This window comes from Myodes glareolus, chromosome 16 (genome assembly GCF_982192425.1).
Source record: "Myodes glareolus chromosome 16, mMyoGla1.1, whole genome shotgun sequence".
Taxonomy (NCBI): Eukaryota; Metazoa; Chordata; class Mammalia; order Rodentia; family Cricetidae; genus Myodes; species Myodes glareolus.
Window position 1 is genome coordinate 14,673,822 of NC_142041.1, and position 144,179 is coordinate 14,818,000.

The 144,179-nt window shown below is 39.9% G+C and overlaps 1 protein-coding gene and 2 pseudogenes across 1 annotated transcript; all 3 read left to right on the forward strand.

The window, feature by feature from the left end:
* Positions 1 to 11,296: 11,296 nt before the first annotated feature.
* LOC148119531 (large ribosomal subunit protein eL27 pseudogene) lies at positions 11,297 to 53,911 on the forward strand (annotated as a pseudogene).
* A 21,075-nt stretch (positions 53,912 to 74,986) lies between these two features.
* Oprk1 (opioid receptor kappa 1) lies at positions 74,987 to 93,400 on the forward strand. The gene is made up of 3 exons (XM_048420560.3): positions 74,987 to 75,454; positions 85,772 to 86,124; positions 92,509 to 93,400. Exons 1-3 carry the CDS (start codon positions 75,090 to 75,092, stop codon positions 93,039 to 93,041), a joined length of 1,251 nt encoding a protein of 416 aa, XP_048276517.2. The 5' UTR covers positions 74,987 to 75,089; the 3' UTR covers positions 93,042 to 93,400.
* Positions 93,401 to 125,609: 32,209 nt separating this feature from the next.
* Positions 125,610 to 126,556, forward strand: LOC148119532 (thioredoxin domain-containing protein 17 pseudogene; annotated as a pseudogene).
* The last annotated feature ends 17,623 nt before the right edge of the window (positions 126,557 to 144,179 follow it).

Sequence of the window (144,179 nt, forward strand, 5' to 3'; positions counted from 1 at the left end):
CCTGCCTCAACCTTCTGGAATTACAGTCATCCCCATATTCCTCAGTTTCCATATCAATACTGCCAATGAGGTATTTATGAAGAAGCATCTAGTTTCTACTGGACTTTACCCAATCAGCAGCCTTTCTCCTTGTGCTCTCAAAGAAAATGCTGACTGGACATAGAAAAGAGTAAGCAAACAAGGCTTTCACTAGATTCTGCAAGGAAGCAAGAATACACTTTTTAGAAAAAGGCCTGTTGAGAAACCCTGGCCCCAATCTGAGCAGACAAGAGCTGTGTAAACAGATCTCCTCTTGTGGTAATCCCTTTGTGTGCTTCTTGGTGTGGAGGGAAAACTGGCCAGCAAAGAACCAAACAGCACACAGAGAGGGGGACAACTGAGTTCTTTGCAAAGTCTGGCCTCAATTTGTAGCTTCTAAGAGTTTCTATGGGATGAACAAGAAGGTGGAACTGTCCCCCTTTGTGAACACCTGCAGAGGGTATCTGCATTTAAGGGTCACCAAGGAGAAAGACCACACAGTTAGACATGTCTACAGAAGCAGAATGAATAAGGCTGTTTTTGTAACTACAATTTGTGGGGAATAGCCTCACAAGTATAAGCTGTCCCAAGGTAGGAAGAAGGAACTTTTTAAATGTAAGCTCTCCCAAGGCAGGAAGAAGGGGTTTCATCTGAACCAAGCAAGTAAGCAAAAGCAGACTGCAGCATGCCTTCATTTAACAAGTTAGAAGTGAGATTTTCACTCACTTTAAACTTTCGTAGCACAAGATGGTAGTCTGCCTACATTAGGTGCTTATTAAAATAATAAATACATGATATATTTTTCTTTCTTTTCATCTTTCTTAGAATCCCATTTAATGCACAGCTATGTTTGTTATAAGTAGGTGTATCAGACACAATAATATATATGTACATGCATACGTATGTATTTATGGGTTTATGTATTCCCAAAGTGTGTTTACTAGAACAAAGTCACAACACTCTACATATGACCCCCTAGTGAACACCTGAAGCCAGCTGAGGTGACCCAGCTGGAGAGATCACAACTGCCTATTTTCCTTTACATCCTTGTTGAGTGGCCTGAACTGGTCCATCTGAAGTTAACTCCCATTATATCTTGACTGATATTTAACCAGTAACATTATCTTTACCTCCTGTTTCAGGGTCATGAGCTGCTCAAGCTGAAGTTGACCATCAAAAACTCTTCTTCATCTCTTATTTTTGACGGTCCATTGTTCAGTCCTTTCCAGAGCTAGCTTCCTGCCTAATAAAGGCATCCTCCCAGTCCTACAGAAGAGAGCATCGCAGGGGCTGTCATGCACATGACTATCAGCCCAACTTCAGGATCCTTATTTTGTCAAAAAAAATGTTCTAGCCTCATGAAAGCTAAATAATCTATTTTATCAAATCCTTTGGGAGGAAAAGAAGTGATGCCTGTATCAACCACTATTAATAATTGCTATCTATAGCAATAACTCTTAATAAATCTTGTACTGATTGCTGTAGCTGTCAGACCAAAGACAAAAACTGTTTTAATTTACTATTCTACAGGATCTAGCTTCAAAATTTTCTTGATGCTCCAAAGCACTTCTGTACTTAAACTATAAAGTACTGGGCTTTGAAGGATGAAATACTGTCTGCCTTTTCTTCTAGGGTAGTTCTTGATATTATTTTCACATGTAAAATTATATTCTGTGTTTTACTATGAAAGTGGAATGCTTTGTTTTTGAAGGCCAAACATGATAATTATAAAAAAATCCCAGATGTTAAAAAATCATTTTTCAAAAGTAAAATTTATATTAAACTTTTAATATTATACACCAGAATAAAATAGAGTGGTGCTATGAAAAAAATGAATCTCATGGCATATAAAGAGTGGTACAATTATGAGATGTGGCCTTGTTATAGAAGGAGTGATCTTGCTGGAGGAAGTTTGTCACTGGGGGGTGGGCTTTGAGGTCTCAGAAGGTTAAGCCAAGCCTAGCAGCTTACTCTCTCTTCCGGCTGCCTACTGGTTCAGATGTAAAACTCTTAACTACCTCTCTAGTACCATGTCTACCTGCATGTAACCATGGTTCCTGCCATGACTATCATAAACTACATCTTTGAACTGTAAGCTAGGCCTAAATAAATGATTTTCTTTATAAGAATTGCTATAGTCATGGTGTCTTTCACGAAAATAGAAATCCCAACTAAGACAGAAGTTGGTACCAACAACTGGGGTATTGCTGTGATAGGTCAGACCATCCTTCTTGCTGTCAAAATATAAACACTGGAACCTTGAATTAGAAAAGCAGTTCAAGCAACCTTCCTCAAGACCTAGTAATATCACTTTTGGGTATATATTCAAAAGATGCTCAATTGTGCCACAAGGACATGTGCTCAACTATGTTCATAGCAGCTTTGTTATAGCCAGAAACAACTTAAATGTCCCTTAACCAAAGAATGGATAAGGAAAATGTAGTACATTTACACAATGGAGTATTACACAGCAGAAAAAATAATGACATCTTGAATTTTGCTGGAGAATGGATGGAGCTAGAAAACATTATTTTGAGTGAGGTAAACCAGACACAGAAAGATAATTATCACATGTACTCACGCATAGATGGTTTCTAAACATAAAGCAAAGAAAAACATAAAGCAAAGAAAGCCAGCCTACAAACCACAATCCCAGAGAACTTAGACAGCAATGAGGATGCTGATAGAGATTTACATAAATCTAATCTACATGGGAAGTAGAAAAAGACAAGATCTCCTGAGTAAATTGGGAGCATGGGGATCTAGGGGGAGGGTTGAAGGTGGGAGAAGAGAAGAGGCAGGGAGGGGAGTGGAAAAAAAAGTGTATAGTTCAATAAAAATCAATTTAAAAATGAAAAAAATGTTTAAATTTGACTTTGTCACTAAATATCTTGTTTTCCAGGACATAATAGTCTTGAGTAGCATCTGTGATCTCTCAAAGTTTGTAGGGCATCTGTCTAGGCCTTTTTGGCTTTTAAAGTCTCCATTGAGAAGTTGGAAGTAATTCTAATAGGTCTACCTTATATGTTAGTTGGCCTTTTTCCCCTTGTGGTTTTTAATATTATTTTATTTTTCTGTGTATTTAGTGTTTTAATTATTATGTGGTGAGGGGACTTTCTTTTTTGGTACAATCTATTTGATGTTCGTAAGCTTCTTTTGTTCTTATAGGCATGTTCTTTCTTAGGTTAGGAAAAATTTCTTCAAAATATTTTCTGAACTTTTGAGCTAGGAATCTAATTCTATTTCTATTATTCTTAGGTTTTGTCTTTTCACAGTGTCCCAAATTTCCTGAATGTTTTGTGGCACATTTTTTTTATATTTAATATTTTCTTTGGCCAATACATTAATTTCTCCTATTATATCTTCTATGCCTGAGTTTCTGTCTTTCATTCCTTGTATTCTCTTGGTGATGTTTGTGTCTATTGTTCCTGCTCATTTACCTAGATTTTCCATCTCCAGAATTTCCTCAGTTTCTTTTCTCTTTATTGCTTTTATTTCGATTTTCCAGTCTTGAAAAGTTTTGTTCATTTTTTTTCACCCATTTTTTTGGTGTGTCTTCCCAGATTTCTTTAAGGAATTTATTCATTTCCTCTTTAAGGGCTTTTATCCTCTCCATCAGTTGGGTTTAAGGTCATTTTTGTTATACTTTAGCTATGTTGGAGTATTCAGGACGTGCTGTAGTAGGATGGTTGAGTTCTGGTGGTGCCATATTGTTCCAGCTCTATTGTTGATTGTGTTGTTATGCTCGCCTCTGATCATCTGGGTTTGGAGTTCTTATAGGTTTAGATGTCAATTTCTAAATTTATCTATGTTGGATGAATGATTTTTGAATGCCTTTCCCCTTGGTTTCTGTTTTATTTCTGATCTTCTGGCCTGACTTTCTTGTGGTTCTGGTGACCAACAAGTTTTCATATTCAGTAATTTGTCTCTGCTAAGGTTTTGGTGCTCTCTGCGACTTCCGGGGTTGTGGATTTCTGGGAACCTATATGGCTTTTGGGTTTCTGGATCCTACTGAGGCCTCTGGGGTTCCAGGGACCTATGTGGCCTCTTGGTTTCAGGGTACAGACTTTGTCTTTGGATTTCTAGTAATAACTAGGCCTCAGTAGAGGAATGGTTTTCTCTAAGAGTTCTGAGGTGGGATATGGAGTACTGGGGAGCATGTGTTGTTCAGATTACTGGGTAGGCTTTAGGGAGAGTTAACAAATGGTGAGCAGTGTCTCACCTGTGGTTCCTGTACCAGCATGGCCTCTGGTAGAGCAGGAATCTTCTATCAGTTACAGCGAGGTTCTTAACAAGAAAGTATTTCAGGCCTTTCAGTTTGATATTATCTTATTAAAACTTTAAACCAAAATATAATTACATGAGTTCCTCCTTTCTCCCTTTTCTCTCCAACTCCTTCCATTTCTCTTTCTCCAGAACTTCCCATCTCTTTCCCACATTAAGGATAGGAAACAGCAGAATGCAGGGCATTAGGACTTTGCATAGCGTGCTACTTTAAATGGCTTGAAAATAGGAGACCTCAAGCCCACCCCTACAGTGACACACTTGCTCCAACAATATCACATCTACTCCCGCAAGCCATACCTCCTAACAGTGCCGATTCCTTTTGGGACCCATTTTCTTTTAAGCCACCAGACAGTTTGGGGGGAAAGTAAAGTGAAAGCAAACTTTATGAGAGAGAATTACGCAAACATTAGAAATTAAGGAACCGTCAGTGAGATTCCTAAGATGCAAAGATTTTGTACAACAGAGAAGCAAAGCTCTAGAAGAGATGAAGAGGGTTGCTAAACAAGTTATTTCTGGCCTTTAGTGGGATTGTGAGCAAACACTGAGACAATATCATAAGGCCAATTAGAATACCTCATATTCCATCCACACTCTTCTGGTCCAAGCAGAGATAGCACCTCTCTGTTAATGTGTTACACACACAGACATTGGTGATTGAGCACACTGTTGTTAGTTGTTGACTCCAACTGTCTGCCAGTCATCAATTACTGGGAAGTATTTCTTCCTCTGACCTTAGAGGTGTCTCACTCCAATCTTAGTTATACTGAGCTCTTGCTTTCACAGCTACCAAAGAGTGGTTGAAGCTATTCTTGCTTAATCTTAGTTAACTTGTTGTCTACTGGGTGGCTTAGAGGGTTGCTTCTAAAAATAAGTATAGACTTTCTCAGAAGCTGTCTTACACTTATCTGCAATTCAAAGCACGGATGTGTGAAAGAGCAGTGGTGATGAGCGTGTGTTACTCACAAGAAGGGTGACTGACATGCATAGGGCTATGCTCAGAACCTGTCTGTGTCTCTCTACCAAGTCCATTTGGCTACATCACACTAAGCTGCAATCTGCATTGTCTGTCATCCATGCCATTTTAACACTAACATTCATTTAGTCCTAAAGGCCCCACTCATATTCTCTTACATTGAGACACTCGGAGTTTTCATGATGGACCTTATTGTCTATAATCACTGGTTTTTCCCAACATGAGGAAACTCAGCTTCAAGAGTTTGGGAAAGTTGTGAAAAGTCACACATTAAGAAATGGTCAGATTCAAGATCAGTTAGACACACATGATCTGACTTCGAAGTCAATATGCCCCATTACAGTTTGCTCTAGGCTAGTGGGATTTTTATTTTTTCTTCTTAAGAGCCTGACTGTCATACTTTAAGTGCACCAATCAGGGCCATTCTATTTTTATTATTATACAAATGTGTGGTAAAATTTGCGAAAATGTAACAGGACCAAGACCTTAGCAAAACTGGTGCCATGTTGGCGGTACCATTCTGACCTTAAAACCCAGCAAGTTAACCCTACCACTTGCCCAAATGGTAACTAAGTCCAAAAGACCTAGTCCGCAGCTCAGGAAAGCCCCTAAATATATTAACTTTGCTTTTTGGCTTCTGAAATTTTACTTCTTACTAACTGAAGAGTGTAACATGAGGGCCGGCTTGTTGGGGTTTCTGTCCCTCCTGGTACCCCAACAGCCGGCAAGCAACAAAGAAAATCACACACAGGACTCCATAAGGTTATAAACTGATTGGCCCATTAGGTCAGGCTTCTTGTTAACTCTTATAACATATATTACCCCATTATCCTTATCTATGTTAGCCACATGGGCTCAGTACCTTTCTCAGTGTGACAGCTTACATGTTGCCTCTTTGGTGTTTTACGCAGGAATGGCGGAGGAACTTCTCTGCTTCCCAGAATTCTCCTGTTCTCATTGCATCACCTCTACGTCCTGTCTGGTTTTCCTGCCTATACTGCCTGCCTGGCCAATCAGCGTTTTATTAAAATATGATTGACAGAATACTGACAATTCTCCCGCATTATTTCCCTTTTTTTTTTTAAAACAAAGGAAAATACCCATAGTCCATTTGTTGGGAAAGTGGGCGTAGTAAACCTTGCAGCTCTTTTAAGAGGTTGAAGATTATCTATCTATACTGAATATAATGTCTATGTATCTAAAGAACCTGATTAGTCTAATTATAAATGACAAACTTAGATGACTATTGATCTATATTATTCTCAATATCTATCTAACTTAAAGACTGAAATAGTAAACAACTGTGTAATAAATGGGGACAATATGACCTCCAAATATAAACAATGTGCAAGTATACATTGCAATATGGTAAATATATATATATCAATACATAAACAATATATAAGTATCTTAATCAGAGGTAGAAGTGTACAATGCAATGTGGTAAAATATACATATATCAATACAATATATATATGTCAATACATAAAAATGTTTTAAACAGAGGTAGAAGCATGCATGTATAAAATAGTCAACATAATTTAAGTTTGTATCAATATATAAGAATCAATACCAATATATTTGTCTAAAAACAATAACTCACAAGTACAAAGCTATTATCCCATAATCCAATTATTCTTTAAGCCGGCCCTCATGTTACAGAAGAGTGATCGCAAGGATGTGGTTTTTGTGCTTAAAAGACAAAAAGTCGTAAGACTCCAGGCTACATGATTTAGTCAAGTTCCCTGTGCAGTAACTGATCAGCAGCAAAGATATTCTTTTTGGCTTTCATAGTAGCTGTGTGATAATCTCTCTCAGGCTTATCTTGCAACAAAAGTGGTAGCTTACAGCATAGTAGTGGTAACTTGCTGAGAACGACATTTAAGATGCATTTGAACATTTTAAAGCTTGTGTTATATAAAATTATTTTTCTAAAGTCATTTTCCTGAAGGAATCACCTGGCACTTTTAAGTAAAAGACAGGGACTTGGCACATCTCTCCCTCACCAAGGCAATACAGTGGGATTACTTGAGAGCCTCCAGAGAGGACTGGAAGATTTATTTGATAGAGACAACACAACAAGGAAGAACACTTCAGTGGTTACACCCTTCCTCTTAGGTGTCACCAGCTCTTTTCCCTCAGTCACTAGTTCTTCACCTGAGTCACTCTTGGTAGGGCAACTGTTATTCATGGCTAGATATGGCACCCTGCTCTCTTTCTTTTCTTCAGATGTAGCTTCTGCAGACATCTTGAAACCTCTTTGTCCAATTAGTGACAAATTATTTTTGTTTATATTTTCTTGGAACATCTTTTTTCATGTCCTTTACTCTGAGGTCTATCCATGATGTTGAAATATATTTTTTGGATGAGGAAGAAGAACGGATCCTGTTTTGGAGTCAATCCATTCCTCTAGTCTGTGCCTTTTTATTGTGGAATTGAGACCATTGATATTGATAATGACCAATGATTATTGATTATTCTAATTTTGTTGTTGTTGTTGGTGGTGGTGGTGTGTTGTGTGTGTGTAGTTCCATTCTTTTAATTTTACTGTTCTAAGATCATCTTGTCCATGTGTTTTTATCATTATAATTTGCCTCCTTACGTTGGAGTTTTCTTTCTAGCATCTTGTGAAGTGCTGGATGTGCATACAAATGATTGCTTAATATTTGCTTTATAGTGGAAGGGACTTTACTTTTTGGTCCAATCTACTTGGTGTTATATAAGCTTCTTGTACTTTTATATGCATCTCCTCTTTTAGGATAGGAAAAATTTCTTCTATGATTTTGTTGGAAATATTTTCTGGGCTTTTGATCTGGGTGTCTTCTCCTTCCTCTATTCCGATTATTCTTATATTTTAAATTTTCATTGTGTCCCACCTTTCCTAAGAGTTTTAAGTCAGAAGATTTTTAGATTTAATATTATGTTTAACTGACATATCCATTTCTTCTATCATATGTTTAATGGCTGAGGTTATCTCTTCCATCTCTTGTATTCTCTTGGTGAAGCTTGCCTCTGTATTTTCTGTTGGAATTTCTAAATTTTTCATTTCCAGAATACCCTCAATTTGGAGTCTCTTTATTGATTATATTTCCATTCTCTTGAATAAATCTTGACCAGTTTTATTCATTGCATTCCACTGTTTATTTGTGTTTTTATGAATTTCTTTCAGGGATTTATTCATTTCCTCCTTATGGACCTCTGTCATCTTCATACATGCTGTTTTATGGTCTTTTTCTTAGACATCAGCTACATTGGAATCTTCAGGGCCTTTTGAGGTAGGGTTGCTGGGCTCTCGTGGAAACACAGTATCCTTGTTGTTGTTGTTTGTGCTTTTACACTGGGATCTAGGTATCTGAGTTTGGGATGATTGTAGGTCTAGGTGCTAATATCTGGTTTTGTTTTTGTTGAGTGGGTGTTTTGTTCTTAAGTTTCCATTTCCTCTCTGGATGTTAGCGGAATGTAAAGACTGGTTGTGGACCTGTTTCTGTAGCCTGCTCAGCTGGTGTGTTCTCAGGGAATGCCTGCTAGTATTGGAGACTGTGATAATGGCCTAAGTTGGGGGAAGGAGAGTTTTCTGGAAGAGAAGATCTTTGCAGTCTATTGGGAATGTGGTCAGAGAGGAAAGGGAGACTGCTACAGAGCTGGGGATGAGATGGGGTGATTGGATCTGGAGGACCAGAAGGAGGCCTTTGGGTTAGCAGGGGTGCCTGCTGGGTTCCAGGCTCAGATAGAGCAATGAGTGTGGATAGAGGTTAGATGGGGAAGAGCTGTGAGATCCACAGGAGATGGAGGTGGGGCAATGGAAGTCTGCAGTATGTGTTCTGTTTCAGAGCTGGCAGTGAGACCCTAGTGCACGTTTCTAATTGTCCCTTCCTAATTTTTTATTAGTCTGGGCTCCCCAGCTGTCATGCCCATGAAGAAGCAATGCCTCTGACCCTTCGCTAGCAACTAATGATATTTTCAGTAAATACAGATGCTGATTTATCTATTATTACCTTGGTAACGAATTTGCTGTCTTACAGAGTTTTAAAAGTTTAAAGTTATTTTTACAGAAAAAAAATGTTCTTAATCCTGTACATATTATAAAAAATGCCTTTTCTGAAGGACGCTTCTATTCTGACAGACAATGTCTATATTTCTTGAGGTGCATTAAACAGTGATGATTTCCTAGACATTTTGCTATTACTTTTCTAAACATATAGCAGAAATCAATACATTTTAAGATAAAATGGTGAAAAAAGCTTCTTAAAAAGAAGCAGGCAGAAGAGGCCCCAACCACAACCTTAACTAAAGGACAAATATAGAAGGAAGACGTATATGGGCATGCTCACTCTCTTAAGGTAACAATGGCGCGGCTACAGGCCCAAGCACTTAATCTTTTTTTTTTAAAGTAAATTTTATTAAATTATAAAAGTTTCCATTTCCGCCCCTCTTCCCTACACCCTCCCACTCCCCCCACTCCCTCTCCTCCTCCCTCTTCGTCCCTTAGGGCAGTCAGGGTTTCCTGCCCTGTGGGAAGTTCAAGTTCCTCCCCCCTCCCTCCAGGTCCAGGAAGGTGAGTATCCAAACAGACTGGATCCCCAAAATCCAGAATATGCAGAGGAAACAGGTCCCAGTATCATAGTCAATGGCTTTTCAGAAAGACTTCGGGCCAGCCACATTCAGAGAATCCGGCCAAATTCCGAGAATCTGGTTAGATCACGTCCTCGTTCAGTCCCAGTCCAACTGGCCTTGGTAAACTCTCATTAGATCCGTTTCCTTGTATCAGTGGGTGATAGCATCCCTCGCAGTACTGATTTCGTTTTTCATGTTCTTCCTCCTTCTACTCCTCATTTGGACCTCGGGGGGCTCAGTCCGGTGCTCCAATGTGGGTCTCCGACTTTATCGCCGTCCTTCGCCAGATGAAGGATCTATGGTGATAAGCAAAATATACATCAGTATGGTTATGGGCCACGGCCGATTCAGGCACCCTCTCCTCTGTCCAGAGAACAATCTGGGGGATCTCTCCTTGGACCTGGGATCCCATATATAATCAAGTCTCCTGTAAACCCTAAAATGACTCCCTTAGTTGAAATATATTCTTCCCTGATCCCATATCCATCCTTCCTCCCTCTCCCCCCCATCCCAGGCCACCGAGCTTTCCCCATTCCTCCCCTACTCCCTTCTCTCTAACCCTCTCCCCTTCCATCAACCCTCCCACCCCCCCCCCCCATGCACCCGAGGTTACCTGGGACTCTTGTCTATTTCCTACCTCCTGGTGGATAACTAAATAATCTTCATCAGGTTCATCTTCTTATTTAGCTTCTCTAGGATCACGAATAATAGGCTCAAAGACCTTTAATTATGGTTAGAATCCACTTATGAGTGAATACATACCTTGTTCCTCTTTTTGGGTCTGGCTTACCTCACTCAGTAAAGCGTTTTCTATTTCCATCCATTTGCATGCAAAATTCAAGATGTCATTGTTTTTTACCGCTGAGTAAAACTCTAATGTGTATATGTTCCACACCTTTTTTAACCATTCTTCTATTGAGGGGCACCTAGGCTGTTTCCAGGTTCTGGCTATTACAAATAGCCAAGCACTTAATCTTAAAGAAACATATACATACACAGAGCACTTCTTTTGCATTTTGATAAGTTCAGGAAAGTGTTTGTAACCTAGAATTCTTTCTCAGATAGTTCTTGCAGTATTGGCTATTATACTTGAGAATTACATGCCATGCTTTCAAAAATACAAGCATTCATAGTGAATAAACTGGAATAGTGCAAGACATAGACCCAGAAGTCAAAAAACCAACATTGGAAATGTGTCAAACTAGAAATATTCAAGTCAAAATGGTGTGGCTAATGAATGTATAAGCCCAGTACTGAGTGAAGCAGGATAAATACATCCTGGGGATTTACTGCCTAGCCAGCCCAGCCAAACTGACAAGCTGCAGGCTTGTCTAGAAAGTTTGCCTTAAGAAAATGAGACAGAGGCCTTTCCTTTCTGCTGGGAACCGGCTGCTCGCTGTCGAAATGGGCAAGTTCATTAAACCCGGGAAAGTGGTGCTCGTCCAGGCTGAACGCTACTCTGGACACAAAGCCGTCATCATGAAGAACATTGATGATGGCACCTCAGACCGCCCTTACAGCCATGCCCTGGTGGCTGAAATTGACCGCTATCCCCGAAAAGTGACAGCTGCAATGGGCAAGAAGAAAGTCGCCAAGAGATCCAAGATCAAGTCCTTTGTGAAGGTTTATAACTACAACCACCTGATGCCCACAAGGTACTCTGTGGACATCCCCCTGGACAAAACTGTTGTCAACAAGGATGTCTTTAGGGACCCAGCCCTGAAACGCAAGGCAAGGTGGGAAGCCAAGGTCAAATTTGAGGAACGATACAAGACAGGGAAGAACAAATGGTTTTTTCCAGAAGCTTCGCTTTTAGGTATATATTTGTTTACATCATTAAAAGTTTAAAAAAAAACAGGTCAGCTCAGCAAGATTCCTGGCCAGCAAGGGGCACTGATCCTCTAGCAGAAGATCCATCAGAGGGGTGAGTTTGCTCCTGACATGTGGCAGAAGCCCAGCAAGGAGGAGCTCAGATATTCCCCGACCCCCTTGACTTCCTGGTCACTCTGAAGGGGCTGCTCCACCCTGCTAAGCCCTCTTGCCTCCTATCCCATCCCAGCTTTCACCCAGGAACCCCTTCCCTTATTCCTCCCTTACTCCTCAGGGCCATAAAATCCCCCAGCTCAGCCTGCTTGGGCTCTAGGACTGGATAAATGCAACCCCGGCAGGAGGGAATTCCTGTGTTTCAATAGACTTCCTGCAGAAAGGTAGGCCTTCTGTCAGTGAGGTCCCTGCCCAACAAGGGAACCTGACCCAGTACCATAAGATCCATTAGAGAGCATTTGAAGGAAGAGATGGGCAGAAGCCAAGGCAAGAATTCCTCCAACAACCTGAAAAACAACATGAAAACCCCAGATCCCAGCGACCCTACAACAGAAGGATTTGAACACCCTAATCCAGAAGAAGTGGAAAAAAGTGCCATTATGAAAGCAATAGAGTCCCTTAAACAGGATATGAATAACTCACTTAAAGAAATGGATGAGGAGTATAACAAAAAGTTTGAAGAAATGAGTAAAGAAGTGGATGAGAAATATAACAAAAAGTTTGAAGAAATGAGTAAATCCGTAAATGATATGCTGGAAAACCAAGAAAAAACAATCAAACAGGTAATGAAAACAGTTCAAGAATTGAAAACTGAAATGGAGGCAATGAAGAAAACACAAACCGAGGGCCTGCTGGATATGGAAAATCTAGGTAAACAAACAGAGACTACAGAATCAAGCATAACCAATAGAATACAAGAGATAGAAGAATGAATCTCAGATTCTGAAGACGCCAAAGAGAAATAAACGCTCTGATCAAAGAAAACAGCAAATCCACCAAATTCTCATCACAAAACATTCAAGAAATCTGGGACATAATAAAAAGACCAAACCTAAGAATAATAGGAGTAGAAGAAGGAGAATTGTGGATCAAAGGCCCAGAAAATATATTCAACAAAATTAAAGAAGAAAACTTTCCTAACCTAAAGAACAATATTCCTATGAAGGTTAAAGAAGCATACAGAACACCGAATAGACTGGATCAAAAAAAAAAATCCCCTCGCCATATAATAATCAAAACACAAAACATACAGATTAAAGAAAGAATATTAGGAGCTGCAAAGGAAAAGGGTCAAGTAACTTATAAAGGTAAACCTATCAGGCTTACACCGGACTTCTCTATTGAAACCATGAAAGCCAGAAGGTCCTGGATAGAGGTACTGCAGAAACTAAGAGATCATGGATGCAAACCCAGACTACTATACCCAGCCAAGATATCGTTCACTAGCAACGGAGAAAACAAAATATTCCAGGATAAAAATAAATTTAAACAATACATAGCCACAAATCCAGCCTTACAGAAAGTAATAGAAGGAAAATTGCAACCCAAGGAATCTAACATTGCCAACACTTCCTACAATAACTCAGACATCTAGCGACCCTTCACAACCACAACTCAAAGAAGGGAAACACACAAACTCTACTACACACAAAAAAATAAATAAAAAATAAAAAAATAACTGGAGGCAACAACCACTGGTCATTAATATCACTTAATATTAATGGACTCAACTCACCTATAAAAAGGCACAGACTAAGAGATTGGATACAAAAACAGGATCCAACATTCTGCTCTTTACAAGAAACACACTTCAACCACAAAGACAGACATCTACTCAGAGTAAAGGGTTGGGAAAAGGTTTTCAAGCAAACGGACCTAAGAAACAAGTGGGTGTGGCCATTCTAATTTCCAACAAAATTGACTTCAAACTAAAATCAATCAGAAGAGATGGAGATGGACATTTTATACTCAAAACAAGAACAATTCATCAGGAGGAAGTCTCAATCCTGAATATCTATGCCGCTAATATAAAAGCACCCACTTATGTAAAAGAAACACTTTTAGAACTCAAGGCAGTCATCAACCACACACACTAATAGTAGGAGACTTCAACACACCTCTCTCACCAATGGACAGGTCAATCAGACAGAAACCTAACAGAGAAATAAGAGAATTAATAGAGGTAATGAATCAAATGGACTTAACAGACTTCTATAGAACATTCCACCCAAATAGAAAAGAATATACCTTCTTCTCTTCAGCTTATGAAACCTTCTCAAAAATTGACTACATACTTGGTAACAAAGCAAACTTCCACAGATACAAAAAAATATTAGTAATCACCTGTGTCTTGTCGGATCACCATGGAATAAAGTCAGAATTCAAGAACAATTCTAACCCCAGAAAGCCTACAAACTCATGGAAGCTGAACAGTCAACTACTGAATCACCCCTGGGTTAAGGAAGAACTAAAGAAAGAAATTAAAGTCTTCCTTGAATTTAATGAAAATAAAGACACAACATACTCAAACCTATGGGACACAATGAAAGCAGTGCTAAGATGAAAGTTCATAGCACTAAGTGCCTAATTAAAGAAAACAGAGAAAGCACATATTGGAGACTTAACAGCACACCTGAAAGCTCTGGAAAAAACAAGAAGCAGACTCTCCCAGGAGGAGTAGAAGACTGGAAATAATCAAACAGGGCTGAAATCAACAAAATAGAAACACAGAAAACAATCCAAAGAATTAATGAAACAAAAAGCTGGTTCTTGGAGAAAATCAACAAGATTGACAAACCCCTAACCAACCTAATCAAACGGCAGAGAGTGAACACGCAAATTAATAAGATCAGAAATGAAAAGGGGGACATAACCACAGACACAGAGGAAATTCAGAGAATCATTAGATCTTACTACAAAAGTTTATATGCTTCAAAGTTGGAAAATGTGCAAGAAATGGACTTGTTTTTAGATAAGTACCATTTACCAAAGTTAAATCAAGATCAGGTGAACAATCTAAATAGACCTGTTAGTAGCAAAGAAATAGAAGCTGTTATCAAACCTCCCTACCAAAAAAGCCTAGGAGCAGATGGTTTCAATGCAGAATTCTACCAGAACTTCCAAGAAGAGCTAATACCTATATTCCTTAATGTATTTCACAATATAGAAATAGAAGAGTCATTGCCAAACTCTTTTTATGAAGCTACAGTTACCCTGATACCAAAACCACACAAAGGCACAACCAAGAAAGAGAATTACAGGCCAATCTCACTCATGAACATCGACACAAAAATTCTCAACAAAATACTGGCAAACCGAATCCAAGAATACATTAGAAAAATTATCCATTATGATCAAGTAGGCTTCATCCCAGAGATGCAGGGCTGGTTCAACATATGCAAATCTATCAATGTAATCCATCATATAAATCAACTGAAGGAAAAAAACCATCTGATCATTTCATTGGATGCTACAAAAGCATTTGACAAAATTCAACACTCCTTTATGATAAAGGTGTTGGAGAGATTGGGGATACAAGGATCATACCTAAATATAATAAAAGCTATTTACAGCAAGCCAACAGCTAACATCAAATTGAATGAAGAGAAGCTCAAAGCCATTCCACTAAAATCAGGAACACCACAAGGCTGTCCACTCTCACCATTCCTCTTCAATATAGTGCTTGAAGTTCTAGCAATAGCAATAAGACAACATAAGGGGATCAAGGGGATTGGAATTGGAAAGGAAGAAGATAAACTCTCATTATTTGCAGATGATATGATAGTGTACATAAGTGACCCCCAAAAACTCTACCAAAGAACTCCTACAGCTGATAAACACCTTTAGTAATGTGGCAGGGTACAAGATCAACTCCAAAAAATCAGTTGCCCTCCTATACACAAAGGATAAAGAAGCAGAGAGGGAAATCAGAGAAATTTCACCTTTCACGATAGCCACAAATAGCATAAAATATCTTGGGATAACTCCAACCAAGGAAGTGAAAGACCTATTTGACAAGTACTTTAAGTCTTTGAAGAAAGAAATTGAGGAGGATACCAGAAATCGGAAATATTTCCCTTGCTCTTGGATTGGGAGGATCAACATAGTAAAAATGGCAATTCTACCAAAAGCAATCTATAGATTCAATGCAATCCCCATCAAAATCCCATCAAACTTCTTCACAGACCTTGAGAGAACAATAATCAAGTTTACATGGCAAAACAAAAAACCCAGGATAGCCAAAACAATCTTATACAATAAAGGAACTTCTGGAGGCATTACCATCCCTGACTTCAAACTCTATTACAGAGCAACAGTATTGAAAACAGCTTGGTATTGGCATAACAACAGAGAAGTCGACCTATGGAATCGAATAGAAGACCCGGATATTAACCCACAAACCTATGAACACCTAATTTTCTACAAGGGAGCTAAAGGTATACAATGGAAGAAGGATAGCATCTTTAACAAATGGTGCTGGCATAACTGGATGTCAACCTGTAGAAGAATGAAAGTAGATCCATATCTATCACCTTGCACAAAACTCAAGTCCAAATGGATTAAAGACCTCAACATTAATCTGACCACTTTGAACCTGATAGAAGAGAAAGTGGGAAGTAGTCTACAAGACATAGGCACAGGAGACCACTTCCTAAGTAGAACCCCAGTATCACAGACAATAAGAGAATCAATGAATAAATGGAACCTCCTGAAACTGAGAAGCTTCTGTAAAGCAAAGGACACTGTGAGTAAGACAAAAAGGCTACCTTCTGACTGGGAGATCTTCACCAACCCCTCATCAGACAAAGGTCAGATCTCTAATATATACAAATAACTCAAGAAACTAGACAATAAAACTCTAATTAACCCAATTAAAATGGGGTACTGAACTGAACCCCATTCTCAACAGAAGAACTTCGAATGGCCAAAAGACACTTAAGGTCATGCTCAACCTCCTTAGCGATCAGGGAAATGCAAATCAAAACAACTTTGAGATACAATCTTACACCTGTCAGAATAGCTAAACTCGAAAACACCAATGATAGCCTATGCTGGAGAGGATGTGGAGTGAGGGGAACACTCATCCATTGTTGGTGGGAATGCAAACTTGTGCAGCCACTGTGGAAATCAGTGTGGTGGTTTCTCGGGAAACTGGGAGTCAACCTCCCTCAGGACCCAGCAATTCCACTCTTGGAAATATACCCAAGAGATGCCCTATAATACTGCAAAAGTATTTGTTCAACCATGTTTATAGCAGCACTATTTGTAATAGCCAGAATCTGGAAACAACCTAGGTGCCCCTCAACAGAAGAATGGTTAAAAAGGTCTGGAACATATACACATTAGAGTTTTACTCAGCGGTAAAAAACAATGACATCTTGAATTTTGCATGCAAATGGATGGAAATAGAAATCGCTTTACTGAGTGAGGTAACCTAGACAAAAAAGAGGAATATGGTATGTATTCACTCATAAGGGGATTCTAGCCATAATTAAAGGTCTTTGAGCCTATAATTCGTGATTCTAAAGAAGCTAAATAAGAAGGTGAACCTGAAGAAAATCATATAGTTATCCTCCTGGATATTGGAAGTAGACAAGATTGCCTGGCAACCTTAGGTGCACGGGGGGAGGGGTGAAAATTAGGGGAGATGGTTAGAGAGAAGAGAGAAGGGGAGGATTGGGGATAGCTTGGGGGAATGGAATGGGGGGAGGGAGGAAGGATGGATATGCGAGCAGGGAAGTATATATCTCAACTAAGGAAGCCATTTTAGGGTTTGCAAGAGACTTGATTCTAGAGCGGTTCCCAGTTCCAAGAAGAGGTCCCCAGATTGTTCCCTGGGCAGCAGAGGAGAGGGTGCTTGAACTGGCCTTGGCCCATAACCATACTGATGAATATTTTGCATATCACCATAGAACCTTCATCTGGTGATGGATGGAGATAGAGATAGAGACCCACATTGGAACACTGGGCTTATCTCCCTTGATCCAAATGAGAAGCAGAAGGAGGGAGAACGTGAGCCAGAAAGTCAGGATCAGGGGGAACCTTCATCCGACGATGGATGGAGATAGAGACAGAGACCTACGTTGGAGCACTGGACTGAGCCCCCAAGGTACAAATGAGGAGCAGAAGGAGGGAGAACATGAACAAGAAAGGCAGGACTGTGAGGAGTGCGTTCACCCACTGATACAAGGGGACTGATCTAATGAGAGCTCACCAAGGCCAGCTGGACTTGAACTGAACGAGTTCTTCTTGGGACTGAACGAGCATGTGATCAAACCGGATTCTCTGAATGTGGCTGACATGGGGGCTGACTGAGAAGCCATTGATAATGGCACTGGGACTTATTTCGTCTGCATGTACTGGTATTTTGGGATCCTGGTCTGTTTGGATGCTCACATTCCTAGACCTGGAGGGAAGGGGGAGGAACTTGGACTTCCCACAGGGCTGGAAACCCTGACTGCTCTTAGGACTGGAGAGGGAGGAGGACAGGGAGTGGGGGGAGTGGGAGGGTATTGGGAGGAGGGGAGAAAGTGGAAATTTTTATAAATAAATAAATAAAATAAAATAAAATAAAAGTTTAAAAAAACAAAAAACAAACAACCAAACAAAAAAAGAAAATGAGACAGGGAGCGATAGAGAAAGACTCATGATAGCAACTTGGCTTCCACACACGAATGCACGGGTAAGTTGCAATCACACATGGTCACTCTCACACATCACACACATGTGCAGACTCACACTCTTACACACTCACATACCCACAGGTACATACTCCACACACTCACATACTCTCCACACACAAACTGATATTCACACCGAAATACTCACATATACAGACAGACTCACATCCACAAACTCTCACATTCACACACACTCATATACAATCTCTGATGCACACACATAAATGCCCAGGCATACACACTCTCATGCATACTCACATAATCACACTCATATGTATACTCCCACACATACTCATGTGTAAACTCACACAAACTCACACACTGTCTCTTTCTCTCTCACAATACACACTCACATCCAGACATATGCACACATACTCATATAGAAACATACTTATACACATTCTAAAACACTTAAAAACACATGTAGACACACTCGCACAGAAACACACACACTTATACATGCACAATCTCACAGCCTCCACATAATGCACCTTGATCACATTCGCTTCCCAGTTCTCCCAGGTCCACCTGAGACTTGTGACCTCCCGCAAAACAAAAGAAGAAGAAAGAAAATAAAAGAGAGAAAAACAAGACCAATTTGTGGTGCCCATATGCTCACTAGATCACAGCCAAACTTCCAGTGGGCAGGCAATTAAAGAAAACTGCGCCCCTGCCCATATCCACACCTGATTGAAGCTATCAGCTGTGAAGAGCTACACTTTAGTATCCCTAGCACAATTTTAAGGGTTCTCTCTAAAGGTTTCCTGTCTAGATTGCTTCTTTGTCTCTCATTCTTTTTCTTGTTTTTTTTTTTTTTTTTTTTTTTTTTAAATTTCAAGACAAGGTTCTCTGTGTCGCTTTGGTGCCTGTCCTCGAACTAGCTCTTGTAGACCAGGCTGTCCTCGAACTCACCGAGATCTGTCTGCCTCAGCCTTCTGAGTGTTGGGATCAAAGGCTTGCGCCACCACTGCCCCGCTTGTCTCATACTTAACTGTAAGTCTGCAGTCATCAATAACCATTGCAGAAGAAACTTGATTGCCCTATAAAGTCAGTGGCAGCATGGATTCAGAACTTCCACACGGTTTCTGGCTCTAGCATGGGTTATGACCATCAGCAGCAGTGTGGAGGAAAGGCATCAACATGGATTCTGACTGTATTACTGACCGTGAGAATACACATAGTAACACTTGAACATTCACACGATTCTGAGTCACAGTAGGACCAAGGACTCCATTATTTTTAGAGTCACTTTTAAAATGCATTTGTGCTTGATTCTTGCTGGATGGCATATAACTGCAACCTCTTCTGCTCAGCTGGCTGAAAGATGAGGCTCCCTTGAGTGCACAAGTTTAATATCTGTCTGAGCAACAGAGGAAGACCTTGTTTCACAGAACAAAACAAGAAGAAAGGAACCCAAAAATATGTATGTGATTCTATAGTCTTGTGTGGGGTGTCCTTCTGTCTGTGTGTTCCATTTATTGGCTAATGGATAAAGAACTGCTTTGAGCCTATGGCAGGGAAAACAGAACTAGACAGGGAAAGCTAGGCTGTATGCTGGGAGGAAAAGGGTGGAGTCAGAGAGATGCCATGTAACCTCCAGAGACAGATGTTAGGAATTTTACCCAGTAAGCCACAGCCACGTGATGATATACAGATTAATAGAAATGGGTTAAATTAATATCAAAGAGTTAGCCAATAATAAGCTAGAGCTAATGGGTCAAGCAGTGATTTAATTAATACAGTTTCTGTGTGATTATTTCAGGTCTAAGCTAGCCAGGCAACCAGGATGAACAAGCGGGCCCTCCTTGCAACAACAGTCCTTCCCAGACTTTCAGTAGAAGTTTAGAATTGTCTGTGTTTCTTCCTCTCAGCAGGCTCACATATGATTCAGTAAATTCTCTGCTTTGATTCTTTCTGTCTTTGCATTCTCTCTTTTCATAGTCTAGCAACCTTAGTTTGAATTCAAAGCACCCAGTGCTTCCCAAGGGAATTGGGCATTTTTAAAATTTTTTTTTACAGCTCTTACCACATTGGTAACTAATTATTTAACCAGTAATTGTTTAATTCTAATTCCCTATGAAAGAGAGAACCTATGTATGAAACTTCCTACTGATATAGGCTGCTAGCACAGTGTGTGCTTCGTAAGCCCAGAGGGCTATTTAGCAAGGGTTTTGTTTTTGTTTTTTTTAAATATAATTCTGGATAAATCAGTTCTAAAATATTGGTTCTTCTTATAATTTGAGTTACATTTCTTTTTTATTTACTTACTTTTCAATTTTATTGAATCATTTTATTGGGTATGTTAGTAAAGTCTCCAGCAGCAGCAATAACAATAGCAATAACAATAACAATTTCACCTCTAGTGCTGGGATAGTCAGCTTCTCAAAGATACACTTCCAGACAATTAAACAGCTAGAGCAAAATAAGAGGGAATGCCACCACCAACAGATATATAAGAATGAATATATGCAAGAATGAATATTGACTTGTAAGGAATCTGATTAAGGAAAATGAGTTAACCTCTCTGGACCTCAGTGCTGCTTACTGTAACATACAATGACCTCAGCTTTGAAGATTATTGGACACCTATGTGGTAATGAGCATCCAATGCCTGAATTACAGCAGATGCTTAGGAAGTTTAATCATCATTAGAAAATCTATCAAAAAGGAAAGAAAAAAGTATCCTCAGAAAGATCCAAGAAAATAACTGTAATACATTTAATGGTGTTTTATAATTTTAGAGGCTCAAGATTTAAATTGATGAGTTTAGAAAATGCTACATTGATTAAATTGCAAATCACCCAAGTTATTTAGAAGTAACAACCCTTCCTCCACTCTTGTCTTCACCTCCAGATGTGAAAAATAATTAAAACCTCAAATCTGAGTCGGTGTTTTATGCCGATGGCCTTTTCTCTTCTGCTGCTTGCTTGACTCTAGATGCATCTTTGTAAAACAGGAAAAGGCAAATCTCAATTTATCTGTGTAGTTAAATGCCAATGGGACTTTGTGATTTCTATTAATATTACATATTCATTAGGGAGGATGGCTAGGAGTTTTTCATATTCAAAAGTTCTTTTTCATTTGAGCCACTGAACCCAATAATGGCTTAAATCTTTCAGTTACTGTATCTCTGGGGTGCTTGACTGCCCCAGAATCAGCACACCTGATGCTTCATGTCACAAATTTTACCAGCTTCTAAAGCTGAATGCCTAGTGGAGACACTACACACACACAAACACACACACACACACACACACACACACACACACACCATCTTTATATGAGGTTGAATTTTATTACTTTCCAAAATATTTCTTAACTGGAAAAGCTTTGAAGGGTGCTGCAGAGATGGGTCAGTGGCTAAGGGCAGCTATTGTTCTGTCAGAAATCCTGGATTTGGTTCTCAGAAACCATATGGGGGCTCACAACTGGGTGCAACTCCAGTTTCAGGGGATCTGACACTGTCTTTCGCTCTCTGTAGGCACCAGGTATACACAGGACAGTATAGGCTACAAAACAAGGTCTGAAATAATCTGGCATGCTGCTTCATTGATTGTCAATTTGATGAGATTTATAGTCACCACGAAATCAAATCTGTAGGTCCCTGTGAGGGATAATCTAGATTAGGATAATTAACATGGGAAGACCCACCCTCCATTCTGCCTGCTGGCTCAGGGCTTCAAATGAGAAAATGAGTGAGTGCTAGCATTCACCCCTCTTTACCCACTGTGCTCAGTCTCAGAATCCCTCTTTTTCACCCATGGAGCTGCACAAATGCTCTGATTCTGGCCGTTCTCCTGTGGATACTTCTCTGTGTGTCATCTGTACCCTGCACTGTTCCCAGTCTGCAGGGCTTACTCTGTGCCCCTCTGAAAGGTTCAATTCTTTACTGTTAATGGGGCCAGCGCAAGTGCTCCCAAGGCCCTGTCCTCTTTAACACCATGTGCTTTTAGGCTCAGAACTTAATTCTGCAGCACAGAGCACTTAGAAATATTTCTTACTGAGGCATTATGAACAACCCATTATCTTTGCTTTTCAGTATGTGTGTACACACAGACGAAGGTATGAATATGCTTTGTGTTGTATCAGACTGTATTGCTTCATTCCTGCTAATGAGGGGTGGAATATTTCCCTAGACCTGGTTACTAAGAGAATAATGGAAAGGCCTTCTGTTCCTCTGCTTTATGAAATAAGGAGTGGCATTAGTGTAAAATGAATCTGGTCTTTTGATTTGTTTCAAGTTGTCATTTAAACATCCTGTCATCAGGTTTGCCAAATGCCTTTTAGGGTCAGATCCACACTTTCTCTCTGGTATTATAATAAAGAAGAGAGATCTTGTTACCAGGGAAAGCGTGCCAACAAGGGAAGCTAGTGCCAGACATCTGCCAGCCTGAAAAGAGATCTTAGGAGCACTCAGAGATTTCACACGGTGGCAACTGATAAGTGTATGTAAAACAAAATGAGCTTAGAAACCAAGGAGCAAAGCAGAAGACGTGAGTTAGAGTCTCCGAGAGAGAGCTGTGGTTTCTGTGGGCTGGATAATCACCTATGCTGTTTTCCAGATGAAACTGACAAACCATTTCCTTCTGACTGTGTTCCCCTAGAGACAAAGTGAGGTCTTACTCAGCACCAGGAGAAGGTAAACAGGCAGAGCATTGGGTGGGCAGCATGTTGATGGGAAGAAGCGCAAGGAAAAATGAGGGAAGGAAGGATAGAGAGATCCATGATTTTACATGTGCTGTTTATGTTAAACATTGTTAGTGTTTTACCTCTTCATTGAAACATGTTCAAAATGACTAGCATCAAATTTAGCTGAGTGCTATAGCTGAGAGACCCATGGGACATGAGCATTTTTTTGAAGCGCAGTAAAATAAAAGCATGACTGAATCAAGCAATCTCTTGCTCAAATTTTCCAGAAAATATTTTAAAGAGGTATTATTTTGCCAGCAAGACTTATGCAACTTGCCCTTTCTTCAGTTTTTTCAAACGATCAGGCCAGTTGCCCAAAGCTGTCACTAGTATATGCAAGGATGAGAATGTAGACTAAAGAAGATTTTAAATAAAAGATCTGGGAACTATAAAATACCATTGCTCTCTGCGCAAGAATGTCAGCAGCCACCCAACATGAACTTGTCCTCAGCTGAGAAGCACACCCGAATCTAACGGCAACAGCTTTTGAATAATCCAGCCAAGGATCCTGGTCCATCTAAGGATGTAGCTGACAAGGAGGAGAGTGAGGATGGCAGTCACAATGACCAGTGTGTACCTCTCTCTGAAAGCACCAAGCTCACAGCATGTTTAAGTGTGTTGTTTACTTTTGCGTCTTACTTTTTTTTTTCCCAGTGAACTTCTATCAACTTCCAGTTTATAAGTCACTTACTCTTGGAAACCTTTCCTAACTAGCCCATAAATCCCAATTGCTCTTTCTTATGCCTTAATAGCCTTTTGTTCACGCCCCACTTGAAAACACCTCATAAATCCATGCCTTTCATCCTGTCACTATTCTCAGCCTAGGCACCAGAGAACCAACAAAGAGCTATTTATGCATCTTTAGCCAGCAACTGACAAGGAAAACTTACTTAGCAGAGAATTATCGGATAATTGAGTTGGTGTGTGCTTTGGCAGCTTAGCTGCTTTGACAAACAGCATGAGAGTTTGTCAACATTGGATGGTTTGAGTCAGTGTTTCACAAGGAGAAGTCTCCAATCTCCTTATTATTTAGAGTTCTGCTTATTCTATTTAAAAAGTGTTGCACTTCTCATGAGTCATGCTGGAAGAAGAAGGTCTTAGATGAACTTGCAGAGCATATCTTTGGAAAGCTGTATTGTATCTTTCTAAAGGCCACAAACCACATTCATTCTTCAATCATATTCTTGAATGTAAAAGTAGATTTGAGTGACATTCTGAGGGTAAGGGTCTAGAAAGGAAGGAACACTGCTGAGCAACTCTGTGTAGATCCAGGTTGACGAAAGAGTAGCCATCTTGAGTCATACCACTTCTACTGACCAGTTCAAGATAAACACAACCACTCAAGTGGGATGTGGACCTTTGGAGTTGCAGTCCAACTCAGGGGTTTGCCTGACACTTTAATACTAGTTTGCAATGAATCAGGTATGTGATAACTGGTTTGTAACCACAGTTATCCTAATGATTCCTTTTGAACAAGACTGGAAATCGGCTTTGCACTTTTGCAGCCCAAGACTTGTGAGGAAGTCTCTAAGTTAATTGCACACTGTGAGATTGTGAATTCATGTGTGCTTTCTATGTTCTAACACACTTTGTCCCAGTTTTCATCAGCCAGGACCAAGCTGTTCTGGAGCACTGAAGTGTTCCCATTTCAATGTGATTTTGACTTTTCCAACTCAAACTGTTTTTCTTGCGTGATCTTTAGATTGTGATTGCCTTAAAGGTCAGGAGTGAAGTGTGGGTGTTATTCATTTAACTTGATCAATATTAGAATCAAGAAGGAAATTTAGTCTGTAATTTAAATAAATGGTAAAGTAATCTTCAGACAAGGGACAATCACACCAGGCATTCTGTTCTCAAAACATCATGTGGTGAGGTGAATCAATGAGAAACATTCCTGAAAATAGAATCTCTTGGATGCAGCCTTTATCATGGTAGATGATGCTTTTGACGTGTTCTTAGATTCTTTGTACTACTATTTTAACGCGTATTCTTGCATCAATGTTCATGAGGGAAATTGGTCTACTACTCTCTTTTTTGTTGTTGTTGAGTCTTTGTGTGGTTTGGCTATCAGGCTAAGTGTGGTCTCACAAAAAGATTTTGGTGATGTTTTTATGTTTCTATTTTGTCAAATACTTTGAGGGATATTTGTATTAGCTCTTCTTTGAAAGTCTTGCAGAATTCTTCATTAAAACCATCTGTATCTTAGCTCTTTTTGGTTGAGACAATTTTAATCACTGCTTCGATTTTTTTTTAGGGGTCATATGTCTGTTTAGACTGTTTATGTGATCTTGACTTAACTTTGGTAAGTGGTATCTATCAAAATATTTCTCCACTTCTTTTAGATTTTCCCATTTTGAGAAGTATAGGTTTTGGAAGTCTGACCTAATGATTCTCTGGACTTTCTTGGAAACTGTTTTGTCCCCGTTTTGTTTCTGATTTTGTTGATTTGAATATTCTCTCTTAACCTTTTAGTTAGTTTGTGTGTTTGTTTTGTTGATTTTTCTTGAAGATAAAACTCATTGTTTCATTGATTCTTTATATTATTCTCTTTGTTTCTATCTTATTGACTTTAGCCTTCTGTTTGATTATTTCTTGCTATATACCCCTCTGTGTGTTTGCTTCTTTTTGTTCTAGAGCTTTCAAGTGCGCTGTTAATTCGTTAGCATGAGATCTCTCCAAATGCTTCATGAAGACACTAGTGCTATGAACTTACCTCTTAGTACCACTTTCACTGTGCTCCTTAAATCTGGTTATGCTGTACACTCATTTTTATTGAATTCCAGGAAGTCTTTAATTTCTTTCTTATTTTTTTTTAATCAGTTGAGAGTTGTTTAGTTTCCATGAAGCCATTTGTAGTTTGTGTTATTGTTGACACCCAAATTTAATCCATGATGATCTGATAAGATATAAGTAGTTATTCCAATTTTTTGTATCTGTTGAGACTTCCTTTATGACTGAGTATATGGTCAGTTTTGGAGAAGGTTCCATGAGGTGCTGAGAAGAAGGCGTATTCTTTTGTGTTTGGGAGAAACATTCTGTAGATAATTTGAGGTCCATTTGAGTCATAACTAGTCTGTTACTTCCATTATTTCTGTGTTTCATTTCTGTCTGGATGACATTTATATGGGTAATAGTGGGATATTGAAGTCTCCTACTATTATTGTGTGAGGTTCTATGTGTGATTTAAACTTTATTAATGTTTCTTTTACAAACCTGAGTGCCCTTACATTTGGCACATAGATGTTCAGAATCGAGACATCTTCTTGGTGTATTTTTCCTCTGATAAGGATAAAATGTTCTTCTTCATATCTTTTTACTTACTTTGCTTTGAAGTCAGTCTTATTAGATGTTAGGATAGCTACACTAGCTTGCTTCTTAGGTTTGTTTGATTGACCCTTTACTCTGAGGTAATGTTTATCTTTGATGTTGAAGAATGAGTCTTACTTGCAGCTGAATGATGGTCCTGTTTTTATATTCATTCTGTTAGCCTGTGAGATTTTTATTAGTAGATTGATTCCATTGATGTTGAAAGGTATTAATGACCAATGGTTGTTAATTCTTTTTATTCTCTTATTGGTGGTAGTGTATGTGTGTATTCCCTTTCTTTGGAATTTTCTGGTTTGAGGTTATCTATTGCTGAAGCACGATTAATAAAAACTCAGGGTCAGAAATTGGGGTTCAGTCTGAAAATCTGAAAAGCAAAACAGTCAGTCACTGCCTCTTACCTCAACCTCAGTCCCAAAAAATGGTGATTCTGTCATCAGGAATCTCAAAACGAGACTATGTGTCTGAGAGCTATCCCCCCCACACACACACCATTTATATTCCTCTCTAGGGCTGGGATTAAAGGCATGCACCACTGGGATTAAAGGTTCATGTCATTATGGCTACTGGGATTAAAGGTTTCTGATACCATGACCTATCTTATAAGACTGAATAATGGGACTATTTTACTCCCAGATCTTCAGGCAGTCTTTATTTAGTAAAATACATTTGAAATGCCATTACATATTACTTGAATTTTTGTGGGTATAGTTAACATCCTTTGTTTAGAATTTTCTTCTAGCACCTTCTGTGGGAATGGATTTGTGGGTACATATTGTATCCACATTATCAACTTTGTCATGAAATGCTAATTTCTTCATCTATAGTGATTGACAGTTTGACTGGGTATAGTAGTCTGGGCTGGCCTCCATGGTCTTTTTGAGTCTGCAAAACATCAGTTGAGGCCCATGGGCTTTTAGAGTCTCCATTGAGAACTCAGGTGTGATTTTAATAGGTCTTCCATTATATATTACTTGGCCTTTTCCCCTTGCCAACAGCAAGCTGTCTCTGTTTTGGTTTGGGGCATGGGGTCCCTAGATCAAATTTAATATCGTGTTCTTGGTGGGAAAGATATAGGTCAATTTGATGGGCACTTGCTGAGGTGAAAAATCACAAGCGATGGACAGGTGTACTGAGCCCTGAAGAATGTATGTACACGTTGGAGAAATTCCATAGAACTGGACCTGTGGGAAAGAAGAAATAAAAAGTGGATGCATCACATTAGCAGTGTCCTTTTTTATCAACTACTATGTAAGTGATTGTCCCATAAAATAAAAAGATGTATACTCAGTACTGGCCAAATTAGGAGACAATAAATAAAAATCAAACTATGATAAAGAAAATACCAGAAACTAGAGCAAGAGAGATCAACATCTTAAACTGCCATGTAATTCAAAACAGGTATCACAAAGAGGGTAATGAGAACAAAGAGAGGAAGTCTTTACAAATGGACTAAATCTTGTTACTGTGGTTCCTTCTTGATAATTGTTTTGATTTATATATTTGCATATGTGTGTCTATGTATATAGTGTATACACACATAATTTTACTATGTTAAAGTTAAAACCTTCCCTTTTAATTAGGCAGGAAAGGGAAGATGATGTAGGATGTCCTTCTGTATCTGTAACTATGAGTTTCTCTTATTGGTTGATGAATAAAGCTGTTTCAACCAATGGCCAGTTAGAATATTTCTCAGCAAGAAATCAAAATAAAGATAGGGGAAGAGAGAAGATGGGGTCATAGAGACGCCATGTAGTTGCTGGGGAAGCAAGATGCCAGGGGTCTTTAACTGTGGGTTGGAGGAAGAATAATAGAGGGAAAGAGGGAAGAAAAAGAAGTAACAGTACAGTGTTTGAAAAAGACATAGAGGAGCAAGCATATTGTTTTATGAGCTTACTTAAATATGTATGTACATTTCGTATGTGTGCATGTATGCTTGCCTATATATGTGTGTATTGTGGACGTATGAGGAACTTGATAGGAGAAGACGGGGCTCAGAATGAGTTGAAGGAGAAAATGAGGGGCAGGAGTGAAGTAGATGTAGTGCTAACATAGGAAGTTCCCAAAACAAATGAAATTATAAAATAAAAAGTCAGGGGCTGGCGAGATGACTAAGTGGACAAAGTACTTGCCATGCATGCAGGAGAACCTGAGTTCATACTTTCAATACCCACATAAAGGCCAGCCATGGTGGCATACACCAGCGATTCCATTGCTGGCTGTTCTTGTGTATGTGTATGAGTGTGCAGACAAGCAGAGTCCTGGAGTTCACTGGTCAAAAACTAGCTAACACACACACACACACACACACACACACACACACTTTTGAAAAAGACAAGTGGAAGAAAATTTCTAGTGCTGGTGAGCACTGTGTTCTTGTGTGTTAGTGTGTGCATATACACTGGGGCACATTTTAATGCAGAAGGGATAAACTTCATCATCTAGGCTTCCGGGGAGGGGGATTCTTACCTTGTTTAGCTTACTTTCATTTCAGAATTAACTCACCTTATTTTGTGCTTGTTTGATGAGGACACTTGCCTGAGAGCTGTTCATATAAAATATCTTTAGAATAAGGTTGAGGTTTTTATAAAATTTTAAAACTCTGTTCTCTTTAAGTCATTTAAAAATTATTTTCTTTGTTTTTGTATGTGTATGTGCCTGTGTATATATGTGTGTTTGGAGGGGGATATACCTGTTGAGGTCAGAAGAAGGTGTAAGAGGCCCAGAAGCCTGAGTTATAGGTGTTTCTGAGCCACATGCCATGGGTGCTGAGAACTGAATTCAGGTCCTCTGGAAAAGCAGGAAGTGCTCTTAACTCCTGAGCCTTGTCTTCACTTCCAAGTCATCTTATTTTCATTTTTAAAAATTTTTTTTATTTATAATGTCAAATATTCCTTCATGAAAATATTTTTTTGAAAATTAAATAAGGAAATAGTGACACTTTTAGAGGCATGGATGTTGGTTAGTACATTTGTCAACTTGACATAAGTTGCTGTCATTTTGAAAGAGAAAATATTAGCTGAGAAAATGCCTCTGACAGGCAATAGGCAAGTCTGTGGGGGCATTTTCTTGAATAATTATCAGTTAAGCAGGGCCCAGATCACTGTGGATAGCACCATCCTTGAGCAATGATCACAGAAGATCTAAAAAGTAGCTAAATGTGAACCTGCGGAACAGCCAGTAAGCAGGTTCCTCTATTGTCTCTATTGTAGTTCCTGCCTCAGGCTCCTGCCTTGACTTCCCTCAGTGATGGGCTATGAGCAGAAGTTTTAAGATAAAATAATCTTTTCCCTTCCCAAGTTGCTTTAGGTTGTGGTCTTTTTCAGGGTAATGGAAACCAAGCTAAGACAAGGGACTCAGTTGATAAGATGGCTGGTTTTGAAGAACCAGCACCTCTGAATTTGATCTCCAGAACCCATAGAAAGGGCAGGGTTTGGTGGCACAGTTCTGAAACCCTACACTAGAGAGAGCTGACGGTGGGTAAAGACTGGAAGGTCCCTGAATCCCACTGGCCAGGAAGCCTGACTATTGATAATCTTCAGGTTCAGTGAAAGACTTTGTCTCAAGAAATAGAGTTGGAGAGCAATCAACTAAAAAACTAGTCTTAGTTTATTTTTGTCTTGTGATACGATACATTGACAGAGACAAGTTAAAGGAGAAAGGGTTTATTTGGCTCAGAGTTCCAGGTTATATTCTATCATGGCAGGTATATGACAGCAGCAGGAGCTTCAGAGAGTGGTCATGTGATATCTGTAATCATGGAAGAAATGAATCCTAGTGTTCAGTTCCCTCTCTCCATTCTGTGTGGTCAGGGATCCCCACAGTTGGAACGGTCCCATCCATACGAATGTGTCTCCCTACTTCAATGCAGTTAACATGAGCCCCTACAAGCATGCGTAGAAGCCCATCTTCCTAATGATTCTAGAATCTGTCAAGTTGATAGTACTAGCCATCAAAATACTCACTGTTGACTTCTGAATTGCACATGCTCTCTCTCTCTCTCTCTCTCTCTCTCTCTCTCTCTCTCTCTTTCTCTCTCTCTCTCTCTCTCTCTCACACACACACACACACACACGAGCATGCACAATACACATGAGCATGCCTACAAAAAATGAAATTGAAAAAGGCAAAAGCAAGTATAGACAAGATGTCTGTTTTATAAAAAAAGATTACAGTCTAAGAAGAAGCTGGGCACTTTGCAGTGGAACAGTAGAAAAAGTGCTCTGGGGTAAGACCTCACTTACTGAAAGCTTCAGAATAGAAAATGGAAAAAATTTTGAAGCATTTTCACTTGACAGAAGAGTAACCTGTTTTAATTGGGGTTTTTAGTCCTTTGAAGAGACACCATGACCACAACAACTCTTATAAAGGGAAACATGGGATTGGGGTAGCTTACAGTTTCAGAGGTTTAGCCCATTATCATCATGGCAGAATACGGTAGCATGTAGGCAGATATAGTGCTGGAGAAAGAGCTGAGAGTTCTACATCTTGATCTACAGGCAACAGGAAGTGAACTGTGTCACTGGGTGTAGCTTGAGCATAAGAGACCTCAAAGCCCACCCCCACAGTGACACATTACCTCCAAAACTGCCACAGTTACTTCAACAAGGACACACCTGCTAATAATTCCACTCTATTTGGGGGTCAGTTTTTCAAGCTACCACATACCTCTAGGGTGCACTGTTCAAACAGGACCACACAAGGAAATAATTCCCTAAGTCCATCAGGTACTCAGAGACCACAGCAGTCCTGACCCAAGGGGGCCTGGATATTTTCCTTGGATAGCACAGTAGCTAAACTTGGTGCTATCTTCATAGTGCTACTCTGCAGGCAAGGAGACTTATAACAACATTCCACAGAAAAGCTTTGTTGTTTGTAGGCAGTGATGCAGCAGAGTTGGATTTCCTGCAGGGAGGCCCAGTGTAGGTTATGTATAAGTTTGGAGCGATAACCCTAAATTACAATAGAGACCTCTGAGTACTGGCAATGCTAAGTACTGGGTCATATGTTAAAGGAAGCTACAGGTGATAAATAGCACCAAGGAGAGAGGTCATATATGCTGTAATTGGTAGGGCGATATAAGCGGGCATCTCAAGCATTGCATGATTTTCTTTTACTGAAGAGACATGAACAATATCTGATCACCCCAGATAAGGAATAAATGACATACCCAAGTAGAGTGTCTTAATATAGAATTGGAGATGGTACTAGTCAGTGAGAGAGTATAACTTCAAAATAAAGTGAGGTGTTAAGGAAGTCAAGACTACATTGTGAGCCAGAATGTTGTGACAAGGGGTAAGGAGATTCTGAAGCTCTTGTTGGGGTTTTGAGTGAAATGAGTATTTTGATGTCACCTTGCTTTCAAAAAAAATCTTTTCAAGGTTAGAGTTCTCAGGTTGCAATGGCTGGTATACTCTGAGATACGCAAGATCAGACACAGCCAGGCTCTTCTCCAGCCTATATCTGTTCTTATTGTTGTGTTTCAATGCCATGATGGAAATGAACTCATTTTAAAAAATGTTATTGAACTTTCTCAAGAACTAATGTGTGAGGACATCATTTCAGTATGCTATCAGTTTCAACAAGATACTCATGAAAGCATTTTAATTATGATGAAAGAATTTTGTGGTAATTTAGAATTCCAGAATTTCCATCTGAGGCCAAGCTCAGTGACATTGGTCTTGCCAATGACGTTAGCAGTGTGGTTCCAAAAGCATGGGCACCAAAAGCAAGAGGTTTATCAAACTAAAACTTTTATGAAGAGTTATGGAGACACTAAACAAATGAAAGTACAATGTATACAATAGGAAAAACATTTGCAAATCTAGTCATGTGTTAATATACAGAGGCTGTTAAATTCTGTGTGTTAGATACTGGCTGAATTCTATTTCTCAAGGTGACTTTTCACTCATTCCCTAGACTTTTGCAGGGAGAATTTTATGTCTTCTGGAGATTGCTCTCTCCCTTTGTTAATTTCTGTGTTTCTGCATTTGCACTTGTTTTACTGAACTGACTAGTATATACAGCCTAATGTTGAATTTTAGCGTATAATTTTGTGCATTATTGTTAATACTAGAGAAAGCATCTGCAACTTATTTTTATTCCACGTTGCTTCTGCTATAACACTCTGACAGAACCAACTTAAGGAATGACTTATTCTGGTCCACAGTTTGAGGATACAATCATTTACTGTGGAGAGGGTAAGGCAGCAGGGACTTGAGGAAGCAGCTCTCAAACTGTGTTTACATTCAAGGCAGAATGTGAGAAATGCCTGTGCTCATCTGGCTGTGTTGTACTCAGTCTAGGATTCCAGTCCTTATAAATGTGCTACTCACAGGTCTGAACATCAGTGGAACCTAATCCAGATGATTCCTTACAGATGTGGCCAGGAGCTTTTCTCCTAAGTGATTCTAAATACTGTCCAGTTAACAATCAATATCAGTCACTATAATATTGTTTAGATTTCTTAAGTAAAAGTATGTTACAATAGAATCTTGCAGTTACTGCTTTCTCTGAGTCTTACATTGTCTATCTAACTGTATCAAAGCCTTTTCTTAGTATTTATGACAATAATCAAATAATTTTTTTCTTTGGGTCTATTAACATGCCATAGTCTATTAACATGCCAATGGGTATTCTAACATTGAATTTGAATAGATACCATTAAGTTATTGTTATTTTCTTGATAAAGTATAGGAGGATTTTGTTTGCTAATACTTTAATATTTTTGTACTGATGTTCATAAATATTGTTTGACTATAGTTTCCTTTTGCTATGTATGTAATTGTGGGACCCTGTCCTCCCTGATCCTTGAGACCAAAATACTGGATGCAAATAATGTTTACGCTAACCAGCTAAGCTTCCTGCTAGTTCCATCCTTGGTTCTGCTACAGCCTGGTACATTAGCCTGAGGGATCTATTTTACTTTAAAATGGTAATTTCTCAACCTGCCTCAAAGAAGCTCAGGCGCCAAGGCCCATCTAACCTGTCTGACATTGCCTTGTACCCTCGACCACCTGCCTGGGGAAAAACTCCCACAGAGGCCAGTTTCCCCAGCCCCCTCTGGGTGGGAGGAGTTTTCCTTTACTGGGGCCTTTATTCTCCTTCCTGCTTTTGTTGGGAGGAGGCCTTGCCCTTTTTGATCCTGGTTGCCCACTGGTATAAATACCCGAATTGAGTTTAATAAAGTTGCCATTTACTCTGGTAAATGAGCAAAGGTCTCTTTTTGTATGTGTCTCTTTTAACCCTCAGGACAGTCGTCCATTCTCGTGGGCCCGAGTTCGGGAAGGCACGCGCCTGAATTCAGTGTGGGTATCCACAGAAAAGTGCGGGGTCTTACATGTAATCTTTTAAAATCACATTTAAATTTTAGCCATAGATTTGCTTAAGAAAAATATTGGGAATTTCTAGAATTTTAGTGTCACGGACAGTTCACGGAGCCCAGGGACTCAGTACTTTAAAGCTGCTGAAATTCCCCTATGGAACAATCTGGACTCAGTCTCTCTGTTACAATTGGTTTTTAGTTTATATTCTTTTCTGCCTTTCTGTTTTGAGACAGGACGGCAGTGTGGAACCCATGTTGGCCTCTAATTCTTAGTCTTCTGACTGCCCAACCATCAGTCACAGGACTTAATCTACTTTCCTAATTTTAAGTAATTTACCTGAACATATAACACAAAACATATAAATTAAAGGAGTTGCTTATATTATCCCATCTTTACCCTCATTTTTTTGCTTTATTCCTGTACCTAAATAAGTTAATCATTCACCAGCAGCCATTCTAAGAATAGTGAAACCCACCTTACACTAGGGTGCTCGCTCAAAGGGAGCTCATGGATCACAACTTCGTACTCTCAGGCATATTTAAAACTCTTTTTCTATAGTCTTGATATTGAAAGAGGAGCTAACCGAAATAAGAAAATTGATTCACAGTTTATGTCTTTAGTTTGAAAGCTCTAATTTGGTCTTCACTTGTTTTAATGTTGATTTCTAAGTCTTGTATCATTCTACTTCCTTTTGCCCTTGAAAATTATTTTGCCTTTTCTGGGGGGGGGCTTTAAATTTTATTATCTGTTAATGTTCGATCATATTACTAAGATATACCTTAAAGTTGATCACATGATACAATGGTTACTAATGTCATCCTTATATTATATACAGTCACCTATGAGGTAAGCCTCCAGGTATACCTGTGAGTAAGTATCTGGATTATGTTAATTCGGGTGAGGAACACCTACCCCAGATGTGAGCAGTACCATTTGATGGGTGGGGTTCTAGACTGAATGAAAAGGGGGAAGGGAACTGAATACCCACCTAATTCATTCTGTTTCTTGAATATCAGTTCAATGGGACCAGCTTCTTTATGCTCCTGTTTTGAACTCCCTACCATGATGGATGCTAATCTTGAACTGTGACTCAGGTAGGGTTTCTACTGTTGTGATGAAACACGATGGCCAAAAAGCAAGTTGGTGGGGGGGAAATAGATTTATTTTGCTTACACTTCCACAGCTCTGTTCATCAGGAAAGAAAGTCAAGACAGGAATTTAAACAGGGCAGGATATTGGAGGCAGGAGCTGATGTGGGACCACAGAGGAAAAGCAAGTTGGGGGAAAAATGGCTTTATTTGGCTTACACTTCCACAGCTCTGTTCCTCAGGGAAGAAAGTTAGGACAGGAACGTAAACAGGGTAGGATTTTGGAGACAGGACTGATGCAGAGCTGATGCACAGACATGCTGCTTACTGGCTTTACTTGTCCTGGCTTGCTCAGCTGCTGTCTTTTAGAGCCCAGGACCACCAGCCCAGGGATGGAAGCACCCACAATGGGCTGGTCCTTCCCCACCAATCACCAATTGAGAAAATGCCTAGCACCTGGACCTTATAGGGGCATTTTCCCAATTGAGTTTCCCTTCTTTCAGATAACTCTGGTTTGTATGTCAAGGTGACACATAAGACTAGCCAGCACAAATTGTGAGCCAAAATAAGCCATGTCTCCAGCAAGTTACTTTGATCAGGGTATTTTATCACAGCAACAGGGAAGCACTAACAAATTAGTACCTTTTTCTTGCTGACTAATTGAATCGATTGATACCTTGTATTCGCTGAACTGCATCTTTGGAAGAGGTACTTAAACTTGACAATATTTGACATATTACAAAGATGTATCACATTGTACCTCAAAAATCCCTGTGTAAATCTGGCAAGTGTTCTGAAATAGAAGTGACAGCCAATAGGAGTTTTCAAAATGCCATGCATGTTTTGATTGGATGACAACTATAGTGGCGGGGGTTTTAAAGTAAAAACCAAGTACAGAGCCCGGCTCTGCATTTTGCGCAGGATGCCAGAACATGAGTGGGGTGCCTTTCATTCCATTTCAAAGGCAGAGACACTTGAAAAGAAAGCCACTCTGTACGATGAAGCTAAAGTCCACCTTCATGCATCCTGCTATGAATCCTCCAAAATATTAAATGACACCAAGTATAATTATAGCCCATGGATATTCCTAGTGGGTAGAGTAATTAGTTAAATATAAAAAGGAGATTTGGAAGTGGTATGCAGATGAGAGGGGTTCTGTCAGTGAAGAATGAGCAGGAGACCAAGGCTAATAACTGTATACCAAATGACATTCCTGTATGAAACATTTACGTTTTCTTTGTTTTTCTTCTTAAATTTTGAGAAGTCTTGCTAAATCTCTAGTTAAAATTCTTTATTCTACATTGAAAAGTTTTATAGACATCATCTGAAATCTGCTTACTTTTATAGTCATTGGGGTATAGGACATGGAGAATGGCTGCAGGAGTTCAGTATGTTCTTATAATCTCAGAAGTTGGAAGGCTAAGGAAAGAGTTCCAGGAAAGCGGTGACATATATATAAAGATCTGTCTTGAAAAAGAAACACACACACACACACACGTTTGGGAGATTATGAAAATTTATAGAGGTGTGACCTACCTAAAGTAAGTAAGTCACTGAAGTGAGTCCTTGGAGATACAATATTCTTGGCTGCTCTCTGCTTCTTAATCAGCCATAAAGTAAAATAGTTATTCCCTGCCACATGGTCCTACTATCACAATACTTTACCCAAAGAAGTCTACAGCCAAACGACCGTATACAGAAAATTCTGTAGTTCTTGTTTAGGTTTTTTGGTCAGTTATTTGCTCATCTACACAACAGTAACTAACAGACATATACTGAATTTTCATGGAGCATTTAAAAATTACTTAGTGTTAAATGTATTCATGTAATAAAAATTATTAGAATTTTTATGTGCAGAGAAATAGTTACTTTGGATACATATCTACATACAGAAAATATATGTGTGTATAGATAGAATGTTCAGAAATGCAAAAGTGTGTGGGTGTTTAGAGAGATGTAGCACTTTTTGAACATCTGAATTACATCAATATTTGTGATATGACATTTCAACACACATCTTCTTGTCTCCTATTTCTTTGGGTATTCCCTGGAGAATAGTAGAAGAAGGAAGGTGGAAAGATAGCTCCAGAACAAAAGTGTTATAGGTAAGTTTTTCTAGAAGTAGATATTATGATGGACTCTGCACTATAAATTATATTTAGAATGAATTCTTATGAAAAGAAAACAAAAGATGGGGAAGTTGATGTGGGATTCAGCTCTGTATGCTGTGAATACATTAGGTAATAAAGAAACTGGCTTGGCCTGATAGAGTAGAACAGAGCTAGGTGGGGAAAACTAAACTGAATGCTGGGAGAAAGGAGGCAGAGTCAGAGAGAAGCCATGTAGTCCCACCAGAGACAGACACTGGGAACTTTATCTGGTAAACCACAGTCATGTGGCAATACACAGATTACTAGAAATGGGTTAAAGTAAGATATAAGTGTTAGTCAATAAGATGTTAGAGCTAATGGGCCATGTAGTGCTTTAAATAGTATAGTTTCTGTGTGATTATTTCAGGTCTGAGCTGCCTGGCAACTGGGAAACAAACAAACAGCCTCCTTACAACAGAAAGTTTTTGAGTAGACCCAATGAAGCCTTGGAAGACCAGAATTATTCACCAGCACTGCATAGGTTTGGAGGTCCCTGACTTGGTCTTTGAGCTTTGTCCACACATGGGATGCCATTGTTTGAAAAGGAAATGACTTATGGAAGATTGCTTCCTTTGTGCAAAGGAGTTGTCATGGGATCTGTCTGTTACCCACTATTCATAGCTGAGAATCACATCGGTTCTTCAAGTACAGTCTGTACCATTATTCTTATATTCCCCAAAGTTCCCTTAGCCCAAAACTTTGAGAACAGTTTTGGGTTGTTGAAGTTATGATGTGGTTGTTTAGCTTGGACATAGTGTGCCCTGAATGTGAAGCTCAATTACTTGGAAGAGACCATTCTTAAGAGATAAAATTATGTATTATCAAGAGGAGGGGTCAGAGATTCAATACAGCATATTTTAAGGGAATACTGGGAGAAAATAAATGTGCTTCCTGTTTGTGCTCATCAAACCTTCACCCATGTGATACATTGATTGATGGCCCTGACTCTGTATACTTCTCTAGTTATTATCTTTTTCAGGTGGAAGTTCAGTTCTTCTCAGTAATGATACAGGATATAATGTATACACTCTATTGGTAAACTGTCCTGTGCTTTTTGAGCTCATGCAGAAGCTGCACCTGGAGCAATATCAGACCCAAGCATGTTTATCTCAAATCGTCCTCCAAAGTTCCTTGTCTGTAGATGCACTGGCTCCCCAAGATCTATAACAGGAAGAAAGATAACGAAAGGCTAAGAGTAAAACATTGCACTCTTAAAGACAGATGGAAAGTGAGCCATTTCTAAAAGAGGTTATTATTGTTTATCTCATGATATAAAAGTGCCATCATGGAGATATGACAATAGTAGCTGGAAGCTCATGTAGAGAAGCTCAGCTAGGAACTAAAGCTGACTGCCTCAATCTCTCCAGTCAGTTTCTAGTGGATGTTGTGAATGTTCAGTTTGATGTTGTTATCTATATGTTATGGGTTTTTTTTTTGGTCTTAGTCATTCTAACAGATATAAGAGGTGTCTCAGAGTTGTTTTGATTTGCATTTCCATGATGGCTAAAGTTGTTGAACATTTCCTTAAGTATCTTTTGACCATTTGAGATTCTTCTGTTGAGAATTCTTTGTTTAATTCTGTACCCAATTTTTTAATTGATAAAAATTTTAAAATAAATTTTAAAAAATTTAATTTATTAAATTTATTAATTTATTTAGAATTTTAATATCTAATTTATTGAGTTCTTTAAATATTTTGGAGATCAGCCATTTGTTTGATGTGGGATTGGTAAAGATCTTTTTCCATTTAGTAGGCTGCCTTTTTGTCCTATTGACTGTGTCCTTTGCTTTAAAGAAGCTTCTCAATTTCAGGAGGTCCCATTTATTTATTGTTTCTCTCATTGTCTGTGCTTCTGGGGTTATATTTAGAAGGTACATTGAAGGCTACTTCCTACTTTCTCTTCTATCAGGTTCAGTGGGGTCAGATTTATATTTTATATATAGATCCACCTGGAAAGTCGAAATAGTCAAGATCACTTGAGAAAATTGGAAGTGTAGAGGTGAGAGAGAAGAGAAGGTGGAAGGGGAGGAGGACAGGAGAAAGGGAGGGGCGAAGAGAACTTGAGGGAATGGAATAGTAGAGATGGAGGAAGAACAGAGATGAGAGCAAAGAAAGAGATATCTTGATTGAGGGAGCCATTATGGGGTTAGCAAGAAACCTGGCTCTAGAGAAATTCCTAAGAATCCACAAGGATGACCCCAGCTAAGAAGAGGTGGAACCCAAACTTGCCTTGCCCTGTAGTCAGATTGATGAAAAGCTTAAATATCACCATAGGACCTCCATCTAGCAACTGTTGGAAACAGAAGCAGAGATTCACATCAGAGCACTGGACTGAACTCCCAAAGTTCAGCTGAAAAATGGGAGGAATGAGAATATGAGCAAAGAGGTCAAGACCATGATGGGTACACCCACTGAAACAGTCTACCTGAGCTAATCTCGCCAATACCAGCTGGCCTGGGAAGGAACAAGCATGGAGCCAAACTAGTCCCTCTGAATGTCATTGAAAGCTGCATGGCTGAGGCAGAGTGAGGAGCCACTGTCAGCAGCACCAGGATTTATCCCTACAGCATGTACTGCCTTTTGGGGAACCTATTCTCTTTGGATGGATACCTTGTTCAGCCTATATATAGTAGGGAGGGATTGGACCTTCCCCAAAGCAATATGCCTTACCCTCTCTGAGGAGTGGATGGGGGTGGGGTGGGGTGGAAGGGGTAAGCGGAGGGAATAGGAAGAGGGGAGGGAGTGGAAATTTGGATTGGCATGTGTAATGAATAAAGATTATTTTCTCTTTTTAAAAAAAGTAAACAAAATAAGATTAAAAATATAAGCACACAGGGACTTTCGGTGGTGGTATGGTTTTAATCCTATGGGGTGTAGAAGCCTTATTTTAAAAAAGAGTGAGAGTTTAAACCTCAAGTAAGAAGCAGAGAGAATGGACTAGAAATGATGTGGGTCTTTTAAACTCTCAAAGCCTGACTCCAACAGCACCCCCTATCATAGATAGTGTTCTATTGCTCTGATGAATCACCATGACAGACTTACAAAAGGAAACATTTAGTTGGGTGCTTGCTTACAGTTGCAGACATTTCATTGATGACCATCATTATGGGGAGATTGGTGGCAAGCATGGCTCTGAAGCAATAACTGAGAGCTAATATATGATCCACTTGAAGTAGGCAGAGAGAGCAAGACTTGGCCAAGTATGGCTTTTGGAACCTCAAAGTCCATCCATCAGTGACACACCTCCTCTAACAAAGCCACACCTCCTAATCCTTCCCAAACAGTTCCACCAACTAGGACCAAGTGTTCAAATATATCAGTCTATGGGGCTATTCTTATTCAAATCACCATACCTCTCAGGCATCCTTAAACAGTGCTAATGAGTACCAAGCTCTTAAATGCCCAAAATTACAGGGGACATTTCTCATTGAAGTCATCACGTACAAGATTAATATATGTGAGCAACTTCCTTTTAAATTGTCAAGTTGAATAGTTAATTGTATATACTTTTAGACATTACCATGTTCATACCCACGAGTTTCTGAAATAATCAGAAGTTTAGTGTTGGAAGAAACTAGATCTATATGTTCTTGTTTACTAATGATTTCCTGGTTATTTTGAAATTTAGAGTATAGTTTGAACTTTCTCCTAAGAAGAAAAGCATAGCACTTTGAACACTATTTCTTGATATTGACAGATTCTCTAAGGCTAATTTGAGCACTCTAAGTTCAAACACTGACAAGACAGCAACTTAGGAAGAGTAGTCAGGCATTTGGTGTTGTTGGCTTTCTTTTCTTTAAATGTATAGAGTCAATATAAGCAGTAAGTAAGAAAACTATTCTTCATCAGACTCTGCATCTGTGGGTAGCCCTGACCTGGGCTTCCCTGTCACTCTAGGCACCAGAAATGACCTTTTCAAGTTAACAAACAACCTCCTTCATAGACATTTTGAATCTAATTTTAAAATGAGTCTTAAAATTCTCTTGGGCCAAATTATTCTTTTTGTCTATATTAGATATAATTTCTTTCGCTGGGCACTGTACTTGTATGACAAACAAGCTTGCACATTATTTTAAGGCTTCAATTTCCTTGCAAAGGAGAAGCTCAAAAAAATCAAATAGTTCTTTAGACTCTTTAGGACACTTTCAAATTTTCCATCTTGACAGTTTTCTGGGAAGCAAATTGAAAATACAGCAATGTAAGTAAAAGCTAGTTCATAAAAATGTTCAAGATGTAATTCATGTCCAGAAAAGAATTATTCAGAAGCTTTGACACCACCCAGAATTATCTTACCTGATTATGTTTTGACTCCAAACTGACATAATAAAATCCCCAAGGCTGTAAGTCTCATAAGATGATTTATTCTGACTTTGATAATGTCAATTTGAGAGCTTATTACATCTCCTTTTGTGTGAGGGAGAAAAGGAAATCTCAGAAAAATTTCTCCTGAGATCCAGTAGTGTTACCCTGCTGTTGAATATCCTCAGGAAGTTTTAGAACTCTACATGAGAAGAGGCCCACTTCATATTAAGTAAGACCCTGGTCCAAGCTCCAAAACACAGAAGAACTAGTCTGCATACACCTACAGAGGCCATAATACTGGCCACCTATGGTCTAACATGGCCAGAAGATGATCATTAATTTTAGCCTGTAATAACTTTGACTCCCAAGCTTGAATTACTTGCCATTTAATTTTACATTAAGCTAATTAAAGATATTAAGTATATCTTTTTACACTGAAAGTCATTACTTATTCTGAAAAGTATAAGCACAGCAGCACAAAGGCCATGTCACGTGGCAATTGGAAGATAAACACAGTTGCCTTTTAGATGGTGCAGCCCTCACCTACTTCTAACTGGAAAGGAATTTGTATCATTTTGGGAGGCCTGGAAAGCACTTTAGTTTGAGATTTATGACCAAATTGAAAGAGTAAAAATATGATTCAGTCAATAATTACACTGTTCAGGAAAGGTTACAGTAGAATAACTCAGTAAAGTCAGGGGATATGTTCTGTGGTGGCTGTGCACTTGGTCAAACATGATTCCAACACCTGTCAGATCATCTTATCAGTTTGTATCTATCACATCATATTGTTCACCTATAGTTTCACTTCCTGTCTACCAGACAGCCCTTGCAGCATCCTCTCATTTACACCAAGACAGATGAGGTTATTTCAGAGACTGGCATTACTGTCATTTGCCTGTTTGCATAGATGTCTGTCTAGACTTGGCATCCACGGCCTTCTTCACTTAGTATTGCTCTCTAAATGACAGTAAAAATGTTAGGATTTTTTTTTACTGCCCCAAATGTCAACAAAATTTTTAAAAGATCACTTTAAGTTTAAAATACCACAAGCTCTACTACGGGAGCTCTTTGCTATGGCACGTTCACAGTAGAAGAACACACTCTTCCAATTGTGTTACATAGACTCGGACATCTACGTCACTTCTAGGTAAGGCCCGACTGACAGTTTGCAAAGTGAAAACGATGGCTCAAGAAGAGAGAAAGGAAAAGCGTGGCGTCCCAGGGACTGCGCAGAATTCTTGGATGCTCTGGCCAACTACGATAGGGAAAGCATGTAGTCACTAGGAGAGGAGCACCTGGGAAGATAAATAAATAGTTTGCCTTGGCCATCACCTAAACGTGTCCTTGATTACTCATATTTGCATTTAGTTCAAATGATTGCTTCTGTGCACTAGAGACAGAGTGGGCAACAGTGCAAGCTCTACATTTTTTGTGTCTTCATAAAACCCAAGCAGTTCCCAATGAGGTTCAGAAGCATTATTTATATGACACAGTGTTCATATCTATGGATCACACTATTGCTATTCTATATAAACTATATAAGACCCAAAGGAAAAAAAAAGCCAATCACTTTCTTGTTTTGCTTTGATGACAACTAGCTTGGCATAAGAAATTAAAATGAGAATTGTATTTAGTTAATTATATTATTTAAATTTATTTCTATGAAAATGAAATACATTGCTTTGAAACCTGAGTGTTTAAATTGAAGGCTCATACTTGTGAAAATCATGTTGTTGTTGCTTGATTCCCCATTTTTCTGTGCCTCACTGAAAAGAGCAAAAAGGACAGTCACGAATTGCCACAAGTGCTGCTCTGTTTCCATTTTCTTTGTGATTTATTTCTTTTTCCTTTTTTTGCAATTAGTCTATTTATACTACCATTAAAAACCATCAAAGAAAAAGCAATATTTAATTTTTGTGAAAGCATATGGTGTGAAATGCCAAAAATGAATGGATCTGTGGGAATCAGCTTTTGATTTGAACTTGGCTTCTCTACTGGTTTAATAGTAACTTTGAAAAAGTAGTATCAAGTCTGCTAATTTAAATGTGAAGAATGCTTGCCAAAGAGAAGCTTAAATGCAAAGTGCCAAAGATTTCTAGGAATATTCAAGAGAGTAGAAAAAACTAAGAAGTAAAAAAAAAATAAAGGAATAGTATAAACTTACAGACTAACTGGTTATAACACCCCAAATAATGTTGAAGAAATCGGATTTTTCAGTAAGATGGAGAAGACTGCAGTCTCTAGGAAATAAAACTTATGATGCTACAGTCTGTAACTGAATATCATCTTAAAAAGTAATGGTCCTCTTTCCAATTACGATGACACCTGTGGTACAAACCCCATAGTGAAAACCTTGGGGGACTATTTCTGAATGAGCTGAATGAGAGTGGACATTGATTCTCTCTCTCTCTCTCTCTCTCTCTCTTTCTCTCAAAGTTTCAAAGTTTCTCTGTGTAACCTTGGTTGTGTTGGAACTTGTTCTGTAGATCAGACTACTGGCTTGGTACTCAGAAATCTGCCTATCTCTGCCTTTCGAGTGCTGGGATTAAAGGTATCACCACCACTGCCCAGACGACACTGAATTCTTCGAAGGGCGGGGCATTTGCCATGCATTTTCACCCCTCTACCTTCTCTACACTGAAAAAAAAATCATGACAGCCTAAGGGAAGCATTTATATCTTGCGTGATTTAAAAATAAATACTGAGATATGTTGAGCAGGTTTGCTAGTGAGTTTTTGGTATTAACACAGACTTAAAAAAAATGACAAAGTGGATTTAGGCAAACAAATTTGGAGCTGTGTTACTGATTCTATGGAAACTTCCAGGGATTGCCATGAGCTCTAAATTAGAGAAAGCTTTGGAGAATTGTGCTTTGGAGAATTGTTCAAAGAGGAACCTAGGGGCAAGATTGTTGACCTCCAGTATTGACCAGTCAGTGGGTCACTCTTGGGTCCACATGAGGAGGGTAACTATGAGGAATGACGCTTCAGGTACCAGCAGTTCTCAGAGATCTACCAATACACAGTTTCTCTAGCAGTTGGGATTGAGTCCCTTCTCCAATCAAGAAAGAAGAAAGCACCAGCTTCCACTACATTTGGAATCAGGGAAATATCCCTTTTAAAAAATGACTGCAGAGGAAAAGGTGAGTAGAGGGATCAGGTGAAATAAAACGGAGAGAGGGGAAAGTCAGTCTGTCTGAGTATCCACTGGCTCCTCACTGAGCTGGTCAGTGGACAAAGGCATCCCTGCCCAGCATCCTGAGCACTAGTGAATATCTAGACATCTACATGTGAGACTAACAAGTGCAGCTGCCACAGACCAGCTTTACCACTCGGAGGATAAAAACTGCTCAGAGAATTTCACTCTTGAAGATTCAGGTTGTGTGCCTGTGCTCGGGCAGATGAGCAGTCTACCGGAGGGCTCCCATGTGACAGCACCTGAATGGTTGCAAAATAAGTAGTGATTGACGTGGGAGGGTTCGGCCTACTGTGGGCGATGCCTCACCTGGGCAAGTGGACCTGAAGTGTATATGAAAACAGGATGAGCAAGCCATGAGAGCCAGCTAGTACGCAGTATTCCTCTATGCCCTCTGCTCCAGTTCCTGTCCCCAGGTTCCTCCTGCTTGAGTTTTCTCTTTGATTTATCTCAGCAATGCCTGTGTGCTGAGAGATGCAAATTCAAATAAACCCTTTTCCTCCACAAATTTCTTCTTGTCATGATGTTTATCACAGCAATAGAAAACAAGCTAGGACATCATCACTCTGGCTTTCAAAATAAGAAGTGGAAATATGGTGTCCTCATATTTTTTTAGAGAAGCATGTAGCACAAATAGGTAAATTTTCCAAGTAACAAAAGCTGTAGACTTCCAGAAAAGAACAGCACATTTTAGAAGTCTGCTAAGATTCATCTTACTCAGAGCAGAGAGGAGTGAAGCTGAGCAGAACTCCATCAGAGTCCAGGTTCAGTGTTCTATGTTCTTCCCACCTAAGACTCCCATTCCTCATGCATCATTGTTTGCCTCTCCCAGAATCTTTAATAAATGAGGAAGGGAATGAAATATGAACAGCAAGCAAGATAACCCAATCTGAAGAGGCACATTTGACAAAATTATAGGACAAAAGTTTTAGGAATTAAAAATAGAAAAAAAATTCAGTGAAATTGCAAAGTTGGTAACACAGTTTGTTTTATCATTTTTTTTTCTTATGCTTCAGCTAATGTTGGAAGATTTGGGGCCTGTTGTGCTAGGGTTGCTGGGCTCCGGTGTAGACATATTGTCCTGACTGTTATGGATTGTGTTTTTACATATGTGTTTAGGCATCTGGGTTTGGGAATATTGAAATTCTAGGTGCTAATATCTGACTTTGTTTTTGTTGGATAGGTGTTTTATTCCTTGGCTTTTATTTCCTTTCTGGTTCTTAGGAGTGTGGTGGCTGTGTGTTGCCTGTAGGAAAATCTTCTGGGTTCCTACTAGGTATGGGTACTGGGTGTTCCAGGCAAAAGGCTTTTCTGTGTGCTTGGACCTGAGAGTTAGGGATGAGGAAGCTTGTGGGGGTGGAGGGAGTTTCACAAGAGTAAGGAATCAGGGTGTTCCACCAAAGTCTGCTTACTCAATCCCCTGGGCATAGGGGCAGAGGGTAAGAGGGGCCACAAAAGCAGATTTTTCAAAGACCTAATAGTGAGACTGAGGGATTGGTCTTGGAGGAATGGAGGGAAAGGTGAAGATCTGCAGTTAGCCTACCTATTTGCCTGGTCAGAGTGGCCATATATACCCATCACCAATCCAAGGCTCAAAGAACATGAGGAATAGAGAGGAGAAGGGATGAATGTACGTGAGTGGAGACTGTGCTTTCATTTCCTGGCCACCCAGACTCAAATAAGAACACTAAAACTATATAATTATAACAATGTTTGGTCAATAACTCAGGTATATCACTAGCTAACTCTTACATCTTAAATTAACCCATTTCTATTAGTTTATATTTTGCCACAAGGTTCGTAGTTTGTTACCTCACATCTTGATTCTTGGGCAGCTACATGGCATTTCCTGACTTGGCCTTTTTTGTCCCTGCATTCAGTTTAGTTTTCCCACCTAACTAAATTCTGGCCTGCCATAGACCAAAGCAGCTTCTTTATTAACCGGTAGTAATAACACATATTCATAGCCTACAGAGGGGAATCCCACATCAAATGTAAGTTGGAAAATGTGTAGTACTGCTACAAAATGCTGTCTTCTGGTTATGCTAATTGGTACATATATTGCATGCATTGAACTAAAACAGCTGTGGTTTTCTACACTGAGGCCCATGTGTACATTCTTTTTTTTATTATTATTTATTAAAAATTTCCACCTCTTCCCCGCCTCCCTTTTCCCTCCCCCTCCCCACCTTCCCCTCCCCACCTCCCCCTCCCTCTCTAGTTTTAAGAGCAGTCAGGGTTCCTTACCCCTTGGGAAGTCCAAGGTCCTCCCCCATCCATACAGGTCTTTAAAGGTGAACATCCAAACAAACCAGGCTCCCACAAAGTCAGACCATGCAGTGGAATTAAATCCCAATGCCATTGTCCTTGGCTTCTCAGTCAGCCTTCATTGCCAGCCACGTTCAGAGTGTCCATTTTGATCACATGCTCCATCGTTCCCAGTCCAGCAGGCCTTGGTGAGCTCCCATTAGATCAGTCCCACCGTCTCAGTGGGTGGAGGCACCCCTCGTGGTCCTGACTTCCTTGCTCATGTTCTCCCTCCTTCTGCTCCTCATTTGGACTTAGGGAGCTAAGTCCAGTGCTCCAATGTGGAACTCTGTCTCTATCTCCATCCATCACCAGATGAAGGTTCTATGGTGATATGCAAAATATTCATCAATATGGTTATGGGACGAGGCCAGTTCATGCACCCTCTCCTCTGCTGCCCAGGGAACAATCTGGGGACCTCTCCTTGGACCTGGGAACCCCTCTAGAGTCAAGTCTCTTGCAAACCCTACAATGGCTCCACGTGTACATTCTTTTCCAGCTATGCTTTACCATTTTATAAGAGTTCCTTTTATTATTTTATTTCTTGTACCATTTTATAAAAATTTATAAGGATGTAAACCCCGTTTACTGAAGAAGAGGTAGGCAGTCCTTGAGACTCATGTCTTTATCAGATGAAAATGTGAATTCAAGTCACCTGTGGAGCCATTTTATAATCTTGCTGATCCAAAACAAAAGGAAAAAGAAAAAAGCTTTCCAAAAACCTTTGAGACATAGCTTGAAAGTCACTAAAAGAGTTTGGTGTCTTAGCTGCTTATTGACTTCTATGAAGAGAAAGACAACTTACAGAAGAAAGCATTGCATGTGAGGTTCACAGTTTCAGAGGGTTAGAGTGCCTGACTATTAGGATGAAGAGCATGGCAACAGGCAAGGAAGCTAGAGAAGTAGCTGAGAGTTCAACATCTGATCCACAAGCATGTGTGTGTGTGTGTGTGTGTGTGTGTGTGAGAGAGAGAGAGAGAGAGAGAGAGAGAGAGAGAGAGAGAGAGAGAGAGAGAACAAGAACTAACTGGAATTGTGTGTCTATGTTATAATACAAAATGCATTTAGTTGACTTTTAAAAAGTCCCCATAGTCTTTCTGTCTTGAGATAGTCTAAAGTGTGTATATATATACTGAAAGCAAACTCAAAGTCCTGTAGCTCTGTGGGTATCAAAGGGCTTAACTGGCTCTTCCCTTCCAGCTTTGCTGACTGCAAAACACTTCAGTCCCCTGGGCTGTTTTCACTCCCTGTCTAAAGCTCTCTTTGGCAGATGTTCCACAGCTCTGGCACCTCCAGCATCTTGGGGTCTCCAAGGCAATCCAAGACATCACTTTCACCACTTCATGCACTGATGTTCCAGATCTCTATGGAGGGACTCTTCTGTTCCACACCTGGCTGCAGTGACTCTCCCAAACAGTGGAAGATTCCATATCTCCTTTACTCTCCTATCTTTCGTGACTACAAAGCCAGAAATACATGCTGAACTGCCAAGTTCTGTTGGCTACATGGAATGCGACCTTGCATCCTCTTTGAATTATATTTGCACAAACTTTGACTTGGTATTGCTTTTAGGATAAGATAATAAGATAAAAACTTTCTTTTTATAAGTTGCAGGATTAGCTGAGTGGGGTTTTGCCCTGCAGGTACCACTCATTTTATTTCATTTTTCTTTTATCTCTTTCAGCATAAACCATGTCACCATAGCTCCAACATTAAATTTCCTAGTGCTCTTTCTCTTCTCAAACTGTACATTTTGTACTTCTTACCCTGCTTGCACTTTTTCAATGTAGACCCAGACAGGCATAATCACCAATAACTAGGGACACAGTCAATACAAAGTTGCCTTAAAATCTGCTTTGCCATAGTTGAGATATATTCTTCCCTGAACCCATATCTATCCTTCCTCCCTCCCCCCCTCCCAGTCCCCTGAGCATTTCCCATTCCTCCCCTGCTCCCTTCTCTCTAACCTCCTCCCCTTCCAACTACCCTCCCAACCCCCCATGCACCCTTGGTTACCTGGAACTCTTGTCTATTTCCAATCTCCAGGAGGAAAACTACCTGAATTTTCTTCAGGTTCACCTTCTTATTTGGCTTCTCTAGGATCACAAATAATAGGCTCAAAGACCTTTAATTATGGCAAGATCCACTTATGAGTGAATACATACCATATTCCTCTTTTTGGGTCTGGCTTACCTGACTCAGTAAAGCGTTTTCTTTTTCTTTTTTTTTATTTTTCTTTTTATTTATTTATTTTTTTATTTAATTTTTACTGGGAACCCCTCAAGAATCAAGTCTCTTGCAAACCCTAGAATGGCTCTCTTAGTTGCAATATAAACTTCCCTGCTCCCATAACCATCCTTCCTCCCTCCCCCCTCCCATTCCCCCAAGCCATCCCCAATTCTCGCCCTCTCCCCTCTCCCTAACCATCTTCCCTTACTTCCACCCCCCACCCCCCATGCACCCGACTTTGCTTGGCAGTTTAGGGTTTACTAGAGACTTGACTGTAAATGGGATCCCAAGTCCAAGGAGAGATCCCCAGATTGTTCTCTGGACAGAGGAGAGGGTGCCTGAACTGGCCTTGGCCCATAACCATACTAATGAATATTTTGCTTATCACCATAGATCCTTCATCTGGCAATAGATGGAGATAGAGACGGGGACCCACGTTGGAACACTGGACTTAACTCCCTAGGTCCAACCGAGAAGCAGAAGGAAGAAGAACGTGAGCAGGGAGGGCAAGATCAGAGGGAACCTTCATCCGGCGATGGATGGCAATGCAGACGGAGACCCACATTGGTGCACCGGACTGAGCCCCCCAAGGTCCAAAGGAGGAGCAGAAGGAGGAAGAACATGAAAAAGGAAATCAGAACCGCAAGGGGAGCGATCACCCACTGATACAAGGCGACTGATCTAATGAGAGTTCACCAAGGCCAGTTGACTGGGACTGAAGGAGCGCTTGATCCAACCAGATTCTCTGGAGGAGGCTGGATTCTCTGAATGTGGCTGGCCCGAAGTCTTTCTAAAAAGCCGTTGACAATGACTCTGGGACTTGTTTCCTCTGCATAGTCTGGATTTTTGTGGATCCAGTCTGATTGGATACTCACCTTCCTGGTCCTGGAGGGAGCAGGGAGGAACTTGAACTACCCACAGGGCAGGAAACCCTGACTGCTCTTAGGGATGGAGAGGGAAGAGGAGAGGGAGTGGGGGGAGTGGGAGGGTGTTGGGAGGAGGGGCAAAAATGGAAACTTTTATATTTTAATAAACTTAAAAAAAATCTGCTTTGCCAATGATGTTTGTCCAAAACTCTTCCATTTAGCTTCAGGCAGATTCTTAGGAGAGGGCAACCTTTAATCACATTCTTTGCCAAAATATCTCAAGAATGATCTCTTGCCCGACTGATAATACTGTTCTCTTCTGAAACTCCTTGAACTGGGACTACAAAATCCACACTGTTCTCAACATTATTATCTTTCACGATCCTATTATGACTGCAAATTAAACCCCACTTAACAACCTTCATCCTGTCTGTTAGTTGAGAGTCCTAATGTCTTCTAGATTCCTCTAAAATATATCAGAATGGTCAGGCCTGTTGCAACCATAGTCCATCCCTGCTACCAACTTTTATCTTAGTTACTTTTTGATTCCTGTAAAAAGATACCATGACAAAAGTAACTTATTAAAAAAGCATTTAGCTTGGGGCTCCCAGTTCCAGAGGGTTAGAGGCCATGGCCACTGTGACGGGGAACACAGCAGTAGGCAGACATGTCACTGGAGAGGGAGCTGAAAGCTTGCATCTGATTTACCACCATGTGCAAAAGGAAGAGAGAGTGTGTGAACAGAATGGAGTAGGCTTTTGCAAACTCAAAGCCCACTCATAGTAACAAACCTCCTCTGACAAGACCACACTTAGTACTTCCCAAGAAGTTCCACTAACTGGGAACCAAACATTCAAACATATGAGTCTATGAAGGACATTCTCATTAAAACCACCACATCTTGCAATTGGTAAAACACTTAATATGACTTTCCTTTAAGAAACCTATAACCATCCCTGAGGTATGTCTTCTTTCCTCAGTCTGCATTAAAGATCCACTTTTATAAACTCTAACTCTGACTCTAATTTTTTTTTCTACAGTGAAGTAAAACAAAACAAAACTGGCATCACTTTAGTGGAGGTCCCTAAAAGCTGGATAAATTTCTTGGGCTGCTGGAGACAGTTCTGGGATGTATCTTCAACTGCACCACTGCTGACAATCAATATGCCAATGCTCAAGAAGAACAGATTTATAAATATTTCATCAAAGAATTAGAGTTTATAAAATAACATGTCCTATAGTTGGGAACACATGGGGATCATGTCCTACAGATGACAATAAATACAGTCCACAAGTTCAACCAGCATACTTATTAGAAAGTTTCAAGAAACTTCTGAAGCAGAAGAAGTTAAGAGAGGATACAGCTAAAGCAGCAAGAACCCTGTGCTTTTAAATCATTCCAGAGGAAAGAGAATAATAGTGGGTAAGGACCACTTCTCTGCTGCATGAGGTGACTATCGTCTTCCCAGCCTGGGGTCTAATCATGAACTAATACACTTATCTAAAGGTCACAAGCCGAAGATTCATGGAGCATCTGCAACTGACACCTTCAGAGTTTTTACAGATGGCCAGTCTTACTTGGTCTTACACCTAACTGCTTTTGTTTTTTCTCTGCTGCTCCCCTCAGAGAAGGTGACTGCTAGGAAGGAGCAGGACTAAGACCCTACGCATGACTGAAGAGGGATGTTGGAGATTGATGGCAGTCAGGGTCTCTGCTCAGAAGTCTACCTAATGACCCATGGTAGAAGTCAGCTGGAAGACCCATCTTAGGCTGCATGAACATCTGGAATCTGAGGAATTACAAACAGGAGGAAACAAAGCAAACTGGAATATTAAATAATCACGGACCTAAATTACAAATTAAAATTAGCCATCTTAGGGAATTTACGATATATGATAGAAAGGACCCTGGCCCAGTCATGAAATTTTATTCCTACCATTTAACATTTTTTTTTCTTTTCTGTCTTTTTTTTATTGTCTTGAGTATTTTTCTTTTTTTTTTTAAATTTTTTTTTTGTAATTTTATTAAATTATAAAAAGTTTCCATTTACGCCCCTCCTCCCAACACCCTCCCACTCCCCCCCTCCCTCTCCTCCTCCCTCTTTGTCCCCAAGGGAAGTCAGGGTCTCCTGCCCTGTGGGAAGTCCAAGTTCCTCCCCCCTCACTCCAGGTCCAGGAAGGTGAGCATCCAAACAGACTTGATCCCAAAAATCCAGTATATGCAGAGGAAACCAGTCCCAGTGTCATTGTCAATGGCTTCTCGGAAAGACTGCAGGCCAGCCACATTCAGAAAAACCAGCCACATTCAGAGAATCTGGTTGGATCACATGCTCGTTCAGTCACGGTCCATCTGGCCTTGGAAAACTCTCATTAGATCCGACCCCTTGTATCAGTGGGTGATAGTATCCCTCGCAGTCCTTCGTCATTTTCTTCCTCCTTTTGCTCCTCGTTTGGATCTTGGGGGGCTCAGTTCGGTGCTCCAACGCGGGCCTCCATCTGTTTCGTCATCCAATGCCAGATGAGGGATCTATGGTGATAAGCAAAATATTCATCAGTATGGTCACGGGCCAAGGCCGGTTCAGGCACCCCCTCCTCTGTCCAGAGAACAATCTGGGGATCTCTCCTTGGACCTGGGATCCCATATATAATCAAGTTTCCTGTAAACTCTAATATGACTCCCTTAGTTGAGATATATTCTTCCCTGATCCCACATTCATCCTTCCTCCCTTCCCCCCATCCCGGTCAACCGAGCTTTCTCCATTCCTCCCCTACTCCCTTCTCTCTAACCCTCTCCCCTTCCAACAACCCTCCCACCCCCCCCGTAACTTTTAATTTCAAAATATACTTTGTACCAAATGTATATTGTTTTCCCAGAAGTAAATGGTCTTATTAGTAAGAGCGCTGGGACACTTACCTTGGTAGTAAGAATGTCTAGGGCTTTCTAGGTTTGAAGGACCATGTTGACAAATGAGTTCAAGCGGCTGTTGAGCTTTAATGGTCTGAATTGTGGAGGTTCAAGGAGGTTGCAGGACTGTGGGGAGTTATGAATACTTAGCTGAGGTTTAATTATGATGAAGCTAGTAAACAAGAAGAAACTTTTAAAGATAGAATAGCCGTTTTAGCTGGCTCTAGAGACTTGGGGAAGTGGAGTCTTAACCACATGTAGAGTACCATCTTATGAGGCAAAATATTTTAGACTGGAGCCTAAGTGAAAAAATCTTTCTCATCCATTTCCCAATTGGTCACAGGGTAGGGTAGCTTCATGACCCGGAAGTGATCCCGGAGACAGCGGTTGCATGTTTCCTCCATGCACTGACTGGGTTGTTGCAGTTGCCAAGGTAACTTACAAATAAAAGCTGTTCCCAAGGAGTCCGAGGGACATGTAGAGGTCTACAGCAAGGAGTGCATCCTACCAAGAGCTGCTGGTCCACCCAAACCCTATCACACAGATGCTGACTTCCTGCTGCCTGCGTGGAGACACTATGGACCCCAGCCTCCTAAGTACCTTTTTTCTTTCTCGGGGTCTGATCCACCCAAGCATGAAATCACATCCATCCTGGCACATATGGAGCACCTACTGTGTATACTTCAGTTGTTTAATTCTGGACACATCTCTGTTCGGTAGGTGCTGGGATGTATGTCCATTTTACAGAATAAAAACAACTGAAGTGTAGGGACATGGCGATTCTCATGCAAGTTGACACAGCATGTTCACAGAGCGCTGACATTTGGATGTAGATCTGTGGGCTTTTCTCCTTCAGCAGATCCACGAACCTGCACAAGGAAGGCGGCCAAGCAGAAGCAGATTCAGCATGGGGTGAAAGAAAATCAGAACCTTGTCAACAAGGGCAAGAGAGGGATGATAACGTCGGCAGGAGACACGATGCCAATTGAGGATAATGTCTGCTTCCAGTTATGGGAGGACCAGAACTTGTCCTATAGCTATATGCTCTCTAAGGGGGACTTGAGTGCAGTTGCAGGCTGCATGGTGAAACTCCACGAAGAATATCAGGAGGCCCCTGATATGTGTCTGTAGGAGGTGCTGACCCTGAAGACACCTCTGTGAGAGACTTGTTCTGCAGCCCAACACTTCTTCCAGGAGTTGCTGGGCAGGCTGAAGGTGGGTGTCCACCCTAATAGCATCTCACCAATTTCCCGACCCATGAATTCTCCCCAGGCAGCTCCATCAGCTGCTCTTGGAGACAGCCGGCATCTTTTCTGTCAGAGCCATTTCCTATTCAGCTTAGATGAAGGCAGATCTAAGAATGTGGGGTGGAAGTAAATGCTGAGGCAGAAAACAAACAATCAAACAGTCCCCCTCCCCAAAAAAAAGGAAAAGAAAAAAAATTCAGAAAAGGGAAAGTTCAAAGTTTTAAGAACACATGCATCAAGGGAGGTATTTACTGTGGAACATTGGCCTCATTGGTAAGTAGACAGCAATAGGTAAATCTTTGGATCTGCACAAGAAAGAAGAGCCTGTTGCCTTTAGGCCAATGCCAGTGATAGGACTTGAATCCAAATAAAGATCTCTGAATAGTTCAGATGGAGAGATTCACAGTCAGCTAGTTTAAATGTCCTCACGCCACACCCTTGAGTCATCCAGAGGAGAGTTTAAATGAACTATCCAGCTCAGGTTGGTCTATTGATATGTATGGAGAGGAATATCTTGATTGTTAATTGAGTTGGAATGATTCACCCTGAATTAGTATGGCACCATTTCATGGCTACTTAGTCTAAATTGTATAAGAATGACAAAGAAAGCTCTGAGCAAACAATCAAGTAGGCATCAGGGGTCCTTTCATTTGTCTCTGCTCTTGAGTGTGGATGTGATATGACCGCTGAAGCTGCTGTATTGGCTTCCCTGGAATGATGGGCTGAAACCTGGAACTATGAGTTATATAATCTCTTTATTCCTCTATTGCTTTTTGTCAAGGTATTTGTCAGAGCAACATAAATGAAGCTAGAACTGGATCCCAGGAGTATCATGAGCTGATATCTGAAAGTCAGAACTCTGGGAAATAATCACTCATGTGGAGTTGATCTCAGGTCAAATGGATATGAAGCATCTGCCATAGCAGGTTCTTAGAGAGAAAAGTGAGGAACAAAGGGGGTCTCTAATGGGTGGGCGGTAGTAATGTTTATTAAAATACCAGTTTGTACTTTTTATGTATTTTAAAATAACTGTAAGATTATTTGGGCCCACTGATTTATTTCATTCTAAAGGAAGCTTTGGAAAGACTATGAGACTATGTGTAATTACTTTGATTATTACCCCCCACCATGTGGAGATGTTATAATTTTTAACTTCTAAGCTCCCATAAGTATAAGTCATCCACAGGCTGATACTTGGGAACCTGGTGCACTGAATTCTCACTGATTGCGTTCCAAAGTAATACTAGGGTCTGACTGTAGAGGGAAGGACCATGAGTTCCTAACCAAGATTACTTACTTTGTTGAAAGCAAATGGCATCTTCTAGAGCATTCCATCCTACTCATTCAGAGGGTTCTATATGTTGTCAGCATTAGACTGAGTTTGATCATATTTCCACTCTGCCATTGTGGTTTTAGAATAAGGGATGTATTAGAAGCCAGAATGTTGAGATTGGCCCAATCTCCAATGGTCAGCATTTAAGTTTGCAATATCCCTCCAAGCTCAGATGAGTCCCATTGAGAACAGGTCTGCAATCTGATAGTTTACTTGAGATTAGGAAGTTGGCTAATACATAGAATAAGAAGGTGAGCAGTGGTCACCATGAATAAAAACTGGTAGCTCCAGGGAGGGTAAAAGAGACAATTTTTCCCTTCATAGTTATAAAATACAAAGGCTAAATGAACATTAATTTGGATGCTTAGCTTGTGCTATATCCCATCGGGGAAAGTGCAGACAAAGGGTGGTTATTAAGTGAAGATATGTACTGAGAATGGAGTGTGTACGTCTGTGTAACAAGACAGGTGATGGGAGTTTGAGAGATCAATGATGCGGGAGAATTGTCTGTATTCTGTCAATCATATTTTAATAAAACGCTGATTGGCCAGGCAGGCAGTATAGGCGGGAAAACCAGACAGGAAGTAGAGGTGATGCAATGAGAACAGGAGAATTCTGGGAAGCAGGGGTTCCTCTGCCATTCCTGTGCAGATCACCGAAGAGGCAACATGTAAGCTGTCACAATGAGAAAGGTACTGAACCCATGTGGCTAACATAGATCAGAATAATGGGGTAACATAAGTTGTAAGAGCTAATAAGTAGCCTGACCTAATGGGCCAATCAGTTTATAATCTTATGGAGTCCTGTGTGTGATTTCTCTTTGGGCTTTGCCAGCTGTTGGGTACCGGGCTGGACAGAAACCCCAACAAGCTGGCCGTCATGTTACAGATCAAGATTAACCTGTACAGCCAGATCACCTGGTGATGCTCCTAAAGAGACACTTTAGATCTTCTGTGGTCCACAGGTATATTCTCTTCTGGAGCTAGGGCATCTTTGGAGAAGAGATGTGTTGTCCAAATCTGAGGTGGGTATGACGAATCTAGGAGTCAATTCTGGAGACTTTACCGCAATAGGGATAGAAAAAACAATTATACAGAGTACCCCCGTAATAAACCAAAAGGTGAAAATTACGTGGTCTATTAAGTTGTTTCATTTTTGAGCATTTAATACATGTATACAATGAAATATGATCATATCTACATCTAAATTTTTTTCTTCAGTTTCTCTGTGTTCTCTCAACATGCCACTCCCCATTTCATGCTTTTTTTTTTATTTTTCAATATCCCACAAAGACTAGTTAGTGCTGCCCATATATACGTAGGTGTGGGGTTATCAACTAAAACATGGGAAACCCACCAGTGACCACATCATCAAAAAAGAATGATCTCCCTTCTCCAGCAAAACAATATATTGACAATAGTGCCTCAGTAAAGAATGGAGCCTGGAGATGATCTACCCCATCTGTGTTAGACTTTTATCTATTAAGAAGTGCTTATGAGACTGGAGAAATGGCTGAGAAATTAAATGCATATTTTGCTCTTCAGAGGACCTGACTTAATTTCCAGCACCTGGATTGGGCAGCCTGCAACTTCCTATAATCCAGCTCTAGAGAGATCTAAGGTCTCTGGACTTTCTGGGTATGAATATTCACACACACACACACACACACACACACACACACACACACACACACACACGAGAGAGAGAGAGAGAGAGAGAGACAGAGAGAGAGACTCTTACATATGTTTTAATAAATCCTTTATTAAAAATATTGGTGAGAAAGGACCTTCCGTGCAGCATCTCATGGGTCTGAGGTAATAAAAAAATTCACAGGAGGCTAACTTCTTGGCTCAGTTTCCTTAGATGTCTCTTTAACAGCTCATTGCTTTCTTAAAGGATTGAGGTCTCCAGATACAACGGAGATTAAATTATATTGCCCACATACTTGCCTACCAGTCAAGTTGATGGAGGCAGTTCCTCACTTGATAGTCTCTCTTCCCAGATGTGTCAAGGCTTGTTCCAAGTAGAAAAAAAAAGGAAAACCGAGTAGGTAAGCAAACCTAAAATGGAAGCAGCTGAATCTAGTACGAAGTTTATGTCTTATTACTCTGCCATCAGAGTTACCTAGGGCTCACACAGAGATGTTTGATGCTGAGTGGAGGTATTTTAGGATGACCCTAGACTCTGCCAGTCCTGATCTTATTTTTTTGACTTTATGTATTTATGTCTGAGTGTGCACGTGTGTCTGGTGTGTATGTTTGTGGGTGTCAGAGGACAACTTTCAGAAATGTGTCCTTTTCTTCTCCCACTTGGGTCCTGTGGATTTAACTCGGGTGGTTTGGCTTGTTGACTCGGGTAGTGAGTGGCTTTATTCACACAGCTCTCTCTCTGTCCTGACGGTCTTCTTTCTGGAATGGGTTAGGCTTGTATTTGATTACCATGAGCCTTGCCCCAAGTATACTCTGCATTACAACGGCTTGGTTGGCAATTAAGACAGGGTGCAGGTGGCATTCCTCACTTCCTATTTGGGCCTCCCCCTTTGAAATGTCATACCTCCCACATTTGTAAGAGCGCCTAAGCACAGAAATACTCAGGATCTTGATGGCACTCAGGATTGGAGGGTGGCTGACAGCAAGGTGACCTTTTGAAAATTGCATTGCTCTCCTTAGCTTCTTCTTGGTCTTGACATCAGAACACCTTGGTAGCGCTCTTGAGCACGTGTTTTAGGGTTTTGTTAGGCCCAGAGGAACCTTCTGTAGTTTTTATTTGACCTCAGGGACAGACTGAGTTATAATCATAAACTCCTCTATTGACGCACAACGATACATTTGATCAGAGCTTCCTCGAGTCTTTCTAAGAAAGTTGCAGTGCTCCATGAATGACTTGAAAAAGCTTGAAGTTATTTAAGTGTTTAGTGTGGGTCCTTTAAAGATAAAGTCCTTTTAAGATAAAGTGATAAATGCTTTTCTCCATCTCTACAAGGGTAGTTGTGATACCATGCAGTGTCACTTAGGGGAAATGCCTGCTCACCAGGAGGGTAAGAATTTCAGTAAGCCTCCCTCTTGACTCATCTTCTATATGTTGTTCTCACATAGTTCTGTAGCTTGTGGTCTTCTCCTTATCTCTTTTAGTTAGTTAGTATATTTTCCATGCTAAATCATATCACTGGGCCTAGCCTCAAAATATCTCTAACATGCTTATCAAGATTCTCTTCGAATTCCCCCATCAGTTATAATGTGTCTTAAGTCTTAAAGAGAAAACAACATAGACCCAGTTCTTCCACCAGTCTCTAGGTGTGCCTCTATCAGGCACAAAACGGGTAGTTTTATGGGAGATTAGAGTTTGGGCTCCCCTGCGTAGGGTGGGCAGAGAAGTGTCACTGTAGCTGTCCCTCCCTAGATGGAGACTTTTTAAAACTTATCTTTCTCTCCAGAAGGTGTATTTAAAGGATTTGTGGGCTTGGACACATCATAGCTAGGATTTATGAGTCTTCATGGCATTTTTTTTAATGTAAGCTGCATTTATCTCTAAACCCAAAGAAGCTCTTACACATGGAACATCAGACCATTTTTCTTGCTCCTGGTGAAAGAAGTCTAACTGCAATATAGTATGATGATTAATACCTCCCTCCAGGGCCATCTTTCTTCACCTATCAGCTGGCATCCTGGCCACGTCTGCTGGCAGGAAAGCACCATCCTGTATTTTTCAGGGTTTGTGGGTCAAACTCATTCCAGTTTTTAAGGGTGGTATATCCCCGAGAAGAAGAAACACAGATGGTCTTTGACTCTGAGTTTGTCAATCTGTAAAATAGCAAAGGGGAAATGTGACCCTAATTTCTGGAATAGGTTAAACTTTCCATTTGTATGAATGCTGTTATATTATCAGCAAACTGCCCAAGATCAGAACTCCTGGGCCTTATGCTCGGGTTTTGTTTTATTTTTTCTTAATTTTGTCAGAATGAAATTGTCTTTAAGTTTTCCCAGATGATAAGGAAAACTTTCTATAAATGACTTCTCAGAGTTTCTCTAAAGACAGAGAGACAGTTGGCCCAAGGTAGATAACACACTCAGGTATTTTGGTATTTTTGTGGATCCCTGATAAAGCCCCAAACTGTAATCATCCTGGATCCATGTCTTAGCAATGAGGAGAGATAAAACCTACACATTAGAAAGAAAGAAACATGTGTCTCAGGAAGAAAGGAAATAAAGGAACTCTGGCTGGTAGCAGAGCTATACAACGAGAGGACACTGGCCAAGCAACAGGGTGGGATAAAGGTGACCTCTCTTCTCTTGTTGCACAAAATGACTTCCAGCACTAAAGCTCGGTCTTAAACTAATACAGTAATCTAAATGTTATCAAGCAGAGGGGCTCGAATCCATGAGCATCCGTAACTGACGTTATGAGAGTTTGCCCAAATGATAAAATCCATGTTGGGACCAGTTTCTTACTGTTTAAGTTCTGTGTATCTTTTGTCTCAAATGGAATGAATATTTCTGAAACCTCAACTAATATTTTAAGTAAGCATTCACAGCATGGATTGACCAGCAGCTGAGTGGACACGGCAATGCCAGTAAACAGGAAGGCAGATCAATTTTATACATACCCAAGGGCAGCTGAAAGACAAATAAGAAGGGAGAAAATGAGACTGTGAACAAGAAATGGGACAATGATCAAAAGCTGTGACCCCGCAGTTCATGGGGGAGAGGAAGGGAAAGGAGAGAGGAATCAATCTGGAAAATTGGCGGAAAATTGTCAGGAACAAATGAAAGTCCCGAGAAGATCAGAAACAGCTAAAAATGAGAGAGATAGAAGAAAAGTGAGAGGAAGACAGCCCAATCAGCAATGCTGATATAGTTCCCTTGTGAAAATGATCAAGTCTGGTACTGGAGTAGGAGGGATTTGCTTTTGTGGATTCTTAGCCTAACTAACAAAAGAATCTTGTAAAACATACTCAGAAAGAAACTGAAGATTATTTTATTGGTGTTTGAAAGAAAAACAACAGGGCAGATAAGCTCAAAATCTTGGCAAGTACTGCATACAGAGACCCCAGCAAGTACTGCATACAGAGACCCCAGCAAGTACTGCGTACAGAGACACCAGCAAGAGGAAGAGAAATAACTATTCCATTTGAGTTAGGGTCCAAGAGAGCCATTCGGCATGCTGTCATATTCATCAATGGAGATCAGGGAGAAATTGTATGACAGAGGGGAAGTGAGTTTCTAAGAAGGAGAGAACACAGAATGCCAGGGAAATTATACTGAAGATTTTGGCTGGTATCAGAAAAACAGAAAGGAAGAAGGACAGAAGAGTTCCTTTCATCAAGAATGCAGAAGAGCAGACTGGTTTAGAATTACATGCTGTGGATGTATAAATACACTATTTCATTGAGGGAATAATTTTTCCTCCCCTGTCCTTAGCATGTCTCCAGGTGAATCAGTTTTTCTGTCGGTGGCCTTCACGTGGTTGACAGGTCCATCTGGATTAACTCTTAAGAGAGGAGACAATAGCATGTAACATTCTGATCTTTAGAGTACATCTGGGTGTCTTTTCTCCACCCAGAGCCAATGGTGAAACTCATCTCCCCTTCGTCTGACCTGAAGGAAATAGCTTAAAGCCTGATCTTTCCCCTTTCCTTATGGCATTTTTAAACCCTAAACAGGGGCAGTTGCCATGTTACTATTCTAGTAACATGGAAGTTGGGGTAAATGTGACCCTGAAAGAGATCTTCAGATGCCTCCCAGGCTACCGATCCTTATCTGCATACTTAACACAATGTCCCTTTGATCAGTGCTTTCCCATATACCAATAGAAGGAATTCAGATTGGAAATGTCTATTTCAGGTGCTCTGTATGTCCTTCACATATGAATTCTTGATGTTGAACCTTTCTATATAAGCCAAGCAAGCTAATTACAGCTGGACACCACTATACCTCCTTTTTCTTTTGGCTGGTCTCCAATCCTGTGGCTTTACAGTACCCATTGAAATGTCAGTGTCTCTTAAGTTAGTACCTCTAACTCTATCCACACCCACGCCTAGTAGAGCACTTTCATTTGGATGATTAAGAGTCATCTAAAGCAGCAGTGCTGACATTTGACTCTGAAGTTTCATTAGCCTATCTTCATCAGTCATTGCCATTCCTAGCTTCCCAGTCATTCCAACACAGCAAAAATCTAGGCACACCCCATCTCTCTCTTGTCTCAGTCCCTACACTCACTCCATCAGCATCTTTTATTAACATCGAGGTGGTATTCAGATCCAGTTATTTCTTTGTGTTCCTATTGCAAATCCACAGTCTGTACCACCCTTGTCTTTTCTGTATCACTCAAACATCTTTGTAATTTTTGTATTGCATTTATGGATTTCAGACCTCCCTTCTAATGCAGAGACTTCAGAGAAGCGTTGCCCAGGAGTTTTTTTTTTTTTTTTTGTGTTCCTCACCTTGTTTTCCTGGTAGATGCATACTTATGTGCCTACTTGTAGGTTGCCTGGCCTCTTCACCAAGAACAGTCTTTGTGAAGGAGGAGATGCTGTCTTTCCTTCCTGTGCCCATTATGGGCTCAATTATCTGAAAGACAAATGAACAGGCAGAGAAAATGCATACCCATGTAAGGCTTGCTTTCACGGTGGTAACTGGAGAGGACTGGTTTGCTCACAACTTAATTTTTCATCCCCTTCCCCACTTTGCTCTCTGTTGCAAAAAATACGTTTATTGTGGCTCGTCACATTCTGGCTTCCTAGAGGTCAGCCGAAAGGGATCCTGGAGAAATTTAGGTGAGGGAGGACAGAATAAACAACACCAGCCCTTCCCTTGTCCCCCTAAGTAGCATCGCCAGCAGTAGGTACACCCCATTTGGTTCTCATTACTTTTGTCAGTGTTCTCTGTGTGATCTAAGTCACCAATAAACAGCACCACCTTCTATCACACCGTTTCAGAGTCTGGTAGGTCTCTCCAGACACCGTTTTCCCCACAGCTCTCCATTTCTACAGCTGATGCAATTCTATATATTCTCTAGTCCTCTTACTGTCTCTTTGGCTCCTGCAGCAGTTCCATCTACTATGTAACCAAAACCCTACATTAAATATCCCCTGTTTAAGACGCCTGAGCTGGTAGTCATTTTTCTAATGCGGCTCCAAGTCAGAATTATATTTACAAAATGCTGTCATTGCTCCAAACATCTGGGGGTTCCCTTTAGTAACTGTCTCCCTATTGTGCTAGGAGTCACCCTTTGTTTGTGCTGCTACAGCAAAACACCATAGGCCAAGGAATTCATAAACAAAATACATTTTTTTTATAGTTTGGAGGCTGGAAGGCTGAAGGCAGGGCATCCGTGTATGGTGTCTTCGGGTTTTGTGTCTGGTGAAGGCCTGGTTCCTTTGCTTCCAGAATGGTGCTTTTAGTGCCCTGTCATCGCATGGGGAAGGCAGCAGGACTCGAAAAGAAAGCCTTATCTTTCTCCCTCTGGCCCTTCTATAAACCACTAATCCATGGGAGAGAGCAGAACATGCCCTGCTTAAGCCTTTTCCCAAAAGGCTTTGCCTTCTAGTACCACCAAAAATAAATAAATAGATAAATAAAAATGAGAAAAAAAAAAGAAATTTTCACGTAAGTTTGGAGAGGACTCACTCAAGTTACTGAACATTCAAAACAATAATCTGAGTAATTCGACTCATTACACAAGTCTAAAATTGAGCTTTGACCATTCCAAACATCAAAAAGACATTTAGAAACATGCTTTCTACAGCTACTGAAGTTTCTGAATCGAATTATGGGAGGACGTTGTATTATTTTATTGCTTTGAGAAATAGCAATACTGATGATGTAAACAGAGTTAACTTCCTCCTCCCTCCATCCTCCTCTCCATGCCTATCCTTCCCTTCCTCCTCTCCAGCTCTCCAACTTATTTCTCTTTCTTTGTTAAAGATAGTAATTTAAGATCATAAAAACTCCCTCATCAATTCCTCCCTCACAACAACTCCTCCCCTCTAATCACCCCCTTCCCATAGTCACTCCAGGCCCCTCTATTCCCTCCTCATTCATGTTCACCCCTCTTCCCATCACGCCCTCTCCCCTCTGGAGGGCTCACTGGTCAACACTGGGAAAATCCTGCTCCTCAGGAAAGAGAGAAGGGAAGGGTTCCTGGCATCCCTGTTTTCAATGTGTGATGTCAATCTGAGGAGCTGTAGTGTGTGCAAACTGCCCCACACTGCTGGCTGCAACACTGAGAGTTAAGGGTGGTATTTCATTTAGACCTGAAGAATTGTGTCTTTTCTTTTTTTGCTGTTTATTACTTTTCATCTGAGACAAATTTATAAGTTCCTTTTAAAATGTGTCTTAGTTATTTGAATTGCATATTTAAAGACATTCATTTGTGATTCAAAAATGCAAAATACCTCTAAAGAATTTTTTTCCAGATGTTTGCAGAGAATGAAATGAGAATCTGGCCTGAAGTGAAGTCTTTATTTTACTCTGGTGGGATACTAATATTTAAGTGCAAAAATAGCTTAATATATTGATTACTATTAACATTGGATTACAATATTTCTGACTAAGGTCTTAGTGAGGAAGTTATGTAGAACAGGCCATATACTTTATTGGTTTTGTAAATTTTGAAAAAAAAATGCTAAATCCTAAAACACAAGGATGTGAGAGCTTTGTGTATAGGACTTGGAACCTGTGATTAATTTTTGGAGTTATGGCAGTAGATTCTTTATAGTATAAAATCAAACAAGAATAATAGGGAGAAATCACTTGTCTGAAATTCTCTTTCACAGTGCCAGGTGCACCATTGCAGGTGTATTGTAAGAGACAATGAACAGAACTGCTGCTTGGGCCTGGGTCTGAAATGAAAATTATTGATTAGACAAATTCAGGCTGACAGGGGGAAAAGGAGGAAGTGTTTAAACAGCTCTTGAGACTCCTCTCAACCTGCAGTTCTGGTGTGTGTGTGTGTGTGTGTGTGTGTGTGTGTGTGTGTGTGTGTGTGTGATGTGTGTAAAACCCACATGACCCTATGGAAGTCAGAAGGTCTCAGATCTCTTGAGGTTGAGGTTGGAATTGCAGGTGCCTGTGCATGATGGGAAATGGAACTGGGCTCTGTTCTCTAATGGGGAGGCGAGTACTTTTCACCATGGATCTATCTCTTCAGCCGACGTAATAGCTCTTAAAAATCCTTTAAGTGCTGCTTGATGCCTACTTTTAGCAGGATCCAGCATTTAGAATCTAAAGTATTCTCTTATTTGATACAGGTAATCAATTCCTAACGGCTGTTATCCAGGGATTCAGTTTTTGTAGGTTGGTTGTAAAACGAAAATGGAAAAAGCAGCAATCATATGGTTTGCTTCCACAAGGTCCAGGTTTGGTTATGATCCCAGGTCTGTTCATTAGCTTTAAGAGTCCGGAAATATATTAAGAAATAATTGTCAGTGCTTATCTCATAATCATGACTCTGGCCACTAAGATTAGATTTATTGTTTATAATGAGATATTAAGCTGTAATACAGGTGATGTTGTCGTCTGAGAGTGATCAGGGCCATCTGCCTGCAGGCAAGGATCCAGGGGATGATAGAAAGAAAAGCTTGCTCCATGCGGCAAGGGCTCTCCTGTTTCCCTACATCTTCACCATTTTTCTTTTGCAGTGCATTTATTGAAATGTAATTGTCATGAAATTAAAACCAACCCACTTAATGTATCAAATACAATGTTTTTAGTATATTTGCTTATACTAAATAAGCAAATTTACTTAATTTTTTACAAATTTACTGCTGTGGTAAGCAGCCACAATTATGATTTGCTTCTAAAGTATGTTCCTCACTCCTGAGAGTGATAACATGAACACTCCGGGTCTAGTCAGCAGCCGGTCTGTGGTATGGGAGAATTATTTGTATTCTGTCAATCATGTATTTTAATAAAACGCTGATTGGCCAGGCAGGAAGTAGAGGCGGGGCAATGAGAATAGGATAAGGCTAGGGAGGAGAAAGCTCCCTCAGCCACTCCTGCGCAGATCACCAAAGAGGCAGCATGTAACTCGCCCAGCTGAGAAAGGTACGGAGCCATTATGGCTAACATAGATGAGAATAATGGGTTAAGATAAGTCATAAGAACTAATAAGTAGCCTGACCTAATGGGCCAATCAGTTTATAATCTTATGGAGTCCTGTGTGTGATTTTCCTTTGGGGCTTGCTGGCTGTGGGGTACTGGGTGGGACAGATACCCCAACAAGCTGGCCCCGTCATGTTACAGGTCTGATCTGTCTAACTAGATTTGCTTATACTGTTCATTCTATATCCCCAGGATCATGTAGTGTGTAGTTTGGATCAACTTCTTTTGCTTATTGAAGTGTCTTCAAGACTTGTCAAGACAATACTGTATACTAGGCATTAAGACATTTTTCTTTCACTTTTTGATTGAATAATATTGCATTGTACAGATATAAAATTTATTTTTCTACTCACTCACTTACACAGACTTTAGTTACTTCTGCTTTTCCAGCTATTATTAATGCCATCTCTTTCAGAACACAGTGTGCATATTTGTGGTACTAAGGACTGAACACAGGACCTTTCACTTAGCAGCCAGACAAATGCTCGACTACTGAGCTGCATATTCCACTTGTCGTGTACATGGGAGTAGAAGAGCTAGGTAAATGTTAATGATTATTTATTTTACATTCCCAAACTCTTGTCCAAAGTGGAATGATGATGCTACATTCTCACCAAAATTTCATCTCCTCTGTATGTTCTCTAATACTTGTCATATTTTCAAATACATGTGTGTTAAAAGATATCTCGTCATGGCTTTGGCGTGCATTATCTACTTAAAATGAGGTTGAACCTCTTTGCATATGTGTCTTTGCCTTTTGTTTGGGGATCTGCCTATTTTAGACCTTATGACCGCTTACTATTGAACTTAAAACATTGTTACTGAATTGTTAAGGGTTCCTTATAGATTTTGGCCTTGTTTCTCAACACACATGAGTTACAAATGTCTTCTATATTCATCAGTGAGTTTTCTTTCCATTTTTCCTCTATGTCACATTTAGCGGTAGTGTTTTTAATTCCAGTGAGATCTATTTATCATCCATCATTGTGCTTTGCTGTAAGCTAAAGTTGTCACTTAACAAAACTCTTACAGATTCACTCATAGGAAAGAAGGGTTTGAAGATTTCGGGGTTTTTTGTTGTTGTTGTTGTTATCCTAGCTATGTGGTTCATTTTGAGTTAATCATTTAAAAAAGCAACAGTTTGGAGAAGATATCTGAGATAGAGGAATCGCTTAAATGACACCATGAAGAAATAAAGACACAACTCTAAACTAGACATTTCAGGAATGCCCACAGCCCTGGATTGATCCCAGCATGAGCCCTAGGACTCTCGACTGCAGGCCCCTGATAAGTTTGTTATACACCAGTACCACACTTCCTTGATTACTACAGCTTTAGACTCAGTTTTAGAGCTAGGAAGTATGAATTTTACAAAATGACTTTTTTCAAATTATATTTCTATTGCATTTTATATGAAATTTTATCATGAAGAGGTGCTGGATTCTGTAGAAGACTTTCTGTGTCTATGAGATGATCTTGTGGGTTTTGTCTCTCAGTTTGTTTACATGATGGATTACATTTTTGAACCATCCCTGCATCTCTGGGATGATGCCTACTCTATCATGGCAGATAATATTTTTGATGTGTTCTTGGGTTTGGTTTGCCAGTATTTTATTGACTATTTTTCATCAGTGTTCATGAGTGACGTTGGCCTGTAATTTTCTTTTTTTGTTGAGTATTTGTGTGGTTTGGTATAGAACAAATATGGCCTCATAAAATAAATAAGGCAATACTCCTGTTTCTATTTTGTTGAATAATTTGAGGAGTATTGGAATTAATTCTTCTTCGAAAATCTGGTAGAATTCTGAGTTAAAACTATCTGACTCTCGACTTCTTTGTTGGGAGACTTTAATGACTGCTTCTATTTTACTAGGGATTATAGGTTTGTTTAAATTGCTTGTCTGATCTTGATTTAAATTTGGTGAGTGGTACCTATCAAAAAATTATCTATTCCTGTTAGATTTTCCAATTTAATGGGGAACAGACATTTAAAGTATAGTCTTATGATTTTCTGATTTTCCTCAATGTCTATTGTTATATTTCCCTTTTTATCTCTAATTTTATTAATTTTGATTCTCTCTCTCCATCCTGGATTTGGCTAAGGTTCTTTGTATTTTTTCTATTTTATTGATTTCATCTCTGAGTTTCATTATTTCTTGATGTCTGCTCCTTTTGGGTGTGATTTCATCTTTTTGTTCTAGAGATTTCAGGTGTGCTATTAAGTTGCTAGTATGAGAGCTCTCCATTTTTTTTTTTAAATATAAGCACTTAGCGCTATGAATTTGACTTTTAGAACTGCTCTTGTTGTGTTTCCCAATTTTGGGTATGCTGTATTTTCATTTTATTAAATTCTAAAAAGTCTTTAGTTTATGTCTTAATTTGTGTCTTTACCAACTTTTCTTTCAGTAGTGAGGTGTTCAGACACCATAAGTTTGTAAGTTCTCTGTTGCTTTTGTTGCTTATATTCAGCTTTAACATGTGGTGGTCAGATAGAATGCAGGGTCTTCTTTCAGTTTTCTTGTTATCTGTTGGTACTTGCTCTATGTCCAAGTATGTGGCCAGTTTTGGAGACAGTTCCATGAGGTGCAGAGAAGGTATATTCTTTTGTCTTTGAGTGTAATGTTCTGTAAATGCATTTTAGTTTCATTTGTTTTATAATGTCAGTTAGTTCTAGCATGTTTCTGTTTAGTTTTTGTCTGGATGACATGTCTATTAGTGAGAGTGGATAATGAAGATTCCCACTATCAGCAAGTGAGAGTCAGTGTGTGACATAACTGTAGTAGTACTTCTTTGGGTGACCTTCTGTTTGGTGCATAGGTGTTAAGAATAGTAATATCTTCCTGGTGAATTTTTCCTTTTTTGAGAATGCAGTTTCCTCCTTATCTAATCTGATTAATTCTAATTAGACATCTATTTTGTCAGATATTAAAACGGCTACACCAACTTGCTTTTTGGATCCCTTTGCTTAGAACATCTTTTTCTATCCTTTTATCCTGAAGTGATGTATGTCCTTGGTGTTAAAGTGTGCTTCTTGGATGCAGTAGAAGGGAGGATCCTGTTTTGGAATCCAATCTGTTAGTATGTGTTTTTTTATTGGGGGAATTGGGATCATTGATGTTGGGAGTTATCAATGAGCGATCATTTGTTGATCCCTATTATTTTCTTGCTGTGCTACAGGATTCCCTCTTTGGATTTTCTGGTTGACATTATTTATTCCTTGTGTTTTCTTAGTTGTAGTTATCCTCTTCAGGATGAAATTTTCCTCCCAGAGCCCCTTCTTGAGCTGGATTTAGAGATATATACTGTTTAAATTTGGTTTTATTGCAAAATGTTTGGCTTTCTCGATCTATTGTGAGTGAAACTTTTGCTGGGCGTAGTAGTTTGGGCTGGCATATGTGGTTCTTTAGAGTTTGTAGAACATCTTCCCAAGCCCTTCTGGTGTTTAGAATCTACATTACAAAGTCAGATGTTCTAACATGCCTGCCTTTATATGCTACTTGACCATTTTCCCTTAAAGCTTTTAATACTCTTTATTTGTTCTCTATGTTTAAGGTTTTGGTTATTATGTACTGTAGGTAATTTCTTTCCTGGTTCAGTATGTTTGGCGTTCTTTTTGTTTCTTGTACCTTGACAGATACTCTCTTCTCTAGCTTAGAAAAATTTTCTTCTATAATTTTGTTGAAAACAATTTTTTCTACCTTTGAACTGGTTTTCTTCCCCTTTTTTTATTTCCTATTATTTGCAGTTTTGGTCCCAGATTACCTTGACCTTCTGTGTCTGAATTTATTTTCCAACTTAACATTTCATTTGACTGAGGTATCCATTTCTTCCACCTTGTCTTTAATGTCTGTGATTAAATGTTTCGCACTCTGATGGTGAGGCATACTTCTGTGGGTTTTGTCTGATTTCTTGATACGTTTCCAGGTTTTTTTCTTGTTTTGTGTTTTCTTTAGTGATCCTATTTCTATTTTCATGTCTTGAACAGTTTTCATCATTTTATTTTTCTGTTTTTATTTTCACTAACTTTGTTAATAGATTTATTAATATCCTCTTTGAAGTCCTTGAATAACATATTTTGAAGTCTTTGCTTTATGATTCAGCTACATTGCATTTCTCAGGGTTTCAGGTAGTAGGGTTTCTGGGTCCTGAGGGTAGTACGTAGACTTGGTGTTAATTATTGTTTTTACACAAGTGTTTAGACATCTGTATTTGAGAAAATAGTAATTCTAAGTGTTGATACAGATATCAACAAATCCTGTCTTTGTTGGGTGAGTGTTCCGTTCCTTGGTTTCTGTTGCCCTCTCCTGAATTTAGAATATATGATGGCTGTGCGTTGCCTGGTAGGGGGCGCTTCTGAGCCACTGACAGATTGATTTACTTTTGGTGGTCCTCGGTTGAATGTGTATCTAGATACTGGAGGCTTTCACGAATAAATTGAAACGGGCTAGAAGTGGGAAGGTAACTGAGACCGTCTGCAGGAGGGAGAAAAGCTGTGTCTGCCAGGAGGCCTCGTGACGTCCTCAGAGAGTGGAGTCAGAGAAGCAGGACTTCAGGGTGGTCTGCTGCTGGGCTGGGGTTGAGACTGCAGAACTGCAAATGGTGAATAGGAAGGAGAGTAAGGTCTCTGATCCCCAGGCAGGCATGACCAGTGGGCTCCTAGGTGCAGTGTCTCCAGGTATTGGTGACTGAAACAGAGGAAAGGGGAGGGGAGGAAATCTGTAGAATTTCCGGGAGTGGAGGCAGCGAGGAAGAGCAGGCCTTTATAAGGGTCTCTTATGGGCTCTGATGAGAGTGGGGCATGACGGGAGCGAGAGTGAAGACCACCCTCACGAGTGTGGAATATTCTTTATGCTCTGATGGTCTTTCCTTTTTACCCAGCAGTGTTTCAGAGTTGTCAGTGAACATGTCTTACACTGATCTTTATTCCTTGCTGCTTTTAGTAACCTTCCTTTGTTCTGTACATTTAATGTTTTGATTATTATGTTTTGTGGAGAATTATTTTTATGGTCCAATCTTTTTTGTGTTCTGTATGCTTCTTGTACCTTGATAGACGTCTTCTTCTTGGGGTTAGGGAAATTTTCTTCTATTATTTTGTTGAAAATACTTTTTCTGACTTTGACCTGGTTATCTTTCTTTTTTCTAGTATACTCTCTCAATCTCCCTCTCTCTTTCATGTATATATATTTATATATGCATACATACATGTTTATGTATATGTATGCATATATAACTATACATGTATGTGTGTGTGTGTGTGTATGGTACCATTAGACCTGTGTCACGGGTCACCCAGAAAGGGACTGAGAGTGGAGGCAGGGCCAGAGTACAGAAGTGAACCATTTCCACTGTAGTTCACACTTCACAGAGAAGAGTATCCACCTACTGTGAAGATCAAGCTCTTATAAATGTTCAGGGACTTGGATGCTCATGGAAAACTCCCCTGAGCTAAGCAGGCAACCTAGGGAAGAGGACTTGGACCCTACTTTCTTCTTCTCTTGGTCTTAAGCTCCAGGAACACCACTGTCTGGCTCACTCTTGTCTAGAGCTTCTAGGTGCTCTAGGACACAACCTGATCCCACAGAGCTGTCTTGGAAAGGATGCTGCCTGGCTCTGTACTGTAGATGTGGAAGAAATACAATTTTCTAGAAGAAAAGTGAGCAGTTGAAGGGAGATAGAGACAGTTTAATTTTATCTTATTTATTTAATCTCATAATGCTGGCATAACAAACTTCTGGAAATTTAGTGACTTAAAACCACACAAATTTGTGTTCTTAGTCTATTGCTGGTCAGAGGTCCAGCATCAGTTTCACTGTGGTAAGGTCAGGGTGTTGACAGGGTTGTGGTTCTAAGAGGAAGAATTAACTTCCTTGCCTTCTTCAACATCTTTTATTCGTTAATCTATGACCCTCCTTCCACCATCAAAACGTGTCTCTCCAAGGTCTGAGTCTGAATCTTGCTTCTCTCTCACATGAAAGATGAAACCACTATGAATAGCCAACAACAAAATGATACAGAATATTCATGACTCAAAACCTACAAAATGATGTAGTATGTTTATGAAGCAAAACCTGTGAAAACCCAGGAAGAACAGAGGATATTTACTTATGGAGGAGAGTTTAGCTGCTCTATTATATCACTTGTCAAGTATACAGTAAACTGACTTTAATCCCAGCACTCAGAAGGCAGAAGCAGGTGATCACTAAATTCAAGGTCAACCTGGACTACAGAGTGAGTTCTAGGATAGCCAGGGCTACATAGAGAGAGACCCTGTCTTAAAAAACAAACAAAAATTAAACAAACAATTAACAAAAAAAACAGAAAGAAAAACACCAAATAAACAGAAAAACAAATTTTTAGTGGTGCCAGATTTTAGTAATAATTCAAAGATGCCCCAAAATTTAATGAGTGACTCCAATATACCACTTTATCTACTTTACTTAAATCATTCTACCTCTTGGATTTTGTCTAAAAGATACACTTGTGATACACACACACACACACAGATTTGTATCACATGGGAGCAGACAAACTAGTGCAGCTTTGTTTTCTTCAGTCCTCATGGTTTTGAGACAGAGTGTAACCCAGCCTGGCCTCCCTCTTGATCTTCCTGTTTCAGTGTTTCAAGGCTCAAACACAGCCCATGTTTCATTTCTGAAGGACTGGTTACATAAAAAAGAAAGTTCTGAAGAAGTTAGCTAAGTTTAAAGTGGAGAGAAAGATCGTGTCCTATTGCAGGAATCTCTCTGCTTTTGTACATGCACAACACATGCGACTAATGGATATTCTCATGTTGAAAATACAGAGACTAGTTGGGTTGCTTGCATCAAAAAGCATATGTATCTGAAACCCGAAATTGCTTACTTACATCACACGGAGATATGAGAGCATAACAATGGAAGGAGAGGGTGCTGAACTTTTCGGTTTCTGTAAGAGTTAATTTGGGGGTCATGGGAATGTACCACCAAGATAACTATTCTTTTTATAACAGTAACAAGGAGGCTTTGCCCATTCTTAGCTGTAAAGGACCTTTTCTGAATGGTTACCATCTGAGCTTCATTAGTGCTACTACACTTAGAATTTGATGTGTGACTTTTATACATGCTACACAATCCTGTTCATGTCCATTGTTTCCTCCCAAATTCACATGTTCAACACTTTCCCTCTAAATGACCGGAATTGGTCATTCATTCCTGGCCTTGCTTAGTTGTCTAAATGGATTCCGTTGATGGTGGTGCTTATCATTAACACAACTTGTGAAAATGGCTTTCATATTGCTATTTGTTCCTGATTCACAAATAAAATTAAGTTTCTATCAAGAGAATCTGGGGCCCAGCCCAGCTTCATGTTACTGCACACACTTGGCCTTCTCCTCAGGTTTTAATTGTACTCCTATGGACACTCTATTTTCATTAGAAATAACTATTTCTTGCAATCTGGGAAGATGAAAATGTTGCTGGGTTGGGACGTCAAAGGCAGTTTCTATTCCTCCTTCCTCCATGTATTAAATGGCTGTGGTTGTGTGTCTTGACCTCTTGTAGCCTACTGTTCATAAAAAAGAAGTAGGATTTTTCTGCATGAAGAACAGGAAGATATTAGACCCAAACGAGTTATTGTTATAGGAAGAGCTTTGATAAAATCAAAGGCTTTAGAAATTGATGATATTCTTTGTAATATGGCCACAAAGAGGTGATTTAATATGCTACATAGATTTAGATCTTGAATAATGATATTATATTATTATATTAAAAAATAATGATATTATATATAAAAAAGTCTTGCCTACAGGCCATTTCCAAAGCACTTTCTGAGTTCCTTCTTTCTAGGTAAGGCTAGGTTTGTGTCATATTGACGAAAAACAAAAACAAAACAACAAAACAATACTCTTTCCAAGGAGAATTTGCAAGACTTGATAATGAACGAGGAGTTGGAAGCACTATTGGCAAAGGGGAGTGTTTTCTGTAGCAGCAGTAAGGAGAGTTGGACATTTGTAACCTTTAAGGACCGATGACCAGATCTTCAGTTAGCGTGCTTTGGAAGGTGTAGGAGGCCTCTTCCATCATCATCTGGGGAATAGAAGAGCAAAGTCTGCTATTAAAATGCCCACCTGTGGGCACCATGCACCTTATGGGAAACAATGGGGATCTGGTTTGACTAAGACCTTGGGAGTCCTGGAAACTGCAAGTGCCTTACCCTTGGGTGACTACAGTCCTTCTCTTCTGGGACCCAGCCCTGGATCCCCACCTGAGCGTTGCCCCCACCCCCGGGGTCTTTTCTACTCTACAGACTCTGACAGAGACATTTGGATTTTCAGTTACTTTCACACAGTGGAAACTGAGTTTCTCCACAAAGGTTTGGGTTCTCTGTATTTGTTAGAGGAAGCAAGAACTTCTTGGCTGGAGATTAAGGTAAGAAAGAGTTGCTGTCCTGCTCAGCAAGGGGGTTCTGGGTGAGGAGAATTTTTGCAATAATCGTAGGCAATAATGGTAGTGCCTGTAAGGTACAGTCCACTTGCAGCCTGCCATGCTAAGCAGACAGAAGGACAGAGACTTTCTATTTGTACATCTTAAACCACTAGTTCTATATGACTGGTTTGATTCTGACTAGATTATTTTGCAACTTTACTGGATCCTGAATAAATAAAATTCAATACTACCACGATTAGTCCCCTTGCCTAAAAAGGAACTGGTTCTTTGAACTATGAAGACACGAAATTCCAAACACATTGTTCATTCACTCCCAATGGTCTCATTAACTCTGGTCACTGCATGGGCGCTCTTATCTGTTAATGGACCAGAGCTAAATGCTGAACTGCCCGCCTGCCCGCCGGGAAGCTGCATCGCTGAGGGAGGGAGCAAAGCGGTGTGCAGCTGGGGAAGTTGGAATTGTTGAGAGCCGGCTGCGCAGCAGCGGGGGCCTTGGCTAGCTCTGAGGGGGTGGGGAGGGGATGAGATCTCTCTGGCGGGCGGGGTGGGGGAGGGGGACAACTAGCCCGACTGCTCTCAATCTGCCGGTCGCTTCCGCTCCTTCCATGGCTGCATCCCACCCAGCCGAGCCTCCTCCAGTTGTGGGAGTCACGCACTGAGCAGCAGGAACGTGGACCCATCAAGGCAGAACAACCCCAGGAACTAGAGTGGCACCTGTGAGTCTGACAAGGACTTGGGAGAGGTCGTCTGTCAGGGATCGGGAGGTGAGCTTGGGGCTTTCAGAGCACAGTGGTTCGATTGTTGCTCTCAGGCTCAGTGCATCTGGGTGGCGGGGCTCTTCCTGTAGTTGCAAAGGCACACAGACAGGGTGGACAGTGCCTGAGGGCAACGTGCACCCTCAGGGTTCCTGGAACGTGCAAATGCTCTCAGTTTATCAGTGTGTATGTCTGTGTGTGTGCGCGCGCGCGCGTGCGTGTGTGTGTGTGTGTGTGTGTGTGTGTGTGTGTGTGTGTGTGTGTGTGAGAGAGAGAGAGAGAGAGAGAGAGAGAGAGAGAGAGAGAGAGAGCGAGCGCCCGCGGGGGCGGGGCGTTAAGGAGTTTTGGGGGTGCCACCAAGAGGCCAATCCTCCAAGCCCCTTCCTCTGGATGAGCGCCCACAGACTGAGGCTGAGTTGAGGGGTTGCGAGCTCCCGCCTGCCAGCCTTGCATGCCGCCCCTGCACAGGCAAAGTTTGTCTCTCTGGGTTCAGTCTGTCCTCTGCTCCCGCAGCCCCGCAGATATCACTGCTCCTCCCTTTCCAGCTGCAGCCCTCACCATGGAGTCCCCGGTCCAGATCTTCCGCGGGGAGCCAGGCCCCACCTGCGCCCCGAGTGCCTGTCTACTCCCCAACAGCAGTGCTTGGTTCCCTAACTGGGTAGAATCGGACAGGAACGGCAGCATGGACTCAGAAGAGCAGCCACTGGAGACAGCGCACGTTTCCCCTGCCATCCCTGTCATCATCACCGCTGTCTATTCAGTGGTGTTCGTGGTGGGTTTGGTGGGCAACTCGCTGGTCATGTTTGTCATCATTCGGTGAGTGCGGGGACAGGGTGTGGTGGTGGCAGGGGTGGAGAGGGGAGGCGAGTTGACAATGTGTACCTGTGTAGGTGTGAGCCAGCCAGGTGTGGGATATCTTCCGTGCAGGGTTCTGGAGACTCTCCAAGGTGACATCTTACAAGAATTTCCTGGGAGCGTTTAGATGGAGCTGTGGGGTTCACACAGGGCAAACCCAAGGTACCTTTAGGATTTAAGAACTGCTTGCCTGTCAAAGCAGAGGCTCCAACCTCTGCTGAGAGAGCGCTGGGGGAAAGTGCCAGGGTTCTGATGACAAGGTCATCCCCTGGTAAATAGAAGAGAACATCTATGCAAGCCTTTGCTTGCTTACCTGCTTTGGATCGAAGCACTTTACTGCCCTGTTTAAATATTTCTTAAATAAATTCCAGGCCCACCAAATGCAGTGAAGATAATTCAGAATTTTCTGTGACTCATCAGACTGGTGTTGTGGCTTATCAAATGGAAACCAATATTCTACTTAGTGAATATCCACTAGCAAGATTTCGCAGAGCCCAGGAACAAACACAATAAGTGTGCTAGGCAAGCACTCTACTTCTGAGATGTTTGTTTAGCCCTTGGCTTTTGGACACAAGTTCTTTCTGTTCAGCCCAGGCAGACCTTGAATTCATTCTGCAGTACAGGCTGGTCTGAAATTCCCATCTTCCTGCCTCCACAAACTCGAGTGTTAGGATCATAGTCCTGGGCCATGATACTCAGTTCATCGAGACTCCCATTTCCCCCTCTGCATCCCTACATCCCCTGAGCTTTGGCTGCTTCATAGATTAGTTTCTTCTGTTTCTTAAGTGATCAAATCCTCCGTGGCCTCAAAGATCTCTTCAGCCCTCTTGGAATATTCACTTTATCACTCAAACAGAGAGACAGAACCAGTGGTATATGTGTATTCTAAAAGAATTCATACAAGGGATCGGTTTATTCGATTGTGAGGCTAGCGGGGCTTCTGAAATCGGTAATGCAGGAAGCCAGAAGGACTAGATGATGTGCCCGGGTACAAATTCTTCCTTGGTAAACCTCAGTCATACTCTTAGTGCAGTCTCTGATTCAGCCACCTGCCCTTGTGCTCTTTTTTGCTTCCCCTGCTTAAGATCAACTAAGATCTCCTACATAAACCCTGCACAGTAACACCCAGATGAAGAAGTCTGAAGAAATAAAGATATGTGAAGACCTAGCAGCCACCGTATGGCTGAGCATAGCCATTAAACCTACTGACACCCCACCCCCATGGCTTCATTCCTTTTTTCCTTCCTTCCTTCCTTCCTTCCTTCCTTCCTTCCTTCCTTCCTTCCTTCCTTCCTTCTTTTTGTGGCCATGATCATCAAGAATGTGATGATAAACCCCAAAACTCTCTGGTGCAGGTTCGCTTTCTCTCTCTCTCTCTCTCTCTCTCTCTCTCTCTCTCTCTTTCTCTTACCCCCACCCAACAGTTATCCAACTTTACCAAAACACTCCACTCTCCCCCCTCATTCTGGATGGCTACCTGATGATCCAACATGCACTGCTGAATTTCTAGACCTATCTGGATTATTCCGACAGGGCTACCATTACAAAGTGCTATAGACTAGGTGGCTTCCATAACAGAACATTTTGTCTCACAGTTTTAGATGCAGAAACCGCAAGGTTAAAGTGTACTAGATCAATATTCTTTGGAATCTCTTTTTGACATTTCATCACTCTTTACATCTGTCATCTCCAAATGATCAAATGGCCTTTTTTTTTTTCTGATTGTGCCTATGTCCTAACCTCTAATAAGGACATCAGTCACATGAGCTGCTGTGTGATCTCACCAGATCTTAATGACTTCTTTGATGGTCCTGTCTCCAGTCACATTCTGATGTGCCAGCGATTAGGACACCAGTGGCTGAGCTCAGCCTGTGACACTCTGACCCTAACCCATCCCTTTCGTTCTAGAGCACTTCCTTCCAGTTTCAAGTTCTGCGTGGTTTACTTTTCTAATCTATTTGGTCAAAAATTCACTCTTATGAAAGTACATTTCTTTGTCAATTAATTTAAAGGATAAACAAAGAAATTTTACAGAGAAAAACAAGGCAAAAATGAGACATTCGTCAGATCTTGGTGACAGGCTGAGGCTTTTCCTTTTATCAGGTTTCAGGACTTTGCAGCCAGGGCTTGGCTCACTCCCAGACTTGCTCTGGAATAGAGGACATTTGCTTCTTTGGAGCTCAGCATCACTGAAAGTTCCCCAAAAGAATCATCTCGAAAGAGACTTAAAGGTAACTATGGAAGGACTACTGCTGTGGAAAAGGATATGTTTCCCAAGCTCAAATTTATTGATCCATCCAAAATTCCTGAGCATGGAGCTGGATTGTCGTGAAGAAACTAATTTCCTCACCTACAAATAAGAGACAAAGTTTACTTTTCCTTAGGCCACTAAGCAGAAGTTCCATAGTTCACTCGGCTTATGTCATCTTAAGTTTGGGACAGACACTGCTGGCTTATTTCGATTATCTCTGAGCCAGTCTAGACTAAAATGACCAAACTGTATGTCTGAACTGAATAAGTGTGGGAAGGAATATGATGACCCAGCAGGAGAGTCTGCAGTAGCAATGTGTCTTCCTTGTCAGTTTTTTCACCCCCTCCACAGAGTCCCTGGAATCCCTGCACTAGATGTCCTTGTCTAGATTCCAGAGTCTCACGAGTATCATCTTGGCTTCCTTTTACATACTGTAGACCACTGCAGAGGAGCATAGAGAAAGCTGGTGGACAGCGTGGCTGGTCATATCCCATGCACCACTGCTCCCTCCTGCAGCTTTATCCTGCAAAACAATATGCTCTCATTTTTCTGCATCCTGTCTGGGAACCAACATTAACATTTCCTGTTACGCAAGAAGAGCAAAAGCAACCTCAGAAATTAAGAGCCCATCTTTTTTTTCTTCTTCAATTATTTTGTACATGTTGAAGAATCTCTCAGAAGAGAGTTAGTTTCATGGCATCTGCTTGTGTGGAATAGTTAAAACTATTTTCTCTCAGTGGAGTATGTGAGCTCAATGAAGTATGGATCCTGCACAACCATTTCAGGACAGAAGCTAAACAGTCACAGTAAGATAAAGAGGATGGGAAACGGAGGGAGGAAGGGAGGAAAGAAGTCAGCTGGGCTGGGAGCATAGCCCTGCATTCCCAGCTACCTGATAGGTTGAAACAGGAGAAATGTGAGCTCAAGGCCTGTTTGGACAACTTAATGAGAGTAAAATAAATCTCAAAATAAAAACTAAAACGCATAGCTGGAGGAATTGCCTCTGTTTGGACACTTAGTGAGCACACATAGGGCCCCAGCGCCGTAGAAAATAAAGACAGAAGTGTGCTGTGGAGCTCTTCCTGAGTGAGCAGCCCACAGACAAAGCCTTCTAACTGCTCCCACATTGCATTCTCCTGACTCTACTTTCCATCCTGGCATCTGCCTTGGGGCTGGTTTCAGGCTAGTTTGTGTCTTCCTGGGAGGGAAGAATTCTCTCCATTAGCTATTAAAATGTATCCTCAGTGGCAGTATCTTCCTGGGAACTGTGTGGGTGGCACCTCCTTCACCCTAGCTTGACTTCCTGATGCAGGCAGACATGGTTGCCCCTGGAGGCTTTGTGTTCTGCTACAAATCTACAATTTTGTTGCTGTGAGACAGCTACCCTTCTAGGATCAGAGGGATTTCAACCGGACAAGTAGTATAGGCTTAGGATTGTATCAAGAGCTTTGAAGTTAACAATTACTTGCTCTTCACCTTCTCTTTAAAAGGGCATGCCAGTTTATGTCATAGATAAAGACAACTTGTCGAAGAAAAATAGATGGTGGTAGCCTTTGTTTTTGAGACAGTCTCACTAAATTCCCCATGTTCCCCTCAAACTACAATCCGCTTACTTCAGCCGAGCAAGGACTGGAGTTGCTGCTCTGTACTACCACACCTCACAGGAGAATGGATTTGAAGAATGGAGTTAATGCTGCAAAACTCTTGTGGGTTATTGTTTTTCCATTTATGTGACACTTACTATGCAGAACTGCCAATCAGGTCAGAATTTTCATAAGAGACTTAAATCTTTGCTTATGTCAACTCTTCAGACTTCTGTATAAAGCCAGAGAAATAATTTTAAATATATGTATGCCTTTTGTTACCCAGATGGCTGTGCCTGACTGCACATGCTGGAATTTGTGACAATACCAAGAGGAAGGGATGAGCTTTTCCCAGTCACTGACTACTTCTTGGGCATTCTCCATCCTCCTTAAGGGGCCACAGTCCTGCTGGGACAGCCTGCCTAGTTGTGATGCTTGCCTAAGGATTGTCACTGTACTTGGTTACCTGTGTGGTTACCTGAGCAAGTACAGCATCTTGTGTTCCTGTTTCATTCTCCTGTGCTGGCTCTGTGCACAAGGGTGAACACTGGAAACACCCTGGCTCCAATGGGAATGAGGTTCCACAGAGGGACTGTGGAGTGAGGTGGTGTCAGAGACAGCTCAGAGGCAAGGACCACATTTTCTTTCATTTCAGAAACTGACAAACTACTACTGCCTCGTAGTAAGCAACCATGATTTCAATATCAAGTAATCCAGAAGGATGCTTAACAAATTAATTTTATTGAGATGAACTGAAGATATCCGGAGAATTTAATGAAGCAAACTCATTATGTTTTCAAGTCATTTAACTGAGAAATCAGATCAGGACAATCTTCATTCCTAATCATTTTAATTTTATTTAATATCTTAAAAGAGACTTTTCTAAAGTAATAGTTGAGTTCACAGAAAACTTGAAAGAAAGGCATAGATTTTCTATATACCCTGACCCTCATATGCAGTCTTTCCACCGTCAGTGTCCTGCCCCAACCAGAATGAGACAACTGGTTTACCTGCGCAGACTCAAGATTGTCACCCAGACTCCAAAGTTTGCACTGGGTTTGTTTCACCCTATCAGATTCCACTGAGGTCTAATTGACTACTGAAAATGACTTGTGTTGAAGGTGTGGTTAGGTCATTTGTACTTAAGGTTCATTTTAAAATGTCACTTAAAAGCCTGCATGTTGAAGATGTTGTCATACACTTGAAGTGCTGCTCAGAGGCAGTGCAATGTGTAAGAGGTATGGCACAATGTAAGAAAGTGAGGTTGCAGGACCTGGAAGGAGAGATTGTGGGGTGCATACATGAGCTCTTGCTCTCTCTCCCCTCTCCTCCATTGAGGTAACGAGGCCTCCTCTATCATGACATACTGAGCCATCACGGCCATCTCCAAACAAATGGGCCAATAGCGGACTGAAAGCTCCCAAACTGGAAGCCAAGACAAGCTTTCCTCATTACAGATGGATTCCCTCTGGTATTTTGTTACTGTGACAGAAAACTAACATTGTTTAAGACATGTATATACTGTGAAATGTTTAACATAAATAAACACCTACATTACAGCACAGAGTTGCTTCTCTGAGAGTGCCAGTTAGAGGAGGCACACTTAAGATCTACCCTCAACAATGTTCAGATCCACACTATAGTAATTATAGGCATCATTTATACATTTTTTTTCTCCAGAGTGAATTCATCCTGTAACAGAGGATTTGTATCTTTGACCAATGTCTCCTCATTTGCCCACCCTTTTATATCATAAGCATAGAAGCTAGCATGTTATGCAACCCAGAAAACATGCCCAATATAGCAAATACATCATTCTTGTTGGCAATGCAAAAGAAAGCCCACCCACCACTTGCTTGCCTCTTGCCATATTGGTCTCCTACTGCTTGTTCAAAAGGACTGTTTCCCCGAGGCTGCACAGCTTTCCTCCTACTGAGTCTGAATGTGGACAGTGCCAGTGTTGAAAGATAGATGCCATATCCATGGGTTTAGTGGAGTTGTAGTTTTCATTACATTGGTACCAAAGTTTGGGTTTCTACTATTTCACTGGCTTTCATTGTGGAACAAGTTACCTGTTCCTTTGAATTCATTCATTGCCACCCTCCACCTCCAAATCACTAGAATTGGCTCTTCACACCTGTAGATTCTGTCTTTGCAGTTTCAACCAAATGTCCTTAGGCCTGTCTTGGTTTGTGTCTGTACCAAATCCGTGCCATTTAACAAGCTAGCAGAAACAACAACACCCTCCCAAACACTGAGTATAACTACTATTTACATTGCATTTATGAACACACAGAGGGAAAGAAGTGAGAAACCAGGAAAATCTGCACAGATGGGTAAGAGAGAGAACCTGATGGGAACTTGAGCTTACCAGGTGATAGGGACACAGAGATATTTTTGGTAGCCAGTATCCTTTGCAGGAGGTAGTGAGGAGACAGATAGGCTTTCTGGGGAATGATGGGAGACTAGATGGGTGGGAACAGTGGTGTTGGGCCAGTGGATACCTATGACCCATCAAGAACAAAACTCTTATGCACTCTACTAGTGACTTACCAAGTGTGAGATGGTGCTTTAGGAACTGCATATGAGCTGGCAAAGTTGTGGTGATGGTTAGATCACACACACACACACACACACACACACACACACACACACAGTCACACAGCAGGGCCCACCCCATGGTAAGTGCTTAGGGGATAGTAGCCTCCACCATCATCACCAGGGCAGCTATTGCTCTGCTTGTTAATGGCAATCACCTCCCATTGCCCTACCCTAATGACCTATAGTATAATCCTGTGTTTCTTGAGGACTCTCGGAACCCATGTCTACCGGGTAAAGAACCTCTGCCCTCTTGGTCTGTCTTTCTCCTCCTGTCCAATGTACAGTATTGTGACTCAGGGTTTTAGCTCTGTGGAGATTAGCAAGGAGAAACCCCTGTATTTGCCCTTTAGTGCCATATGCTTCTGTGATGTGTATGCTAAGAAGGGCAACCATTTGCAGACAACCCGCCTTCAGCTTCTGCACACAAGCCAAAACTTCCCACCTTGAGGGTGACATTTTACTTTAAATGCTTGCAAATTTCTGTAAAGCATTACGGTTGAAATGGAGAAAAATCATACTCTATCTCAAGGGGAAAAAACTATGTTTTCTCTTTAGTGGACATAAAATGAATTAAAAGACTGGCTGGCATTTTGTTGTAGTTAATTACAAGCAGCTCCTGGGGGCTCTGCCAGAATCTCTGATTGTAGAGGTCTTCGTTTCTACTTACATGTTCATGGAATCCAGCACAGTGTATTTCCTCAAAGACTGTTAATTCTATTGAATTTCTGGCTTATTTTTCCTATAGTTCTGCTTGTGAGCTCTCTGTCCCATCAATGTGGCAGGTTTCTCAGCACCTGTCTGCAGGCTGGAGCCCTGCCCTGTTCTTCAAAGCAAGGCCTGTCTCTCTGTGCTGCACGGATCACTCAAGCCCAAATGTCTTCAGTTAGAGATGTGAAAAGGCATAAATCTCCAAGACAGTTTGAAGGGCAGGGGTGAGAATCAAGTAAGACAAGTGGAAGTCATAACATTAGATTTTTGAAAGTTATTTGGGCACTGGAATGACAGATGGAGGAATACATAACTTGCTTTCTAACTCCTGGATCGAAGTTTCTGCACTTTAGTTTGTATTTATATCATGTGAAGATGTTTAAAAGGGAATGACATGATTCCTAGCTGCCTCCTTTGTAGAAGAGCAATATCAGGCTCTACCACACGGAGCTACCGAGAGGCCTAAGGGAGATAAATTCTGGATGAAAACCTTTTTGAAATGAGTGCTCGCTGTGCTTGCTGTCTGTGCTCAGTTCCTTTTTTCCAAACTCTGATGACATGATGTGGAATCTTTCTAAATTCAGATCTTATACAGTTTTATGCATCTATTGCTTATAAATATTTTGAAAAACTAAAAACCAGATTTCACCCAACATTTTATGCTGACTTTGGGCCCATATCTTATTTCGTGGCATTTAGTATTACTGCCCTTGTGTTTTCCTATGTCAGAGCTCAAGTTTCATTTGACCACCATCTTTGTGTTCAAGCTAATTTGGGTAAAATGGGAATGAGCATTATCTGGAAGCTGCATTCAGCTTTGTTTTCTGGATTTGCTATTAGATTCACCCCAAATACGAAAGGGAGGGGAGGAAAGGTTGGGGCACAGGGTATAAATCAGACACAATTTCTGGGAAAAGGGAGAAATACATTTTGCCCCAGGCCTCAGAGTTACCTTTGGAATGCTGTGCAGTGAGCATGCATTTTGTACACAAGGAAACTGAGGCTTATCTATTAGGTCCTTGCTATTCTCTGGATCTTGAACATTGCTCAAAGACCTGTGTTGAATATGTAGTGTTAGACCCTTAATGGATGCAGACTAGTGGGTGGCCTTTGGGCTTTTGTAGGTGTGCACTTAAATGGGATCTTGGGACCTCATGCTCCTCTTCATATTCTTTGCTACTGGTAAAACGAATGGCTCTGCTCTGCTGTGCCCTGCTGTGCATGCATGTCTAGATGTGCTGCCTTACCACTGACCTGTAGCCACAGGAACAGCAAGACATGGTATAGAACCTCCAAGAAAGGGAACAGAATTAATCCTTTATGCAGACAAGTTGAATAGCTCAGGTATTTATCATCACAATTCAAAACTGACTAATTCCTCCTAGTAAAGTCTGTCTGTTTACTGGAAGGGAAAAAATTGAAGATCATGACCCTGGTATGTCTAATTTTATAAAGCAAAGTATGGAAGTGTATGTTAATGAAGACACAGAAACTTCAGAGACTCTAAACACAAGAGTAGATACCAAAGCTACACCAGCTGAAACTTCTAATAATATCAGAGAATTTTCTTAGGGAAACTTGAAGGAGTAGGAATTATGTCTATAACCTATATTTTTTCAAACACAAAATCACATTTTAAAACAGGCAATATTCAAATGTATTGCAGTCTATATTTTCTCATTAGAAACATTACTTTCATAACTGTGCTTTGCTTAGCTATCTGTGGCTTTAGAAAGGTATTATGAGTATTTGGTTATAAAGCCTTAAACACTTTCTGAAACATATAGGGCATTTAATAATATTTGAATTAAATGTCCAAAGGTGTAATGTGTTTCTCCACTTCCCTGAGTAAATCACTCATTTAGAAATGAAACATGGAGGAAACCAGAACTTGCTAGCTTTATTACTAATCCTTGTAATGCCCTTCCACCCAGACAATAACATACTTTGTTTCTCACAAGAAGAGAAGGAGGAGATGAAAGGCAGTGGATATTGAGGGTAGAATGCATCAATGCCTGCCAGACGTGATTAGCCAGACTTCACAGTGGCCTCTCTCCTAGGCTCCCAGCTTACTATCCTTGTGTATCAGCAACTGACTCAGGAAGTTGAGACTCAGGACTGTGACTTCACCTTGGGCAACACCATCCCATTTCTCTGATATCATTGACAACAGGGTGTTTTCATGAGGAAATGTATGTGTCTAGAAGGACAGGGTACATTCATTGAGATGAAGTTTACATTCTGAGATACATGGAAAGGAATTAACACACTGTTTTTCTTCTTGGCTTCAGAGGGGTGAAGCACTATGGGTATTTACTGCTCAATAGATTCTGGAGGAAGTATTACTTCAAGGAATGACTCTTTGATTGTTGATTCAGATTTAAGGGACAACGGTGATACTCTGAGTTTTGTGTTGTAGTGTAGAGAATGATTTCAGCTTCCAGGCAGTCTTGCCAACTCAACTTGAACGTTATTGTTCCCTTGACTGAAAAGTGAGACAACTGTACTCTTTAAAAACTTGTCTAGGACTGGGATAGAGAAAGACAGAATTTATTTTTATCTACTGTGATGTTTCTGTATCAAATATAACTCATCTTGTTCTGTCTTGTTTATATACTACACTTAAAATGACAAGTTGGTGGCATATTGGCACGCAGAAATCAATGACTCTAATTGTGCTTTGGCCTCTACTGCTGGATACATTTTGTACTTTCAAAAGCAATAATAAAAGTAAATAATTGCAGTGATTGATTTGTCAAAATAACTATGAAGGGAAAAGGGTTTGCATTATACAAACAAAAGAAAAGTATTTCAAAAATACTTAATGTAAGACCTCTATGAAGGATTAAAATAAATCATCACTTATGACATGAAGACCTTTATGTATTCAAGTCTGCCTGTGTATTCATCTATTTATTGATCTGTACTTTCTTCATTCTCTATTTTATTTAAATGTTTTGAGCAAAGCACTAAGACAAAACCTTAATCAAACCTTTTACAATCTGCACATGCAATGACTGCAAAAAGAACAAGTAAATTTATAGCAAAAAATTGTTCACTGACTGCCACTAATATTCACCCTCTGGGTTTAAGTTGCAGAGCCAGAAGGACCTGACATTTTTTCTTATCATTTAGATACACAAAGATGAAGACAGCAACCAACATATACATTTTTAACCTGGCTTTGGCAGATGCTTTGGTCACTACCACCATGCCCTTCCAGAGCGCCGTCTACTTGATGAATTCCTGGCCTTTTGGGGATGTTCTGTGCAAAATTGTAATTTCCATAGACTACTACAACATGTTCACCAGCATATTCACCTTGACCATGATGAGCGTGGATCGCTACATTGCTGTGTGTCACCCCGTGAAAGCCTTGGATTTCCGCACACCTTTGAAAGCAAAGATCATCAATATCTGCATTTGGCTGCTGGCATCGTCTGTTGGCATATCAGCGATTGTCCTGGGAGGCACCAAAGTCAGAGAAGGTAACATCTATTGCTTTCATCCCACTTACAAAAGTAGAATTTTTGATTAGATAAACTTTTTTTTTTTTACCTTGGGAACTAGTGGAACATGTATCTATTGGGAAACAAGCAAACAAAAAGTAATGTATAATTCATAAATCCATAGAGGATTAGAAACAGAATTTTTTTCTTTCCACCTCCGTACCTGGAGTGGGGTAATGACAGTGCCAGAGCATAGACACCCAGAAGTCGCAGATCTTTAAAGCGCTTGGTGATTCAGGAGGAACTGTAAAACCAGGGAGGGAAAACTATATATGCTGGCTTCCTTTTTATTTCTCCTCTTCCCTTACTTCCCACAGAAGCTTTTATGACACTGAGGTTGGTAGTACCATTCTACAAAACATACTTTGGAAACGAGTAGCTCAGACATTCATATTTTAACTAATGATGTGGCAAACCAACCAGAAAGTGAGTGTGGAAATCCTGATGTGATTTCTGTGGGTCATAAGAAGAAAAGTGTGTGCACACAAGCCCTTTTAACTGCCACTAAATTCCATCACACTCATTACTCTTATGACCGGGAGAAAATGCAGTCTGGAAGGGTATGAAGTAAGGAGCCAAAGGCAAGAAGGTTTTGAAAATGCAACCTAGAAATCTCATGGCTTTGCTTCTTTTTCTTCCCAACAAGGGATTAAATTATTGAACACATATGTGAGATCTTCTTTCCACTTTAGGGTTATTCCTCATATATCTTTTCTTAATTGGCTTAGGTCAGCTCAAAATCAGGTTCACAGGTGCTTACAATTCTTGCTCTAGGCAAACAGGGAAACTATTCTTTCGCTGTGCTCATCAAATTGGGGTGAGGGATGACGTTGCCTGGGTTCTTGAGAATACACCAGTGCCTGGGTAGCAGTCTTGGAGTGCCTGGCTTGATCAAGCTGGAGTGTGACCTAGCTTAGTCTGACCTGCAACTAAGGTGAGAACCACTGTCTCAAGAGTTTTGCTTTTGAAGCTATGGAAAATATGCTTGATCTTAATAGAAATTTCCCTGAGAGGAGCAGGTAAACAGCCTTTGAACTGTATAAATGCTGCTTAGTGCTCTTGCAGGTGTCCAGATGCATCACTTTTATTAGCGAGCTTTGTAGTACCTGTGAGTACAGATAATTGAACATGTGTAGCAAGGACTTAGGAACAGGACAGGTGCTAAAAATCATTGCTTATCTTACATGGTCCAAGCATGGGTGACTTTTGCTCATTCTAGATGATTTTAGAGACGTTTTAGGGTCACAGCAAAATTGAAATGCAAAGTAGATTTCCAGTCTGTCTCTTAACAGCACACTTGCATCACCTCCATTATCAGCTCCTCCCCTAGAGTGGCACCCTTGTCACAGCCCCGTCTAAATGAACACATCATCACCCCAAATTGGCAGCTTATAATAAGGGGTTATTCTTGGTGTCATGTTCTCATGGCATTTTCTTCTGAACTGTGTTGCAAGTTCTCAGCACAGCTACATCAGGTGCTGGACTATGACACTTGTCATCAAACAAGCAGTTGGGAAGATGAATAATCACAGAGAAGAATTTGTTTTTTCATGACTACATTAAGGGAAGATAAATGACAAGAAGCTCTTCTGAGGTTCAGGTGTCTGTACATACAAGTCACACCCTGGAGGAATGCTCTGCACACGTTAAGATGAGAAGGGGCTGTGTAGCAAAAGGTGATAGAAGACTTTCCCAGGGCAAATATAGACCTGGTTTTACATTTTGTGTTCCACTTGCAAATTTAACTACTGTAGTACTTCTAACATGTGTCAGAGAATGATATTCTAGGAGAAATGAGTTTCAGTTAGGATTTTGAAAGATGAAATGTAGAGAGATATGTTTGTTTCCAGATAGATGTTGCTGGAGATGAATGCATGGATGTTGTAGAGGAAAAGAGGCACTGATGTCAGTAAAGACTAATCTGTGCAGCAAAGGAGAGCACAGTAAAGTGGTTTGTAGGATAACTGTTTTTTCCTTTTACGTTTTTCTAATTGGAGTTTTATTTATACTATGAAAGATGGTTTTCGTGGACTGCAGGCATTTTGGAGTGATACCCCACGCTGCCTGTTAGAACTGTTTGATGAGTAGGAGGAGTGATTGAGGCCATCTTTCCAACTGGAAATGACTGGCTGATATCATTCTTCAGCATGTCAGCATCATCAACTACCAGCTTGGTCCTCAGAGGTTGCTGTGACTTGTTGATATGTTCGCCAACATCTTCCAATGCCTATGCAATAGTGAGGGCTCTTGTATATAGCAATGTTTTCACTTTATGGGTATTAAATATTGAATCTTGCGTTTTACATATGTGTGAATTATTTATTTTAGTAAGTCATAATCTGCTTATCACCAGTACTATAGTAGGCAACCCTAGACAAAGAATTGTAGGCAGGTAAGGGATGCTAGAAGCAGGAGAAATAGCCCTCCCTAGGGAATAATCCTCAGTTACTTATACAATACCAAATGATCAACCCTGAAAACATACAAGTAGCGTTATACACAATGAGCAAGTTATACATATGTATATATGAATATGTATGCAACAACAGTTAAAGAAATAGAGATGAATTTGAGAGAGTGAGGGGTATACATAGGAAGGTTTAGAGAGAGGAAAGGGAAATAATAAGCTTAATTTCAAAAACTAAAACAGGAAACAAAACAAGCATACAACAAAATGACTGAAAAATAAATCTTTAATTTGGCTGTTGGTTCTAGTTCTAATTATAGAAGTTGTAGGTGTTGGACTACTTGCCAATGAAAGTTATGACTGTACTGTACTAATCTGCAAAGGGAAAGGAATCCTGAAACCACAATTCTAGCCTGACCTTCAATAGGATCAAGCTCTTTAAATTCTGTCTGTGAGAACAATCGTGTGGTATTTGAAGAAACACTACTTTTTAACTGAAGCAACCATAAAGATAATTCAGTCTGAATATGTCTTCTTTTTCCGGAACAGATGTTTGAAACAAATCATGGGTTAGGGCCATCTGTGGTCCCTCCTCTTTGGTGACACATGTTCAATGCCTAAGGCACATTTGGAGGCCACTCACACCTCACAATTGGTGTTTATTTCATACGAATTTTTAAAAGTAGCTACCATTGATCGTTTTCCACATCAATAATACCTGTTGATCAAGTATTTACTAAGATGCAACTATCTGTGGGATGGTTTAAGTGAGAGGAGCCTTCACAGTTAAATTATATAACCCAGCTTCAGCAGTTCACTGTGATGCTTCCAAGTTTGATGAGCGACTCTTTCATGTTAGATGCACAAGGGTTTTGTACTTACATGACATGTGTTTAACCATTTATTTTAAAGTTCATTCTCTTTTTTTAGTATGTGCTGTAGTCATGACCCTTGTACTAAAGAATATGTTAGACTTAATCCTTATTCTAAGGGTGTTTACATTCTAGAGAGAATAGCAAGAAAAAATAATGATCTCATAATTTACTAAAAGAAAATGATCTGTCTATGTAGTAAATACGTGAGTGAAACACATTGTCAGGAAAACAACCAAAGAAAGCAATCTTTGTGTAAATATTCCTTAAATGACTTTTCAACTGAAACTTCTGTGAGAAAGAGATCTACAAAGATTAAGCAACTTCCCCATCCCCAGCACATACTTCTTATCTGCAAGAAAATGTTTATGGTTGTTAGTTCAGTATCTGTGATCCCCTTGAACCCAGGATAGTTTGTTCTGTTGGTTTTCTTTAATGTTCTTTACACCTCTGGCCTTTATAATCCTTCCTCCCCCTTTTATGCAGAATTTCCCAAGCTCTGCCTAATGTTTGGCTATGAGTCTAGTCTGCATCTGTTTCTATCAGTTGCTAGATAAAGTCTGTTTGATGACAACTGGCCTAGGCTATAAATCTACAAGTGAAGCAGACTATTCTAAGGCATCATTACATTGACTTTTTCTTTTGCCAGTTAGGTTTGGTTCTATCGTAGGTCTTTGTGCATCCCGCCTCTGAGTCCTGGCCTTCCAGGCAATTTCAGGGATGGATTCATTCCTTCCAGTGGCTTGGTTCTCAGGCTGGACCAGTCTTTGATTAGCCACTCACACAATTTCTGTACTTCCCCCCACCCCACGCCTCAGCACATCTTGTAGGCAGGGCAAATTGTAGATTGAAGGCTATATGGCTGGTGCCTGCATGGGGCTCACCTGGGCTCTCTGCAAATAGGCTGCTGTGATATAACTAGGTCTTTTTGTGGAACTGTTAACAGAGGGAGTAGGAGCTGTCTCTGAATGTTTTGCTGGCTTTTGGGAACCTATTCCTCATACTGATGTGGGGTGTCCTTGTGTATATATGTTGCTTTCATTGGGTAATGAATAAAGCTGTTTTAGCCAATAGCTTAAGCATATTCCTGGCTGACTCTTGTAGTAGGAGACTGCTCATTCATTTTCTGCCCACCCAGACCTGAATAACCACACAAAAACTATATTAATAACAACATTGTTTGACCAATGGCTTAGGTGTATTCCTCACTAGCTCTTACATCTTAAATTAACCAATTTCTTTCAAACTTTGTATCACTATGAGGCTGTGGCCTACTGGTAAAGTTCTTAAGGTTCTGATCTGTCCTCCTTAGGCAGCTACAAGGTGGCTCTCTGACTCCCCCTACTTTCTCTCTATAATTCTGATCAGATTTCTAGCCCAGCTTTGCTCTGTTAAGCCATTGACTGAAAGAACTTTATTCATTAACCAATAAGAGCAATTCATATGCAGAAGGACATCTGACATCATCATACTGGGTTGGTGTGCCCAGCCTTAATACTAGGGAGGTACCTAGTCTTAGTGTAACTTGATATACCATGTTTCAAAGTTAATACCTATACAAGGCCTGTTCATTTCTCAATAGAAACAGAAGAGGAGTGGTTGGGTGAGTGGAGAGGAGGAAGTGAGGGGAGGACAAGTATGAGAGGAAAGAGGAAACTGCTGTTAGCATGTAATAAAAATTTAATAAAATAATCATTATTTTAAAATAAAAAAATAAAATTCAAGATCACCTTTAAAAAAAGGAAAGTTATTTCTTTTTTTATGGAACTGGAGTGATGGACCAGCAGTTTAGAGCACTTATTGCTGTTACAAGGGTCTCACATTCAGTTCTACAACATCTGTATGGCACCCCCAAAACATTTCTAACCCCAGTTCCAGGGGACTCATCTCGTTCTCACCACCATGGGCACCCGGCACACACAGTGCACATACATAATACAGGCAAAACACTTATACACATAAAATAAAATCACTAAATTCAAAAATTAAAAAATGATAAAGTTTACCAGATTTAATAGATATATAAAATATTTATATTAAACTCAGGGTTTCATGACATACCACCTACCGAAGATTTTTAATATTTTGTTTTCTAAGACAATGGTGGTGATTTTTGAGGAACACTTCACATAAACATGTAGGCGTATCGAAGAGTTCCACAATTGTCTGGAATAGAGTATAACAAAGGTTTATTTTATTTGGGAATAAACTCACAGTAAAGGTGGCAATCCGCAGTCCTCTGTGTGTGCTGGAAACTAGGAACTGAGCCCTTCATAAAAGAGGGCAGCACACACTTTTTGTCTATAGTTTACAGTACCTGAAATCATGCCCCAAATGGGCTGGTGTCTAAAAGACTTTTGGCTGAAGGAGTTTCCACAACATAAACACTAAACCAGATTGATGTAGATATTTACTCCTTTCTCTTGCATGGTCTTCATTTACCTTTGCAATTTTTGTTCACATTTCAAGGATGCTGTTAATCCTGGTGAGCACATGGTACTAGTAACTCACAGCAGCTGAGTCACATTTAGACGTATTTCATTATCAGCTCTTACGGACCCACCTAAGTAGTTACTATTTTTAAGATAAGCTGGTATTTGTTAAATTCAATAGGGAGATTCAAAATGTTTAATTATTTCCTAGAAATAGATTCTGACTTTGTTGTTGTTGTTGTTGTTAACTCTTGTTGTTGTTGTCTGAGTCGTGGGTGTGAGGAAATTGTTAATATGGAGAAATACAACATACGTGCCACCCTAAAAGTGAACAGTTTGGCTCCTCTGAAAGCCCCAAACACCAGGCCAACCTTCTGAGCTGGACAAATCACACTGCTAGCCAGACTTGCTTGTTTATTCTATTCAGAATTTTGTGTTTGACAGCAAATAGCTCTGTAGCATCACTGTTTTGACAGAATGCTCAGTCATGAACCATTAATGTCTGCATTGCTATTCTGCTTCCAGTACTACCCCACTGTACCTGGACTTCTGAAATCAAAGGTATTGGGATTAACATATAGCCCCACAGTCATAGTGCTGACAGTACCAGGATTCTCTCTCTGATTGTGTTGACTTTGGTCACCCCTGGCAGATATGGATGTCATTGAGTGCTCCTTGCAGTTTCCTGATGACGATTATTCCTGGTGGGACCTCTTCATGAAGATCTGCGTTTTCATCTTCGCCTTTGTGATTCCGGTCCTCATCATCATCGTCTGCTACACCCTGATGATCCTGCGCCTCAAGAGCGTCCGACTCCTCTCTGGCTCCCGAGAGAAGGACCGCAATCTCCGCAGGATCACCAAGCTGGTGCTGGTGGTGGTGGCTGTCTTCATCATCTGTTGGACCCCCATTCACATCTTCATCCTGGTGGAGGCCCTGGGCAGCACCTCCCACAGCACAGCTGCCCTCTCCAGCTACTACTTCTGCATTGCTTTGGGTTATACCAACAGCAGCTTGAATCCTGTCCTCTATGCCTTCCTTGATGAAAACTTCAAGCGGTGTTTTAGGGACTTCTGCTTCCCCGTGAAGGTGCGAATGGAGCGGCAGAGCACCAACAGAGTTAGGAACACAGTTCAGGATCCTGCCTCTGTGAGGAATGTGGATGGGATGAATAAGCCTGTATGACTAGTTGTGGAGATGTCTTCTTGTAGCTCTCTAGGTCGAGAGGAGTTCAATGATCTTGGTTTAACCCAGATTACCACTGCAGTCTAAAATGGAAAGACGAGGTATTTGATAACATAGACATGTCATGTTATAAAGTCTTAAAGTCCAGGGTGCACTAGTGATCTAGCTGAGCAGGGACAGCAAGTCTGAAGAACAGAGCACAGGAGGTCCTGGCAACAATAATCCTCATGCCCAGGGCAGTGAAGCCAGTCTAATCCCAACCCATTCATAAACAAAGATAAGACTCTTCTGGTTCCTTTGGTTTAGTTCACCTCCAGCTGCGTGACCTTCTTATGCAACATAGTTCCAAAGCTATAGAGTTCTTCTCTTAGCTTATTTATTTTCTTAATAAAGGAAAAGGCAAAGCAAGCCACACCATTGGATCCAAAGCTTAGTGGACACCAAAACTACCTGTTAGCACTGGCAGAAACAATCAGTTAGAGTGGGAGCATGTCAAAGAACATACCCAGTTCATACCCTGCTGGGTGGACATGTCTCAAGTGTGAAAAGAATGCATCTTAGGAAGAACTTGGACTCAGACCCATGCATAGTGTTAGCATCACATTGACATTTGTGAACTTGTTTAAATTTGTGAATGCTCTTCTCGGAGTGTTTAATGCCTTGAAAGCTACAGTTTGCTACTTACAATCTCTGGGTTTTAGCACGCTATTCAGGTAGGTAATCTGAGAAATGATGTTCTGAAGTTAAATATGATGTTTATATACCAACAACGTGTGTATAGTTTCATCTGTAAATAGTCTATGTGTAAATAAGGAACAAGCTTCCTGTCCAGCCAGGCAGCCAGGACAATTCTTAAAGGGGCAGCAGGGATTCCCCTGGAAGCACAGAGAATGGATGCAGAGCTATTACGTTGCAATGTAAATTTCTCTGGGACTCAGTCATGTTGTAATCTCCTCTGGATTCCTCCAGCATCGTGTACTCTATCACTGCTCTTCAGTTGGTGTTAATAAATCCCCAAACTTTGAATTCACTCTAAGATTTTTAGTTTTGGTCAAGTCTATTTTGTGATAACATCTATTTGTAAACACAAACCTATTGCTGGAGTCTCTCCTCAATTAGAGCAAGTTGTTTTGATAATGCAAATCTTCCGATATTATGTTCTGACTTTCCTCAGAAAGGAGAATTGCTCCCAAATGTATGCTGAAGAAGGAAATGAGGCTTGAGGTGGCTGAGCACAGCTTGCATGGTCATGGGGAAGGGTGCACCTGTGGAGGTTATTGTCTGAGAAACCTACTTAGGATAATTTTGCTAAATCTTCCAAATAACATATAAATTTTTCCTTCTTTAAAACTTATGGTTCAGAGATAATGAGAATTTTTTTTTTTGTAATTTGACTTGAAAGAAGAAGCAAAGGATAATTTAGAAATAACAGCTATTTCTAAGCTTGTGCATGGTTAGGGCAGCGCCCCTTGGAGTCTAATGGAACATCTAATGTGTGGACCTGAAGACTGTAGGCCTGGTTCCATCTCTGAGCTCTAACCACCAGCTGCTTCACTGCTGCTGCTCCCTCTCTTCCTGGAGACCAAGGCTTGCATAAAGGCATGACACGCTCTGCAGAGTCCCTGCCACAATATTTATCTCCATTCGGGACGTTTATGCTACTGAATTCAATGGCGACATTTTTTAAGGGAACTGAAGTGCTCTTTTGAGGACTTCTTAAATCTCACTGGATACCTAGGTTCCCTGGAATTCTTTTTTTAAAAAACACAAGTCTGGAATGTATTAAGAAAATATATTAATGTCGATTTAAGCATGGAGGCTAGCAGAGGAAGAAAGACATATGAAAGGAAGTGACGGTTGTCGTAGGGTAGACACAAACTTCTTTGAAAACTGTTATCATTATGATGACGATGAGGATGATGATGATGATGATGATGAGAATGTGCCTGTGCATAATGGTATGCATAGAGAGGTCAGAGGACAATTTCCCATAATTAGTTCTCTCTCCTTTTCTTTTATAAGGGTTCTGGGAATGGGAACTCACAAGGGGAACTCAGGCTTACATTATCAGGTATCATGTGCGTTCACTCACTGAGTTGTCATGCCAGTCCAAGGCACATCTTTCTTAAAGAATCATTGCCCTTTCATTCTTATAACTGAATATATAAATAAGAATGACTTAAGTATTGGGTGACATTAGCCTTGGTTGTTATTTTAATGGGACATGTATGTAAACAAAGAAGTTCCAGGAACAAATACTGGAATCGTAGTAGGCAATAGAAATTCTTCTACAGCCCAGAAGGAGTGGGGGCTGTTGGAAGATTCTGCCCAGTACAAAATACAATGTAGTTACCACATCATCATGGAATGGAGTTATAATAGTGGCCTCTTTAAATTAACACTCCATATACTTTCCTAATATCTCTGATTCCTGCATTTCTTGATCCCATGGAAGGGAGATAAGTAGCTTAGCTGCCCTTGAGGTGTATTTTGAGCTTCTCCATGACTCTTAAATTGAAAGTGAAAAGCAGATGACAGCCCCTTTGGGTCACTAGTTTAAAGAATGGTAAAAAGACTCACACACAGGAAGGAAAGTATAAATTACATATATGTGCTTTTTTGTTGAAGTATAAACATGTGTACATACACATGATCATATATATGTGAAAGAGAGCAGGTGCACACATGTGTGTGCACATCTGCATGATGCTAGGGAGCAGTGGTCACACTGCCATACTTGATTGTTTCAAACAGTGTTTTTGTCTAACCATGACCCTCAAGTGACTCTCCCTCTCTGTGGTTCCCAGAAGGCTCCTCCGTCATACAAAGAAGGTGTTGTTTGATATATCTGTGACCTTGAAATCAACTCTGCTTGGACTCTATCTTCCCACTCTAGTGGCAACTTTTGAAACAAAACTTGTCTAGAGAGAAATCAAGAATTTTTGGAAAAAGGGTTTAATTTTGTGATTGATGTGTTAGATAGCGGTTAATTTGTATCTGACAATATATAGATATTTCATTTTATATATAAGATCTACAAAACGAGGAGTACATTGGCTGATTTTAAAGGAAAGAATTTAGAGGAAAACCTGTGACAAGATTGTATATTCATTCTGCAAGATTTGTTTTTCAAGCAAGAATTGTTTTGATGGCATGGTGTCAATATGGTCACAAACTGGATCAGGTCATGACAATTTTCCTCTTTGAAGGAAAGGTGTATCCTTTACCTGACAGATATTACTTATATCTTATACTCTTAGATAGTAATTATACATTGTACATATGATTGTGTGCCTTGAAATAAAACCAAAATTGTACCTGATAAAAATTATAATCCTCTGCTGATAAGACATTTGTTCTTCAGAGACTTCTGTGAAGCCTCACAGTCTCAAGAATAAGGTCAACTGTTTCTCAGAAATCTATGTGTCACTAACTTCCAACCCATCAAAATGTGGCCGAATGTGTTCAATGGAACAGAACAAAGCAAACAATCTGATTTTATCATCACACTCTCAGCATCCCAGAATCAATGGAAAGTCCTGCCTTTCTAACAAAATTTAAAATATGAAAACATGCAAAACCCCAAATTAAGCATCCTGGTAAAAAAAAATATTTTAAATCAACTCCAACCTGCAAATGCATTCAGTTTCCTGCCCTTCTGTCAGTATAACGCATCGCTACTGCAGACTACCCCCTGACCACATATTTGTTCACCTGAGCAGAAAGAAATTTTAAAATCACTGCTAGTTTTTGAGACAGAGTTTTCTGTAGCCCAGGCTAGGTTTGAGCTCCCTTTAGAGGTGGGGATGACCTTGAACTTCTGATCATCCTGTCCGTATTTCCATACTGCTGGGATTATAAGCCTGTGCCAGTATAGCCAATTGTCTGCGATGCTGAGGACCGAATATAGCATTTCTTGCATTGTGTACAAGCATTCTGCCTACTGAGCTTCATGCCCAGCCCTAAAGTCAGTGTCTGGAAAAAAATCTTGGTTGCTGTGTGCTGCAAAGAACTTACTAGTGAGTCATTTTAAGATAGAGCACATTTGTTATTAATGTTTATCTGTGACAAACAATTCAATTTTATAAATGATTAGAATTTAAAGCGTAAGTTTTCGTATCCATTTTGGTAGATTCTTTAGCCTTTTTATTAAAACAGGGTCCAATATAGAGAAAAATCTAAGGAAATGGGATATGAATAACTTTTCCTTTGAAACACAATTCTTTTTTCTTAATGATATGCACTCTGCACATGTCTGTGTGTGGGGAATGTGACTGGGTGCTTGTTTTCTAAGGAGAATATTACTACAACTGGAGAGGGAACGATGGATTGTAGATACTTTGAGCTCTTTGTATTAACTCTTGCCAATGGTCTCTCCATGTGTAGAGACTGGGCAATAATGTAAATCAAGCCACCAAAGAGTCTAATTGGGTTTCTTAGACAGTGTTCTTGATAGAATATTTATATACATCAGGAACTATACTAGAGTCTATACAAACAAATAAAATAGATAATTTTTTGATACATATAATCTATGAATATCTAGCAAGTAAGCAAGAAAAATGTAGTAGTTTGAAAGAGTGGCACGAATCAGCAATAAACATATTTTGTACACATGATATACATGTACATATACTATATATATGCACATATACAATATACTATAATATACCATGCTATTTAAATAGTAAAGACTACGTTCTTTTCTAAGAAATTCTATAATCTGCCTAGACGTGCTTTTAAATTTCTGTGTGCATAGTTTAATGCATACTAAATTACTAAAAAATGAAAACATAACAGTTATTCCAATATTTGGAGGCACTCAAAATGATAACTACTGGTTAATAAGATAAGTTATTTATGTGTACTTGTAGTTCTTAGGAAACCTAACCTAGTCTGGGCTACATAGTAAGGTCATGTATTACAGTCCATGATAATAATAATAACTTCCATGATAGTGACTCATCTTACTTAGCCAAATGAGATGGTCATTATTCACTGTCAGTGTGACGGGTCTTAAAACATTCATGAAAACCCATGTCTGCATGTGTTTATGAAGTGTTCCCACAGAGGTTTCCTTGGGAGGAAAGACCATCCCTGGGTGTGGGTGAATTATTTTAAACATTCGAGTCCTTGGCTGAATAAAAAGGAGAAAACAAGTATTTCTCTTTTTGCAGTCTGGTTGCCAGCACAATGTGGCCAGCTGCTTCAGGCTCCTGTTGCCATGATGAACTTCACCCACAAACTGTGAACCAAAATAGATTCCTGCTTGATTTTGCCAGGTGATTTGTCATAGAAACAAGAATTAATTAATATGCAAAGAAAACAAATAAATGAAAGCCAAATAATAAAGGGCAATGTTGGTCCTATCAGAGAATGGCATACCTTTAAGCTATTCTACAAAGGAGAATTAAGACAGAGACCAAATGACAGGGTCTAAGTGCCTAAAGATACCAGAAAATGCCATCAAATCCACAGAGCTATGTCTGCTTGATGTGGGTTCTGGGACCTTGATTTAAGTCCTCTGGAAAGACAGTGAACACTCCTAACCATGAAGCCATCAATCTAGACCCTATATTATGTCTCTTCTAGAATCTTCTCTGTAAAATGTTGACAAAATATCTACCACCAAAAGAGGTTGAGATCATCTAACTACCAGAAGGACTTACTTACTAAGCAGTGGTTAATGTAACAAGTATTATTATTATTATCTTAATTCTTCTCACCATAAAAACGTTATTTAAATATAAAAACAAGTGGGCTCACTTATTTCTATGGTTTCTTCTAATTCTAAAATTACACAGCCATTGTTTCATTGGCAACCCCAATGATTCTCTCATGCCAGGAGATGACACATGTCCTAGGTCATAAATCAGGGACCTTGTCTGCAATGCAGCACGGGCAACTGAGGGTTCAAGATGATGGGCATATTGAGTACATATGCAAACGAGGACATCTGGGCTCCAGTGTCTTTTTTTGTTGTGTTCAAGGCCAGGTCATCTTACACGGTGGCTCTGACAGTTCTAGAATCTTATGGTTCATGCAATTCATAATATCTGAGGGGTAGAGAGACCCTGTTTTCTCCACAACCCACATCTCCACTAAAGAAATTCTAATTGTCTTTTCCCTGGCCCAGTAATCTTTCACAGGGGCTCAGAACTCCAATTTCCCTTGACTTCATCACATGTTCCCCTAGTTTCTTGTGTGCATGTATGTGTTAACAGGGACCAGCCAAGAAGGGCTGTATTTTCCTGAGCCATATAGCATGAATGCCCATTGAAAAGAGAAATTCTATACTAGAGAAGAGAAAGGGGTGCTAAAAAGAACAGAGTCATTATACATTGTCTTTATCTATTCAAACTTCCATCCTTTTCTCAACAGCACAATGGGAAGAAAATGAATGACTCTGTGGAGACACAGAAAATAGGAACAATCTTTGAAAGGATGTTCATGTAAAAAATACTGCAGGAGCAGGTGGAAATGGGGTGAATTGAAGTGTGCAGTTAGCATGGGATAAAAACAACGGTATTCTTGGATGCCATAGATGGAGCACAGGAGTTCTTACACTATGAAATACCAACAGACATCTAAATGTATAGATTTTATATTAATGAAAATGATTTATTAGGGTGTCTTACAGGCTATGGTCCAACTATTCGGGAAATGGCTGCTTCCTGCTAGAAAGCTCAAAATCTAATAGTTTTTCAGTCCACCTGGTTAGATGCCTCAGCTATTCTTCTCTACACCCCAGAATACCAAAGAAGTAGATTCCAATGCCAGTGAAGAAATGGACTTGCCAGCTCGAGGGAGGGAAAGCAGGCAAGGTGAAGAGCTTCCTTCTTTCATGGCCTTATACAAGCTGTCTGCAGAAGGTATGGGGCAAATTTAAGGTGAGTCTTCCCATCCCAAATGATCTAGTATAGAATTTCTCTTTTCAATGGGCATTCATGCTATATGGCTCAGGAAAATACAGCCCTTCTTGGCTGGTCCCTGTTAACACATACATGCACACAAGAAACTAGGGGAACACGTGATGAAGTCAAGGGAAATTGGAGTTCTGAACCCCTGTGAAAGATTACTGGGCCAGGGAAAAGACAATTAGAATTTCCTTAGTGGAGATGTGGGTTGTGGAGAAAACAAGGTCTCTCTATTCCTCAGATATTATGAATTGCATGAACCATAAGATTCTAGAACAGTCAAAACAACCTTTCACAGGTACACACCTTAGGTTTTTGTTAAGTCCACATGTAGGCAAGTCAACAAGCAAAAATCTCGTCACAGTAGTTTAGAGCTTGACTCACTGTGGCTAATACTGCTGGGAATTCTGCAGTGTCTCCTTCCCTGTGGGTTCCTCTTGTTCAGGTTGGAGATATGTCCCTTCTTTGAGCCTGGGAAACAATGGTCACTGCCACAGTCCATAGCGTACATCAAAATCTGCCACATCCTTCTGTCCTTCTTGTGTGAAGATTGCTCTTGAAACCAGTTACATATCACAAAATAAACCCTGAAAGTTCCCGACCAAGGCCCCCATTCAGAAGGTGGCAGCAGCTGAGGAAGGTATGAAGGCAACTCCCTCCAAACCCAGCCCCTGCCCGAAAGTAATAGCTTTTGATCATTTGATCCTTTCACCTAGAAGTGTGATGTGGACAGAAGGGTTCCTGCTATCTCCACAGCCCTCAGAGAAACCAGCCAGTTTAACAGAAGTGACTTTGTGTCCTCATGTTATGGTATAAAAACCCAAAGACATGGCCAGAGTTTGAATTGTTAGTCTGTAGTAAGATTGCCATCAACTGCCTGGAGAAAAACATTTCTCACAGAGCAGCCCCAGTGTATATCACAGGAACTTGTTAAAGACACAGAGCCCAGAAAAAGCACATCCTGGTTGTCGGTTGCAGAGGGACCAAGCAAACAGTTTAACGAAAGCAAAGAACATGCAGTTATGTTGGGGTTTTCAACCCTAAGATTCTAGGACAGGGTAGGGGACTTTCCCAGGAGGACAAGGGGTAGAAACAGTGACGGCTTCAGCTGAGACAAGATGCAGAAAACTTTACCCTGTAACAACCAAGTTTTCTGGACTAGTAACTGGATTGTAGACAGAAGGCAGGAAGATTTCACCAGTTCCCTCCACTCAAACTTCCCCGTTCACCTACCCACAGTACATGCTCAGACTCTGTGACAAAAGGAATGATCCCAAAGAGTTGCTTGAGAACTTCATTAGCTCACCCACTCACATCCCCTTGAAGGAATATGTATGTAAATGCTGAGGTTTCTAAGAAACTCGGTTGGAAGAGCAGATGGTAATCACTGAAAGATGCTCTGTGTGGTAAAGAGCAATGTAAAAAAATTCTGGCAACAATGAAAATAAAAAGTGGTTGTTTTGGGAACCTGAGAAATTTGAATTTGGGACCAATTTCATTCATTGGCTTTAGGGCATCAGACATGACATTTTAGCTTTAGGTGTGTGAGAATGTGTGTGTGTGTGTGTGTGTGTGTGTGTGTATGTGTGTGTATGAGTGTTAAAGGAAAAAGGATAAAAACACTTTACTATGCTGTTAGTAAATGAATTGTTGGATGTTTTAGTTTAGAATTCAGAAAAAAATTATATGCATATATGTATGTTTATTTTCCTTGGTACTCTGCTCAGATGTGGTTCCTAAAGGTAGATTAAAAAGTTTAACGAGCTGAACAAAACACCAAAAGGTTCCAATTACTTGTTCTAAGAACAATTGCTTTAAGGCATGTGGAGACTGCAGAATATTTGAGCAAGCAAAAGAGACACTCATTAGAGCTTTCCAGGGAAGGAGGTGAGTGCTTTAAAGTCAGGGTTACAAAAAGTAAATTGTGTACTTTCAACTGATTCTCCTTTGAGCATATTTTAGGTAAAAATGAAGGCAAAGAAGGGGACTGCGAAAACCTTCAATCTTTATGACTCTCCATAAAAAGTTAAAACTAACATACACACACACACACACATTTCTTCTAACACTTCAGTAAAACTATTTTTCCTGAACACACACACACACACACACACACACACACACACACACACACATACACACTCAAACTTCAGCTCTAATGTAAGATCACAAAATAGAGAAAATTCTTCTATACCACCTGGGGAAATAAACAAAGATAAAACTCCCAGTAAAGACTGAGAATTAGCCCACATATAGGTAGACTTCTGAATGATGCAATGCTTGGAGCTCGATGTGGAAGATGCATTTGGGTGCCTCTCCTATCATAACCTCCCTTTGCCAGGGTCATTCAGAGACACAGATTAAAGCGTTGGTGGAGACATCCTGCCACAAGACTTTGAGAGACTCTGGGATCCAGAAGATGACTATGCTCACATCCATTTCTTCTCTGTTCACTGGGAATTTGGCGAGGAACCCAGCCCTATTTTTAAGCCAGGTGACGAAGCAAGGAATCTTAAGACTCCATGTGCAGTTTAGAAATTATTAAAATGACCTGAAATTACACCACTGATCACTTGCAGTTTACCTACCTACATACACACACACAGAGAGATATTCATATCTTTAGAAAAATAAAAAGAAATACAATTTTATTTTTCACAGTGAAAATTGAGTGTGCATATTAATTTATATTCCTTTAAATACAAAATATATATAAAAATATTTTTTCATAATCCAGACATAGAAGCAATCTTCCTTAAGCTGAGAACCAGGGAAGCAAAGGTAGATGGCTCTTCTTGTATTTGAAGGCCAGTATACACAGTGGGTTCCAAGACAGCCAGTACTACACAGTGTATCATTTTCTCGCTCAGGGCTCTGGAGATTGTTAAGAGGTTAAGAACATTAGCTGCTCTTTCAGAGGACAAGGGTTTGGTGTCTGACACACACATTTTAACTCACAATCATCTGTAACTCCAGTGATGGGGGATACAGTGCCTTCTGGCCTCTGCAGGCATCAGGCATGTGCCCAGTGCATATTAATGAATGCAGGCAAATATATACAATTGAAACATTTTTTTAAAATTTCTTCATAATACTGTTTCCTGCATGTATATTAATAGAGGTATATGTATGATTATATAGAGACATACAAGCAGAAAACCACCTTCATAAAACAATTCTAATATAGTCATCTCCACAATGGCATCATCTAGCTGATTCATAAGTGCTGAAGTTAATGTCATCCGTGAGATAGTCTCCCAGCAGCCTTTCTGTTTCAACTGAATGCTTACTATATGGAGCTCTCCTTTCCAATGGTATTGCAGCCTCTGTTGATTGCTCACAAACTTTATTGAGAAATGTGGGGTGTCTATTAGCATTGTTTAGCTGTTAAAGTCCTTGGGGGACTTTACTGTTTCTTCCATATAATACTGTGTTCAACCATCTTTTTCTAGAAACATTTTCAAATACAACCTAATTCTCTTGCCATTAGCTACCTTCATAGAGTCATAGGCCACAGGGATTCTTACAGCTGAGTTTTTCCCCCCAGGACCCCAGGGTATAGTACAATCCATTTTTACATTAAAAGATTTAACTATTTTGAGTAGATACATAATGCTCCAATTTTATATTTATGCACTAAAGAACACTTCACAATATGAAATGATCTTTCTCTCAGAATAAAGAGCAGAATAGTATACCAGAGTGTGGGCTGCTGGTGTGGGATTCCCCTCTGTATGCGGTGAATCTGTTTTATTATCATTGGTTAGTAAAGAAGCTGTTTTGTCCTATAGCAGGGCAGAATAGAGCTAGGTGGGAAATTCAAGCAGGGAGAGAGAAGAAAAGAAGCCAGAGATGCCATGTATCTGCTGAAGGAGAAAGATGCTGGAACCTTACTGGTAGTCTAGAGCCATGTGGAGACACATAGGTTAATTTAAGATGTAAGTGCTAGCTAGGAATATGCCTAAGCCATTGGTCAAACAGTGTTGTAATTAATATAGTTTCTGTGTGATTATTTGGGCCTGGGTGACTCAGAAACCAATGCACAGTCTCTGTTTACAAACAGCACCCATATCAGGCATGAATAAGACCTAAAAAAATTCTAAGGAATAAAAGAGGGCTTCCAGACACCCCCCACCAAAACAAAACAAAACAACAACAACAACAAAAAAAAAAAAAAACAGGAGGCAAGGACAGTTTCTTGGCAGCTGCATATATTTAGATTGGCTCTGTTTGCTGGCAGTGAGCAGAGGAGTGGCTTCTTTAAGAGATGGCTTCCTGGTTTGTACTGGTGGCACAAATGGCTCTGGCACTTTAGGGAGGTCCCACTACAGAGCACTCAAATGGGGTTCTTGAGCAGAGTGCTACAAGTTGCTTAATAGCGGCAGCAGAGACCCACTGCCTCCCTGGAGCTGGGGCAGTGAGCTGACTTGGAAAGGCAGTGAACATACCTCTGCCATGTTGTATGGGGTGGAGCTAATAGGCAAAACTGTATAGTTAGCCTGTGCCACACCTGCTTAGCATTAAAAAAAAAACAACTCTCCTGGTCAGAAAATGATTACAGATATACAATAAGGCAGATTCAGACAAAAAAGACCCGTGAATGGGTCACAGTGTCAAATAAAGGTACATGGCTTAGGAAAGAGAGGAAAAGGAGTACAGACAGTCATAAACTAAAGGAGCAAAGAAAATAAAATAAGTATTAAAAAGTAATAGACTAAAAATAAGCCACGTAAAGATGAAAAATACACAGAGATTCTGGATTATATATATTATTGTGTTTTCTTTGCATTTTTGACTGCAGAGAGACATTTGATCCAGGGGGCTGCTAAGCTAAGCTAACATATATATTTTAAAAGTATCTTGAATTCAAAATTTGAGTCTAAGGATATGTTACTTTGGAAAAGAGGTTCTGCTTTTGTTTTCACAGAAGATGAGAACCTCAGAATTCCTTCTAAGATAGTGTGGTTTGGAATAAGGATCCCCAAAAGGTCTAAAATGCTTCACCCAACAAACAGCAGGAAGTAGGTTGGAGAAAACAACACCCAGTTTCCCCAAATGATTGTTCATAAGTGTTTGTTTTCAATTAAAGTGGGATATGATACAGAGATGAATACTTTGCATTGATGTGGACCTTGGTCTATTGACACAAATTTAAGGTTGATTTTGTTACACTGTGTATGTGTATTTCTGCTCTTTTTTAAGGTATTTTGTTTGTGCAGCTTTTTTAAAAAAATGTAATGTACAGTTAAGAAATACAGATTAATAGATAGTCATTTAATAATCAAACTAATTATGTTAGTTAGGTTTTGTGGATATACAAAGATATATTTCAGTTAGAGAGATAATCCTCAATACTTCAAAGTCCTACAGAATATGGCTTTTAAAAGGTTTTAAGAACTTAGACTTTTCTTGACAATAAGACACATCTACTTCTGGCAGCACCAATTACTTCAGAGAGGTTGATGGGCATTGAAGAAATTCATTATGAAATTTGCCTTCAATGTGACAAGGCTAGTGATTTGGGCAAGAAATTGCTCTTGACTGGTTTGCTTGATCTTATGTTGCATGAATTGGACATGCATGACCCAGAAAAAAATGACTGCTGAACTTTTCAAAAGATGGAATGGTTCTTCAGAGTTCCTGCCTCACAGAAGAAACTGCCAGACATTCTTCAGGACACAGAAGAAAGCATCTGATGATCATTGCCCATACAAGGAAGAACAGATCTTCAAATTTCCTGCTTCACTGAAAAGTCTGCCAGATCTTATGGTTCTATAGGATGAAGATGGATACCCCAATGTTACAGAAGAACTTTCGGTGACAGTCCTGGTAACGAGATGTCTCTGTCAATTCTAGAGTTTTGGAAGTTGCTTACAATGTACTTCCTTTTTACTTAGGTAATATCTTATCCTTCTAGAGTCTTTGATGGATTTGTAGACAGAGAGTTATAGTTATAGTTTTCCTTAGTTATGATAAAAGATAAATTAGATATGAAACTTTAGACTCACAAAGAAATATTGTAACTATAAGTATTGTTTGATAATTATTTTGTTATATGTAATTTTACTATGTTAAAGTAAAAACCTCTCTTTTTATTTAGACAGAAAAGGGGAGCTGTTTGGGGTTACCCTCTGTATGCTGTAAATATATTTTATTACCATTAGTTAATAAAGTGACTGCTTTAGCGTATGGCAGAGCAGAATATATCAAGTCAAGAAATCGAAGCAGAGACAGAGGAAGAAAAAAGGCAGAGTCAAGGAGATGCTATGTAGCTTCTGAAGGAGAAAGACACTGGAAACTTACCAGTAGACCACAGCCTTGTGGTGAAACATAGATTAAAAGTAACTGGTTAATTTAGGATGTAAGAGCTAGCTAAGAATATGCCTAAGCTATTGGCCAAACAGTGTTGTAATTAATATAGTTTTGGTGTTATTATTTGTGTCTGGGTGTCCAGGAAATCAATGCACAGTCTTCATTTACTAGAAATCTGTGGACACTGGTAATGATTTCACCCACTCTTGGGTCTTTTTGGTACAACAAAATTTATAGGGCTGGGATGTAGTTTGGTGGCAGAGTACTTTTCTACCTTGTGCAAGGACCTGGGTTTGATTCCCTTCCCTTCAAAAATCAAAGATTAAATTAGAAATTTTATATATATATAAAATTTTATATATTTTATATATACATTTATATATATGTATTTTACTTTTAGTAAGAACATTTGTTACCTGGGCCTTAAGTCTTTATTCTTCATAAATTTACTGTGATCAACTTGGGTGAGGAGCAGTTGTAAGGAATTCTCCCTGGAAGCCTCAGTCCTATCCTAATAAACATATACACACATGTATACAAACGTACACACACACACATGCACATATACACACATGCATATACATGCTCACAAATATACATAAATATGTATATACATATAAACACACATATATGTGTATATATACACATATAGACATATGCACACATACATATTCACACCTGCATACACACACATACACAATCACATACTTTCTCTCAGGAAAAGAATGGTATTGAAAAGATGTATCCTCATGTTTAACTTTGAAATTTTATCAATGTAAATCTCTCAAGCTATATTAGTGGCCAGGACCCTCTCCTGAGGCTTCCAGCCAACAGGTTCCTCCCAGAGAATATGCTACATCTCCCAAGAGCTGAACCCAGTCTCTGCCTTATAGCACAAAAGGTCCAAGCTCAGGAAATGAAATCCCACCAACCCCCGATCTTTCCCCAAGCTCTGGACTTGAAATCCCACCAATCCCCACTCTGAAAACCTCCTCTTAAAACAAAATAAAACAAAAAAACCTATATAAACCATGTCTTCTGCTCAGTTCTCTGCTGTTTCTCTTGCCAAGCAGAAGCAGCCACCTTCCTGGGTTTCTTCTCCCAATAAATCTCTTGTGTGACGTTTGTTGTGCAGTGTGACTTTTTGGTATTCCTTGGCTTCCAACTGCCAGAATGCTTTCCTCCTGAGAGCTGTAACATTTACATTGGTTCTGTGACTCAGATAGACTCTCCTGATACTTGGTTTCCCCTCAGGGTCTAAGTTGCACTGGGACGCTATTTCTCCTCTCCAATCTACCCACAACAGACTCACCTTCTGGTTGACCTACTTCTTAGCATCCCATCCATTGGTGGCAATGAGGTAAGTTTCCCCTTTGGTCTGTATAAATGTTTCCCGGAGTCTGAGGAAGTGACTGCTGAGCCACTGGCACAGGTCTGGTCTCTTGGAGGTGGAGGTACCCCCAGTTAAAGTTGTTGAGCTATAGTTGCTCCTCTTTGCCCCACCCATCTCCCCTATGATTGTGCCTCTTCCTGCCTTCTTCTCCCACATTCCTTTCAGAGCTGCCAGTAATCCCACAGTCCCTTTGGGTCATCATGGCTTTTGTGACTCTATTCTCTAACCTTTTCCTGTGGATGAGGCTCCCCTCCTAGAGCTCAGTTTTTGTTCTTGCCTTCTGGCCTCCATGAATTCCCTGGTATCGGGTACTGAGCATCTTGCTGGGCTTAACCAGCTAAGCCTGCAACCCCCACTGGGTGTGGTGATGATCCACTGCTTGACTTGGTCCTCGCTCAGTCCTCCCAGAGACCTGGGGATGCCTGCCACTACAGGCTGCAGTGACATTTCCTTCTCCTCTCTAACCCATGGGAACAATGTTTTTCATAATAACTCATTTCCCGTTAATATGCCTCTTAGAAAACTGCCAGCCTCTACATCTGGCACCCAACCTGAAGTGCCCTAAATTTAATCACTTTTGAAATCAAATTTGGTATCAGTACTCCTTAGATAAGCAATTCAAAGGGCCATCTAACAACATTCTGATCCGAATTTTATTCAGGACTTTTACAAATACTGCAAGAGATCCAAGCACTTCCAGTGATCAGGGAAATTGAAAGAAATTCACCATTACCTATTTCTCCTTCATTGCTCCAAGCCGTGTTTGTTTTTGTCTGATCTCCCTGATCCCCACCACTTCCCACACACAGTGTAGATGTTGCCTTTTAAATTACCATTGATGGATCTGTAAGTTTGCTATAAAATGGAAGCCTGGATCCTGAGCTAGCAGGAGAGGAGCCAGCAAAGGAGTAGCCACCCTGCACATACCCCTGTTGTTGGTGCACCTCTCAGCTCTCTCCTACAGTATCCTCTGTCTATAGCCAGGGCTCAAAAATTCCCCATCTCTAAGCCTCCGCTGTTCTTGAGAGGACTGGGAGGGGGCAGAGTAGAGCCAAGACAGTCTCTTCTAGGAGCCTATCAGAGACTAGGCCTTTGCTTTGGTTAACTAAAATGGGACAGAGCTAAACACACAGTTCTCAGGAAAGCCACAACTTAGGAGCAACCAAGCAGCAGGTATCCTACAGGCTTCTGCTTGCTTAGCAGGCTCCCCCAGACCCTTTGCTAGCTCAGCGGGCACCCCTCCAGTCTCCTGATAACTAAAGATAGCTTTCCCTAAGTTTCTGATGAAAGGTCCCTTGTAGCACAATAAGAGAGAGAGAGGGGGGGGAGGGGGTTTAACTTGAAGGTCAAAAAAACAAAACAAACAGCCACTGACTCTTACCTCTACCTCAGTCTGAAATGGCGATCCTGCCTCCAGGAATCTCTCAGAATGAGACTGTGACTGAGAACTGTCTCCTCCCGTTTTATAATCCTCTCTAGTTCTGGAATTAAGGGAATGCTCCATTACCACCTGGTTTCTAAGGCAAACTAGTGTGGCTACTGGGATTAAAGGTGTGTGTCACCACTGCCTGGTCTGTAAGAGTGACCAGTTTTACTTTACTGATCTTCAGGCAAACTTTATTTACTAAAATACAAAAGAAATGCCTCTACAGTCCCTAACCACAAGAACGTCTCACCAACCAATTAGTAGACTAATCTTTCCTCCACCAATCATGCCCAGATTAATCCTTCCTCATTGGAATTCCCCTAACTCCACTTAAAAGGAGGTTGTGACCTTCTTGATGGGGTTGCCATGTGCCATCCCAATGCTGGAATTAATGAAGCGCTCTTGTTATTGCAAACTGACTGTTAGTCTTTACTTGGGGTCTTCTCTCAGAATGTAGCAATTGTTGCATTTACCAGGAACCCCCCCAGACTCCCACAAAGTTGAGCACCTGATAACCCAGCCGGCAAGTAAGTGAAGTGACTTTCTTTTAGTCTGTCACTGTTCTGGTACAAGTTCTGTATTTCTTTCTCTGGGAGGTTCAAGCTAAATGAATCTGGAGACAGGGGTTTTGTCTGATGGACACATTAGAGGCACCCCTGCCTTGTGGACTGGGAGATATTCCAGACCCACCTGGGAGAGATAGATGATCCCTTTTCATTAAACCGGTACACCACATCCTTTTGATCCAACAGGGAACACAGTCCCATCTGTAGAAAAACAGAACTCCCGAGAGAGACATGCCGTCAGCCCGTTCTGGTTCTTGGTTTCTTTTTCGTGCACCGTACCACTACATTTCTATCAGTGCTATGTTCATGTCTTCCTGTCTGTTTGTAATGTTACCTCATTACTTCTCTTAGGAGTGGCTCAGTCAAACTCAACTTCTTTCCTGAATCTTATTTTGGACCATTCCAAGAACCTTCAAGCCTAAGTTGGTGACTTGGGGCTCATTGTCTGGAGGAGGTGAAGCTGCCTTGGATAAGGGCATGGTAGGGCAAAAGAGAGAGAGATTTCCTGTTTGCTAAACTGCATAGCTGGGTTGTGATGGCTAGTGAAGAGCGAGGCACTGGGCAGGACTTTGGGTGCCTAATCGAGAATCTGAGGTTGATTTTTGCAGTGGCTGGGGAAGCTGACAATCATTTTTGCAGGATACTGACTGCTAGGCAGACACTCTGTGCCCACAAGCTGCCCACAAATAGCTGCTGCATTTTCCCCTCCCTTCCTTACTGAGCCAAATTCTTCACTGTGGACCAAGGTCCTGGCTGCCAGTTGCTTTCCCTTAACCCTTTCCTGTCCTGACACTGCCTAGGAAAAATAATGCTTTTGTTTCTACAGAAAAGCGTGTGGTTTTGTTTGTTCAGATCCAATGGCTTATAAATGTTTGTCATCATTTACAGAGGTTGATTACAAATTATCATTTGTTAAGTTAAAAAAAATAAACCTACTGCTAATCTCAGATGTTTCTTGTTGGTAGAGGTTTTCAATGTAATGATGAAAATCTAGAGTTGTTTTTGTTGTGGTATATGTATGCTTCTGTTCTTGTTAAAGTATTATAGTCATACAGTATTCTAGACTACTAAAGAAAACCACAAGAAGAACTTTGATAAAAGTTTTCATGTTATCTAAAAAATAAGAAAAAAGACAGGAGACTAAAATAACAAGCAAAATAGAAAAGAAAAGAGAAGGTTGTCTAAAGTAAAAAATTCTGACTAAACCAGAGGAGTAGAGATAAAAATCTGAGGACATATAGTAAGTTGTAGAAGGCCAGAAGGGGTATGAGATTTGACAATGTTATGTTGATTCTGGTTGGTTTTCTTCATTTAAAAAAAAAAAGCTAATGATTCTTCACTGCAAAATGTTTGTGTTGGAAACGGGGTCACTCAAGACTGATTCGGAGTTTTGGCTAACTGCCTAAGAAGCAAAAACAAAAGGTTGTTCTTTTTGTTTTTGTTTTTTGTTTTTGTTTTTTAACAGAACATGACAGGTGACCTTTTCGTTTTATCAGAAACCTATGGAAACTACCTGTTCCAAGGATAGAGTTATTCATCAGAGAAACAGATCTCTGTGAGTCTCTGTAAGGGTGGATTTTACAACATGGTGTTATATCATAGGCTCATAATATCTGAGGCCACTCTGTAAGCTTTGTATTGATCCTATGCCCCAACGTCATCACTGTAGTCACTACCCTGAGAGCTTTCACTTAACATTAAATCCTCTTCTGGGATGTTTGCAAACCTCATAGACAATTAAAAAAAAACCCTGCTATTGCTGAAGAACTTTGTGGACTTGCTATTATTCTAAGTGTTTTTTACATGCTACCTTATTTAACTCTACATGAGATATTACCATCATTCTCAGTTTATAAAAATCATTGCTTCAGAGATTAGTTGTCTGTGCAAATTCATGGGTATAGTAAAGAGCACATTCATTTCATGTTCTATATCCTTGCACTAAATATGTTTTTCAAAGTTTAAGAAACTCCATCTAGGAAAGTGTTGATGGTCGTGGTTGGAACACCTCTCACAACACACATATTTTGAGAACATTATACCCATGCCACAGTACTGGGGCGTGGGTTTTCTGGAAGGTGTTTCAATTGAGTGGTCATGAATGAACTATTGCTTGCTATAGGGGTGCACTAGGCTGTGAATCCCATCTCTTTTCTCTCTTACTTTCTGTTTGTCTTTCTTCCATGAGATGATATGGAAGAAGACTCTTGCCAGATACAGTTTTGTACTTTCTAACCTCCAGCATATTTCATTGATAAATTTATAGATTTTATAACTTAAAATATAATCTTGGGCATTTTTTTCTAAAATAAGAAAAACAAATCACTGAAAAAAGAAATTCAAGAAGGCTGTAACCCTGGTTTCGTTCTGTAGTTGTCTGTAACTATCGAGAGAGGCTTCTTCCTCTTAGGATATAATATTGTGGAGGATGAATGGCCGGCAGGTATGGGGAAGCAGGAAGGAAGGAAATGCTGGAATCCAGTTGGCTTTCCTGTTCCTTTCCTCATTCTTCAGCCTGGCTTCAGCTCAGACATAGAGCTGCCCATATGTAGGGTTGGTCTTCTCCCCACTTGTCTGGATCTTGTCTGAAAATATTCCCACAGACACACTGATGCTGTGTGCTGGTTAGCTCAATCAGTTTGGTAATTAAAATTCATCATCAAATTGTATAAATACTATGTTCCAGTAAAATGAAAATATTCTGAAGCAACGCTGCTATTCTGCCACCAACAATTTTCTATCTCTACATATGAACATAAAGGATATAAGTGGATTTATCTCCACATTCAGTAACCCATGAACATGAAACAGACAAGGAAACAGAATAGCTGTGGTGAAACGTCATTTGTTTCTACAGTTACTGCAGACACCTATTTGTTATTGCTAGTCTCATTAACCAGGAACTTGACATTTTCAATAATTTCCTAACTCAAAGCTGTATGGCACCTGGCAATTAGAAGACGAATGGGTAACACAAGTTCCAGCAATACCGAAGCAATACAAAAACAGGTATATACCTCAGTGTTCTCACCTCTTCCGTCTGCATATTATAGGACAGATGTCGGGGCACAGATATATTTCACTCAGTAAATCCATACTCAGACAAATAGCAGCAGGCCCTCCTCCTGCTTTCCCCTCTGCTTTCTCCCGCTGGAATTCTGTATCTTGCTTCATTATCGAGAGTCCAGTAGATCAATATCCCTGCTGTATATCAAAGAATAAGCTAGTTTTGCTTCTGATATTACTATTGATGAAACATAGCCAGCTACAGGTTGCAGAAGAATTCCACATCTGTCTTCATATAAATTCTTGGCACCAAATGGGGCCCCAGTTAGAAAAATGCCAGTGAGTTTAGTGTAAATGACAGGGGACACAACCTTCCTTTTATTATTATTTATTCCTATTTATTTGTACACTAACAGAGTACAAATGTAAATAATATGTGATGCGGATATTTCCATCCTCTCTTCCCCCTACCCTCCATTCCCTCCCGCCCCCAGATGCTACATGTTTGGGAGCTCACTCAATGACAGAAATGTCCTGGCTCTTTGGGGCCATGTTTGACTGATCTGCATACTTGGTCATTATTAAGAAAAGCCTGTATTTGCATTTTGAAGAGTGACCCATTGTCAGTGGCTTAAATCTATTACTCACACCTCTAATACCAGCACTTGGAATCTCATGCCTTCAATTTGAGAACTTGGGAGACACATGCCTTTGATCCAAGCACTATAGAGGTAGAGGCAAGAATATAAGGTGGGTAGAGACAGAATCTTCCCCATTCAGTCTGAGAATTCATAGAGACAAGATCTTCCCCCATTCATCCTCAGGATACATAGAGAGAGGATTGCCTCCGTTTGGACTGAGAATTTTATAGAGGTAAGAAGTGGCTGGCTGTTCTGCTTCTCTGATCTTTCAGCTTTCACCCTCCATATCTGATCTGGGTTTTTATTGTTAAGACTAATTAGGATTGCACTTCAAGCAAGACCCTGTCTGAACTGAGGCTTGTACAAAATGAGTGAGTTAGATGGGCAGTCGCACACAAAAGTGGGTAAAAGTCAGAATAAATAGAGCACCTTGAACGAAAAGTGTTTCTCAAATCTTCCCTGACATTTTGCTATGTCAGTATTGAGTGAAGCTCACACTGAATGCCTGCAAAATCTTACATTTGTCTGGCTTATCATATTCCCCTCTCTCTACCATGCTCCACCAGTCTATCATATTCATGCAGAATAAATTGTTTTTGTACATATCTCCAGTTCAGTGTATATTACCATCAATTAGAGTTTAATATTTATAACCGTTTCTTTTTATATAGTTATTACATTATATCTACTGCATAAACTTTAAGTATAATCCTGGATGGTTTTTGATAGATGAATGCTTATGCCTGGATGAGTGAACAGAAGATCACTACAGCCTCAGAAGGTTTCTTCTTGGCTTTTGCCAGCCACCACAACTCTCCTGCCAAATCCTCTCCACTCAGTATAATCCCTACACCAATTATTTTCCACCAGAATTACATTTGCCTGTTTTAGAACTCAATGTACATGGTGAACCTTGCGTGGCTTTTTGTTGGAAGCTTCTTTGATTTAAAATAATATTTTTGGAGATATATTCAGGCTCTGCTATCAGCTATTCGATCTTTTAATTGGCATTCCATTCCAGGAGTATGAGAGGCCTTCACCTTTTAAAGGAGCTATTATTGAGAAATGGTCATAAATTGTCTTTTTAACATTCCTTTTAAGGACATCTATCTGACTGTATTTGTTTAGAATAATTAACTAGAGATAAAGTTACTGAACCAAAAGTAAGAGTAAATTTAGTTTTATAGAAACAATACATCTAGGAGCAACAGAGATGACTGAACAGTTAAAAGCATAAACTGTTCTTGCAAAAGACCTAAGAGAAGTTCCCATGATGTAGGATGCTATCTTGTATGCTGTGAATATCATTGGTTAATAAAGAAGCTGCTTTGGGCCTATTGCAGCACAGAATAGGGCAAGGTGGGAATTCAAAGCAGATAGAGGAGAAGAAAGCAGGGTGGAGTCAGAGCGTAATATATAAATTTGTATGAACTTTTGCTGCATTGGGTTTTGTGTGTGTGTGTGTGTGTGTGTGTGTGTGTGTGCATGTGTGTGTATGTGGTGTTGCTGTTTTCATTTTTCTTTGTTTAAAATGGCTTTCCTACATAATACAGGCTGGTCTTGAGCTCACTTTGCACTTTAAGCTGATAACACGCAGAATTTTGCAACATCAGTCTCCTTACTACTGGGGTTAAAGGGTGTATGTTGCACTCAACACTCGTGACAATTTTCTTGAGGATCCTTTACATTCTAGCTTCTGTTCACCAGTTCAGATTTTACCTAATCTGTGCTAAATCCTGCAAAAGGGGTGTGAATCTTTGAACTAGAGGCAGCAAGGAATGAAGTAAGGACAGACACACATACAAATGTATAGAAAAGCTGGGAACAGCGCTGCTTTATACTTTGATAGAGCTGTACCTTACTATAGACCAGAACCGCAGAATGTTTATAAGGTACAGTATAGTGGGAGGGGGCTTGTCTAGATAAGAAATCTCTGTGGGTACAGTCTCAGGTTGTGATCAACAGGGAGCAAGAAGCTACAATTGGTAGTGTTTTCCACATGCTAACCACTTGCTCTCATTCAGACTCTTGGGCAAGTTTTGTACATTCCTGAGCTTCATCTGGGAAAAGATTTGCCACCCCCATGTAGCTGAGGCATTGGAGTTTTGGCATGGCCACGCTCCTGTCAACAATACATAATTCATTCAGGAATTCATTCACTCGGGCCTTGTTTTGTTCCCCATAGTCCAGTATTTAAAGATGAACAAACATGACATCTTTTCTTATCTTAATCCTAATTAGAATCCTCTTGGGAACAAAATCCATCAACCATGTCTCCTGAGTATCTCAGTCTGTCGTAGGCCCATGACTGCTCTTACTGCTTTCCCCCTTCTTTCTGTCTGTGCCCAACCCTGCCCTCAGTTGAGGAAAGCCCCAGTCACCCGTGTCTTTCCACTGCTGTGGTTCTTTGCTGTCTCGCACGCAGATGGAAGTAATATCTATCTTCAGCAGTTGGGGGTAAATGCCCATACTAAAGAACATTTGTTCAGTTAATGATTTTCAAGTCCAGCTAAGCAGGAGCCCGTGAAGAAGCATCTGATACCAATGACAGGCCTACTGAATTCACAGCAAAGACCAACACTTCTTTGATTCTCCAAAGCTTATGCATAATAAAGAGTAATTATTCATGATGTCTTTGGTTTCTTTTGTTAATTCTTCAAAGAACTCATAAATTACCATCTGGCGCAGAATTTGACACATAATAGGTATTCAGTACATGCTAATTATTTTCCTGTCTATTTCAGTAGGCATGAATTATGTAACCTTAACTTGTTTAAATAAATATATCAACCTGATTTATAACACCTATAGTTTTTCTTGTTCTGAATATTTATGGATTCTTTAGCCAAAGGTTTTCTAGTTTACACTTGACCTTCAGTTATCTATTTAATATTCTTTCTTTGATATTTTGATATTAAATTCATTAGTTAGTCTACATATTTCTCAAACTCCTATACCACTGGATTTTCTGCCACCCACTCTTTTTCTACTTTTAGCCCTCATCCTTGATTCTTCTTCATTTTTGCTTTAATTTTGCTCCACCAAGCAATAAAGTAGACCTTGAGATATCTGATTTGATGTTTTATAATATTATAATTTATTAATATTACTTCGGACGAGCATTATGGGCTGACCCTGGAATTATCTACAATTTAATTTTTTGTCCTGTTATAACAACCTAGATAGAAAGGGTGGGCGAGAACTTCAAAGCCTAACTGCCTAGATATGAACAGCTCACGTGCTGCCCTCTGCATATGAAGCAGCCAAGGCAGATCGGGGCCCCCTCCAAACTTATAGTGACTAGGGGCAGTGTCACATTTTGGGAAACTGTGGCAGAACAAGTGATGTTTAGCTGGGACAATTTTAAAAGCCTGTAGTGGTTTTGACACCTCTTGAACTGGCAGGAATAAACCTAAGTAATTTTGAAAGTGGTGAGTTTATTTAGTAAGTGCACTTCCTAAGCTGCTAGTCATAGCAGCCAATACGCTTTAACCCTTGGAGAGACTCAAAAGAGACCACCTGCTCTTTCAACAACCTGGAGTTGAAAAGTTCAAGTTCCCTGAGCACTTGGGCTCAGTTGGCTCATGGCAGTTTCTTCCCATAATTGGGAGGATTTTAAATGAAACAGTGAAAGTTTTTTTCCTTGAAGAATAAAGAAAAGATTTCACAAGACACACCAGTCCCGGCTGTACTGTGTTTCCTTATGTTCCATCTCGTCAGGCTTCCTTCTTTCTTTCGTTATTGTTGTTATTGTGCAAGAAGAGAGACAATGATGAACTTAAAGGGAGCTGCCAAGAGCAGCAAACTCTTCCCAGATCCTGCAATGATAACAAACTCTCAGCTCCACAAAACCTAACTACAATCACAACCTCTATCTATCAAAGGTTAAGAAAGGCAGAAAAGGGATTGGAACACTCATAGCACACAGAGGAAAACAAGGTGTTCAATTCAGCTCTTGCTGATTCCAACAAATGATTGGAAAACAGTCACAGAAAACCCTTTGTCTTCTTGGTGGTAAAAGTTTCCTTATCATATTTGGTGGTAAACATCGACACAACATTTTCAGGACAATCCCAATTGTAAGCATGACAGCTCAAATGGAAAGGTATCCTGGCAGTCAAGAACTGAGGACTACCACAAAGTCACTGTAAGTGTAGCAGTTTAGAGCTCTACTCCCGGAAAGATTTCTCGAAAGCAAGTGTAACAACTTTGCTCAGACAGGGGAGGATTTCCTCAGCAACGTTGTTACAATTCTGCTCAGGTCTTCTGAAATATAACAAGTTTGCTCCACTAGGGAAGTATCTGTATCAAAAGTGTTACTCTGTTGAGCTCAGACTCCGGTGAGAATTGTTACAACTGGACTTGGCTCAGATGAAAATGTCATACCACACAACAAACCTCCCTGAAGAGATTTAGTGGGGAAAAAAAAGAATCCAGGTGGGTTGTTTTCTTTAGGGTAAGAAGCAGCAGCAAACTGAATAGGATACAGAGTTTATATAGGGCTTCTTGGAGCAGTGTGTGTGTGTATGTGTGTGTGTGTGTGTGTGTGTGTGTGTGTGTGTGTGTGTGTGTGTATGCATAGGGGGTGATTTCCAAGATGGATTCAGATTGTTGGTATTTTATGGCTTGATTCTGAAGCATTTTCAGCAATTGGTGAATTTTGTGCTCTGGAATTGGTGGGATTCTGCATCCTGACTCTGAGGCAAACTCAGGGATTGCCGGGGTTTCAAGTCCTGGTACTGAGGTCAAGAGTCAGGGTGTTTTCTCTTGGCCCTTTTCACCCTACACCAATATTTCTGATAGATAGCGAGGCACAAAGGGCCCATGGCAGAACAGATACTGCCTGTCCTGGTGAGAGGCCACTAAGAACAAGAGCTGCCACAAACTTTTAATCCACATGTCTCTTCAGACGGCAGACAATCTGTTAGCTTGAAGGCTTTTGTGTGGCAGGAGATGATGGTGAAAGTGCAGGGAATGTCTTTGCCTTTTCTCCAGTGGTTAAACCTCTTGGGTCACACAGATTGGAAAAAAATCTATTGTTTATGAAGATCAAAAAAAGAGAGGAGGCACAATGGAAAAATGTGTGCTGTGCCAAGTTGCTACATGGTGTCAAGAGACAAAAGACAGAATCGGCAGGAGGCAGCCACTGCTAATGTCTGGGCCTGGACTGTACTGTGAGCAAACCTAATGCAAGGAGGATGCCAATCATTTCCTTTTTATATCTGACAACCCCTGGAATAGTCACAGTCTGTATTGAACCAAAGATCTAGAAGCAGCCTAAGGACTAGAGAAACACCTTCTCTGAAACATGAGCTGTCGGGCTAGAAGAACAAACAAGAGGGAGACTCAGTACCCATTGGACAAGAAAATCTACAAGAACAGATTTTAGAGTCTGTGGGCAATTTTTTTTCTGGCACTAGACATAGATGAAGCTTCTCCCAATACCTTAAATGCCAAAACAGCTTTATCTAAACAAAATGGCATTGGTAGTTTTGGTAGACGTGAACAGAAGGAAAACAAACAATAATAACAAAGCAAAATAAACCAAAAGAAATTTAACAAAGAAGTTCAGCTGCCAGTGGATCTTTCCAGGTAGTGATGGGCCACCAATAATATTTACTGTTTCTGACAAGGGACTGCAATAAGCACATGACCACAGGAGAGGAGAGTCAACCAAAATGTTCCAACGTTCTAAGCGCATAGACAGTGGATTACTCACTTGGTTTGTTCAGGAACTTTGCTGCACCAAGACCATATTTGGGATTGTGTAAATAGCACAGACAGAGTCTGTGAGTTGCCTGGTAATAGGAGCAAAGTCCTGATGCTGTCAGCAATCCCTTCACCAACTTGATTATCAAGTGTACTGACACTTTAGGGCCAGCCTAGGCTATATAGCACACCCTATAAAGAGCAAATGAGGAGTCAGAAAGTTGAGAGGACCACACAGCACAAACTGCACATTGTACTTACATGATGATCATATAAATTCCTCTAAATCTTGCCTTACAAAATTTCAGAAAATGGGGAATTACAGTTAACAAAACTTTTTGTCTTTTCATCTTATATTGATAAGAATTCAGTATAAGTACCCCAGTCTGGCCTTACAACCTCAAGGTTCCTAATTGCCAGGGTCACATGCAGTGGCCTAAGACCTGACTAAACAGATGTCTAAAAATGTAGCTGGAATGACTTGAAAAGCCTCTTCAGGACAAAGGTTGATAATCAGACTAGTTATAAACAAATTAATTTACATTATTGTCTTTACTGACTCATAAGTAATAAGCACAGGGGTTCTGTTAGGTTAATGCTAATATTTACCAAAACCCTCCATGAACATGCATTTTCAATTTATATTTATCAACTTAGAATATATATTTCAATAGTTTTCTTATATTTTCAGTAACATAAGGAGTAAATTTTTCTTCCAAATATTTGAGTATAAGAAGTTTCCTTTTATTTTAAAGAGATCATTTAAAATATTAGATTTGAATGTTCTATAACAAAAGATTTTTCTAAGCAAAAAGATTTGTTTAGAGGCCTCTCTAGTAATATCATTCCTTAATAGATTTCTTATTCATCATGACTATATTAATTCCTTCTGTCATCAAAATCTCTTTTATAAAGATTTAATTTTATTTAGATAGATGTATGTGTGGGTCATCTGTGAGGAGGCAGTGTGTGCTTGTGCATGCATGTACCTGCAGAGGCCAAGAGAAAGAGTCAGATGATCTGGAACTTGAGTTATAGGTGGTTGTGAGCTGCCTTATCTGAATGCTGAGAACTGAACTCAAATCCTCCACAAGAGTAGTATGTGCTTTCAACCATTAAACCATTTCTCTAATCTAGCTAATTTTTTTGTTATTGCTATCCAGTGCATGGAGCTCTTATGTGAAAAATTCATTGTTATCAATAAGCATTCAAACAATATAAAATTAATTATGGGTATTAGTTGCATCGGATTTTCTAACTGAGGCAAAGTCATATTATTTATTCTCTTCAGGGAAAGAGCAAAGAGTATCATATGAAACTCATTTGCCTGCAAAAGCTTTTCCCAAGCAGGTGGCACTGTTTATTGGTGTTATTTTTGAAACTAAAACTGCGAGAAAGAGTCAGTATGACCACTGGAGCTTTTGTAGATTTCACTCAAGCCAGAACCTGACTCAGACAGTTCCACATTGTAGGAATACCTGCTTACTTCACTGTAGAAAAGTGAGACCCACACCTTGTATCTACAGCTCTGTATGCATGGTTTCCAGACCCTTGTCTCAAAAACAACCTGTAGAGCCAGTCTGGAATCTGTGGCAGGGAACAATCCACAAACACTGGTTTAAATTCTGGTCTGAAACTACATAGGCATCATAAAATTGATGTTTTATGTAGTAACATCTAAGTGGATTCTACTGAAGAAGTGTCTATGTTCCTCATCCTATGTGGGATGAGCAAAGGGATGAGAGAAATAAACGGGGCAGAACACTCAAGTTTCTGAAGGTATAGACATTTACTTACAAAGTTAACTATTAGAAGTCACATGCTTGTAAGGTAACAACACTGAAAAATAGCTCTCTGGAACTCCAATGTTGATATCACTCAAAACAGAATGCTTTTTAATCTTCAGATCCTATCTGAATAAAGAATTACACCACTCCAGATGTGGAAGAAAAGAAAGCTGTGCTGAGACATTGAATAACCACTAATATCATTTTAACATCAAATATACCCTTAATGAAGTCTATGGTTCTGATGATACTGATTATTGATCACTTGACTTTCTATAAACTTGTTTGCTTTCTATGAATGTTGTAACAATCTTATTCAGATGAAATGCATACAGATTAATATTCTCCTTATAATGTTACCTCTATAGTAATATTGTCTGGAAAGGAAAAAGTAAAAAAAAAATGAAGGCCAATAATGAAAAATAAAACTTAAAAACTAAATTCTTAAATTTTCCGGTATTTCTAAAATTGTCTTTAGGACAGTAGTTCTGCACCTTATTATTGCTACAGCCCTTTAAAATATTTCATCATGTTTTAGTGATGCCCTGCCACAAAGTTATTTTCATTGCTGTTTATCCATAATTTTTCTACTGTTACTAATTGAGTTGCAGATAGTTGTATTTTCTGATGGTCTTAGGTAAGCCCTGTGAAAGGGTTCTTTGACCTCCCCAAAGGGGTCATCACCCACTGCTTTAGAATTGTCTCCATTTGTACTTAGGACATCTTTTTTATCTCATGTATGTATGTATGTATGTATGTAACATTGTAATTATTTTTAAAGACCCCTACTGGAAGTTATAAGAAGAGGCATTTTTAAATCTGATAGCAATGGTCAAAGGTAAATTATAGGAAATGTTCTTTGATGATAAGCTAATGTTTAATATTTGATTACTGATTTTATAGTTTGAAAAAAAATAATGTGCCTGGAAGTCAAGAAATAAATACTTAGAGACACCAAGAGAAGCAATTTCTGTACTATCTAAATGAGCAATGATGACTCTTAGGTTTTGCTTTTTACAGATATTTGCTCACTGAGAAAGTTAGTTACAGTAACTGAGTTTCTGTTATCAGAGACATCTCTGTTTTTGAACTAATATTACTGCACTGTCTCCATAAAAGACTAAAGTGCCTCCAAGTTGCCCAGGGAAACATGCTCCCAGACATTTTGGATCATCTTTTTCTTGTCTACCCCTAATGTGGACAACAGATAAGAACAGGACCCAAGGTATTGTGGAAACATTCTTATGTACCTTAATCCACACTTTAAGCTGGGAAAGGGAGCAGTAGGTAAAAACCACATGGGGAATCTGCAGTTGTATCGACACTCTCTTGAATATTCTTTGTATCTGCCTATGACCATGTTTTTATGTTTTCTTTATATCAAGAAATTAACAATTGCCAGGTCAAATCTTAGAATAAAGATCAAAAACTCAGAGTAGTAAGAAAATCACTACAAAATGGAATGAAGATTGTGATAATTTTGTGGGGAGGAGGTAATAGAAAAATCAAATCTGGGACCAAAGTAGAGTGGAGAAATGAACAGTTTTCCAACTTGACCCGGAGGTCCAGAACAAGTATGAATGTGAAGCAAATTAGCCTTTTTAGGAGCTTGCAACCCAGGGTCATACTGCCAACATGGCTGAAGGCAACTCAAGCATTGAAGAAGAGCAGTGATAAACACTTCTCCGCAGACGGAAACAAAAATCATTCTCTAGAGACTGCTGACATCTTCTAGGCTCCAAATGTTTCTTTTATCTTCCTCTTCCTATTAATACTATAGTTATTAAGTAGATAAATGTGGAGAAGAAAATGAAACGAACCCAATATCAGAACCCACACACTTGAGATCAGCAGATAGGTAGTAATGAGCTGTGTTGTCTGATTTGAGCTGAATAAACACTATTAAACTCCATGGAAAATTAAACTATGTTTTAAAAGTCAATCAATAAACTTTGAAAGTGAAAAATACAATTAAGTTTGGTATCTGAATAAAGCTGTTGTTATGAGAAACGAATTATTGTTAAATTAGAATCCAAGTAGGAATGATTTGTTTGGAATGTATTTAAAGAGATAAACTGATGACAGATTCCAGAAGAAAAAGTAAGACTCACAGAAAGGTCAACATAGATTTTATTGACTTTCCAGAAGAGAAGAGAAACAGACAAAAGTGATATTTAAAGGGATAATACCAGCACATTTTCTGAATGAATTAAAAATAGCAATCTCCACATTGCAATAGAAAAGATACAATGGGTTTTCAGGATTTTCTGAACAACTTATTTTAGAACAGTTTCAAAGGTGGCAAAACAAACAAGCAGACAAAAAAAAAACAAACAAGCAAAAACTAAAAGTCAAGTTAAGCACATCAGAGGACTAATATTTGACAAGAATTAGTAGAAACAAGCTCTTGGAACTTTGACATTTGATACATTTCCCCTATAAGCATTTTACAGCTTGAAAATAGTCAAATATTCCTGTAGACAGTAGAAGTATCACAGAGATTGGATTACAGATTTGTGTTCATCCAATACTGACAAGAAGACCAGTAATCATGTTCAACATTTAATAAGGATATTAGAAGTGATTCAGACACAGGGCCACAGTTGGATTATTGAAATTAAGGTTTAATTTATTCTACTCACCATCTGAATTAAGTTGATATTTATATGACACAAAACCTGACCAGACCTGAGAGGAAGGAAAATGCATGTCTGAAGAAATATAAAAGTCCTATAAGAGCCTTGTATAACCTCTATAGTCTTTGAGACACCAGGAAAGATAGATAATAAAAATAACCAGAATGGTTTCAAAATGAAGACACAGAAAGTAGCTACAGACCATTGATTTTTATATCAATACTACCCAAATCAAGATAAACCTTGAATTTGTGATTTTTCCTTTTTTTTCAAAGTTTATTAAATTATAAAAGTTTCCATTTCCGCCCCTCCTCCCAACACCCTCCCACTCCCCCCACTCCCTCTCCTCCTCCCTCTCCATCTCTAAGAGCAGTCAGGGTTTCCTGCCCTGTGGGAAGTTCAAGTTCCTCCCCCCTTCCTCCAGGTCCAGGAAGGTGAGTATCCAAACAGACTGGATCCCAAAAATCCAGTATATGCAGAGGAAACAAGTCCCAGTGTCATTGTCAATGGCTTTTCAGAAAGACTCCAGGCCAGCCACATTCAGAGAATCCGGCCACATTCAGAGAATCTGGTTGGATCACGTGCTTGTTCAGTCCCAGTCCAACTGGCCTTGGTGAACTCTCATTAGATCAGTCCCCTTGTATCAGTGGGTGATCGCACCCCTCGCGGTCCTGATTTCCTTTTTCATGTTCTTCCTCCTTCTGCTCCTCATTTGGACCTTGGGGGGCTCAGTCCGGTGCTCCAATGTGGGTCTCCGTCTGTATCGCCATCCATCGTTGGATGAAGGTTCCCTCTGGTCTTGCCTTCTTTGCTCACGTTCTCTTTCCTTCTGCTTCTCGTTTGGACCTAGGGAGTTAAGTCCAGTGTTCCAATGTGGGTCTCTGTCTCTATCTCCATACAACGCCAGATGAAGGTTCTATGGTGATAAGCAAAATATTCATCAGTATGGTTATGGGCCAAGGCCGTTTCAGGCACCCTCTCCTCTGTCCATTCACTGGATTTTGAAATCTTATCTAAAGTGCAAGAAGTAAACAATCAGGCTAGCATATAAAGATATCCATGAGTGCTCTCAACCATATGAGATTCACAAGTAAATCCTATCAGACATGGAAGTAAAGAAAAGCAGTGAAAATGGCTATGAATAGACTAACATAATGACCATCAACGCACAGACTCAATAATGCTGAAACTGAATAATTACAAAGACAGATTTCAACAAGGTAAAAGAACTGTTTGTATTCATTCAATATCACCACTTGAAAACATGAGAAACTAAACTTACACAAATAAAATAAGAAATGAACAAATCACATTTGTGGTTGGAGAGTTTTGCTAATACAATACATTAATTGTTAGAACAAATAGACAAATATTAATACATTTACATCTCAGCTGCATGGTAGTGATGCTTGCCTGTAATTCCAGTCCTCAGGAGGCATAAACAGGTGTGTCTCTGTTAGTTTGAGGTGAGCCTGGTCTACAGAGCTAGCTCCAATACTTTCAAGACAGCTAGAGCTATTACACAGAGAAACCCTATCTCAAAAAAATAGGAATTTAAACCTCACATGTGGACTAGTCAATCTTACGACAATGAGCAATATAACAACACTTGAGAAATAAAAATAATAAAATTAGGCAAATAAGCCCAGATAATTTAATGGAACAAAGCTACAAATAAGTAATATTATTGATCAAATCCTACAGTATTTAACTTCCTTCTAAAAGAAATTAATCAGCAAAAAGTGTCAAAAAGTCACAATCAAAAATTATCAATTTTAATAACAATTGTTAACAAAAGTACAATACATCAATATCTGTGGGATATAAGCAGAAATAGGATGAAATTACAATTTTAAATGCCTATATTTGAGATGCTAGGTCTCAAATAAAATTTGACCTCATGAAACAGAAACATGAAACTATATCAATCAAGAATACATAGATGGGGAAATTTCTGAAATCTATGAAGTGTGAAAAGATAGATAATAAAATAATCAGAATGTTTTCAAAATGAAGACACAGAAAGTAACTAGAGACTTTGGTTTTTATATTAATACTGCCCAGAGCAGTAGAGAACAATAAAAGAAAATAAGCCAAAATTTCTAAAAGTGACAAAATAAAAAAGAAACTCACAATGATGACAAATAAAGAATGGGAATCTTGGGGCCCCGCCTTGAGATGGCAGGGACCCAGAGCGTCAACCAGGCTACTCTTGAGATTGAACCCATGGCCACCTTCACGGAGGTGAGCGTGTCCGGCTTCGAGGAGTTCGACCAGGCTGTCAAGGAGCACCAGGGCAAGACCATTTTCGCCTACTTTAGCGGTTCCAAGGATGCCGAAGGGAAGAGCTGGTGTCCGGACTGCGTGGAAGCTGAGCCAGTCGTTCGAGAGGGGCTGAAGCATGTTATGGAAGACTGCGTGTTCATCTACTGCCAAGTAGGAGACAGATCTTACTGGAAAGACCCAAATAATGACTTCAGACAAAAACTGAAATTAACCGCAGTGCCTACACTACTTAAATATGGAACGCCTCAAAAACTTGTGGAATCTGAGTGCCTTCAGGCCAACCTCCTGGAAATGATATTCTCTGAAGATTAAGATTTGATGATAGCACTGGGTGGTGGTAGAGCACACTTTTGATCCCAGCATTTGGGAAGCAGAGACAGGTAGATTGGTGAGTTCAAGGCCAGCCTGGTCTACAGAGCTAGTTCCAGGACAGCCAGAGCTACAAAGAGAGACCCTGCCTCAAAAAAAAAAAAAAAAAAAAAAAAAAAAGGAAAAAGGAAAAGAAAAAAACTGATGATGACAATTGTCTTGATTTCCTGGTTTGCTTAAAAGAATTGATTGAATTGATCAGTGTATGTTTAAACAATAAAGAATTAAAACACGAACCTCCAGTTAGCTTTGTAACACATGGCTATCTAAAAGATTTGAGTTAAATAGGTCTTCAGTATGTCAATAGTAGCTCAGAGGAAATACTGAAGATAAAAAGTAACTAACTCCCAAATCTGCAGCTGTTAGGATCTGTTACTTTAAATTCTGTGTATTTGCAAAATCATTTTGTGCCTTTGAAATGCAGATCTTCACTAAACCATTTAGAGAAAACACATGGAATGAATGTATATGCTTAATTCAGGCAGTTTTGTTTCACAACTGTCTAAAATGTGATTCTCTTGGAGTGAGACAGGCTGGTTCTCTTAGCCATAGGCAAGTTACTGTCTAAATCTCAATTTCTTCAAAAAAAGAATTTTGTCAGGCATAGTGATACACACCTGTTATCTTATTACTTTAGAGACTAAAGCAATCAATCACAAATTTGAAGCAAGGGGTGGGCTACATACAGAACCAGACTTTGTTGCAAATGAAAAGCGCAACGATTGTTCTACAAATAAAAGAATGTGGACTGCAAAAAAAAAAAAAAAAAAAAGAATGGGAATCTTAGAGATATTAAAAAGAAAGGCAGAACCTACACAATTTACTTAAATAAATTCAAGAATGTTGATGATATTCACCATTATTTGAAACTTATAACAGAATTATTACAATTTGAACCTGAATTTTAACATAGACTTACCTGTGAATATTTGGTCACTAACATTGGGAACTAATTTAAATAATATGAAGCCAATAAGAAAACTCTAGAACAAAAACAAACACACCCAAGAGTGCTATGCAGCTGGAAATAATCAAACTTAGGGTTGAAATCAATAAAATAGGAGCAAGGAGAACATTACAAGAAATCAATAAAGTAAAGAGCTGGTTCTGCGAGAAAATCAACAAAATAGATAAACCCTCATCCAAACTAACTAAAAAACAGAGAAAGCGCTAAAAAGGGAAGAGACTCTGAGGAAAATCCAAAGAATCATTAGGTCATACTTCAAAAATCTGAGCTTCACAAAATTGAAAATTCTAAATGAAATGGACAATCTTCTTGATAGATACCACTTACTAAAGTTAGATCAAGATCAGATAAAAAGTTTATATCTCAACTAAGGGAACCATTTTAGGGTTTGCAAGAGACTTGATTCTGGAGGAGTTCCCAGGCCCAAGGAGAGGTCCCCAGATTGTTCCCTGTGCAGCAGAGGAGTTCAGCAGGATGCCTAAACTGGCCTTGGCCCATAACCATACTGATGAATATTTTGCATATCACCATAGAACCTTCATCTGGCGATGAATGGAGATAGAGACACATATTGGAACACTGGACTTAACTCCCTAGGTCCAAATGAGAAGCAGAAGGAGGGAGAAAGTGAGCAAGGAAGGCAAGACCAGAGGGAACCTTCATCTGATGATGGATGGAGATAGAGACCCACATTGGAGCACTGGACTGAGCCCCCAAGGTCCAAATGAGAAGCAGAAGGAGGGAGAACATGAACAAGGAAGTCAGGACTGCCAGGGATGTGTTCACCCACTGATACAAGGGGACTGATCGAATGAGAGCTCACCAAGGCCAGCTGGACTGGGACTGAACGAGCATGTGATCAAACCGGATTCTCTGAATGTGGCTGACATGGGGGCTGACTGAGAAACCATTGACAATGACACTGGGTCTTGTTTCGTCTGCATGTACTGGATTTTTGGGATCCTATTCTGTTTGGATGCTCACCTTCCTAGACCTGAAGGGAGGTGGGGAGGAACTTGAACTTCCCATAGAGCAGGAAACCCTGACTGCTCTTAGGACTGGAGAGGGAGGAGGAGAGGGATTGGGGGGAATGGGAGGGTCTGGGGAGGAGGGAAGGATGTGGAAATTTTTATAAATAAATAAATAAGTAAATAAAAAACATTAAATATATTGATAATCCCTAATGTTGGAATACAACAGAGCTTCGTAATAGCCTTGAGTGAAGTATATTTATCTGGGGATAAACTCACAGAGAGAGTAGCAATCCACAGGGCATTGTAAGATCTGAAAACTAGAACCAAATCCAGTAATCAAGAGGCCCACATACGCTTTTTGTCTGCATTAATGGTACATGAGACCATGTCAAAAACTGAGTCAGTATCTTAAAGGCTATTGACTGAAGGAGTTCCCATAGCACCTTTCCCCTTTTGTCTAAGTAAGAGAGTTCTAAACCTACTACAAAACTATATACAATAAGAACAAATATCAAGTATTGTCCAGGGAAAAGAAGAGGCAAAAACACACATAAAAATTAGAATTACAACCATCATGAACAACATCAAGCAAGAAATATATGCTAAATGTTTTAATAGTTATTCTATTCTAAGGAGTCTAAGTCTTACATTAAAAATGGCTTGATTAAGTGAGAGAGGAAAGGATCTTTGACTATCTAGTCTTCCAACCCCACCAAAGATCTGAGAAGGGAATAATATTACTTGAGAATATAGGAAGTATAATCAATCAACTCTAAAAAAATGCAAGAAATGATAGTGACAACTGGCTACCTGGACAATCACCCAAAGTCTCATTTGCAATGTTGTGGCAACCAACTTTGGCTAAGGTCTAGGGTAACTGACAGACCATTTACAGAGGCAGGAAAATTTGAAAAACTGTGTTACCCTATTTTGGCAAGGTTTGGCAGTCTTTTGGCTTGTATCCTGCTTGTCCAGTCTGGGCACCATGCATTTTGTCAGTGGTCAACACAGGGGCAGTTCTTTGCCCAAAGACCAGTTTTGCCAAGAAGATAACAAGCTCCAAGTGGAGTGTCTTCAGTATCAACATTCTCTTGATGGGTGCTCCCAGGGGTAATTGTGTCTCAAGTCAACAAAATCCTAAATTATTTAAATACCATATTCTACAGTTCTTTGAAGTATTTGAAGATTACCTATCTATCTGAAATATATCTTTGCACATCTTGAAAACCTAACTTACATAACTACAATGTTTGATGATTACAAATGAGTATATATTAATTTGTATTTCTTAATTATATAATACATTTTTAAATGAACTTAACAAATACAACACCTTAAACAAGAGCAGAAATACACATACACAGTACAGCAAATCAACCTTAAATTTTTATCAATAGACCAAAGTCCCTACCAATGTTAACTATTTGTTTCTATATATCATATCACCCTTGTTTATTTATTTATTTATTCATTTATTTAGAAGTTAAATGTGACCATTAATCAGTTAAAAACCAACCCTTTTAAAATTAAAGCAAACATTTATAAAAAATCATTTTGGGAATTTGGACATAGTTTTCTCTGAACTGCTTCTTGCTGTTTATTAGGCAAAGTATTTTTAGAAGTTCACAGAGACATTTCATGGGTCTTGTTACATCAAACCACATCACCCCTTGAAGGAATCCACAGGTTCTCATCTTCTGTGGAAACAGAAGAACCTCTTTCCCAAAGTAACATATCCTTAGAATCAAATTTTGAAGTCAAGATAACTTTAATATATATATTATATATATATATTAGTTTAGGTTAGCAGCCCCCAAAATCAAATGTCTCTCTGAAGTCAAAAAATTTAAAGAAAACACAATAATATACATAATCCTGACCTAATAAATAGCACACAAGTTGCTTACTGTGACAACATGGTTACAGCATGTCTATTTGGTAGAGAATTAATGCATATGAAAATAACATCTATAGGTTAAGAAGAGCACAACCAAAGAAGATGGTTATTAAAGAACTCAAGAAGGAGTTCTGAAATGTTATTTCATGAAGCGATATCTCAACAATCGGACAAGCAGTCAAAAAAAAAAAAATACCATGAATGCCAGCAATAACACGGAATGATTTGAGAATAACAAGTTTAAGGGACAGAAATCAGAAAGTGTTTTCCCGGGAGTGGAGAAAAGAAACGAGAGAGATGGGCTTCTAAGGAAAGAGTCTATCTCTTGTTTTATAATGTGATTTATAGTCCATATTAATTTTTAAGATAAAATGAATGCACGTGTATATACAGGTGCCTGCCTGGGGAAGGAGAAACACAGTCTGTGTTACAGTCTGCGTGTAGTATCATCCCTCATACAGAATGGCAGGTAACGCTGTTAACAGCTGACAGTGGAGTACTTTTAGTTGACTGCTGTGTACTAACTGGCAGAAATTCTGTCATTGGAATTTGAATATAAGGGGTCCTGTCTGAAACCACCATCAGTTATGAGAGAACCTCGAGAATTTGCCTGCAGACTCTTTACCAACTCTTTACAGTAAAAGCCTACTCTCAGACTCTCTAGAAACTTTTCCATTTTCAAGTGAAATTAAATTTTCCTGGAACTGAAAACATGAGACAAGCCGATCACCCATTCCAGGTGCTTCTGCGCTGCAAGAGTGGGAACATGATGTTTATGTTGCCTGAAGCGAATGTGAAAATGATCCGAAGACCAGACACTAAAAGGATGTTTTTGCTGAGGAATGTTATGAACTTTCTGTTGAAAGCCTGAGAAAGGTCCCTTTGACACCATAAATACGCCAAACTCATATAGTTAACCACTTTCTGGGGATCAGATGGGGTCCACATTCATGCTCACACTTCTGTACTTGGCCTAATCTTCTGGAGAGATTTGTTAGCATGAATGCATTATTGCAGATGCTGTAGTAATTTATTTGCTAATAATAATTTATTATTATTATTATTGCTAATTGTTATTAGCAAATAAATTACTTTATTTATTTGTTATAATAATTACTTGCTAGACATTTTGCTAAGTATTTTGCATGTGAGCTCTGTATGAATGGTACACATATATAGTAATAAGTTCTGTCATTTCATTTTACAAACAAGAAAAATAAAACTAAGGAATATTCCGAATAGTTTGTAACTTAACTGAATGATGGGGGCTGGAGTTGATCTCTGTCTCTTTTTCTTTCTGGGTCTGTAATTTTACATTTCACTTTCTCTTCTGTCACAAAAACCCAAAGTCACATCCTCTCAATGTCTTGGCTCCCCTAATCATGCTTTCCCTTCCAAAGATTTCGTTTCTATTGTACAGAATTGTTCTTTTCTAAATCTAAGCTACAGCTTTACCAAATACAAGCTGTAGAACAAGATACAATATATATTTTATTCTGCTGCCAATTTTGGACTAAATTAAGGAGACTCAGGTGGTAGAGACTAATGGAATTAAAGTTTTAATTATCATCATTAAAAATCCAATCTAGATAAACCAGTAAGTTGTTGGTTGAAGGCCTTGCTAACTCAGTATGCTTCATGCATAGTCCAGTCCTTTTTTTCCTAAGGGAAAAATTTAGGTCTTAAAAAGAAACATCTGAATAGGATTGCTTCCCGCCCTGGGTTGGTAGAGAGATGGAAGTAGGAAAGAATTCAAGCATGGAGAGAGGAGGTGGAGGAAGTCCCTCCCTTAGTTGAGGAAGCTATTGAAAATTGACAGCCATTAGAATTGGATGAGTCAATTTTCTTTAAGTATGTGACCTCAGATAGATGGATTTTTCTCCAATGAGTAGCCAAAATTTAAAAGTATATGGGCATAACAAATTATATCTGATGGGGGGGCACAAAGTTGATCTTGCAGAGAATGGGGGGTGGATCTGAGTGGAGTTGGGAGAGAGGTTTGTGAATATAGTAAATGAAGTCCTTCGTACTTGTAGACAGTTAAAAGAAAAAAGATTATTTACTCATTTAGTGTTCATGTGTATATGTGTGTGCACAAATGCACACATACATTGTATAAGTGGAGAACATGCAAGAGTCCATTGTTTTCTTTGACCCTATTTCATCTAAAAATCAGACATCAGGCTTTGTGGCAAGTGCCTTCACCCGCTGAGCTATGTCACGGGTCCCTATCACCAGACTCTTAATAATTTGGATTACTAGATTAATAACCTGTTATCTTGAAAGAGTATCATGGATCAGTCAGTTCATCCTGCCATGGTAAAGAGCAAAGTGTAAGATATTGGACAAAAGTTTCCTCTAGCTAAGATCCTTTTACATATAAGATTGAATTCAGGAAAAGGATATTCCCTCAGCTCCACTGCTCCACACGATACAGCAGCCCCCATTTAAAAGGTTCTAAAATCACCCAGTGCCCCTTATACTGAGCAATGAACCTACTTCTCTGCCTTCCTTCAAACTGTATTCCTGAAAAAGTTCTCAGAAGTACGCAGGTGCGTCTCTCCTTCTATCCCTTACTCCCCTCATAGAGCCCCACTCTTCTATGGAAACTGCTGTGATCAAGGCTTTCAGCCATCCTGTTTGTTCAATCAAACCCAGGAGAGTTTCTCTGCCCATCTTTTCCTCAGCCCAGAAGCAGCAATGGGTCTCTCCTTCCTTCTTGGAATTATCCTTAGTGTTCTCCCAAGTTACTGTCTGCCTGCCTGTCTACCTCCCTGCCTGCCTGTCTATCTGTCTGCCTGTGTCGTTACTTTATCACTCTGCTTGTCTCTTAAATGCCTTGTTCTTTCTGTTGCTCTTCCCATTGTTGAGACTTTCTGCCTCATCTTGTGTAGTAGAAATGAACCAAAGATGCCTCCTGTATGTGGACCCCAATATTGCTCGCTTCTTTATCTGTGTGGAGCCTTTGACTCAAAGCCTGCAGGTGATAAATTCAAAAATTTGAGCAATTAGTACTCCCAATAAGTCTAATTTTTGCTATTTAAAGCCTGCATGGTATATATTTTGCAGTTATAAACAATATATGCTAACTCTACAGTTAAGACAAACTCCTTGGCTAACAAGGACAGTCCTGCTGCGCTCCTGAGCTTTCTGACATAGACCACCATGTTGCTGTACAAAAACTGCCTGGTCCTATAGATCTGACCTCCAGTGGCCAGGCCTTCTTCAGGGCTTCTTCTGCATTACTCTCTCTGAACCATTTTCTTCTGGGAGGTGAAAGACTTGAAGGAAACTGTCAAGTGTCACTAGTTTCCAAATATAGTAGGCCTCCATCCTCACTTTATAAGTATCCAAACTCACTGTATGTGTTTTATTGCTTCTTCCTCTTCTACTTATTATCTACATGTTTGTATGGCCCTGGAGTATTATCAATAAAATCTCTGAGTCAGATGTTGGGGTTCAACCTGAAGACCCAAAAAGCAAAGCAGTCAGCCACTGGTTCTTACCTCAACCTCAGTCAGAAATGGCGATCCTGACTCCAGGAATCTCAGAATGAGACTGTGCCTGAGAGTTGTCTCCTTCCTTTTTATAATTCTCTCTAGCTCGGGTATTAAAAGCGCACACCACCTTGTGTGCTACTGGGATTAAAAGTCTGTGTTACCATTACCTGGTCTGAAAGGCTAACCAGTGGGGCTCTTTTACCTAAGATCTTCAGGCAAGCTTTATTTGTCAAACTACAATTAAAATGCCACTACATGGCTCAGGCTATCACCTATTATTTATTTATTCTGGTGATAAGATGGAAGAAAAGATTAAATAGTGTTTACATTGGCAGTCTGGTCTCAGAAGGCCTCTAAAAAATGACGTTACAATAACATTTCAGCTTTACAAACCGTGGCCACAGGGACATATACAACAATCTTATTGGTTTGTTTAATAGGGTGTGGGGCTGTTCATGGCAGCTTGTGTACGAATGGAGGTCAGAGAACACCTTTTGGTAGTCAGTTCTCCTTTTTCCCCATGGATTGCAGGGATGAAGCTCGGGTAATCAAGCGTGTGTGCCGGCTGCTCTTCAGGCTAACACTCTTCCCTCTTCCTGTTCTTTACTCTTTCCTGGGGTGACTTCATCCAGCTCTGTGGATTTCATGGTATTTAATGATCAGCCAAGCCTTGCCTTCAACACCAATGTCTCGTGTATGTTTCCAATAACTTCTTAGTTCATTATTCTCTCCAGGCATCTAACACACCCCCCAAATGACACCGGTCGAAAATGGAGCTCCTGATTCCATTTTCTTTTGTTCCCTGAGGACGTGTTTATCTCATTTCACTTGTCAGACAGCATTGCCACTGAAGCCATGTGAGAAGGTGAAGGAAGAATCACCGTGATCACTTGGCGTCTTCACCCCATCAAACTCAGTCCTACACTGCTCATGTAGCTCGTGTTAGCCAGGACAGTCCTTCTCTTACCTGCCCTTGTGTTCATGACCTTGTAGCTGACTTCATTTCTACACTGCAGTCAGAGTTTTGTAACTGTACAGAGTGCGTTGATTAACACCCTAATGTCTAAACACATTTTGGCCACAGACTAAACCTTAGATTCTTTTTTAAAAAATTAAATGTATTTATATTTTAAAAACAATCTTTTTTCATTTTATATACCAATCTCAGTTTCCACTCCCTCTCCTCCTCCTTCTTCCCCCAACTTCCCCCCACCCCAAGTCCCACCCACTCCTCAGGGAGGGTAAGGTTTCCCAAGAGGAGTCAACATAGTCTGGCACGTTAGTCTGAGGCAGGACCAAAGTCTTCCCCAGCATACTTAGCCTGAGCAAGGTATCCCTCTAAAGAGAGTGGGCTCCAGAGAAGTCAGTTCAAGTACTAGAGTAAAATCCTGGTCCCACTGTCAGTGACCCTGCAGACTGCCCCAGGTATACAACTGTCACCCCTATTGAGAGGGCCTAGTTTGGTCCTATGTACATTCCCCTTCTGTCAGTTGGGAGTCAGTGAGTGCCCACCATCTCAGGTCAGCTGTTTCTGTGGGTATTCCCATCATGATCTTGAACCCTTTGCTTATGTTATCACTTCCCTTGCTCTTTGACTAGGGCAGAAAGAGATAGCTGGGGAAAACTAAAGTGAAGCCTGGGGGAAAAAAGGGGCAGAGACAGAGAGACACCATATAGCCCCGCCAGAGACAGATGCCATAACTTTAGCCAGTAAGCCACAGCCATGTGGACATACACAGATTAATAGAAATGGGTTAAATTAACATGTAAGAGTTAGCCAATAAGAAACTAGAGCTAATGGGCCAAGCAGTAATTTAATTAATACAGTTTCTGTGTGATTATTTCAGGGTTAAACAGCTGGGAACCAACAGCAGCTCTCTCCTCCTACATTTGCAGACAATGGATTATGGATGTTTGCCTTTGTTTAGAGTGTTGGTTTCAAGTTGTTATAGATAATGGTCAGCAGAAAAACTAAACAAAGGAAATCTAATTCAGAGTTCTTGTTTAAAAAATGGGGGAAGTGCTGTGGGACAATGATTTGTACCCTGTCATTTGTATTTTATTTTTTTTATAGTGCCCAGTACTTTAATATAAGTAAGAGATTACAGCTAAATTTTAATTGTGACTGACAAGGTGAATCTACTGGGAGTGCCTATTTTTATTTTTTTTATTTATTTTTATTTATTTTTTTTTATTTTTATTTTTTTTTGTAATTTTATTAAATTATAAAAAGTTTGTCATTTGTATTTTAAATAAATGCTAATTGGCCAATAGTCAGGCAGAAAGTAGAGATGGGGCAAGGAGAATTCTGGGAAGAGGGAAGTTTCAGTCAGCAATACCTTTCCTTTTATCCCTCCAACCACTTCCAGGTGCTCTCCCTCCAACTCCTTCCATAACTCCCTCACTTCTTCTCAAATTCATCGCCTCCTTTTTTTTGTTTATCATTGTTATCTGTATAAGCATGAATGTATAAATACAACCTGCTGAATCTGTATGGGGTTGCTTGTATGTATATGATTTCAGGCTGAACATTTGGTTCTGATAATCAGTTAGAAGATTAATTCTTAGGGCAGAGTAAACTCTTTCTCTCTCAGGGAGCCCATTCTGTCATTGACTGTAGCAAATTAATTTTATTAGAATATTTTTTAAAAAATTGTGTTTTTAAAAGTGTCAAGAGCTATATATCTTAAACCAATGTAAATGTGCCGTTTCATGATTCTGGCTCAAGTTGTGAGTTGTGCTTCCTTTGAATTCTGCAGATGGTCTCAGATGCCTACTTGCCTGTGACTCTGTGATGAGAATGCATTCACACTGGGCTGAGATACAACCACAAGCCTTCATTCTTATGTGCTTACCTCTATAGAAGCTCCGTTTCTGAATACAGTCGCATTCCGAGATGCCGGGGGTTGGGACTGCAGACCGTATTTGGTGAGGGGGCACAAGTGAACCTGTAATGATGCTGTGGCCCACAGTACCAGCTACTGTTTCTGAGTGCCTGTTAGCTGCGGAGAGACTACAAGCATTCTGAGCTTTGATTGCTCAAAGCAAGAATTTGAAAATTAAGTTGCAAATGAAAATGGGATCGCAGAAAGACCTTCTTATCTTCTGTTCTCCAGACAGACTTTTGAAATTATATGTAAAGGCCTGAAATATAGCAAAAAAAAAAATAGTACATTCTTTCTTTAATGAGGTGGGGTCACAAGAGATATCCTATAGCTTTTGGCTGTTTTCTGTTTCTGTGCCTGATAATAGCACCCAAGATCAGTCCGTCAGAGCAGCAGCCTTCTCGACATTTATCCTGAGGAGCCATCTGACTTTTAATTACACAGTAATTGTTCCTGTATAAACTTTAAGCTATAACTTTTCATTCTTTTTTCCTCTAAATTCAGTCGTTATGTTAGAGACACAGCAAAACAAAATCTTTTAGTATCTAACATGTGGAAAGAGCCGTCTTTTATTTTTAAAATTCATTTTCAGTCCTGGTAGACATTTTTCTATAATTAGTTCAGAAAACATTTACAGACAACACCATTCTATTCAGTATTCAGAAGGTCATTAAATCTGTTTTCCTGCCTTTGGCTAGAATCATGCTGGTTAAAAAAAACCTATCACCATGACTCACAATTTGTAAGGTCAAACTGTAAAATCAATCTGCAGGAGTAATAAACAAAGTATGATTCAAGAGCCTTGGTCTTCTGTGTTAGAGAACAGCTGCCCTTGACATGGGTAAGTGGCTCTGCCTCCATCTGCCAAGAAGTAATGAAGACTTCGGTTCTAGGGCCTGAAGCTAGGGTTCATAAAAGAGGCATCTTTGCTGCCTTTGGATTGACTGCTCTGTTCCTCCAAAAGGATAACACCACAAAGGCTTTACAACTTGCAAAAAGCCTGTGTGTATGCCACCTCATTGGAGCCTCAATTATTTACCTTTTGAGATAGTTGGAGAAGGAAGGGGTTGGTCATGCTGATTTTGCAGAGGGATCACTTGGATTCACGGAGATTAAATAGAGCTTGAAAGCCCATGAAGTTCAGAGAGAGACTGGGTGTGGTGGAATACACCTGTGATCACAGCACTTGTGAGACTGAGTTCGTTTACTCAGAAAGTTCAGGGCTAGCCTAGACTACATAGGGAGATCCTGGCTCCAGGAAAGTAAGATGTACCTAAGGATGATATGCATGGAACTGTTCGTTGTTGCCATCTGATTCACATTAATTTCAGTGTTGTCCCAGGGTTGTTATCTATAAACAGATGCTGTGTTCTCAAAGTAAGTGTGGCCTAGTTGAAAAGTTCTAATTTATGGCAGCAGTTGAAACATCTCATGCCACCAAACAGAAATGCATAGGTGTCTATCCAATAATGAACCTATGAATGAATAAATGAATAATATTTGTTTAACTTAAAGTCTAGTATAAAACGGATACTCAAAAATGGTAACCTATCAATATAAAGGAATAATAATGAACCAATATTTATAAACATAATTTAGGGGTTACTTTCTCTCTAGTACAGTTTCTATTCATCTTTGAAAATGGAAGAGATGATTTTATGGGGGAACCAATACAATTTAACCTACAGTGGTAGATTCTAACCATATCCATTAATTAATTGACTGATATTTATGTAAATCATTTCAGCTTCATTACCTATCAGAGACAGTTATGTATGTCAGTCAGTCAGCTTACATTTCCTAGTTGTGTTCCATAAGTTAGGAAGCAAACCTGACCACAGAAGACAGGACCTGCACTAAGAGCAGCAATGAGACAGGATGTGGCATGGCCAAGCTTGAGCAGATTCAGCTTATTGTAAGCAAAGGGCCTAATAGAGAAAGAACACTGAAGTGGAGATCACTTGGAGACCAGAGACTGACTCACAGCAAGGGCCTGGCAATGTGGGGAGAACCGAGTACCAGTTGCTCTCCCTCCCTCTCCCCGCCCAACTTTCCTTTAGGAGAGAGTCACAAACCAAATTCCATGTGCTTCTCCTCTTTACCAAACACCTTGGAAATAAGGAGAACACTCATATTCCTCCCTGGTCTTACAGGTACACACAGCCAGTGCCAAGAACATTACCTCTGGGCCTCACTTCACCCAATAACAACGTTGACAGTCAGGAACATGCTGCCTGAAACTGGCTGTGGATCCATGGCTACCAAGCAACACTAGTTGCTTTTCAATACTTTTCACTTTTTGACAAGGGATTGGTACAATGAAGAAAAATCCCTTACTTTGGCTTTAGGGCAAAATGGTTTAGCGCAGCACAGACAACTGGAACAAAGCTTCTGCAGAGCTGGGATGGCAGAACTTTTCTACTGAACATGGTCTTTCTTCCAACACAAAAACTATTTGACGCAGTTTTACAGCTGCCATTGTCCTCTAAATTTTGTCAGTCTTTCCCATCTTAGATTTGTGGTTTTCTGGATATATATATATATATATATATATATATATATATATATATATATATATGAAACTGTAATTAACCTGCCATGACTTGAGTCTGTTTTCTTATGAAAAATTTCTCCAATTGTGACTACCTTGAGGAGCTGAAATTGATTTACCAGCAATGTTATTATTCACGTCACTGCCAGAAAGCTCTATTAGCATCTACAAGGCTACTTGTTTATACTTTTCATGTTCACATAGCAATACTGCCTGGCAGATATGACTAAAATATCTATAATGCTAACTGGACAGCACTTTAAAGTAACAATTTTATTGATGACCACAAAACACACATTTATCTTTATGAACTACATTAACAGTGGAGCAGGTTAGAGACAATGTTCACATGGTTTCAAGATCCCATCCCCTTTTAGGACACAGACAAATATTTCCCTATAGCATATTAGGGTTCTCTAGAGGAATGGAGCCTATGGGATAAACAATTAAGGAGTTTGCTCATGAACATCTCAGGGACCACCACAGCTGTGTCTTTCTAGTTGGCGGAAGTGATTGAAGTTATTCAAGTGGGTCTCCTCTGAGCAATAACTTGGGTCTCAAACAGGTCAGTTTTCTATACTCTGAGACTTTGTATATTTACATTAATGGTTTTGTGAAAGAGAGGGTCAAAGAAGAATTGATAGTTGTTCATTCATATCCAATAGAGACAAAACATGAAAGTTCTTATTGGAGATGTGCAAATTGGAAGCTATTAATTCATCTATACATCTATATTATATATCACATAATTAATATAAGAAGGACTCATTTATATCCCACATTTTTTTGGCATGGCAATAGGTACGCCTCTTTTATTTTTTTTATTAATTTATAAAAATTTCCACTTCCTCCACTCCTCCCAATGTCCTCCCACTCGCCCCACTCCTTCTTCTCCTCCCTCTCCAGTTCTAAGAGCAGTCAGGGTTTCCTGCCCTGTGGAAAGTTCAAGTTCCTCCTCCCTTCCTCCAGGTCTAGAAAGGTGAGCATCCAAACAGACTAGGATCCCAAAAATCCAGTACATGCAGACGAAACAAGTCCCAGTGCCATTATCAATGGCTTCTCAGACAGTCCCCATGTCAGCCACATTCAGAGAATCCGGTTTGATCACATAGTCGTTCAGTCCCAGTCCAGCTGGCCTTGGTGAGCTCTCATTCGATCAGTCCCCTTGTATCAGTGGGTGAACGCACCCCTCATGGTCCTGACTTCCTTGTTCATGTTCTCCCTCCTTCTGCTTCTCATTTGGACTTTGGGGGCTCAGTCCAGTGCTCCAATGTGGGTCTCTGTCTCTATCTCCATCCATCGTCGGGCGAAGGTTCCCTCTGATCCTGACTTCCTTGCTCACTTTCTCCCTTCTTCTGCTTCTCATTTGGACCTAGGGAGTTAAGTCCTGTGTTCCAATGTGGGTCTCTGTCTCTATCTCCATCCATCGCCAGATGAAGGATCTATGGTAATATGCAAAATATTTATCAGTATGGTTATGGGCCAAGGCCAGTTCAGGCACCCTCTCCTCTGCTGCCCATGGAACAATCTGGGGACCTCTCTATTTGACATAAAGGTACTCTTGGATAGAGGAAAGATGTGAACAATGAAGCTAGGAAAGAGAGTCCTTAGAGACAGCCTGAGTCTTGTTTCTATTGAACAGCCTGGAAAGCCATCATAAAACCCCAGCTACTAATTTCATGATATAAAGCTCAATTTCAAAAATCACGTAGCGCTTTTAGAATATCTTGAGCAGTTTCAAAAAGAGTTACAATGTCACCAAGAGAAAAACAGCAAGAAAATCAAAACAGAGCAAACTATTTCAATTGCATCTTGGGAATCAGTGTTTCTGGCAAGTCAAATTGTCCTTCGGTAATTGAACGTTCTTGAAGCTACAGATGGACTGTTTTAACTGTGTCAGAAGCTAAGGTACTGGTGCATTTTCCGAATTGCCATATATGCACTGACAAAGAGTTGCTTCTTCAAATGACTTAACATCATTACAATCTCTCTTAGGTAGCAGTTCAGGACAAATTCAAATTCAGAATTCAGAACAAAGAACAAATTATGAACAAAGAACTCACTTTGCTCTACATCCCCTTTGGACAGTCCACTCCAGTCTTTCTTTGAAGCTATGGTTTGCTTTGCCAAATAGACTTTTATTTAATTGCCTGTGTCTCATTTCTTATATTATGAAATTGAAAATACAGGAAAGAAAAGCTTGCTGTGGTCTTTATCATCTTCAGACGTCATTCAGCACAGCTGCCAGATACAACCAATAGTTTTTTGAAGTTAAAAGAGCTCTTATTGGTATAAATGCCTAACAATTTAAATCTGCGACAATGTTCCTTCTCTCTACTTTTAGTTTAAAGAAAGGTTGTGTCAATCCAAGAATACAGCCTTATTAAATCAACCATTAAATTCAACAGAGGATTTTTTACACAATAGCTTAATTACATCAATCAGTGAGATGCTAACTAGCCTGATGTGGTTATCATGATAACCCAAATAATAGGTTAAAAAAAAGTACAAAAACAAAATAGAGGGCTCTGTTTACTTCTGTCATCACTTTATTGAACAAGAACCTTCAAGTAGCCAGTCTCTGTGACAAGCAAAGACTGTCAGACTGTTTCAGGAGAGCTGAGCATGGAGGGAACACTGGGAAAACACCAGTTTTTAACACATTTTGTGCCATCTCTTATATCAGGTTGCAACACCTGAAATCTGCAAACTGTAAGCATTATCTTTATCTTTCCCTAGTCAAGACACTTGCAGATACCAGAAAATCTTACACAAAAAGAAATTTGCTTAGCTGGAAAACAACCAGAGTGTAAAATTAAGGGAAGAAGAACATTTTTGAATTGTGAGATTATTTGAAAACCCAAAGATTCCAGAGCCCTTATTTGCCTCATTATGACATTGAGATCCTCTGTTTGAAGTCACATCATATCATATGTGCTATACAATTTTACACCGTGGAAAGGAAAATCTGCAAAACTTATGGCTTAAAGTATGCTAAGAATTGTCAAAGTTTTCATGTAAGTTCTTAATTATCCACTAGATATCTGAGAGTAAAATGTGAGTAACCTTCAACTTTTGATGAGTAAACTACATTTCAGAGCTTCTGAATTGTCTTGAGACCACAAAAATATTGACTGAAATGGACTCCATAAGCAGACTGTCACCCATGGATTTGAAGATTTAGCTCTTTGGAGTACCAATGCCTCACCTCCAAAACCTATGAATACATTCATTTTACACCCTGAACTATTTTCTCCTTCCAAACTCAATTTCTCTTACTTTGCACTCAGTCTTGACTTAGCTGGCACTGGCTCTGAGTTTTTCCAGTTCCTCAAAATGAGCAAAACTACTGTTATCAGGAAGGGAAACTGAAGGGAATCCATGAGATCTGACCAGAGAAAGCCAGTGTGGTACATTGCTTTCACCTGACACCAAGGCATTCCTCAAATGATTCTGACTTTAAGAACATTCTCCACAGTAAAGGGAAGATGTTAGCACAGAACTGAGTGCCAGGAAGCCACAGTGAAGCCTCTTAAGTCCACAAATACAACTATGTATCTCACAATTAAGCACACAGACAAACCCTTGGTGATTTGAATTATGACCTAGAAGTTATGTTGAGAGGCTAAATTCAACCTTGATTTTTCATGCCTGACCAATAGAAGTTCAATCATCTAGTCTGCTGAAATTCTGAGAAGTTTAAGAGAACTTAAAACTCTGAGACAACAGCACAACCTAAGAAAGAATAACAAGAAATGCTCCATTTCTTCAACCCTTTATTTAGCAAATCTCAATTATATGCTAGTCTGGACAAGAAACTAAGTTTAAAAAATGAGTAAAATATACTCTCTGATGCTCAGGAATCCCTAGCATATAGGGTAATTTACTGACCACCATCTTGCCCAAATATCAAGAAATATACAGGTTAATTTAGTTCTGTTCGATCTAAGACAATGGGTAGCTATTGATTTTTTCTTCCACCATTTCCTCTCTTATATGTGCCTGAGCAATGAATAACCCTAGTTATAATTAGTAAACTGGCAGATGTACCAAGCATTTGATCACAGGGGAAAACATATTGAAGCATGAAGAAATACTTAAAAGTAAACATAAATATATGTTAAGTTGCTTCTGGAAATCTAATAAGGAATACATTGTTTCATTCAACTTGTAATGAAAGAAAAATGAAGAATTTATTGAAGTGACTGCTGTAACTTAAAAATAAATAAAATGTTTTGCCCAAACACCCTTAAAGCAGTTAACTATGCCTTCAATTTTCTTCTTCACTTTTTCTTAACATACAAAAAATTGCAAGAAGGGAAAATTTTCAATTAAGCACCCATTTACTGTATCTTGAGGTCTTGTGTCCCAGTTATTGAATCTTTATCAGGTTGTTTTCTAATCTCTACCTCTGAAAAATTCTGATTTACATCAGAAAAGCAAAATTTATGTTTTTAAATTTTATTCTTCAAACCCTTCCATTGGGCCAGAAATTCTCTTTTGAAGGAATTGTTACAAATCATGGCAAACTTTTACCATGGGATAAAGCAGCCAAGCATTGACTTTTATATTTTACTTTTCCATACTCACTATCCCCAGAGTTTGGAGACATTTATGAGAACAAGCTCCACATATATTTAAATGAAGCTTTTTAAGGCCTCTATTGATAACTCTACCAGTGTTTGTAAAATGGTTGTAAGACCCAGCAACTTAAAACAGTCCCTATGGACCAGGGACTGAGAATAATTTAGCTGCAGTTGACTGTGGTCAAATAAGTGGCTTAAGGTGTGTGGTCTCCCTTGCGGCATCAAATGGAAGATGATGTACACCCAGTCCCCTGTGACTTTAGTCAGACCCAATGTGTCCTTGCTACCTATTTGTGGAGAGTAACCCTCTGTTCTAGTACCAGCCTGTGTTGTTTGCGGAACCCCATCGGACCTCCCTGAACAAGAGCTTAATGAAATGCAACTAAGCCCTACCACTGGAAACCTTGCCTGACTATAAGTCACACCCAGATGAGACTCCATATCCTCCATTACTAGGAGTCCTCACTAGGATCACCAGCACAGAATCCAGGAAGATTCCACTATACTACGTTTCCACACCAACCCCAAAATGTTCCACAGTTCCAGCTGTAACTCCCTGTATTTTCTCCTTCCATCTCATATCCTCACATCACCTGATTCTTCCTTCACCAGCCCCAAGTCCACCTACAAAATCTATTCTATGTCCTCTTTCCAGGGAGATCCATGCATCCGTCCTCTACACCTCTCTTATTTTATCTGACCCCTCTGGGTCTCCAGAGTGTAGCTTGCT

Coding starts and splice junctions, on each gene's coding strand:
- Oprk1 (XM_048420560.3), top strand. CDS start 75,090: ATGCCGCCCCTGCACAGGCAAAGTTTGTCTCTCTGGGTTCAGTCTGTC. Junction 75,455..85,771: donor GTCATGTTTGTCATCATTCG/GTGAGTGCGGGG, acceptor CTTATCATTTAG/ATACACAAAGATGAAGACAG. Junction 86,125..92,508: donor AGGCACCAAAGTCAGAGAAG/GTAACATCTATT, acceptor CACCCCTGGCAG/ATATGGATGTCATTGAGTGC.